The 115,241-nt window shown below is 39.4% G+C and overlaps 11 protein-coding genes across 11 annotated transcripts in view; 7 read left to right on the forward strand and 4 right to left on the reverse strand.

The window, feature by feature from the left end:
* The window catches only part of LOC140946247 (lysine-specific histone demethylase 2-like), an 18,253-nt gene extending 1,285 nt beyond the window's left edge, over window positions 1–16,968 (reverse strand). The window contains exons 1-20 of the mRNA XM_073395341.1: window positions 16,861–16,968; window positions 14,094–14,390; window positions 13,766–13,855; window positions 12,687–12,918; window positions 12,408–12,452; window positions 11,805–11,967; window positions 11,493–11,598; window positions 11,281–11,344; window positions 10,822–10,998; window positions 9,795–9,869; window positions 9,196–9,333; window positions 7,875–8,040; window positions 7,439–7,497; window positions 6,069–6,269; window positions 5,101–5,175; window positions 3,467–3,583; window positions 2,973–3,098; window positions 1,666–1,806; window positions 1,038–1,187; window positions 1–470 (exon numbers count right to left, since the gene is read on the reverse strand). The exon at window positions 1–470 is cut by the window's left edge and continues 1,285 nt beyond it. Coding sequence (XP_073251442.1) covers window positions 342–470; window positions 1,038–1,187; window positions 1,666–1,806; window positions 2,973–3,098; window positions 3,467–3,583; window positions 5,101–5,175; window positions 6,069–6,269; window positions 7,439–7,497; window positions 7,875–8,040; window positions 9,196–9,333; window positions 9,795–9,869; window positions 10,822–10,998; window positions 11,281–11,344; window positions 11,493–11,598; window positions 11,805–11,967; window positions 12,408–12,452; window positions 12,687–12,918; window positions 13,766–13,855; window positions 14,094–14,257 — 2,418 coding nt within the window. The 5' untranslated portion in view covers window positions 14,258–14,390; window positions 16,861–16,968 and the 3' untranslated portion in view covers window positions 1–341. The remainder of the gene's footprint in view (window positions 471–1,037; window positions 1,188–1,665; window positions 1,807–2,972; window positions 3,099–3,466; window positions 3,584–5,100; window positions 5,176–6,068; window positions 6,270–7,438; window positions 7,498–7,874; window positions 8,041–9,195; window positions 9,334–9,794; window positions 9,870–10,821; window positions 10,999–11,280; window positions 11,345–11,492; window positions 11,599–11,804; window positions 11,968–12,407; window positions 12,453–12,686; window positions 12,919–13,765; window positions 13,856–14,093; window positions 14,391–16,860) is intronic.
* A 255-nt stretch (window positions 16,969–17,223) lies between these two features.
* Window positions 17,224–29,763, forward strand: LOC140945871 (26S proteasome non-ATPase regulatory subunit 14). Its single transcript, XM_073394924.1, has 13 exons — window positions 17,224–17,359; window positions 18,877–18,948; window positions 19,634–19,646; window positions 19,777–19,883; window positions 20,804–20,874; window positions 23,045–23,126; window positions 24,320–24,388; window positions 25,103–25,210; window positions 25,636–25,710; window positions 26,486–26,578; window positions 27,033–27,065; window positions 27,454–27,516; window positions 29,606–29,763. Exons 1-13 carry the CDS (start codon window positions 17,309–17,311, stop codon window positions 29,699–29,701), a joined length of 933 nt encoding a protein of 310 aa, XP_073251025.1. The 5' UTR covers window positions 17,224–17,308; the 3' UTR covers window positions 29,702–29,763.
* A 2,346-nt stretch (window positions 29,764–32,109) lies between these two features.
* Window positions 32,110–41,591, reverse strand: LOC140946335 (myelin expression factor 2-like). Its single transcript, XM_073395434.1, has 12 exons — window positions 41,261–41,591; window positions 40,283–40,335; window positions 39,822–39,829; window positions 39,329–39,422; window positions 38,564–38,800; window positions 38,006–38,057; window positions 37,161–37,262; window positions 36,332–36,381; window positions 35,370–35,807; window positions 34,317–34,368; window positions 33,381–33,482; window positions 32,110–32,823 (listed from the first exon to the last, which is right to left on the reverse strand). Exons 1-12 carry the CDS (start codon window positions 41,571–41,573, stop codon window positions 32,759–32,761), a joined length of 1,566 nt encoding a protein of 521 aa, XP_073251535.1. The 5' UTR covers window positions 41,574–41,591; the 3' UTR covers window positions 32,110–32,758.
* A 290-nt stretch (window positions 41,592–41,881) lies between these two features.
* On the forward strand, window positions 41,882–55,062 carry LOC140946187 (serine/threonine-protein kinase 3-like). The gene is made up of 14 exons (XM_073395271.1): window positions 41,882–42,043; window positions 42,165–42,248; window positions 44,762–44,890; window positions 45,006–45,057; window positions 45,921–45,983; window positions 47,035–47,117; window positions 47,592–47,673; window positions 48,235–48,300; window positions 48,910–49,011; window positions 49,612–49,749; window positions 50,281–50,382; window positions 51,747–51,951; window positions 53,229–53,425; window positions 54,189–55,062. Exons 1-14 carry the CDS (start codon window positions 42,030–42,032, stop codon window positions 54,345–54,347), a joined length of 1,476 nt encoding a protein of 491 aa, XP_073251372.1. The 5' UTR covers window positions 41,882–42,029; the 3' UTR covers window positions 54,348–55,062.
* Window positions 55,063–56,940: 1,878 nt separating this feature from the next.
* On the reverse strand, window positions 56,941–62,089 carry LOC140946046 (mediator of RNA polymerase II transcription subunit 30-like). The gene is made up of 3 exons (XM_073395114.1): window positions 61,745–62,089; window positions 59,810–59,905; window positions 56,941–58,201 (listed from the first exon to the last, which is right to left on the reverse strand). The coding sequence occupies exons 1-3, from the start codon at window positions 62,066–62,068 to the stop codon at window positions 58,103–58,105; spliced, it is 519 nt and encodes a 172-aa protein (XP_073251215.1). The 5' UTR covers window positions 62,069–62,089; the 3' UTR covers window positions 56,941–58,102.
* A 3,472-nt stretch (window positions 62,090–65,561) lies between these two features.
* LOC140945790 (bone morphogenetic protein 7-like) lies at window positions 65,562–78,744 on the forward strand. The gene is made up of 3 exons (XM_073394839.1): window positions 65,562–66,308; window positions 74,876–75,048; window positions 77,025–78,744. The coding sequence occupies exons 1-3, from the start codon at window positions 65,834–65,836 to the stop codon at window positions 77,712–77,714; spliced, it is 1,338 nt and encodes a 445-aa protein (XP_073250940.1). The 5' UTR covers window positions 65,562–65,833; the 3' UTR covers window positions 77,715–78,744.
* Window positions 66,517–70,864, forward strand: LOC140946669 (uncharacterized). Its single transcript, XM_073395781.1, has 2 exons — window positions 66,517–66,576; window positions 69,637–70,864. The coding sequence occupies exons 1-2, from the start codon at window positions 66,517–66,519 to the stop codon at window positions 70,507–70,509; spliced, it is 933 nt and encodes a 310-aa protein (XP_073251882.1). The 3' UTR covers window positions 70,510–70,864.
* A 1,324-nt stretch (window positions 78,745–80,068) lies between the features above and the next one.
* LOC140945475 (uncharacterized) lies at window positions 80,069–85,578 on the reverse strand. Its single transcript, XM_073394494.1, has 2 exons — window positions 84,852–85,578; window positions 80,069–81,478 (listed from the first exon to the last, which is right to left on the reverse strand). Exons 1-2 carry the CDS (start codon window positions 85,444–85,446, stop codon window positions 80,592–80,594), a joined length of 1,482 nt encoding a protein of 493 aa, XP_073250595.1. The 5' UTR covers window positions 85,447–85,578; the 3' UTR covers window positions 80,069–80,591.
* Window positions 85,579–91,096: 5,518 nt separating this feature from the next.
* LOC140946167 (uncharacterized) lies at window positions 91,097–96,693 on the forward strand. The gene is made up of 2 exons (XM_073395249.1): window positions 91,097–91,204; window positions 95,009–96,693. Exon 2 carries the CDS (start codon window positions 95,076–95,078, stop codon window positions 96,066–96,068), a length of 993 nt encoding a protein of 330 aa, XP_073251350.1. The 5' UTR covers window positions 91,097–91,204; window positions 95,009–95,075; the 3' UTR covers window positions 96,069–96,693.
* Window positions 96,694–97,145: 452 nt separating this feature from the next.
* Window positions 97,146–103,316, forward strand: LOC140946764 (sepiapterin reductase-like). Its single transcript, XM_073395876.1, has 6 exons — window positions 97,146–97,393; window positions 97,543–97,613; window positions 99,588–99,736; window positions 100,164–100,314; window positions 101,289–101,408; window positions 102,435–103,316. The coding sequence occupies exons 1-6, from the start codon at window positions 97,198–97,200 to the stop codon at window positions 102,531–102,533; spliced, it is 786 nt and encodes a 261-aa protein (XP_073251977.1). The 5' UTR covers window positions 97,146–97,197; the 3' UTR covers window positions 102,534–103,316.
* Window positions 103,317–107,074: 3,758 nt separating this feature from the next.
* Window positions 107,075–108,845, forward strand: LOC140946197 (BTB/POZ domain-containing protein 6-like). Its single transcript, XM_073395281.1, has one exon. The coding sequence runs from the start codon at window positions 107,317–107,319 to the stop codon at window positions 108,658–108,660; it is 1,344 nt and encodes a 447-aa protein (XP_073251382.1). The 5' UTR covers window positions 107,075–107,316; the 3' UTR covers window positions 108,661–108,845.
* Window positions 108,846–115,241: the final 6,396 nt, after the last annotated feature.

Below are 115,241 nucleotides of genomic sequence, written 5' to 3' on the forward strand. Positions count from 1 at the left end.
AAATAAACACGATAAACTTTGAAATAATACAAATTCATTTACTTCCGTGTCGTGGTGGTTGCTAAAACTCCCTCATCATATCACCACAAAAAGCTGCAACCGCCACATTGTATCATGTTCCAAAAACTTTGACACCAGCGTAAATTGAATTCTAGTCTTCACCACGTAAATATAAAAAACGTGTCCACTCAGAGTAGAACTGACATAACCGAACGGAATGTCTTCATTGCGGGCTGAAATCCCTGAATAATCAAGGAATGAAGAAGTGATAAACTTGACGTCTGGTCAAAGCTTGAGCCAATCCCGCACATCTACTTGAAGCCACAGTTAATTCATTTCCGCTAACCCACATCTTGGGCAGACTCTCCCTGTGCAATGTTCGTCTCTATGCATGATATAATCTTTGCAGCTTCTCTAATGCCACTTAGATAAGCTCCCGTAACCGTCTGCGGGAAGTGACGATTGGTGGCCTAAAAAACATCAACAAAAGGCGATACAGAATCTAAGCAATGAGAAGGAATTGATTGCATTATGGGGAGTAATTTCTGAAGAACATACAAAAGGAATTTCCAATATTTCTTGACTGTTTTTCAATTTAATAAAACACGGCCAACGATTCAACACGAATTTCAGTTACCAAGAATGATACGATTTAGGGCCTGTTTACATGGAGGTGGGGGACCCCACGTTGGTGTGGTGACCTGCCTGTCCATATAATCTCTCAAATGGTCACCCAACCTATTATATAAACGTGATCAAATTTAAACGACAGATTATATGGACAGGCCGGTTACCTAACCTACCTAGGGTCCCCTACCTCCACGTAACAGGCCCTTAGAGCACAAAAGATTGGGGTCATGAAAAAATCGCCCTGCTGCCGAGAGAACCAACATATTTCAAGGATCACCAGTAATTTCAAAATGGGTGTAAACAGAAGCATGCTTTTGGTGTAAAACAACCTTAGAATGCTCGGCTGCGCTTGGAGTTGAAAACATTACAGAACACTCCTGATTCCATATTGCTTGCTTGAATCATACCTCTCCAGCAAAAAAGACCTTGTTCTCAATATCACAGGCGAGAAGATCGTATTCTTCTCCAGTAGAACCAATAGGTATATATGAGTATGCCATGCCTGAATAAGGATCTCTACCCCAATGTGTTACGATATAAGCTTGGGGATCAGGAATCTGCAATAAACCACAAAAACTCTCCAGTAACTACCGTAGGTAAATTTGGCAAAGACAACTCCATGCCAAATGAGAACACGAAAGTGCGTAGAAAGGACTTTGGATTCCCAGTTCGCCGCTCTTCCATTGGTCAACCTGGTTATCAGTTCTGCGCAAGCGCCGTCGGTACTGACGTCACGTCTGTGATAAATTTGACCACTCTGTTGCATGAACATCTGAGAGACGTTTTACTCTCGCAGTCGCTGTAACCTACAAACCTTGTCTTTGCTTTGCAAGCCATACGGACTATCTCAAAATGATACTCGCAGTCGCGATCACGTTCGTCACTTTCGAAATTTGTAAACTGTTAACAAGTTGGGGAATGGTAATGGCAGCTCATACCAAGAAAAATAGGACATCCCACTCCACAATTCGAGGGAAAACCTTAGACCACCCAAAGAGAACATCACGGTATGTTAATAAAAGGCCTTTTAAATACCTTATAAGGGAATAGTTTGCGAAGTGTGCTCATACAAGAGTCTACGACTTCTTTGTCTGTCATTTGTTGTGCCTGTATAGCCGTGTCTCCACTCAACACCGTCATTAAAACGTGACTTGACTTCTTACAGGTTTCATTGCTCTAAAAGAAACGAGCAAAGGGGTGAGTGAGTATAGTACAGTATATCTGCATTGCGCCTTACTGTCCAAAAGGAGGTATTGGTCTAGTTAAATAAAGGTTTTGTATTTACTACTACACCAAATTATCCAAAACATGAACAGAAACAACAAAATTATACAATATATACTGTTACGATAATAATTTTACTTAGCAATTAATGAATGAGACTGAGTAGGATATGAAGAATTATGCAGATCCAGGAGGGTGTTCTCCGCTGAGGCCGAAGGCCAAGCTGGATAACACCCTCCGAGATCTGAATAATTCTTTTTAGTACATACTAATACAGTGAATAGTGTTTTTTCGCGCGCTCTGATTGGCTACTCAATCAGTGAATATCCTGCACTATTCACTGATTCACCTCCAGTTCCTCCGAGCGAGCGACGCCAAACTCGCGTAAGTTGCGAGCAAAATGCCTTCCCGCTTTGCTGCCGTAAACAAACAAAGAAATTTCACAACTAATCAAGCAAGCTGTTTCCGAAATACACGAAGATGACGAAGTTCGGATTGGAAGTTTTAGCAGGTAAAGCTTTGTCTTTTTGACACGAATTTATCGATGAAACCGGTGAAAAAGTTTTTTGTTTACAAATGCAAATTAAGTTTTAAGTCTTGCGTTACTTTATTTAGTTGAGTTGTTCATAAATAAGCTTAAAACTAAATTTAATAATCTTTTTTAAAAGAATGATTTTAAATACAAAAAGAATTCACAACTCCTTTTGAAGAAATTTCCCCGCAAGAGCTAAACAAATGCCTTCAAAAGTTTTAATTGTCGGCAAGAAAAAGCGACGGCCGCGGCCGCCCGGTCATAACGCGCCAAAATTGTAATCCTCAGGCAAAAGTATTTGAGTTAAAAATCATCATTTTTGTGCTCAATTATCTCACTGTTTTAGTATATACTAAAACAATTATTCATCCAGGGTCGGTGGTGACACACGACTAGCCACCTCCACTTCGGTGAATAATTGTTATATATTCTACGAAAGCCGACTTGTTCCCAAGTTTTTCACTGCGATGCTCGATGTGCAAAATGTTTTGATTGTTGCTTGACATAAAAGGTCTATGTTGTTAACTTAGTTAAACTGCATTTTATTCCATGAAACGTTAATGAACACAGCTATATCGTCGGTTACCTTGCTACACAGATCATAAAAAAGTCCGCAATGACCACGCCCCAAACGTGTTTGGGGTACATGCCCAAAGAAATCTGCTCCTTGAACGACTTTCTCCCAGAAATTGTACTTAAATTTCAAAACAACCTGCAACATAAGCGTCAAGACGATAATTAAAAGTCAAGTTTATGGAGATACACAATTATGTTACTGTAACATTCCAAACCGTACATAACTAATTTTGATTTTCTTCACTTAATACAAATACACTAAGATCATACTTTTTCAGACATGACCAAATGGCTAGTTTTTCTTCACATAATACCAAGAGAGAATACTGAATGATACAGGTGTTATTGAATACAGAAACATTCAAGAACAGTATTAAGCATTTCTTGACTTTGGAGAAACCCATGCATGTTGCGTATTTAGTCATGGTTCTTCTATCACCAAATATCTCTAAAACGAACTAAATCAACCCATCTTCACCGTTCAGTTAGCGTTTTTTTTTTTACCTTTTCTATTAGTCCAGCTCCTAAATTTGAAATTGCAGCTTTCTTTTTCTCTGGGAGGTCAGGGTTAAATCTTATCTTCTCTGACTTCAACAGTGACAAGGGAACAGTAACAATAACCTGTGACAGACCAAGTGCTTGACGTAAGGGACGGACCATTAGAAAAGTTATGCAGGGTGGGGGGGGGGGGATTTTCGAGCCGCAGGATTCTTTTTCGCTATCAAATTCCTTATATGAATTTTTTTTGCCTATAGCATGAAGATTTTTTAGGATTAATTGGCGTGCATGAATTTTTTTTCATTTAATTTTCCCTTGCGCGAAATTTTTTTTTCTACTTCGCCCACCCTCCCCCCACCCAATAAGTTTTCTCACGATCCTTTCCTAAAAAGGCTAAACATTGTCACACAATAACTGTAACACCGCTGGGTATTGCTGGTTTGCACGTGACGTCATGGCAGCCATGGTGGTGGTCAAGAACAAAAACATTTCTGTCCTTTGGGAACTCAACCTCATTTTCATGTTAATTCTTTGAAATAATTTTTATTGTTATTGACCGCCAACATGGCCACCAAGTCACGTGGTTGCGAACCAAGAATAAACAGGTGTTGTGTCGAATTGCACTATAGGACTGTTTTGGCTGACTGAAGCTTCCCTCCCCCACCCCCACATTCAATAGAGAGCTTTAGATTCTAAGACGAGAACGACTGCGAGTATGAGCTTGTCTCAATACTAAGGACTGTGCACGCGTGATCCAGCGTCATTTTGGCGGGAAAACGTGATAGCCGTCGTCAGTCTACTATGAGTTTTAGCGAGGGAGCTTAAGCAACAACGACGTCCACGGCTACAAAAACGTCACTTAAAAAGTGAAGTCGCGCTGCTTCAAACTTTATCGCGCTTATTCTGTCTCATTCAATTCGTCAAATGTTGGCAATTTTTCCTGGAGTTGAATTCTAAAAGACTGCATCGAAGGTCAGGAAAAGAAAAAGAACGTCGTTATCTTGTGCCGTCACGTCCTCCACAAAACGTGAAATTAAGCATTTTCACGTCGTAGTGCAGTGACGGCAAAGAAATGTACAAAAAGCGTGATGCACTTGCAAAGTTGTTGTTTTCCTTATCTAAACCTATTGCTTTTTTGCCGTTCTCCTTGACGTCGCCGTCATCGTTGCTTAAGCTCCCTATAATGTCTCAGTGGTGGAAACAAGTTATCAAATGTTAGAAGTTTGATCATTTTGCAATCGGGAGAGGGCTTAACCTCCTTCAACAAAAATTTCAGCGCTAATTTTTCTGTTGAATCAAAAGTGCAATAAAGATTCCGGGGTGTCTATTTTTTAAGAATACAAAATAAAACTTTCAGTCAAATCTCGTACTCGTAGTCGTTTTCATCCTCGAATCTAGCGGTCTCTAATGTTGTACCCCTGTTTGAATTACCTGTAGGAATTAACAAACACCTCAATTTTGAATGGAAGGAGGCATCCGTTTCTCCTTCGCTCTTCGTCGCTGGGGACGTTTAGAGCGGAGATTGTTTTGTTCTTTCAAGTTACAGTATTTGAGGACAAAGTCTCAACACGTTTATCGCTGATTGTAGGTTTGTTTTTCTCAGGGTAAAAGACGAAAATAATATTGTTAGTAACAAATACCTTGTCCGCAGTAAATTCCCTTCCTTCAGAGCTTGTGAGAATCACTTTATCACCCGAGTAGTTAATTTCTTCAACCTACCAAAAAGTTTTGACACTACTCTATGATGTGTACATTGACAACAGCGCATGAGATTAAGAACTAATAGACCGGATCACGTCTCGGGTCTGTAAAGAAGTCAGTACTAACAAGCTAAGCTATTGGATGAATAGAGTAAATCGCTACATGGCCCAGTTCGCTTAAAAACACCTCAATAACTATGCAAAAAACAAGTAAATGGCAAGCCCATTTACCCTGTTTACATCTGAAAAGTTAGAGAGAGCATAATTCATTGTCTGATAACTAAAAACTCGAACAATTGACAACGGGCAAGCTGGCGCCAGTAATGGGTAACCGAGCCAGTTATGCGTATCAGTGTTTTTTTTTACCGGGAAAATACATGAAAATTATGCTCGCAATGACAAATTATGCCAAAAAATACGCTATCAGGCCGCCCCTCTTCCTTCTTTCCTTTTTTCCCCAGCCTGCTCGGATTTTGGCACTTCCCAAAACAAAAGAACGCTGATCGGAGGTTAACGTCCAGCATTATAGTGATGTAATTGGCTTGCTAGCTGTTCATAGTCCCCTGCTTTTTCCGTAAGATCGTCGAGAACGGGCGCTACAGGAGGCCAACTTGAACCAGTCTAGCTTGAAGATGACTATCTCAACAACCCCCCCCCCCCCCCCCCCGGTACATTTTGAAACCAATAGCTGCCAGTGACGGTGAGCGCTCAATCTCGGCGATCTTACCGGAAAATAGGGGACTGTGAACAGTCTAAAGTTAACTTAAATTTAGTGGCAAGCACCGCTCTGCGGGCAGGTATAGTAGTAGGATTCACTGTCTTAACAGAGCTAAGCTTCACTAATAAAATCTAAATACGAAAACAAATAAACACTGCAACGATACGGGGAATGTGACAAAGCCACATACTTCACAGTTGAAAGTAATGTCCAGGCCCTGAGCCAGGTTCTTCAGTAAGACGCCAAATCCATTCTGAAGCAGCGTGTGATCACCAGAAAACTGGGGGAACGCTTCATTTTGATCCCAAGACAAGGAAGATACTTTGTTAAGAGGAGCGGCACAACTAAATTCTAAGTTTCCCAAGTGAAACTGTAGCAATTTGTCTTCAAGCTGAAAAATAAATAACACGTGATTGTAAGAGCTTTCAAGCCAAATGTTAGAACAGTCAAAAAAGATTTCTTCGTATACTGATTTTTGAAGACATCACTGTTTACAAACATTGTTTTTGTTATTCAAATTTGTAGCGAGTGAAACAATAGAAACCAACCAATGCGCTTATGGCTGACACATTAATATACACAGGTGACATCAGCGTGGGTATCGCTATATGGAAGTCTCTGTTTTCTCAACGCAAATTACAAAGAACGCGACAAATAGTAAGAAGTTTTAACAACCACGATGACGACGACGGCAACGAGAACTTGAAAAAAGCGATGGATACAGTATAAACAAAACTACAACACCGCACGTGCATCAAAATTTTTGGTCAATTTCATTGCCGTCACTGCGTAATCTAGCCTGCGAACACTGACCGTACGATAAGAAATTTCATAAACTGGTTTTAACGGAGTACTCAAACGCACGACGACAATTTCTCTTTCTATTTATGATCTTGAATGCGGCCGTAAGCATTCAACGCTATGAAATATCAACTGCAATGACGAAGCGAGTTGGAATTATCTTGATACAACAGGAGATATTCTCTATACTTAGTATTGCGCGGGAAAACGTGAGAGCCGGAGTCATTCTACTACAAGTTTAGCGAAAACGTCGTAGGGTTCAATTGTCACACGTTTTATCATTTTGCGATCGGGAGAAGGTTTCACCTCCCTTTGTAACCGCGCAAACGTTTCTGGTGAAAAACAAGTAACATGAAGTTTCCCTGCTGGTAGACTGCAAAACAGTCGGTATTTTTGCGTATTCAAGTAGGCACGAATAGTCAAACAAAAGATGAAAACGGAGAGCGAGAATGGAGTGAGACGCCCTGCGGGCGTGTAAGGCTCGCGCGCGAGGCCCTCACGCTGCTCGTACTCTACTCTAAACCGATTTCAAGAAAAAAAATCGACTGTTTTGCAGTCTACCCTGCCAGGAGAGGTCTCTCCTTTCCCTCATTTTTGCCTCGTCGTGAGAGACCTCTGCTAACGGGAACATGAAGCTTTCCAGGGTATCTATTTTCTGAGAATACAAAACTTCAAGCCAAATCTCGTCCCGGTTGTCGTCCTCGCCCTCGAGTCTAAACTGGGGTCACTATGACTAGAAAGAAGCAATAATTTCCTTACTTCACTGAATGATCCCTGTGTTTCTTCCAGGAAAAGATTGTGCATCTCCATAACTTTATCTGTGTAAATAAAATAATCGAGAATTTCAGGGTCGAATTTCAGTTTTATCGCGTCGCGTGGAAGGTTCGTTTGTCATCTGACCCTTTATACGATCACGTGATAGGATGTGATAATTTGAGTTTGATGATTAGTTCATAAAAAAAGAGAACAACAATAACTACAAAATGAACGCCTCTATGTACGTAGTCAGCTGAATGGCAAAAGATCATGCGTTTACAACAAAAGCAGAGCAAAAAAAAAAAATACTCTAGGATGTATTCTATTTGAAGGTAACCGTTTAAAGAGAAATTGCTTGTTTTTGTCAGTCCACTAAAAAACTAGTGAGTATGTCTGTATGTCATTACTGATATATTGTCTTCTTGTAAGAACATAATACCTTCTAAAGATTTGTCCTCTGAAGAGTCTGTCCTCTGATCAGCGATTGCATCAAGCAGAGCGTTAAAGTGAAATTCTACTTTACTGTCATGGCTACTATCCACACACTCTCCATCCTCTGTAATCAGATCACATCTACTGCTAATGTGATGCATGGGGAGACCAGACTGGAAAATTAATTAAAAACTGTCATAAAACTACATTCAAACCTGTATGAAACGTTTGTTACAGTAAATCTTCTATTTTAATATGCCCTAAGTGGGTTTAAAAACCCCCTAGGGGTTTATTTATTTCAAGCACGCTGGAGGGGGACTTCATGGAGAGAGAGAAAGAGAGAGAGAGAGAGAGTGAGAGGGAAGCTTATTTGAGGGGAGGGGGCTTACAGTCAAACCAGGTCAAGCGTACCCCCCAAGAATACATGAATGAATTTATTATTCAAAAGTTGAATCCGTTGCTAGTTGTAGATTTCAGATTGATCTCTGAATTCTTGCATGTGTAATGAGCCGTGAATTCACACGCGAGGCAGTTATGAAATTTCTACCAGCTCCATTTTCCTGAAATTGATGTAAATGTCTTCTAAGAAGCTTAATCCATTCAAAGATTTCCAATCTGACCGAATAAAGAGAAGTTCTCGTAAAATATTCACTGCTCATTACGCATGCAGAAAAGCCGCTTTGAATTTGACACCAGTTACGGGAACGACTAACGGATTCATTTTTCAAATAATCAATTCATTAATAGAATCTTGGGGGGTACGCTTGACTTGGTTTGACTGTAATAGAGAATTTACACTACTTAAGTCCCATCGAGAAATTTCCGTTGTTTTAACCTCTAATTAATTAATGGTCAACTGTATTCACAAGGTGTTGTCTGCAAGCACGTTCTTTATTTGGAGGATACAGTGAGAAGTCACGCGCAGGCGCCAGGCGAAAAGAGACGTTAGAGCGGCTCGTTTTGCTCACCCCTCAAATTCGGGTTCTCAATATGTGAACCACGGGATTTGAAACCGCAAAGCAAAATCGGGGCGAGATTCGGGAAAGAAAGTAAGCGCGAAAGGTGGGATGCCAAAAATAACCCTCGGGATTACGGGATTGCACGAAACCTTGGTTCGGGATTACGGGATTTGAGAACACTATTACGGACCCTCTCAAATGGAGAGGTTGCTCCACAAAACTATTTGTAAAAAATGAACATGATATTGTTTTCTACTAATACACTAAGAAAGCAATGAAAAAGAGTCACTTTTGACGAAACATGAGGAAAAGGTTTTTTCAGGGGAGACATGTTCTTAAGGTAGAAAGGGTGTGTCGGGGCCGACTTACTTGTACACAAAGTACAGATATTGGATTGTTTATACAGCCATTGAGAATCTGAGCACCTCTGCCCACACAGCAGCCCAACGACTTGTTGTCATCCCAGACACGCCCACCAATCCTGTCTCTGCTTTCCACTAAGGTTACCTTTAACAAGACATGATTGAAGACTAATGACTTTCAAATGATGCAAAAGCAGAAACTGAATTGGGTACAACTCTCATACGAAAAAAAACTTATTTGAAATGAGGACAAAATATTCTTTTAAATGCAAGATCCTCGCAGTTGCAATAAGAAAGCCTGACTTAATTCAAACTTGCCGGAAAAGGAATCCATTGCTGGACATTTACTAGTTTCATTGCTGGTGGGAAAGGTTTTCATGATATTTTTTCGACTTTTTCGCAGACATAAAATCTTTCAGTTAGCCCTGTTAGGTCCCTTTACTGACCGAAATGACAGATTTCCTTACCCTTTCATATACTTCAACTAGTGAAATCCCTATTCTCTCATATACCTGAAGCTAAAAATAGTACCCCTTTTGGGTGGAGCCCCCCCCCCCGCCCCCCCCCCCCTCCCCCGTATGGGCCATAATTAAACTGGTCAAGTACCTGAATGCCAAATGTTCTCAGATGTCTCGCTGCAGACAAACCAGCAGGTCCAGCACCAATCACAATAACTGACAGCTGAAAACAAATTCATAATTGCAGGATTCAACATTAAGCTGCTTCACTGACTAAAGAAGCTTTATGGCACCTATTAAATTTTTCACACCTCAAGTGCAGTGCTTATTCGGGAGATGCGCTTATTTGAGGGTGGCATTTATTTGAAAGTTGGACATGATAAAGAATTGTATTAACTATGGTGTTATTATTTTCCATATTTAACATCTAACAGAATTAAGACAGAATCCATCAGGAATTTGAGTAATTTCAATTTTCGGTGGATAAAAACCTTGTACCAGAATAATTGTAAATAATATCACATTTTTTACATTTTTCAAGGGCTATAGATACAATATTAGTTATCTGTAATAACACCAAAGACTATTTCTTAAGGGGGCCTGAGGAAATAAAAGTCAAATTTTGCAAGAATTGCGAAAACCCAGGTAAGATTCTGAAATTTCATGTGTGAGATGTCATTTTGTGAAATTTGACATGTATTTTCTCGGGCTCTCATAAGAAATTTTCTTTGGTGTTATTACAGATAACTAATAACATCTAGAGCCCTTGAAAAATGTTAAAATGAATGCGGTATTGTTTAAATTATTCTGGTACAAGGTTTTTGTCCACTGAAAATTAAAATTACTCAATTTCCTGATGGATTCCTTCTTAACATCTTTTAATAATTATTTCATTCACGGCGGTGATTAGTAACTTCTTTCTCCCAAATGTGGCACTTATTTGAGAGTGGCGCTTAATCGGGGTCAGTGCTTATTCAATTAAATGGTAAGCTAGATACAGAGAAGCTGGCTTGATAACGCAGCAATAAATTTAAATCAACTTACTTACTTACTTACCTATGTACTCATTTACTTACTTACTTACTTACCCACCTACTAACACTTACTTATCTGTTTTAATCTGACCCTTGCTACTTTAATTTGAAGGAAAAAAACAGCAGCAACAACAAACAAACCTCTTTGTCTTTAGGTATGGCTGTCAAATTTCTGGGAACATCATGTAAGATACCATGGTTAACAAATCCATTTTTTGTTAGAAACAGCAGAATGCGCTTGACCTCTCTGGCCAATAACACTCTGATGAGTCCTCTGATGATAATGTGGTGAGCACACTTCTCTGGAGTCAAAAATTCCTAAACAAACCATCATGATGTCACAGATACATGTATACAACATTAAAGCAAATAACTGGTAATATTAAAGGTTATGGAGTGCAGGCTACATCAATTGAAGGTCAAAACGATTTTGCTCAAAACCATGCTTTACATAAGATTTATGCACCTATCAATGTAAAGCGGGCGGGGGGAGGTAGGGCAAGAGGTGGGAATTTGACATTTTTCAAAAAATTAATTTGCTGTCAAATTTCTTAAATAAAATGAAATATGAAGACAAAACATCATTTGGTCATTATTTACCTTGTGATTTTTCATCCATAATGATATAATGAGATTTCTCAGTGCAAGATACAGCATGGGTTGTCTAAGGGTAGAATAAAAGAAACTTATTTAGTACTCAGTTACCACCAGTTACTACTAGTAACAAGTTAATTTCAGCATGTCATGGATGACTTGTGATTCAAAGTAGAGATTAAAATAAGCATAATTTTGATAGAGTTGATGTAAAATACCTGAGAAATTCTGGGAAAGCTTCTTTCTCTTCTGATTCCATAATGTCAGGGCGGAAGGTAAGTGCTGTTTCAGTGTTTTCTGGGTGGTGAAACAGTCTCACATACCCTGGGTTGAAACATTATCATATTTAATCAATGCAGAAGTTTTAATGTCACTTGAGTATTCAACAACAGAACTTCTTCAAAGAAGATATGATTGTTGCAGTGGTAATTGCAATTTAAACAACTGCAAATCGACCCGAAAAAACATTTTCGGACTTCAATGAGATTCAAACCCATGGCCTAACTTTTTTCTATTAAACAATATTGTACCTGTTGTGTCTTCAACATCTTGTTTCCAATTATTTAATGTGGGACTAAGGCCAACACCATCAGGAAAATAAGAATTAAGGAATTGCGCCGCTGGGCTGTACTGAAGAAGAGGTGGCTCCGTCAAACTCTGTAACCATTCAGCACCGTTCACTGCAGAAACTCTCTTATAAGACAAAAAACATAATATAAGGTAACAATGACATTAGTAATATTAGCTACACTGACAATGACACAAACATTAATTTCATGTTTACTTTCAATTGTTTGATACTACAAATTGTCAATAATATCATTATTGTATATTTTAAGTCTAATGCTTGCATACACACCCCAGAAGTAAAGATCCCACTTTAAACCTACCTAGACATATATAAAGATATAAGTTTCTGGGTCCGTTTAAATTCTATCAACAGAAACACAATGAAACACACTCTTTTCACTACATGCTTTAATATACACTCATTTATACAGTTATGTACTTCCATGCAGTACATGTACTACACAATATACTACTACAATCATTCAAAATTCATTCATCTTGACCTCATTCTTGGTCAATTAAAAGGTATGCTAAATAAAAAATACAAAAATACTGATTAATACCTGATCCTCCTCAAGATCACAAGGGCTGATTAATTTCTTTTTCTCCTATTAACACAACATATTTATAAGAAAAATTAACGTAATTATTACATTCGAAACAAAATTTACACATGTCAACATTTTTATTCAAAACTAAAGGCATCACAAGCAGTAATTAAAAGGGACATGGATCCCCACAGGCAGTTAATTATGGGAGGTTCAGAAGTGGATGGGTCAAAAAATGCAACATTAAGTGTCTAAATCTGACAGGGAATTAGTTATGCTGTATTTAGATTTCACCTTATTGTTACTTGTGATGATGCAACTCGGTGTTGAGCATTTCCAGGATTTGATCACAGCTGGTATGAGCTCCTTTTCTGGGAATTCTCTCCATTTAAAACACAGTGTGCACTGAACCCAAAAAGGCATAATCATTTCTGAAACGTACACCTTGATGCTTGCTTCCTTCTGTCCAGAATGAATGGTCCAATCATATTTCCATTTTGTGTAGGCTTCATAACCACCCTTGCAACTTAACACAGAGAGATCATTTCATTTTAATTTATTAATAATCATAATATTGTCAATCCAAAAGCACATGAGGCAAAACTGAAACACACCTAGGAAATTACCCAATGCACAAGCACAACCAGAAAGATGAAAAGAAAGATTGAATATGACATTTTTGACAAAGTAAAATATTAAATAGCAAAGAAACGAGATAAACAGAAGCAATTTGGAACATGTTACATTTAAACATCATCAGATTTTATTTGATGTTTAGAAGGCTGTCATTAAGAGGCGGAGCCAGGGTTTTTCCCCAGCTACTGTGAATGGGGCCTCCGGTTACTTTCATAGGAAAATAGAAGAAAAATAGAACCAAAAGAAATCCCTAGCTGTCTGATTCCCCGCCTACTATGTTGTATTTACATGAGAACTTCAGATCTTAGTGACATAATCCCTGCGTTTCTTATCAAGGATTAAAAAATGTACAGTGTATTTATTTTCAGGCAAAGTTTTGGCTTGTGTTTATGATCTAACCAACTAATTTATATGCACACGGGAATCTTATGTGCATAACTACAGCTGTACAACATCATATAGTAAAAAATTTAATGACCTGAGAAGTATTTTAATCCATCACACCTCTGTTACTTCAAATACATGTATGGTTTTTTTTCATTTCAATCCATCGACAATCGTAAAGTGAAACTTGGTCAAAACTTTCTGTTTCAGGATTACATAACAGTTATACTTTTTTTCCTAGAGGGTTACCCAGTAGTTACACAGTCAAGTACATTTGAATAAAAGAGTATACATGTACAAACCAATTCTTCATGGGCTAATCTCTTTTTGTAACAATGCACAAATTGACATACCTGCGATACATGTGATCAAAACAAGCATTACAAAAGTGTTCTCCATCTGACATGTGGTACCATCTTGATGTGTAACCAGAACCAGAGCATCTAGTACAGTGCGTAAAATAATGAAAAGTAAAGATAAAACTACAAAACAGAACATACATGTACATGTACTACTCTATGAATTCTACAAGTAGTGTAAGTTCATTGTGCTAAAGAAAAAAACTTTATACAATAAACAAGAGATTTTACATCATCCTTTTATGGGTCATTCTTTAGTTTAAATAGGCCATTTGTCTTGTACACTGTGCCTAACATACCAATGTTAGCTGACACGACTTACGTTTTATCAAGCCTTGCACAACATGTCGGCTTTTTTGCTGGACAGCCAGCTTTCTCACAAGCTCTGAAACGTTCCTCTTTGATCTCACGAGATGAATTATCGTCACCAAAAAAGTTTTTTCGCTTCACTGTCCTTGGGGAATGCCACTTTGCTCTACCCTCCATGGTAAATACTAACTCCTCTTATAAATTATCACCATCCTTTGTTGTAAAACAGTGTTTGCCTTTCTGAACTGAGAGTGGTAATCATCGATTGATCTTATCTGTGCATGGCATCTTAGATCTTCAGATCATCAGTCTAGTAAAAAAAGGAATAGGAAAATTTCGTTAATTTTAATCACAGTGGTTAATCACAATGTCATCATTCTTTTGCAGTCTCTAATGATCATTGCCTTTGAATGAGCAAGTCTGAGACATGAAATTTCAAAAATATTAATAAATAATACTGAACCTATGCTTTGTACCTTGATTAAAAAACTTAAAGAACACATAACAAAACCAAGAGATATACACTCCATTTGCTCTGGAGTCAAGTTTCTTCCTAAGGATGGTTTCCATCACAATGACTGCTATTTGTTACCACCAACAGAAAAAAGTTCAGCTATCACAGGAATATAAGGAGAAATACTCTTTGCAAATAACATTGTGTAGTGAAGTTAAAGAATTCGTGAAACTTTGTACAATGAATCATGACTTGTTAATCTTGAGTAAACAATAGATCAATTACTAGCTTGATAGGAACCGTATATATTTATGATCCCTATTATGTAAGCAAGCATGCAAAAATGTGTATCGTGTAAAGTAGATAGTTAAATGTGCTTTCTGATCAGAATAGCGTAAAAGCTACACCCTTTAAACTGGTAGGATTTTGTGTAGGATGGAATAATTATTCAAACCTAGCCGCTCAGGATTTACGTAAGTAATGTAAGTGTAATAGTGCTTTAAGCTTTCAACTGAATTAGGGTGTTTACTAGAAAGGAAGCCACATGCATTCCCTACTATATTTTCCCACGTATGATTTTGCAAACAATATGTATAAAAGTACCTTGATTTAGCAATAAATGATGAATGTGATCAGGACTTGAGCGTGTGCAAGTCTCTTAGAGTACTGATAGCCCGAAACCGGCCAGGTGATCTAGAGATACTCAAGCATTCGACACTTATCTGTTGGCCACGAAATCAACTCCCGTTTACAACAATAAGTAAATAATATTGTAAGGAAATTACCGGAAGGGATCAAAGATAGATTTAAAAGAATGTTTTCTGTGATTCCTATGATTGTCAGGGCATGAGGTGAAAATTAAGAAAATCGCTTTGGGCAAGCTGCTGCTGAAGTTTACGAGCCTGGAGCAGCCATGCAGGTCTGCCAACCCTAATTTTCAATGACAAATGTTGCTTGCCCATTGGACTACAGCTACTCGTAAATAAAACCTGCTAGACAGACGGGTCACTCCACCAGATAGCACTCTGTGGTACTCTGATCATTAACCTTAATACCGCTAGGCAAGAGGCTGACAGTAGGCAAGAGGCTGACAGTCATTTCAAAGCTCCGTTTTTACTCTTTCTCTACCCTACTTCTAACGTGTACTTTTGTGTTCTCCATGGTGTGTATAGCTTTCAACACAGTGTTCTTACCAGCCGCACTCTTTCGGGAAATGCTGCACTATAAGTAACCAAGGGGTCCCAAGGCTGCAAAGAAGGACAAAAACCTATTACAAAATTTATGTAAACATACATACACATAAGTACATTTCCTTACAATATAAGCCAAAATTTAATTGGCTATGGCGTCTTTAGAAAACACTCATCAATATCTAAGGCTCAGACCTGTGAAAACATTCAGTTAACTGTATATAAAAATTGTGACCCGCTTTTCTCCCCCGTGACCCCCTTTTAGCTTCTCTGTGGGTACTGTGGACCCCAGTATACGAAATCCTGATAAGAACACTGTTAACAGCTTTACTTATTGGCTTCAATTTAGCTCAGGCGTTGTGTACTTATTTCACCGAGCACTGCCCAGATCCAGTATCTTTTTATTCAGGTCCACTTCAGAAGTGCTCCCATACAGGACAAGCTTATTCATTATGCCGACACACTCCTTTGAAAGCATTATCGATTTAACTTTCACTTATTAATTTGCAAGAATCATCAGTTATTGTGATGGAGGCAAATAAATGGTAGGCTAGATAGATAGATATTACATAGACCGCATTTTTATATAAAGTTAATTTTCTGGTACAGTTGGTGTACCTGAAATTAACTAAAAGTCAAGAAAGCATAAAAACAAAACGACTTTCGTTATAGACAAGAGCATGGCAGGATAGAAAGAGTTTCCCAGAAAGAACATTCTATGGCAGGCTTCAGTGCTTGACACCCACTGAATGTCAAGAAAAAAATACCAAAATCGATGAGAGCATGAAGGGTCAAATGATATGAACGACATAAATAATTTAATGCGCAGTTCGTTTCAAGCTCTTATTTGGTTTTTTCATTTAATACCACATCAGATTTGTGTAAATACTTCCCAGAACGTGAAGAAGTTTCAACAAAACGTTTTGCGCTCGAGAAAGAGCGGCCGTACAGTACTCTGTACAGTGAGAGGTTGCCGAAGGATCGATGAGTGACGGATATTTGCGCCTGGAATCATTTTCGAGTTTCGTTTATAGATACTAGTATAAAATTTCTGTGGTTAAATTAGTAACTTCTGCTTTATCAAACTGGGAATGAAAACTCTAAAACACAACAACGTGAACGAAAACATTACTTACCGAACTTTAGTGGAACTGCAGAAGTTCAAAGCTAAGCGAGAAAGACAAACGGGCTGCAACGCTCAAATTATCGCGCTAGTGCCAGATTTCTGTGGGCATTTTGTGACAGTCACGCACTAAACAGTCACGATGCTTGTCCTGTCGGGGCAGAAGCTTTGGAAGAGTCGTCTTAATACTGTTTGCACTGAAGAGAGCTTTTTGTCCGCGTTGTTTATGAGTCCTTTTTAAACAGTGTTCCAAGACAGTTCTTTACATTCAAACAACCTGAAATCTGATGAAAAGACCTGTAGAGAGCCTACGGATCTCAATGGATGTCAGCGGAACACTTTATTGTAGCACACTTTGTTGTCCCATACACAACGCAGCTACCTAAAGGGTTCATCCGCCATCTTTAGAGTGCACTGTCATTCCGGCGTGGAGGAAGAAAATTTTAGGATTCGACCTGAAAATGGACAGGATTTTACGTTTAGGATCTGGTGGTATACCTGGAGTTGGACAAGTGAGTAAAAGTGTTGTCCTAGTTCTCTACGTGGCATGTTTTTCGCCTCAAAATAATTTAAGCTTAAGTTTTCTTTGTTACCACCATCATTTTGGATGTCGCGTTTCGTGCGAGACTTTTCATCACTCGGCTGAAAATTTTTGTTGAAATAGTCTTGAAATTTCTACAAATCCAGGTACATTATTATCGAAAATTGGCTTCAGTAGTGAAAGTTTGAATTGAGTGAAAATATCAGAAGTGCTGTTATTCAAAGGTCTTACAACGCTTCAGGTTTTTATGAAAGTCATATTGTTTAGCTTCTTGGTGCTCCTACTAAAACTGGACAACACAATGAACCTTTAACTGGTGAAATATAACTCAAATCTTGCTGATTTTGAACACTACAAAGTGTATAGTTTCAAGAACAGTGTGCTGTGGTTGTTAGGGTAAGCGTAGGGGAACTCTGTTCATGACCTGCTTGAGATTGACCAAAGGTGTCTGTTTTAGGGACGTGTTTGCCTTATAGTCATAGGGGGTCAAAGAAAATGGATGGCGCAAACTCTAGGTGACTGTCTAATTGAGATGTCTAGTAACCCTGTCACTCCCAGCCGTGCCCAACAAAAAAGGAAACACACGAACAAAAAAATTTCTGAACATCTTTCTGGCTTTCATTACTTTTAGTTGACCTTTGCTTTAAAGAGGAAAACAAGTAAGTGTGCGAGGTAAATGAGGGGTTTAAAACGACAAAAAATATAATGTCGTTTGTTCGACAACAAAGAAGGAATGAAGTGCAAATACGTGTGTACTGATCATTTCTGAAAGCATCTTTTAGCCACAAACCGTGAATTTTGCAATCAGAACATTTCTTTGTAATTTTTTGGATTTTAGGCAATTTACCGTAGATTCAAGCGAGACTAATACAGAAAATAGCTGAAACAGATTCATGTTTTTTTCTATACATTCGTCACGTTTGCATAAACTCATCATTTTACTTGTGCATTGAGTTAGTTTTTACCTCTATAAAGCTACTGTCCCCTAAAAGTAAAGAAAGCTATCTTTCACCGATGGTTAGGTTAAAAAAAAAGAGTGAATCATTAATAAAGTACTATATCAAGGTTACATGTGCACTTAAGTGAGCCCGTAAGTTACCACATAAAACAGAAACTTACGAGAGTGCTAAGTGCGTTCCATGCAACACTGTAAGTATACCCATAACGGATTTGTAAGTGACCTACTTAAGTGAGCACTTAAGTGCAGGCTGTATGCAACGGGGCCCTGGCCCTTTTTTTGTTGGCTTCTTCCCTGTAGCCCGTTTTCAATTGCAAAATATCATCCATTGTTACATAATTCCTCCCCTTCATGTATTTTTCCTGCTTCCTACCCTTTTAGAACTCCCACCTCTCACCCTTTTCCTCTCCTGCATCCCTCACCCAACCCAGCCCCTATTCTCCCAGACTCCTGTTCCACCTCCCCCCGCCCCACTTATTATTATTAGGATGAATAACGTGTTAATCACACATTATTTATGTACTTTGTAGCCTCCACCTACTGATGCACCAGTAGTAGACACAGCAGAACAAGTATACATTTCCTCACTTGCTCTTCTCAAGGTACAGTACAATTTTTATGTTTTAACCAATATCCACATTCAAATTCCCTAGACTGATCTCTATATATTTCCTTAAAATCTTAGTTTGGAGAATTTGTTAAAGAATTACAGTGCGGCCGGGAAAACCGTGAACACTTGAAATATTTCAAGAATGTTTATTGTGTTAAGATAAGTCACAGCAAAGATCAGGACATGCCAGCAAGCCACAAAACTACAAACAAATTAACGTTCTTGCTTGCAGTTTAGTTTTCTCATCCCTGATTGGCTTTTTTCTGACAACACATTTAACATTCCAGAAACATTTCTGGTGTTCACAGTTTTCCTGGTTTGACTGTATAGCATTTTCCCTTAGGTGGTCATTTCATTAAGTCTGATAACCTTTTTTCTTGATGATGCACTGATTAATAAAAATTTAGGTTCTTCACTCGCAGGACTTTAAGGGTAAAGCAGCTCATGACTTCATATTAGGATACCTAGACAATTCCAGTGTTTTCCAGGGAGGAATAGTTTTGGCTGTTATTTGCATATTATGCCATGTCCAGGATCACTCTGTCCAAATTATGCTAAAAATGAGTTAGCAGAGGTTTCTATTATCATTGAAATAGGTACATTTTGCATAGCAATTTGTCATTAATTTTCTGTTTTACTTTGCATAATATCACTTTTTCTCTGGTGTTCATGGAAAGATGTTAAAACATGGTAAGTTTTTTTATTGTTTTTATAGTAATACAGTAAAGAATATTATTCCCCTATGCAATGTCAATATTTCAGTTCATTCTCAACTATAGTTAAAGTGTATCACTGTTTGCTAACCGTATGGTTATTTCAGGTAGGGCAGGAGTTCCCATGGAAGTGATGGGTCTGATGTTAGGAGAATTTGTGGATGATTATACTGTCAGAGTCATTGATGTATTTGCAATGCCACAAAGTGGAACTGTAAGTCATTCATTTGTGTTTATTACCACCAGATATACATATTAACTAAAATAATATTCATTTTTACTCACTTCATCCCACTCACTACCTTTTTTGATTTACAGTAATTAAACTTGTTTTTTTTTTCTGTGCTTTTTCACATGTAAAACTTTCAAGTTTGTTTTGACAAATGATCAAACCAATTAATCAACAATTTACTGGTCAGCAAGGTTGTGCTCTAGCAGTGCCAGGTGGTCCCCGGTGCCTAACTTTTGCTCTTGGGTGACTAGAAAATCTTAGTTTTTTTCATACAAAATTGTATGCTGGCCACCCTGGATTTCTCAAGTTCAGAGTAACTGTACAGTTACTGTACAGTAACTGTACAGTTACTGTACTGGGCTCCCTTCATTTTTTCAGAGAGCATAGCCTTTACTGGATCACCACCATGCTTGAACACTTTGATAAAACAAGCCATTGAAACATAGGATCTACTAGAAATTAATTAATTAAGTCCCTTTGATATAAGATGGTCATACGTGCTTACCTGATAATGTAATAAATATTATACTGGAAAAATCAAGGAAGCTACACAACGTATAGACATTAAGGCCAGACACCCATCACTTCATTGTTGTCACCATACTCCTATACTGTTTTATGGTTAGGTGACTAATATGTTACATGTTACTATCTCTAATCAACCAGACTGACAAAGGCTGAGTGACTCAGCCTAAATAGCAATAATACATTGGTGAAATTCATTACGTCCCAGTTAAATTCTTTCAAATGATGTGTCTGGAACGTAGAACAAATATTTTTGCTTCTATGCTTTACCCATACACCCTGTAACATCACATTTGATTATTGTATTTCATTGGTGTTTTTGCTTTGTTTTGTTTCATATTAGTTATTTGTTGATACCTATATATTTTTACTTACAGGGTGTAAGCGTTGAGGCAGTAGATCCTGTCTTCCAAGCAAAGATGTTGGACATGTTAAAACAGACTGGCAGGTGATTTATTTTTCCTCATTACATTCATATTATTCTTTGCTCTGGAACGCACCAAAAGCCAAAATTTAAACCTAGTCTGAATCTCCATTTTGTAAAAGTGTTGAAGCATAGAATATGACCAAGCAAATAGATCAATGCATGTAGCTTTATGTGAATGCTCACTTTTCAGAGTTTATCCAAAGACTCAAAAGTTGGAATTACTTTATTACATGATTGTACACTGTACCACAGAAAATTAATGTTTGGTTCCTTGCATTTCAGTGGTCAAATTTTAGGATTAGTGTATACCATTAAGGTGTTTTGTACAGTTTTTTTCACATTATAACATTCCCTGTTTTGATGTTGTGCAAATTTTTCCAAATTAATATTCACCATACATACCTCCATGATTAGGACATTTCAGTGAGAATATATTGTCAATGATTTACTTTCATAAGAAGCAATAAAATTCATGGAGTCATGGAAGTATGTATGGTGCACCCTGATTTGGAGAAATTAGCATAATGTCATTATAGTGAATGTTGTAATGAGGATTTTTTGCCGGTTTGTAGGCTAGGTTTGTCTTGAAAGTTGAAGGTGTTACATGGAATTAATCTCAGTGAAAGTTTCAGACATCATAAATTATATTTAAGATTATGTCATGAGATTTTAAAAGAATTCTGTCAAGCCATTCCAGAGATATACAGAAAAGCGCGAAAAGTCGAAATTTAGAATAACATTGCACTTAGACAGGTGGTGATAAAACAATGTTAGTTTTCAGGATCACAAGGAAAAAAATACACCAAAATTTCCAAGCAGTGAAAAATGATATTTAAGTAGCATTCTGAGGTTACTTAAGGTTAATAAGAACTTTTTTATTAAACAATTGGAATATTTTCACGTTTTATTTGAATTCAAACACACAGAACTTTTTACTTCTCACAGAGTTTATTTGCTAAAAACCACACTTTAAGTTCCTGTTGTTAGATTTTCTGAGTAGCAGGTCTAGATCACACAAAAATTGGCCTTTATCCACTTCAAAGTTTTTTGTTTATTGTTGTCATAGTGATATTGATTTCACTGCATTTTGGCAAACTTCAATCCATAATCAGTTAGTGGAGAAAATTTTATAGTGATTGGACAAGGATAAATCATTTTTAAAGCGATTGAAAAATATTGGTATGGCCTCTGAAAAACTGTATCAAAACACCTTAACAGACAGCATAATAAACACCACTACAGGAAAGTACTGCTCAGCAGCTTTCATTTGAATGGTCACACCACAGGATTTTATCCACAGACTCAAAAGTTAGAACTACATACTAAATAAAATAGTACCATGTGAAAGTACTGCTGAAGAGGTTTCATTTGAATGGTCACACCATAGGATTTCATCAACCGACTTAAAAGTTGGAACTACATGCTAAATAAATAGTACCATGTGAACTTACTGCTGAAGAGGTTTTATTTGAATGGTAACACAGTAGGATTTCATCCACAGACTCAAGAGTTAGAACTACATACTAAATAAATAGTACCATGTGAACTTACTGCTGAAGAGGTTTTATTTGAATGGTAACACAGTAGGATTTCATCCCCAGACTCAAAAGTTAGAACTACATACTAAATAAATAGTACCATCTGAACTTACTGCTGAAGAGGTTTTATTTGAATGGTAACACCATAGGACTCATCCACACACTCAAGAGTTAAAACCACCTTGTACAACATAACTCTTCGTTACTTCCAAATTTGTGAAATGAAAGTACATGTTGAAATAATAATTATTCTCATATGGGTTTTGCATATCCTGATGCCTTCCTCAGAAGTTACTGAACCCTCAGTAATTAGCCTGCGCTGCAGACGAAGCTAAACTCTGGTTAAGTCCGTCTGCGAAGTACGACAAAATCCTTGTTCTTGGCCACCACCTGTATACCAGGATTTGAGTACGTGCCATGATTGGCCTGTTAAAAATGCTACTGTTGATTTGCCAATCAAGATGAAATAAAATTCGAAATGTCATTCCTGTAATTTGTTGAGTCCACTTGGGGCCAGAACAAGAAAATTGGCGCTGCTCCAAAGATGTTACTAACCAAGGTTGAATACGTCTGTGATGCAGGCTACTCAGTAATAGACTATAGGATATTCTGAGCGGTACAGCTGTAGACATTGTTGTTTGTTTGTTTCTTAGGCCAGAAATGGTAGTTGGTTGGTATCACTCTCACCCAGGCTTTGGCTGCTGGCTCTCAGGAGTTGATATTAACACTCAGCAGGTACATATTGCATGTACATGTTCTGGTTCAATTTATCCTTGGTTTAAATTTTATTTCCCTTTGTTTTGGGGTATGGAATGTATGATAATGAGTGAAAAACAAAGAGAAATAAAATTTAAACCAAGGACAAAATTGAACCACAACATACACATTGAACTGGCATAAAAATCACCTCATATATATGGAAGTAAAAAAAAACTAAGAGTATTGGAATAAACAAGGTCATGCATTAGTAAGGGATCTGGAAAATCATTTTGATACATTGTGATTCCGTTGGTGTTGTAACTTTGAGAACGCTGCTCAGGTGCATGGTTTATACCTTTTGTACTGGCATGTGCCCTGTTTCTTTGGGCTTAATGGATTGACCTATTTTTTTCGAGAATGGCCTTGGGCTTCAGTGTTCGCACGCACCTTGAAAGTCCTTGAATTTTAAAATATAAATTCAAGGCCTTGAAAATCCTTGAAAATTGCAGTCGTTCCTGTAAAGTCCTTGAATTTCGGTGCTAACTTTGTCCAACCTGGTTTCTCAAATACCTACAAGGAACAAACACAGAAAGACCTTCAGGATAAAATTGCTCATGTTGTGGAAGAACTAAAAAAGACATAGACTCAAGACTTTTTAGCATTGAATGGAGTCTTTGAAAAATGGGAAATGTGTTTTTGAAAGTCCTTGAAAAGTCCTTGAAATTTTTGTTCAAGAAAGGTACGAACTGTGGGGCTTATTTGCTATAAAGACCATGCACACTAGAGCCTCTTTCCCTGGATAACGAACTCACATATTTTCCCTGATGAAGGCAGCATTGCCGAAACGCCGGAGTTTTATTTGCAGTTATCAACATTTATTAAACTTACCACCTTCACACTTTTAACACACACAAACGCTACGCAGGAACCCCTTTTATTTATTTCCTCTTTATTGTGACCCACACCCAACAAAACCCATGTAAGAAAAGCTCAAAACTCACTCACCAGAGGTTAAAACCACTTAACTTGCTCTAGCCTGCGTACACGAGTCTCTCAGCGTGGGGTGAATGACTCCCTCTCCCACCCCATGTCATGCAAAACTAGAGCTTGTCGGCGTTATGCAGGCTAGAAAGGCTCGATTCACCAGCAGTGTATTACTGAAGATTCGTCAGCAATATCAAGCCGAAATTAATTATTAAGTGCTAACAATTTACTGTTGTTTCACTTAGAGCTTTGAAGCGCTGTCCGAGAGAGCTGTAGCAGTTGTTGTTGACCCTATACAGAGTGTCAAAGGAAAGGTATGGTCTCATTGTAAAGAAAATGACACGGCATTGTGATCATAAATCCAACTAGACTGAACTTTTCACATGCAGTGTAATTAACCATGGAACTAGATCCCCATGTTGCAAACATGCAGGGCGCGTTAAGTTTGAGCCCCTGTTTGTCCCAAATGTGGATAGGCCCTTTACAGCTATGGATCATACGACCCTTCTCCTACCAAAATCATTGGATACAAACTGGCCTTTGAGGACTATCGTGCATTCATATGGTCACCTTTCACATGAATACGTGGCAAACATGTTCGCCTACCCGTACCCAAAACGAAAGCAAGCGTTCTCTAAGGTAGAACGAGTAAACATTGGCCATTAAAAAAAAATTCTGATGAGCCTTTAATTTGGTGACCGGTCGTTTCGCCTACGCCGGGGAGTCGTTTCGCTAACGTCCCGTTCGCGAACGTCTCATTTCGTTCCGCCAAGAAGCGAGACGAGCGCTGCGCATGAATAAGCTTCGTTCTCTCAGTCATGGTACAAAAAAGTGGGATACGCACGTATCTACTTCGTTCTTTGAGCCACTGATCAGGTGAAAGCAGCTAGGGAACTGACCCAACACCTACACGAAACGACTTCAGAAGTGGGCGAACAGGACGTTGGCGAAACGACTCGTAGGCGAAACGACTGTTAACCTTTTAATTTATATTGTTTATTTTGTATTGTTTCAAACCACTCGTTTAGGTGGTAATTGACGCCTTCCGACTCATCAATCCCAACATGATGGTGCTAGGTCAGGAATCAAGGCAGACCACTTCCAATCTTGGACATTTGCAGAAGCCTTCAATACAGGTGCAAGTTCTTTCTACAGAAAATCAATATGGTTTATTTATTAGAAGCTTTTAGATTCGAGGAGGAGAGCGAGATTCAATTTAAGGTTTTTTCGCTTGAAAAGAGACACCCCGGAAAGCTTCATTGTACCTTTATTCATCAGAAAAGGTTACACGGCGATCTTCCCTTAACATTAATTTTTTCTGGTCTTTTACAAAAAGATGTGTTTAGAGGAGGGTGAAGTTTGGCGAAAAGCATTTTCAAACAAAATTCTTGTCACGCTTGTCACACAAGGTTTGCGGTCGTCCTTCCTCTCCTGTCCTGTGTGTGCGCACTATTTAATAATGAGAAAATCTCGTACTCGTATACGCCCTCATCGTAAAATCTAATGGCCTCTATTCTCTTCTGAAAATTTTTGTGCTTATTTCTTTTTTTTTTTTTTTTAGGCTTTGATCCATGGTCTCAATAGACACTATTATTCCATCTCCATCAACTACAAGAAGAATGAACTTGAACAGAAGGTTTGCATGTAGCTTTTATTTCTATATTTATAAACAGCGTTTATGTACCACATGTAAGACTTAAGTTATTTTTCTAGCCAATCAAAAAGCTCTTAGACAATCAAATGAGCCAATCATATCGCAAGTCTATGTAGCTGACGCCAAGCGCGGGAATTGCCGTGTGTGCAAGGTTTGGGGAGCAAGGGTGGCGCAGTGGCGAGAGCACTTGCCTCCCACCAATTTGGCCCGGGTTCGAACCCCCAGGAGTTATCTCATAAGTATGTTGAGTATGATCGTCCGGGTGAATGTAGTCCTGAATAGGACTGTTGTTGTTGACAGCGAGTGACGTTTCGACAACCTGTGCGGTGGTCATCTCCAGAGTCAAGTGAGTTGTATCACGTCAGTTCATGGTCTTAAACTATGGTTATTGATCTGTCATCCCACGTGGTACAGACACCGCCATGCTGGGGAGCAAAACATGCACTGGGAGAAAACAATAACATTTACCATTTTAAATGATGTCAGCTCTTTCAGTGTCCTGTGTCAGTGCGTGTCTTGGTCTCTAGAATGGCAGCTTTGAACCACGTGAATGACTGGCAGCAAAGGGCCTATTCTGCCTAGACTACGAGTAGTCTCCAGTTTTCCTCAGGGATAGTAGAGCGAACGAAACGCGAGCGCGCTTGAAAATCACCCCACGCGAGAAAGGCGAGACGCGGCGGGGAGAGGAAAAATTGGGACTCGTAGTCCAATTCTACCAGATGATCGCATTTCTAATTCTGAAGTTTCTGTTCCTCAGATGTTGCTGAATCTACACAAAAAGACGTGGATGGATGGATTAACTTTACAAGATTATGACGAACACTGTGCGCTTAATCAGAAAACAGTGAAGGTATGTTGAATGGCTTAGCTCCATGATTACCACCCTTTTCGCTGAGGGGTGTGGATTCCACGTGCCCCAAAAAGCTGATAAAAGTTTGACTTATTCAGATTCCTGAAGGGAAGCATGTCTATCTGGGATAAAAACTATTACGAAAATCACCGCGCAAAGTTTCAGTTGTGTAGGAGCTGCTCGTAAGGTCTCTCCTGATTGGTCGCAGAAAACAATGACGTAATTTTTTAATTGTTTCAGTATTTTTTGGGGGGTCAGGGTTAAGCACCATTGGTGACTTCTCTTTCGAGCAGATGCTACATGACCCCAAAGTTTAGTGTGTAAACCTGAAACACCCTCTCAAGACGTCTTTTTTTTTGGAAAACTCGATTTGCGTTCTTCCGTCTTTTTGAACAGAAATATCTGGACAAGGTTTAAACACGGGTTTAAAAAACTTTATTTTTTTTTCTTGCAGGAAATGTTAGAGCTTGTCAAAAATTACCACAAGGTAGGTGACGACGGTACTAGCGCCCTTTCTTGACACAGCAAAGAAATTAACTCGTTCTTCACTTTCGGGTCAATCAAGTCAAGTCCCTTCGAGAGTGTAGCTAGTATTTCATTTCAACATCTATACAAGGCTAGGGTTTGGGGGCAGTCTCCTGAAAGCCTTTTAAAGTTGCCTAGCACAACTCAAAACAATTTTGTCTTCTTTGTGTTCTTAAATAATCAATCATTTACAGGTCACTGTAGATTATTCTTTCTTCAGGAAGATATACTGCAGACAATTCTTGGTTTTTGTTGTTACCGAAAATCTACCAAAAGTCCTTTATTAAATAGGTATTCTACGCAACACCTGAGTCGATGAGTGTTAAATCCTTTTGTTTGTTTGTTTGTAGGCAGTGGAAGAGGAAGATACTATGACCCCAGAACAACGAGCGATAAAAAATGTCGGCAAACAGGTGTGTATGTAATGAACGGTACCGAAACAAGCGTTTTTGACACCTTTTCAGAGCAATTTTTTACTCTTGCCTCGTGTTGTACGGCTGAAAGTTAAGGTCATGGTTAAAATATCATGTACCATGGTTTGTGGTTCGGTAGGCAACAGTTATAAAACTATGAAAATTCTCTCGCGTTTGGTGACGCTGGGGTGGCCATTTAAATTTTAAATAGGTAGCAGGAGCCCATGATTGTGGGCTCTTATAGGCAGTCAGCTGGTTACCAGATAGACTACGAGTCTACGAACAGTCTCTTTTTTGTTAGTCCGTCGAGCGAAACTCGCGAGACACGAAAATGACCACTCCCGTGACTGAAGGCGCGTGCACTCCCTCACTAAGACCCTGTTTACATGGAGTGGGGGACCCCGGTCTAGCGGGGTAAGTTTCTTTTGTTTTGTGTCCCCCAGAGCGTGAAAACAAAAGAAACCAACCCCACTAGACCGGGGTCCCCCACTCCATGTAAACAGGCCCTAAATCTGATGGAGAGAATGTTCGCGGTCTAGTTACCAGAAAGCTCCGGAAACCGTCGTCTCAGACTAATCTCAGTCAAATTCTTGGTTCAGACATCGCGCCAGCTGACCGCGTAGTTAAACGTCAGAATTCAACATTTTCACATTGCCCATAAAACTCCTCGTTTACCCCTTCCCCCAATTTTGCAAAAGCATTCTTTTCAATTTTTCTTGGGACGACTGTAGTACCCAGTAGAAGAAGAAAACAGTGGATAGGCAAAATTTTGGGGGGTAAACAAGGTGTTTTCTAGGCAATGTTAAATGTTGAATGGCCAACAGAAAACCAACTACATGCCTTTCTATAGCAATGATATAACTGGCGTACTTGGCGTGCTTTCAATCCAGGTTATTCTAATCGGATGCGTGAGGCCTCGGTGCGTCCCTTACTAACTGCTACTTAAAGGCGTAATCAAGTTGGCCAGCTGCATCATCCCTGTTCATTATCACAAGTTAACTTGTAAACAGACACAGTCAAAGCATTCAAAAATTATTCTTTAATGGGACAAAATCGTAGTGTCTTATTTCATTTTAGAATACAAAAAGAAATGACGTTATCTTAGTAAATAACTCTTGTTTACCAGTTATTAGAACTACTTAAAGAAATTTTTTTGTTTTTTGGGTGGGGGGGGGGGGGGGGGGGGAGGGAACAAGGTGAATAGTGAGACCTACCTAGCAGTACTGCCCTGTAAGTGAAAACTACGGAGCAATACTGTTGACTCTGGTTATTTCTGGCCTTTGAGTTTAAATAAATGGCATCTCTTTATATAGCGAATCAGATTCAGTTACTAATAGAGGGTGCTTACCGTAAGTCACTTAGACTGGCCGGCCAGATCAGTCCATTTGCAAAGAGAAGTTAAAACGTTTAATAAGAACCGTCCATCCAGATAACTTAACTCCATACCTAATAGAATGTGCGGCAGTGATAGGTTTTATCGAAAACTTTCTAGCCTGAGAAAGCAGCAGTCATTTGGCGACACCACCAACGAATTCCCGCGGGGAAACTGGCAGGTACAAACACAAGTCACAAGTGCAAGTCACTGGTTTATTGATAGATCACTGAGATAAGCAGTTTCCCCTTGAGCTAAAACTCTATTTTGGAGTGTGATTAGGGCTAGGAGACACTTTTAGAGTTGTTTATTTACCGTACCACGGTGACCGCACTCTAACCTACACTCGTGATCTGTTACCTGTTACCTGTGCCGCGGGGAAACCGTTGGTGACGTTGCGAAATGTCGGTAGCCTGTGTAGCATGGCGGTTTTGTCGGGCGCACCACTGAGCCGCAAAAGCGCGCGCGAACGAGTGGGCGAAGCAACGAGAAAAATAAAAACCAGCGCAGTTTCACTGCCCTCGCCCACCTTGGCTTGTTGGCGCGCCCGACCAAAACCGCCGTGCTATGCACGCTAAATGCCGGCTCTTTTCTGAGGCTAAAGACCCTCAAAACGACCCGTTTGGAGTCCAGTCCCGCCGGCTTATTCTGACTCTTGGTAAGCGCCCCAAGTCTAAGCTAGACTTCAAACCAAATCCTTCTTTGTGTTTTTATCAGGATCCCAAGCGCCATCTTGAGGAAAGCGTAGAAGTAATGATGACATCAGATATTGTTCAATGCCTGGGTGCTATGCTTAACTCCGTTGTCTTCTAGCCTAACTAAAACGGATCGCTTGTAATTTGTACAGAAAAAATAAAGCTTTAATTGTCTCTTTAGTCATTTGGAGTGTTTTTCAGTAATGCATCAGTACAATGCAATAAATTGTATGCGTACTTTATTTCGTGGGTTTACCACCTAAGCCTTGGTTTGGAAATTCGTTGACTATACAACTCGACGGGGTTGCTTAGTGGGATAGCATCCTGTTTCAAGAAAAATGTCACTGAAGTTTGACTCCTCCTGTAGACGAGGCTAAACCTGTACTTAAAAGGATATTGGCATTTTACTGAAGGCCTATCACTGAAACCTGGTTTCCACATAACCAATGTTTTCATCGCCTCGATTTTTTGGGAAGATCAAGACAATAGGAAACCAGCCCAAATATAGACTTCACTTCTTTCCAGGCGATTGCGATGACCACAGTAATCCGTATTGTCCCACATCGCATCAAAAGTGATCGTCTCAGATTTTGAAACGACTCCAGCGATCGAGACAAACCAGAGGTTTAAATGGAAACCGAGCTTAAAGGACTGATACTAACCGTTACATTACCTGCTGAACACAAGAGGTTTGCGTCAACATTAATCCTCCTTAAGCCACTTCTACCTCACTGGACTGTACTTAACCCAGGAACCTGCTACATGTACATTCTTCTTGCGATTCCGGCGACTTACAAACACTACTTTAGTGGTATTGAACCCAGCCACACGCAAAAACGCTACAATTTAAACCTCCCTTATAAAGACACTTCATGGTCTTCGCCATAAATACTACATATTGAACCTCCAAAGGGCAGACAGCTCTCTTTTAAAGACCCGCACAATTTCATGTGATCTTCATTGAGGAAATATGACATGCAAGCGAGATAGGGCGATGGCACTAAAATTTTATATACCACTATTGCCAGCGAGTGTCCCAGTCACGTGGAGGGAGGAGATGGCGGATGTCAGCGCAGCTTACAGGGATAGGTGACGCGCACCACGAAGAAACCGGAGGAAAAAACGAAAGGGGGATTTCGAATCCGTGCAGGCAAATGGGGTCGTCCAGATCACTTACAAAGACAAATCACGGTGACATTTCATACAAGAGCTGCACTTGCTGCAATCCATAGTGACCCTGTTGTTTTTCCAAATTCCTACTCCACAGTGTGCAACATGAGGATAAAAGCTGTAGTTACGTGTAACGTGACTGCACCGCTCACCTATCACGATGTCCGACGCAGCTTCACTGAATATGCACTCTGCCGCGATAGCCGCTGCAGCCACAAACAAAACCCTACAGTGAGATATATAACCATATCTTCCCTTCACAATGACTATTCTACATCCCCTCGTTATCACTCTGTGGCATCATAAGTGGCATACTTACCATGACTTAACAATATAAATGCTGTTTTCTCTTACCAATAAGAGTCGTTATCACGGCTCGGTACCCATCCCCGCAGCACTAATACTCGCCACACGACACCCACATCATGAATTCACTATGACCGCGTTGTACACAGTCTGTGGCACAGATGTTTACCACGTAATACCCATAGCAATAAAAACATTCTTCACGAAATTCTGGCTGTAGTGAACCATACAATAAAGCTTGGACAGTAAGAAAAACCATCTTGTGTACAATTCACATGTTAACGTCATAAACCTGCTACTGCGGTAATTAACCTACATCATGATTCCGGAGTGTCTATATTCTCATAAAAAAACGAACGGCTGACAATTACCATATCGTACCCATAACGTGTTGTACCCAAAACAAAACTATACAGCATCGGTAATCAGCATGTGCTTTAGCCATATACGCCTACACAACTCACATTTTGTGAAATGTTGATTATTATCATTTTTGCACCCATACCATGCCGCCCTAGCCTGGAGCCTCTGCCACTGATAATTACCATGCTGTATTCATTAACAGAACTGAGGCACAACCAAGTTATTACTCTCAAGCAGTGATAAATACCATGCCACAACCATAACATGACTGCACCAGACCCATGTTACGAAATCGGCAACACTGACAATTAACATGTTGCAAATCATATCATGGTTGCATTAGTTAAGCCAACATTACAGCCCTGGGGCAGTTATAAGCGACAACTGCCGTACCGCGAAGATATCATAGCTGCATGACACCCATGTTAGTAAAGACTATGCAACACCCTTTGCTAAGAGGTGCCAAATTTACAACTTCATGTTACTTGTCAGCTTGAAGCAATCGTGATATTTCACACTCAAGCAATTCGCAAATCTTTGGCTTCTACATTATTTCTATGCTGTACCCTAATACGAAGACGAATCAAGCTGGGAAAATTCAGTTATCTACCCATCCACAGTATCCCACGTATCAAAACGGTGCCACCCCAAGATAACAACAACAACAACGACAACAACAACAACAACCACCTTTCACAAGTCTCACTTTATCAGGCAACATCAGTTTCTATAAATACAACTACGTTAAACGTTTGATCTCGAGAGGTATGTAACCAGACGCGCATTCAACAAATACAACCCCCAATTATTGCTGGTTACGACGAACTACAAGGTATACAGCGGAATATGACATGCATTGCCTCAATGCTGAGAAATGTTGCTTCTAAATAATGATGTAAAACAGAGCTAAAACTAAAAAGCCCGAATACTTTAAAAACGCGATTCACCAAAACGATGCAAAAGGCCCTGTCTGCCTCAGCAAAGTGAGAAGAGCTTCGTCTTGATAAAACCAAGTGCCACGGTTGGATAGGGGCCGCTAGCATCCACAACTATCCAAGCCAAAAAGATAAGCCTTACTGAGGCCTAAGAGTTGCAAGGGTGAATTTTTCAAAAGTACTACGCTCATAGGGCTAGTAAATAAAAACAACCTACAAGTCCCAGAAAAACGTGTCAGGCAGAACAAGTCCTTTCTATAAACCACAGCTAAGTATAAACTACTAAACAACTTGGCAGTCCACAATGGAAGGATTGCAAGTGAGAAACATGACTATAAGAAGGCCAAGAAAAGCGGTTCTCTCTCCTTTTCAAAACATCATTCCCTGGTCCCCTTCATACATCAGCCCAACCGATCCAATCTGACATCAAGCTCACGGCCATCAACCATTGTGCCATTGAACATGGCTGAAAGGTTGTTAAGGAAAATTTAAAGCAGTCAATTATAAATGTATTAGCCTCAAATTTAAGTAGTTTGTGATTTTGCAAACCGCGAGAAAACAAAGGAATTCACTAACAAGAAAGGACGTCGGTAAATCGCGAAGCCCGTTTTTTCTTGTGCGCACTACTTTCAAGCGCCTGCTACGCAGGCTAAATTGAATTTGAAATTTTTGCAAAACCTTTGGTACGAATTTCTTTAGTCCTAAAACAAAAAAAAAATGATAATGATAATATGTACTCCGACAACTCCATCTAAATCTTTATAAAACAGGCTGGATGGATGAAGTAAAGATCAAAGCCAATTTTAGAAGGATTTGTATGGGGTCATCAGAGCAGACCGGTCCTTATATCGACCCATCAATTTGCACTAACAGGCTAATTTTTGGCAATGGGGCATTTTTCATCTTGTTCTTTCTGAATATGCTAACCAATCCCATAACTTCACAAATTTGAATTTTTAAGACGTCACACTTCTCTTCTTTATAACAATAATTACTAATTTTATGACAAAAAATTAAGGATACATATTGCATGGGCTGCATCCTCAGAAGTTTCAAACAACACCGTCCCACAGCCTTTTGATCTTCCACTAGATTCTGTCATAATATCTGCACGCACAACTCTCCCTGAATCGGAAAAAAGCAATTAAGATTTCAATCACTAACTGCCTTCATCATAACAATGACAAAATTCTCAAATCTGACTGCTGTCAGCTGTCTTGATTTCAGCACAATAGGACAGTAAAAGTCATGCCTCATTGGACAGTACAAGCCATCGCATGCATGCACTTGAATGGTTTCGTTTTTCACTGCTAGCAAAAACTCTCGAATATCTTGTGTTTTAATTTTTAAAATGCCTAAAATATCACACATTTTGTTATACTTATGATTAATGATATGATCATGGCATCCAATTCAGTACGTAATAATACTCATGATTAAACACTGAGTTGAACTCCTGCTGTGATTGTCCGATTTTGTCAATCACTCATACAATTTACAAACCAAATTGGACTCCTATTACCATTATCAATCATAACTACAGTATAACAAAATTAGCTATCTGCAGCCCTGATTTCATCATGAATAGGACGGAGCACTAGGAAAGTATATGTCATGACTAAATTAAATTGGACAGTATATGGCATGGTGCACATGCTCTAGACTGGGATTTCATTTTTTCTTTAAAGAAATGTATAAATTATCGAAAGTTGTCATAGTTATGATTGATAATATTGGTGACAAAACTTCAATTCGTCCAATTTGGTCTGTAATCATACTTGTAATCGGACTTTAGTGGTGTCCAATAAATTCAGTCTGTCAATGAAGAGGTCTCTCAGATTCAGCTGCACGTGTCCATGAATGTTTTTGGTATTTGGTGATATTAGTATTCATCACAATCGACATCAGCAATTTTACAATAGTTAATATTTTATACTTTTATATGATTAACTGACTTACCTGCCCCTTTAAACTTGTCCTTTAAGTCTTGCCAAGTGTAACGCCAAGGAAGCTGTTAAAATATTCCAATCCCCACATTAAACAAACCACCCTCCAAAATAGAGCAGAACCCACAGATGCAGAGAGTTATAACCTTTCTCATCAATAACCAGACATTCCTGTGCAGTCATGAATACAGTTCTGATTTTGACTTGAGATGGGCTTCAACTCAAAAAGTGACCAGTCAAATGAATCGATCAAAGCGTTCTTTTACCATGTTGTGTAAAGTTTACTTCTAATGTTTGAGTCTATGGAGGAAATCCCTAATGTATGGCCATGCACAAGAAATCGACTTAGTGGTTCTTCCCTGTGATGCTGCTTATTACACTGTACAGGGTGGTAGTACGTTTTGAATCTGTGGATGAAATCCAGTAGAGTGACCATTCAATTGAAAGCTAATGAGCAGTACTTTCCTGTGGTACTGTTTATTGTGGTACACCTACAAGGTGGTTCTAACTTATTGAGCATGGATGAAATTTTAAGCCGAAGGCCACAGTTCACCAAAGAAGAAGATCGCACCCCCAGCGCAAGAAGACAAGTAAAACTTTTAGACTTCTCGGCCAGTAAGAATGTTGATTGTAAAACCACTTCTTATCATATTACATATAATTTGCAATCACTTCACCAAAAAGTACAAACGTTACAACAAGAAACAAGAACACTGCTCAAGATAAATTATAGACCTTTCCTGGCCTTTTCAAGATCTCAAGTACATTAAACTCCAACTTAACAACATCAGATATATTTGTACACAGAACCCTCAGATGTACCATTTCACTACTCTTAGCATGCTCTATGGCTTTCACTGCATCTGTTCCAGAAACAACAGATTTCTGAAATCAACATTTTCAGAATTAGCCAATGATTTGGTGCTACCTCTCCACTCTACATGTACCTTTGATATTCTTAGATATGCAACTTCTTCAAACTGTTCTGGGCTGAAAATGATGCCCTTTCCAAGAACCTTAGAAACCCCGCTCGCAAACATAAACATCATAGATCAGCAGTACTTACATTTCTCACAAAAACCTGCCGACCCGCAGTTCCACCATCACTGTGATGTGATCCACCAAGCCCTCCACCCATGTTCCCACCACCGCCGCCACTACTGCCACCTCCACCGAGCAACGTGCTTCCAAGCATTCCCAGTCCGCCAAGTGCTGCAAGAGGGTTGCTGCCAGGAGTGTCAGGTATCCCTCCAGGTCCACCAACACCTCCAATTCCACCACCTCCAGACAGATTACCAAGCGCAGCGCCCAATCCACCACTGCCACCGCCAAGATTGTTTGTTAACTGGGCCAGCTGAGTCAGCCCTTGAAGACTTTGAAACAGTTGTAACACCGCCATGGGATTCATGCCGGCCCCTGGTCCAGCTCCAGCTCCTCCTCGGTTCATGTTTGGGTTGTTAAGACCTGTATTGCTAAGTTGCTGCATGATGGGTGCGTTGCGATCCTTTATTAAAAGGAGGGAAGACAAAATATTTTATCCAAACCAACATGACTAATACCAATACAAGAAAAACGAGGTGTGAGAGGACACCTATCTCACATTTCCATTAACAACTTTAAAGCAAGCTTCTGTAAGAAAAAATATTCAAGTGTAATCACTTACATGCAAACTATGAATTCATTAGTTCTTACCGTCCTTAAGGACGTTTTGCAATGTTGCCTTATGAGTCTGTGAATAAATCCTTAAGCAAACCAATCATTTGAAAGAGGAACTAATATTTTAAGGTTTACTCATATCTCAAGATAATCTTGTTCCAATAATGACTCAAAATATTGTGACACAGCCTCTTTAAATTGAAAAATTAAAAAAAGTGAAAGTAAACAGATCAATTTAGGTTTCTAGGAAACTGCCCACCTACCCCTCCCCTAAGCCAACATTTTACCCTAAGTGAGAAGTCATAATGTTGGCTTAGGGGAGGGGTAGGTGGGCAGTTTCCCAGACATCTAACTTGATCCAAGTAAACTTACCAATCTTACACTCATAGCTCTGTCACAGAGAACATGGCCATGGAACATGGCTAAGTTACGCATGCAGTTAAGAATAAATGTTTTAACCAACATTGGAAATGGAATACAGTCAAATCCTGTTAACACAGACACTGAATGGGCCATAGAAAGTGTGTCCATATTAACCCTTTAAGCCCCAGTATCCACATACAAATTCTCCAAACTGATCTCTATATATTTCCTTAAAGAATGAGTTGAGAGAAATTGATAAAAGATCAAAGCATTTTCTCTTAGGTGATCATTTTATTAATTCTCATAACGTAATCTCTTGACAATGTATGGATATTGTTAGGAGAAAATTAATGTTGGCCACTATTGGGACTTAAAGGGTTAAGCGGGTTAGATTTAGAGAAAATGTACGGGCTTTCTTTAATCCCTAGAGACAATGCAAACTGTCTGTAATAATGGGGTGTTAGTAAAGCAGGGTTTGACTAAAAATAGTAGCTAATGAAACAGGGATGGTTAGCTGAGTGGAAAGATGAAATCAACAGACACTGTAGCATTAATTGCGTTAATTCATTCATTCATTGGGGAGCAAGGAATGGTGCAGTGGTGAGAGCGCTCGCCTCCCACGCCATGTGTGGGTTGAAATTGTTGTTGGTTCTCTCCTTTGCTCCAAGAGGTTTATCTCCAGGTACTCCGGTTTTCCCCTCTCTTCAAAAACCAGCATTTCCAAATTCCAATTCGACCAGGAATCAGGTAGACGAAGAACCACTTTGTGGATGTGCTACCTCCAAATCATTATTTATTTTATGTTATTTTATTTTATTTGTATTCATGGAAAGGATACAAACTGCATTTATAGCTTCAGTTGCCGTTTCAAATTGTACAGTACCAAAACCTTTGGATTTATGATCTGAGTCCAAATTTATATCTGCCCTGACAACATTGCCTGAAAAATAAGGGTCACCCAGTAAGTATGTTAGTATGTTGTTTGCAAATAACATCACTGCAGCTGGTTCATGCTGCAGGGCTGCCACTAAGATTTCAAGTTGCCAGGTAAATACAACAAGTAGGTTGGGAATTAAGCAGTTAGGGATTTTTTCTGGTTCTACTTTCTTCTATTTTCCTATAACCGGGGTATATATTCATGGAAGTCAGAGGAAATCCCCGGCTCCCAGCCTTTATTGACAGCCCTGTGCTGTCATGAGTGACAAAAGTGAAGCCTGTCTGATAGTGCTGTCATTCTAAGTGGATTAAACCAATGGACTGTTGTGCTTTCATCACACACTATGGGCAAGCAAGTTTAAAAACCTTTAAAAAACAGGGGTTGAAAATTTTTTCAAGTCTTCTAGCCATGAACTACAGTGGAATCCCATTAATGTGACCCCCATTGGGCCATAAAATCCTGGTCATAATAACGAGGTGATTGAATTTACTGGGTCTTCAAAATAAATAATAAAATGACCAAGTGTTTTACGTTTGGATTGAAAGAATATGGTCATAATAACGAGGTCGTCATAAGGTGGGGCTCCAATGTAGTTGGTGTTGGTAACTTGCAAGCACACTACCCCTAAAAGGAGGATTAATAAACAGATTCTTAATATTTCATGGTTTAGATTTAAGTTATAAAACTGTCTACTAGTATTGTTATTTTACGAGGTTTATCAAGTTGCAATACACACAGTCACATACCAGCTCCTCTGAATTTATCTTTAAGTCTCTGCCAGGTGACACTGTAGTCAAGCTGTTGGGCAAAAAAAATCAAACTAATTTTTGAGTTCAGGAATTTTTGGTAGATCAATAGTTTTGTCCACATTGTTTTCTGATATCTTTTTGTCTTATCTATTTGATTCCATTTCATTGTTCTTTACTTTCACTTTATCTATACCAGTTATTGTGCAACTGCCAATAAATTGCAAACATGCCACAGTTCTAACCTATCATGATGTACTCAGTCTACATTAAAAAAAGTACTGTTGGTGCAAACCTAAATTGTATTGTACTCCTGAAGAAGGCCGAGTCAGCCGAAATGTAAAGTAAAAGCAAATCACAAAGACCTATTTCAATTTGGATTCTCAATCATTACATTAACAGTTCTCATTTAATGTTTCAAGTTTCCATGATCGCTGCTAGCTTCCCATAAATAGTGGGCATTTGAAATGATATCATTGTTTCTGCAAGACCCATCACAAGAAATCCAAGTAATCGCAGAAAGCAACAAATACTTGAAAGTGAAACTGATTAACTTACATTACTGACAAAAACTGTGCATGACAGCGGATCAGTTTTGTAATTAATTCCTTGAGCGAAGTTTCCAAACCCCAAGCCTAAAAGGCCTCCAATATTACCAAGAGGTCCACCACCGCCACCACTACCACCCAGGGCAAGACTACTGCCACCATGCCCACTACCATAACTGCTGCCAAGGTCTGATCCCCTGGATGATGTGGTTCTGCGTCTGTCACTTCGATCTTCTTCAATCCGATCCTGTAAGACAGTTAGGCATTGGTTAGCGTAATGTATGTACAGTATAAAATAATGCCTCTGGTGCAAGGTGTGATGTAGCCTAAGAAAACAATTGACATTTCTCGATGTTGCAATATTGGTTACCCCACAAAATGGCATCTGCAAAACAAGCACAGAAATTCCATACTAATGACATGTCACTACCCAGATCTCAAGGGTGCTTCTGATTGGCTGAAGCAAATTTCCCTTGCGGCATGACTAATAAGAAGCACTGCCCAGATCTGATCGATCAAAAGTCATCAGTACAACATTTCTGTGTTAATTTCTTGGACTTCATTTCATGTTGAAAACAGTTACGGCATCACAATATGTCGACTGTTGTCTCACACTAGATTGGATGATCTAGACAACTGAGGAGATAGAAACTTTAGTCTGAATAAGGCCACAAATTTGTCCAGATAGTTGTGATCATTCCAATCCCTAATACTTTTGGGACAACTACTGTGATCAAGAAAGTACCAGTAAAACTCTATGGATGCCAGGCTTTACCTCACGTATATGGATGGACCTTCCTTTAAATTCTGTCCCATGGAGCTCTTTGATGGCTTTTTCTGCATCATCTTTATGTCGAAATTCCACAATGCTGCAAAAAGGTTAACCAACGTACTTTCATATTCAAGAGTAATTCTGTTTTTTTTTTTTCATTGATAATACTAATATAAGCTATAAACTTCAAATCATCAATAGCCATAAAACTATGACCAACATATTTTTTAACTTCTTTTGTGTGTCGATCAACTGTTAACCCTGACAAAAGATACATGAATATCATGTATTGATGCCTCAGAGAGCTGATAGCATAACATTACATTAGCCATGTGTTACAAAATTCTATCATTAAACTTTCGTCGTAGAAATTTTATTTGTAAGAAACAAAATCATACGATGTAATGTCATTTTATCACACAAAATTTTTTAAAATAAAAATAGTGCTATTCTTTTACAAAAAACTATTCAATGCCATGGTACTAGAAACACTTACCCACATCCCTGAAAAGAGAACAAAAAAGAGGGAGTTAACAAAAATTAAAAACTGAGAAAAATTATGAATACAAAATACAAAAATACAAAAAAATAACTATTACTGACACTATAAATAACAATATAATGATTATTATTCTGTAAGCCACAGTTGGTGTCTAAAACTATTAGTTCTAAAACAACAAGAAATATTATAGAGCAGATACTCCTTCCTGAATTAGATATTAGTCCTCTAAAGTATTTTCTAATTCCACTATTGTAAATATGTTGCTAGTTCCAATGTTCAGGCTTAGGTATGTTTATGTTCACAAACTAATTTTCTAAAAAAATTTTCATGCAAAAACTGTGATGTTTCTTTGTTAGTTTCCAACAATTTGACTTACGGGATCTCATAAATTCTATCCCAGAATTTACCAGTACAACTATACAGAGAGTAAGTGAAACCAAAGACCAGAACTTTACCTTTGATTTTCCATGACTGTCCTCTATGATATCTACATATCCAACATCACCAACTACCAAAAAAAAATAACAAACAACGTAAAGCAATTCAACCCTTTCACTCAAGGGAGGTTTGTAGGGGCACTGCCATATGCTTTTGCTCAATTTGCTTAGCCGTTTCATGGTATTTTAAAGGGAAGATATTATATCTTATCTTCATTTAAAATTTGTATTTCGCAGTTCTTCATGTTTTGTGGTATGGTTGCCATGGTGACCTCCTTGAAGCTGAGAGGTTTTCTGGGTTACTTAACATTTACATGAGAAAACTGGAAATTTGGTTGAAAAATCAAACGGCGATGACCGTACCATTTGGGAAATAGAGGAGAGGAAAGATGAGAAGATGAATATCTTTTCACCTGGTTTGGATATAATTTGTACTGGGTCCTTCCCATGATATCAAATTTAATTGTTAAATGTTTATGCCTAGAATTTCAAACTACATGGTTTATGTAAATGGTACTTAGCACTCCTGCTCTCCTATGTTACTACCTCTGTTGGCACCTAACCACCAATGTTATTTACTAAGTGTTTTAATTTAGTCTGACACTCTAACTTTTGAGACTGTGGAAAATAAAAACAAGAAACTTTAAAATCTAAGCTAATCGTAATAGTTAGCTTACAATAAATAATTAATGTTGTTATGGTCCTTGACAAACCATGGATCAGACGAGATCGGATCAGATAAACCACTGCACCGTAACCTTATCCTCATCATTTAGTCAATTTATAGCAAGTGAGTTACAGAAATTGATGCCATCCAGTCTGATCCAGGGTTTGTGGACGCCTTATTGTTTTTGTGAGTCTTCTTCTACTTTACTGCCTAACAAAGTTTTCGCTTCAAGTGAGTAGCGTCGAGCCAGCAGCTGCATGCGTGAACTCAACTGTTGTAGTAGTTTTTCGTTTTTTACACGTAATATTAGTCCTTAACAGCAGAATTACCTTTCTTCATAAAGTCCTTTAAATCCTGCCATTTTACAGAGTACGGAAGATTCCACACGTATACACGACACTCCTTTCCGCCGCTCCCAGACTGTCGCCTAGAATTCGATCTTTCATCTGCCGAAGGATACGGAGCGTACCGTCTATTTTCGCGTCGTAAATCCCTCTCATAACCACCGCCTCTTCGCCGTCTATCTCTGTCGTCGTGGTCGCTTTCTCTGCTCCCTTCCCGTTCATTTCTGGGGTCTCCGTCGATAGGAGAATCGTCTCTGCGGCCGGCGCTTGAATACATCGCGTCCTCCTGATCCGCCATTTGCAATTTTGAGTTCTCTTCCCCAACGCGGCTTGCTGTGTAACCAGGTCGACTTTGAACCTGGACAAATTACAAACAACCGGGGTGAGGTGGGGAGAGTATTAAAAAAACTGAAAACTATGCGAAATATCTCAAAGGAAATTTTAAAATAAATAAAGAAATCTTCTAATGACGCTTTTTCCTTACCATCAGTTAAAGTGTCTTACCTGTCATTCCAAAATTAAATTGGCATCCAACGTCAAAATTTTTGAGGGAGGGGTGGCTTACCGGTATGTATTTTCCTTCTTCGCAAACTATTGCGGGCTCGCAACACTCATCGGTCTTCGATAGTCGCCTTGCAAAATACCGAAAGAAAATCTTTTGATGGCGATGTTTTGGAATCTGGTGCGATTTTGAGGAGTCCTTTGGCGATCATGAGTTGACAAGCTGAGCTTTACAGTATAACCAAAGCAAACCATGTCTGCAAAAGGGTAACATTTTTTAATTAGGCACAGAAACAGTGTAGTGTTGTAAAATTTCTGATACTTTAATTGGCCTAAGCTTAATATGCATATGTCGAACTAGTTGGCTTCTTCTATCTGACATTTTAAGGAGTGAGCTACGGAAGTTAAGCGAAGAAAGCTTAACGAGACCGCCAGAAGAAGTCTTTGATGTTTTGGAAAAGCTGGGAGAAGGGTAAGCTTAAAGGCTAATCTTTAATCCGGTTGTGAAATGAATTCTAAAAAATTATTCTAGAATTCTGCTCAATATTTTTAATTGTCATGTTTTCACGTTTATTTTTGTCCCAGGGGCTATTCTCGTTATCTATCGAATTTATAAACATCGTAATTAGTTTTTATTACTTTCTTTGTGGCTCTAAGAACAACACCCACGACAAAAGTAAACTTGAAATCCCACCATATATTCAGCATTAATTTTAGCATGTTTTGTATTTTCCTTAACCTAATTCATTTTATTCCTGTTCTTAACTGACAAATGATTGACATCTGTATGAAATGTCTAAGATGAAGTAACATCTACTCTATTTATTTGGGTTTAAGCCAGTTGCGATTAAAGTGACAAGTAAGGAGAGGGTATTAAAAAAAAATAGGCTCTAACAGGAACTTTTTTCTTGCATAAGCAAACTTTTCCCATACTTGAAAATTGTATGAAAATGCCCAAAAGTTGTGCAAAAGCCTGAACATGAGAAATAATACTACACTCAAATTTCCATTAAGTGGCCCTGTGTTAACTGACCACTTATCAAATTCCTGGAATTTGCTTCCCACATTTACTAGAATGACATTCATTCTGGAACAAGTTCATTCCATCTCAATATATTTTTTTTATATTTCGTTTCTGTACAAGATATTCCAAGATGAGTTTATTCCAGTGTTCAATCTGAATGAAATTCTTGTTCTGGTACAAAATTTTGTTCTGGTATCGTGTAAACTGAAAACGAACTTTGATCGGGATTAGAATAATCGCAAATTGTGTGGTTTGTGGTGAGTGGTACATGCTATCTGATCTGGTGCGAAAACCACGCGAGTGAGAATGCCTTAGGCTTAGGCTCGATTTCCGCCATCTCTCAGGTTCGGCCTTTGATCCTTCATGAAGAGGGATTCTTTTGGGGGAATGAGTGCAGGCTCATTTTCCCGAACACTGGCTGGTAATTGTGCTTACCTTAGGCGCAGCCAGTCTATTTTATCAAGTGAATGCAGCATGAACTTCATTCTGGAATGAGACTCACTTAGGAATGAATTTCACCCCAGTACAATGTAATCAGCCCTGGCCATTAATTTGACCTCTATTGTGTGGTTACCTGCTTAAAGAGAACATGGTCACCCTTTAGACTTCCAGATAAATTAGCCAAATTATTAGGGAGTTTAAGATACGGCCACAAAAATTTCGCTTGAAAAGTGAATTAGCTTTCTTTCAATCTCTATTATGATTACTCCAACTCATTTAATTTGCGAATGCAAGCAAACCCTTTTTGAGCCAAATTCTTAGGAACCATATTCAAGTTCAGAAAGGGAAAGGAAATATTGCCATCACTTGTTTACGTCCTCCATAAAACATAAAATTAGACATTTTCCCTGCATATGCAGAATTGTTGTTTTGCCTCTACAACCTACTGTTTTTTTCAACATTCCCATTGTCATGGCTGACTTGGCATCTTACAGTCCCTATTGGCCAAGTTAATGCAACTTCATCTCAGTCACCTAGTTACACAACAAGGTGATGTTTTGACACCACAATAAATGAAACATGTCCACTTTCTTCTAAAAACCTCATAAAAATACATTATGATCAACAAATTAATACTTCTGTAGCACAGTTAAACCTAGGTGGGTCCAGCGCGGTTGGCAGCCACAGTGCATGTTAAGACCCTTTGTACATGACAATAAAGTTTACATTGAAGTTAACTCCAGGGAAAACTGTATCCTTTAGGTATTCACTCACAATAAAGCTCAAGAACAAAATATATATTTCGCCCTAGACTAGAACATTTCCGCATTCCAAGGTCATGCCAAGTGAATCAGTCATTTTGTGTGGAAAATTAACAGTCTATACAAGATGAAGTGTTTTTTCTATCCTATTTTGTGTACTTGTCACTGCTAAGAATAAAATCATGTGTATCATTAGCCTGAGAAAACAGCTGAAATTTCACGACCCTACTACTGGGTTCCCTGCGAAATCACGTCTGAGAAACGAGTGCAGAAATTCCATACTGATGGTGCGTCACTACCCATATCTGAGTAGTGCTTCTGATTGTTTGAAGCAAATTTCCCATGCAGCATGACCAATCAGAAAAGCAGTACCCAGATGGTAATAAAATTCAAGTATTCAACTATGCAACCATTGAGAACTTAAAACCTTTGAACTTACTGGACCTCTCAAGAAACAACCCTCCAATTTAGGCATGTTATTGGTCTGTTTGCAAAAAAAAATTGAGAATCTTTTGTTTTCAGAAAAAGTTGTGATCGGACAATCTTCTTCCCAGTGTCCCAGATTAACTGTCTGCGCTGTAATAGGTTTAAGAGTTAACCCAAAAGGAAATCATCCTCCTCTTTCCTCCACTTTTGTATGGGAAGTCCTGTTTCTTATGTTGTACATGGACAAGGTTGTTCTAGCTAAGTTTTGAGTCAATCTGTAGACATCTCAGTAGACACTATATTCTTTTTTATCAATGGCCTTTTTTTTGACAGGTCTTATGGCTCTGTATTTAAAGCAATGCACAAAGAGACAGGACAGGTTGTTGCAATTAAACAAGTTCCAGTTGATACAGATTTGCAGGAAATTATCAAAGAAATAAGCATGATGCAACAATGTGATAGGTACATGATATGAAATAAATTCCCGTCCACACTCTATGTTTTTGCGTTTTTCTATTTTTAATTAATTGATTATGATAAATTTGTTCTTTACTAACTTTAAATTCTCTTTTTATAGCCCATATGTTGTTAAGTATTATGGAAGCTACTTCAAGAACACAGATCTTTGGGTATGATTAACCTGTAGTTTGTGTTGTTTGTACAGATGAGTATGTGTATTTGTACCTAAGAGAATGAAATAAATTCATCTGTTAAGAACAACCCACAAAGCCTTACATGATACCCACTGGCTGAGCTATTTAACTCTGGCGAGAAGCCAAACTACCAGGAATCTACACTCAAGTGCTATACTGCAACTGGTCATGCCTCTTGAAACAGGAACTTTTCAATACTCAGCCTCCATGTTATCCCTTTAGGTCCCAATAGTGACCAACATCAATTTTCTCCCAGCAATATCCATACATTGTCAAGAGATAAGGTTGTGAGAATTAATAAAATGATCACCTAAGAGAAAATCCTTTGATCTTTTATCAAATTCTCTCAACACATTCTTTAATAAAATGTATAGAGATCAGTTTGGGGAATTTGTATGTGTATATTGGGGCTTAAAGGGTTATTCAACAGTTCTGCCAAATGATATCAAACTTGAGACTAATGCTAAAACATTATTTTGTGAGAAAAGTTTTGAAATTACTTAAAACTAAAGCTGAATCCAGATAAAATTAATTTTTTTGTTTATTTGACATATTGCTTTCAATTTTGTCTACATGTACTTTCACTTAATTTTTATCCACATTACACATGTATAAAATAATATATTTCATAAGTGACATAGTCTTGATGAATGCAGAGCTACACCATAGAAAAGTCATCAATAAACCATTATTATTATTTTATTATTATTATTATTATTATTATTAGATTTAAAAAGTTATGAAGAGAGTGAAACATGAATATGAATAACACTGTTGTGAATTACTCATCATTTGAACTGATTTTTAAGGGTGTTTCTAACTTTACATGACTTTCTTAGATTGTTATGGAATTCTGCGGTGCAGGATCTGTTTCAGATTTGATGAAAATAAGGAATAAAACTGTAAGTGGAGAGTAATGTGTAGATGTACATGTATGTAATCCTTAACATGTGTGTTATAGTATTTCATTACCTTGTCCCATCATCAGATACCGTAAAATTCTGAAAATAAGCCCCTCCATGTATAAGCCCCTCCAAATATAAGCCCCCCAGACCAGTAACGCAAAAAACCCTCCGTTAAATCACCCCTCCAAATAAAAACCCCCCAGGGGCTTGTACTTAGAAAATTGCCCTCAAATACAAAGTAAAACAAAGCAAAAACAGTAAATTTACTTCCAAATAAAAGGCTAGCCCATTCAATTTTGAAACACAAATTTCCCTCCGTAGATAAGCCCCTCCGAATGTAAGCCCCTCCAAAAATAAGCCGCTCAAAAAGGACCTTTGAAAAATATAAGCCCTGGGGCTTATTTTCGGAATTTTACGGTATATCAGAAGTTTTTATTTTTTTGGAGGCATAATGGTTAAGCCCAATACTATTTATTATTTATTCAAATAATTAATTCCAGTCCATTTCTGAAAGCTTAATTAATCAGCTAGTAAGTGATTTTTCAGCTTTTTGCTAACACAAACCAAACTTGGAGGATTGATGTCATTGGTTTACTATATTTTTGCTTAGAATGAATTATGTCGTGGTAGGTTATCTTGCCAAGATATGTGCTATCTCAGGTATAAGAGCTTGTGCTAACACTAAGGTATGGTGCTTTACACCACTACATTTAGCAACTCTCTGAATAAGCAGAACTTCTTCAGGGATCTTTGGTAATGTTTGAAAGTTGTCAGAGCATCTTTGGCATGGTGCGGTAGTCGTTGGTTTTATTCGGAAATCTCGGTATTTTATGAACATGGAAATCATACTCATGTGACTTAGCTTAGTTATGTCTTGTTAGAATGAGTAATGATATTATAGGGAGAAATTAGATGTTTATCACTATCATGAGTGGATGAAAGGATAAAAAAAGTCACTGGAAAAAAAACTGTCTTGAGTTTGTTTTACAGCATAACAACCAAACACTGAGCTGAATACCAATATTCTAATAAGTAAAACTTTCTACAGTTAACAGAGGAGGAGATAGCATGCATATTAAAGTATACCCTCAAAGGTCTTGAGTACCTTCACTTAAGGAGAAAAATACACAGGTGAGGCAAGAGTACAGTGATTTATTTGAAATTTTGCAGAAACATTGAATGTTGAGTGAAAGATTGTGTTATGATAACGCTCGAGTCTACACTCTACAGTTTTGCTAGATCTCCCTTGATGTTTTTGTTCCTCTTACAATAAACTGTGATACATTTATGTTGAGCACTGATATTATTTCAACTTGCACACTTACTGTAATTGATATTTCTGTTTGATATGTGATGTCACAGGTTTTTAACTTTGCTACATGTTTATAGTCTTAATTGTGAAGTTTAAGTTGTTAAGAAAAAATATTAATATTGTACATTACAAGTCCAATTACTAAAACTTTGATAACTTGGTGTAAAGAAGGCTATTATATGCTCACTTGTTTGTCCATGGATTAAGTCATTGTTCGATGAAGGATCTCTGATATGGATTTATAGGCTCTTTGAAATTTTCCTTCCTGATTGAAGTCTCCTTTTTCCTTGTAGAGATATAAAAGCCGGAAATATCCTTCTGAATGCGGAAGGTCATGCAAAGCTTGCAGACTTTGGTGTTGCTGGTCAACTTACAGTAAGTAGAAGATGTAATACTCTCAACAGAAAGAAATGTGGCTAGTTTTCTCCCTGCAACTTGCTCAATGTAAAAAGTTGCCTGACAATCAAACCAACAAAACCGCGTAAACCAAAAATATTTCTCAATTATGTTGTGTTGCAAAAAAATAGCCAATCAGGTGCGATAAAACTATACTTCAAGCAACAGGTGAGTTAGTTTGTGGTTTTTGTGGCTAAGCTTCCATGTCCTGATCTTTGCGGTGATTGATTTGACTGTAAGAAAGTTGTTTTGTTTGCTGGCATTTTAGTTAGTGAAATCTCTGATCAGTTTTTTGGGTCAATTATTTGACAGTTTTGAACCATGGAATAACAAAGAATTTTATTATTCCAAATATGGAAACTTCTTCCTTTGATATTTTTGAGAGTGTTCTTTTCTGTCCATATTAGAAAAGAAACTGTTATGGAATTTTTCCCAAACAAATATTTCTTGTTTTTTACAACCCTCCTGCTTTTATTCCCTCTCTTTTAAAAAAAGTCTTACTGTGCTCTGACTGCTATTAACTGTCATCATTTTCTCCAGGATACAATGGCTAAAAGGAACACTGTTATAGGGACTCCATTTTGGATGGCTCCGGAAGTTATACAGGTCAGTGTTGTTAAATCAGATCGTCAAGCTGGCTTAAATCAATCTTAATTCAATTTTTATCCTGGCCAACAGCTTTCAGTTGAGTAACCATTCTATGGAATTTGATACCTAGAATAGAAGAAAATGTGGCTCACATTGTTTTCCAAAATTATTGTGGAATTTTGCTTATTTTGTTGTGAAAAAATCTATAAGAAAGGATCAAAAATGAACCACAATATTCACCCTTTCACTTTCCCAGCTTGATACTGGAGTAACATGTGATGGACTAGTGTCCTATCGGTAGGGCAGGGGGGGGGGGGGGGTACCCTGCGAGCAGAGTCTCCTTCGGTCTTCCTAGAAAATATCGAAGATCGAAGGAGACTCTACTTGCAGGGTAGGAAGGGGGGAAGAGAAGCAATACTCCTAGTTTCTTTATGCTGCAGAAACGGGGTCAATCTCCAGCCATGTAGGCCTGCTCCACTCCCTTATGCACCTTAACCTTTTTACTTTGCTGACTCACTGAACTAATGTTTATCTTTGGGTTAGATGCTCTATAGAGTGCCATACTGCTTAAAGACTTGATTATGATTTGCTACTAAAAATTGTTTTTATCCTGCATTGAAATTCCAGGAAATAGGTTATGACTGTCTGGCTGATATCTGGTCATTAGGGATAACTGCAATTGAAATGGCTGAAGGAAAGCCACCGTACGCTGACATTCACCCCATGAGGGTTAGTTTAACTACATCTATTAGTTGTTATTTGTCTACTTTCTTTGGTTAATTTTGGTACAAGTTGTGCAATCAAAAGGAAAAATCGTAGTTAAATCTTGAAGCTCCAGTGAGGCTCAATGCAAAACCTAAAGTCTGTCCTCGAGGACATACGTTCAATATCATAAACTATAGTTGGAGGTGAGTTAACGCATAGGTAAATTGACTGCTTCCCATATGCCAAACCACTGAAACCAGTAATGAACTGACATTATACACATGGACTATATTCTTGCTTACGATAACTGTTAAATAGAGCAGCGCACCAACAAGTAAAAACAATTTCCACATTAAGTTTAGTCTTTAGTTCATGTTAAAATTAACCCTTTTTGCAAAAATTCCAAGATTTCTCGAAAAAACGTCCAAAAGTCCAAAGTCATTGTCACCCGAAACAATATTATTAATCCAGTCTATGTTTAATCCATGTGTCATAGTGGATTTACAGTAAAGATCAAGAGCTCTGTTTAGGTATAAAAGGTTCAAAGATGGAAGGTGTGCCTCCAAAATACTGGGTCGAGCCACCTTACATGATTACAAACAGTGTCCGGGCTTTTATCTCCAGGCAATATTTATGATTCCGACGAAACCCCCTCCTTCATTTAAAGAAGACGACAAGTGGAGTAAGGAGTTCAAGGACTTTGTGACAAGATGTCTCGTGAAGAATCCGGAGGAAAGAGCAACTGCCACACAGTTACTACAGGTATAGGCGTGGTCACAGTGAAGTGATAGTCAAACATATACTCTCTTTACAGGAAGTTATTACGGCCCCTTAAGGAGGTTCGAGTGTTTTGTCGCCCCTATTCATTTACTATAGAAGTAGTGGGGAGTAGTTGACAAAATATCAAGAAAATACATCATGTGTGATCATGTCCTTAATTCTCATTACAACTCTGTTTTACAAAGCATTGATATTACAAGGAGTAATTTGATGCTGGTCACTCTAAGGGCTTAAAAGGTTAAGACGTGGACTATGGTGACAGTTTACTTCAGTGTACGAGCGAAGGAGAGTCGCCTCCTCCCTCCCAACCTCCCGCGCGCCGCTTTCACACTCGCGTCCATTTCTCGCGCGCTTCAAATAAAATTCAAGAAAATAGAGAGCTGTGAAGGGTGTGGTACATGTACAAGGCCCGTTTCTCTCTATATATCGGCACTAGCCTCGCTTAATTCTTACTACGAAACACAAGTTTGGACATTAAATTCTCACTTTTATCATTTGTTTTTACTGTTCTAGCATACTTTTATTCAGTCAGCAAAATCTCTTACCATACTTAACAACATGATCCAAGAAGCTCTTAATATTATGGAAGAGGAGAGCACTAGAGAAGACAATGAGGTATAGTAAATGATAATCAAACCTTCAAAACAGGTTTGAAAAACCTCAGCGGGCAACGCGTTTCAACCCGCGCATGGGCACAGCTCACCGCCGCTCATTTGGTCTTCCTGTGACCAACTCTAGCTGGAGTTAACCCCGGCTTAGTCCTCGAGGTAGCCATCCTAAGGTTAACTCAGGCCTGGAATCAAGCGTTTTTTCTTTGTTTCTGTTAGCGCAAATATCTATAGCTGCACAGAAAGGAGAGAAACGTTCCTGATGTTGGACTGAGACTGTGTTGTGCCAGGCTGCACTGTGCGGGGACTATCTCTTCATTCATTGGCTATAACAAGGTTGCTAAGGAAACTGGGTCAAAATTCGTCACCCAAAACAGTCCCATCATGCAGTTCGACACAACAACTGCCCAGTCTCTTGTTAAAGTGCAACCTCAAACGGCCAATTTGACGGGTCGTCTGCTTTATGTCCCTTGGCCCTAGTTCATGTTGGAGTGAGCAAATCTTATGTATTCTTGTCACGGCGTTTTCATAGACCAACAAACCCTTTATGACGCCAAATAACAACAACAACATCTTTTATTTAAACACGATAAGTTTACAGCGTAGCAGATGTGGTCGTATATAACATAACTCAAACTGAATAAAAGTGGTAACAAGAAGACACTAAAACATTTACCCGGCTGACTTTGCACGAAAATATTTACATATTACTATTCACAGGTTTCTATCTACAATTTTCTATTTAAAATGATTGAATTGTTACAGTTCTATTTACAATAACCTAATTGCTATGTACAATAATTATATCTGCACTTTTTTAAGCCCCTCTTTGATGGCAGCCAAGCTTCGCTTTGCACTGACCTCACTGCGCAGGTCATTCCATAGTTTAGCCGCACTTTACCTGACTGATTTTAATAGAAAGTTCGAGGTAGGCTTGGGGAGGGTAAAACAGTGTTTTCTTGTGAGATCGTAATTATAAGACTATCGTATTGATCGAGTCCTACAGGCAAGTCAGCAAAGTATACGGACCTAAAAATGGGATAAACACCGTGGTGTAGGCCAGCAAATAAACAGTTTTCAATGCCAAATAAGGCTGCTACAGATCATACGGACTGAAAAAATATAGGCCTAGTATGAGAGTTGCTTTCTCCAGGCAGTAAAGTAGGTCCGGTATATCCTTTTTAGGAGTGGTGGGCTAAAATAAGAGAAGACGGCGAGCCAAAAAATGGGCGCCTTTCTTCTCCCCTTAGTCCATCGCTTGCTTTTTTCCCCTCTCTCTCCACCATGGAGCCTGGCCCAAGGCTGGCAGGCTGCAAAAGCTTAAGGGTAAAAGTAACAAACACTTAATTGACGTCAGCCTTACGATTCCAGGAAGAGGACGAGGAAGGCGAGGAACAAGTCGACTCAGGGACTATGGTAAAGGTTGGAGATGGAGATGACAATACAATGATAGTCAACACTACTGTACAGAGTCAAGACACCATGATAGTGAATAGCGAGGCGGGTACACTTCTGGAATCAGACCTCGGGACTATGGTGATAAACTCTGATGAAGATGAAGACGCTACAATGAAAAGTAAGTATTCGAGTACTGGTGAAAAACAAATGCTCAGTTAATCCTTGAACTCCCGACAGTGTCAAAAATCAAACTCGAGAAAAATTACGAATCCTTTATTGTAAAGGAAAGTAAAAACTACAAGTGAGAATGCCCATGAGGAGGTTTCATTTGAATGGTCCTACTTTATGATTTTTAGCACAGGCTTAGACGTTAGAACCACCTTGTACAACATAATAAACAGCACCACAGGAAAGTACTTTTCAGTAGCTTTCGTTTGAATGGTCACAACGTAGGAATTCGTCCACGTACTTAAAAGTTAAAACCACCTTGTACAGCATAATAAACAGTACCACAGGAAAGTACTGCTCAGTAGCTTTCTTTTGAATTTTCACACTTAAGGATTTCATCCACAGGCTAAAAGGTAACACTACCTTGAACAGCATAGTAAACAGCGTCACAGGAAAGTCCTGCTCAGTATCTTTCATTTGAATGGTCACACTATAAGATTTAATTCACAGACTGTTAAACCAGTTAAACCACTTTGTATAGCATAACAAACACTACCACAGGAAAGCACTACTCATAAGTTTTAATTTGGATGGTCATTCTTTTGGTAAAATCCTAAAAAAAAAAAAGAACTTTACCAAGTTCCACCCAAGAGGTTTTATTTGAATGGGAACACCATAACATTTTTTCCGCAGACTTAAAAGTTAATAATAATAATGATAATAATAATAATAATAATAATAATAATAATAATAATAATAATAATAATAATAATAATAATAATAATAATAATAATAATAATATTATAATAATATACACTTATATAGCGCCTTTCTCTTAGTGATCCAAAGCGCTTTACAATCAGTAAATACTTAGAAAACAAATATTCAAATACAACGTAACAGGATTTAAAACCCCAACTGGCAGGAGGCAACCAGTTGGCTATTTACAAGCTTGGCCGAGGATTTGAACATGGGACGACCGACAACAAATCCAGCAAGTGGCCAGAGCGGGACTCGAACCCGGGACCACTGGGTTGCGAGTTCGACGCGCTGACCACTCGGCCACGCTACCTCCCGTTAGAACTACATAGTTAATGAATAGCTCCATGTGAAAGTGCTGCTAAAAAGGTTTAATTTGAGTGATAACTCCATAAGATTTCCTCCACGGATTTAAACGTTTGATAAGGCAAGTGACCATGAGATAACGAGTAAAGGTTTAACTGTTACACTTGAGAATTTCTTACTTGGAGACAATAACAAGCCGCCTTTATCAATTTTCTTTAACAGGATTGGATAGCGACACAAAGCAGAACTATCGTCCTTCCTTTATGGATCATTTTGACAGGATATTTGAAGCAGGAGGACGAAGCAGCGAGCCTGGTCCCAATGGCTCCTCTGAAGATGACGCCGGGGGACTCCTCAGGGGGGCTAAGCTAGAGGATCCTTTTAAGATTAAGAAAGCGGGCCCCCCTGACTTTGAGTTTGTAAGTATTGAATGCTAATTCCCGATTGAACTCCTCCAAATTATTAGGGATCTTAGCGACCTCCAACGACTAAGCAAGTACGTGCTACGCACTTTTTGGTACATTTCTTGCCTTGCTCTGCGTAAGGGACGTGATCACACGTTAACGAATTTTCCTTTTAACTTGAATGCCGTCCCTAATAATTTATCTCCAGGATCCAGAATAGCTTTCGTACAATTCACAAATTGAGCATAATCGCGATAAAGTTTAACAGAACGCGAATTTACTTTATTGTCGTCGCCGTCGTAGTTGCGTAATCTCCTTGGTGTTTTGACTCGGGGTGGCCCAGTCAGTAATTTATCAAGTGGTCAGAAGGAGGATTTCATTAAGGGGGATCCCGATTTCGCGTCCAAACCTTTTCGCGATAGCCCGAGGGAGTAGGGTAACGTCCAGAGACTAAGCAGAGTCGGTGTTTAGAAGCAAGATGATTCACAGTATATCGTGCGCTATTTCCACAAACCCGCGAAGGAGGAGGGAGAGTAGACGTAAGTGTCTGCCCATGGGAGAGGAGTTTCCGCGCGCTGGTGCGTTTCGTTCTACTTAACCCTAGAGAATGTGCCTCGTTTTCTTGCGCACAAGTTGTGGGTGGCACACAGGGGTGATGGTTCTATAAGGGTCAAGTGTAGCAGGTTACTCTCAAACTGAAAGGCGCAGAATTATTTTTCAAAGGTATTCAAACAATTAAACCAGGCAAGTTTGACTGTTTTTATGTTTTGATTCGCAGTTGCGGTCACTGTCTTGTGAGGAACTACAGAGTCGAATGCAAACATTAGACATGGAAATGGAAAAGGAAATTGAAGGACTTAGGTCACGCTATCAAGCAAAAAGACAGCCTATTCTTGACGCCATGGAAGCGAAGAAGAGAAGACAACAAAATTTTTAGTAAAGCGGGCTGCGTGCTTTGTCATAGCGTCGTTTTTTCAAGAACTTAGCTAAATTTGAACGTCGACAATTCTAACCCTTTTAATACATAGTTCGCGTTAAGCTTAAACTGGACATAGAAATTGGACTAACATCGTTAACTCTTTCCCTTCTTATGATGGCAAAAGTGACAATTTCAAGAAAATTCGAATTTTCTTATTTTAAAATCCCAACATTTAAATAGTACTATGCCTATACAATAGTCCTTCCAAACAGGTTTCATTTGAACGCTAACAGCATAATATTTCGTCCGATAGATACAGCCGTTGTTGTTAAAACGTGAGAATGACTAATCATGTCAACATAGATTGGTCTACGAGTGAAGAGGAGATAACTTTAACATTCGCCTCATCTAAGGTGATCCAGATTCCGAATTCCGGGAAATGCTTGCTTGTGAAATCCAGAATCCTGGACTTTGGAATCTGTAATCCAGCTCAAGGAATCCGGAATCCCGCTATCGAGTGAAATCCGGAATCCACAGCGTAGAGTCCAGAGTCCAAGACTGTCTTGGATTACCTCACGCGGGGCAACTAACATATAGACAGTTGATGAGGAAAGTCACGACCCAGTTTTCGCTGGGATGGTTGCACGTTAGGATTTTAATCACGGAAACCATTTTGTACAGCATTGTTAACTAAAGCAACTGTGGTGTTGAGTTGATGGGGTAGAGGCGGGGGGGGGGGGGGGGGGAGAGGGAGTGAGTGAAGGACTTGCGCTCGAAATGACAGCTTCTCTACCTCCCAGTGGTGGCCTAGCCTGCAAATACAGCTGTCTCTCCTCGCTGATAGAGACACCTACATTGCGGCGAAGAGCATGGAGGGCGGCTGTATTCGCAGGCTAGTGATATTAGTGGTAGCCAATCTACCTTGTCAACTCAGTTGATAATAACCTGCGTGCCAAGCGTTTTCGCTCGAGTTAATGCGAAATCAAAAATAAATAAATGAAAGAAGGGGGAGGGGAGAGAAGAAAACTTTTCCTCCCCCTCTCCCTCCCCCTACCTCCATTTTTTTTTTAAGAGGGGGTGGGGGTCTCGCTCCAAGTTTTCGCGCAATAACTCGAGCGGAAACGCTCGCTACGCAGGCTAAGTTGATAAAAACAATCTTTTCTCATTGCCTAAGAGACATAAAATACTAAAAAAACCTATTTAGATATTTGTACACAGACTAAAAATTTGGAACCGCCTTTATCTTTATAGGCTCGGAAAGTACTTAATTGTCGTTAAAGATAACACCTTAGAATTTTAACCTTAGAGCCTAAGTTCGCTCAAGTAACTTAACTGTACTAATCAATGTTTTTCCACTAATATGTTCTTTTGATGTAAATACATTGTCAGACATAATGCAGAAAAAAACTTTTAAAACAAAGTGTATAATAATGAACGAAGCAATATCTTTGAGTAAGACTGGTGCAAAAAATGTGAGCAGCTTGAAAATTAGAACATTATTTATAATGAATTCTCTTCTTTTCAATTGGTGTGTTTATTTTAGGATCTTTTATCGCAAGTTTGAGTTGATAAAAACGGGACTTAAGCATCCTACGAGTTTGACACAGCGTTTGAGCCGATTGAATCGCTGCCCGGTTAGCACAATGGAATACAGGGGCGGATCTAGGGGGAGGGTGCAGGGGGTGCGCACCCCCACCCCCCCCCTCCCTGAGATGACCTGCGGTTTTCTAATACAACTGGTATTCTGCCAAAAAAAAAAAGTTTTGTGGTTTATTGGTGTTGAAGTAGAGCAAAAGACGAGTGCACCCCCTCCTAAAAAATATCCTGGATCTGCCCCTGGGATAAGCGCTGGTCTGCTGAGCTGGAGGCCGTAGGTTCAAACCCCGGCCGGAACAACAGTCGGGATCTTTAAATAACTGAGGAGAAAGTGCTGCTTTTGTAATAACATCTGAAAACGGTTAGACTTTCTAGTCTTCTCGGATAAGGACGATAAACCGTAGGCCCCCTCTCACAACCCCTTGCACATGTAATAAATCTATGGGACGTTAAAGAACTCACACACTCTTTGTAAAGAGTAGGGCACGTAGTGCCCGGTGTGGTGGTCTATCTCACTTTCACACTCACGTATAGGGGCATCATTACTTATTCCTTTATTACTTGTAAACTGCACCTTAAGCAGTCTGGCAAAGTCCCCCAACCAGTGTTGTAAATTATCCCTGAAAAGCCCTGTGAGGAGTGGATAATAAGATATTTACAATTTACAAGCGCAATGCATTGAGGGAAGACATTTATTCCTCTGCGTTGTTCGCGCTGGGCACCAGACCACCGGCTGCGTTTTCCCCGGCCTAGGCCTTGCATCAGTTACATTTTCCCCGCGTTTTTGATGCCGTTTGCGTGTTCTGCTGCCGGTTGCGTTTTTTTAACGCACTTGACTCTTTGGTTGTTTACCATGTTCAAAACGTTTCTGGAAAATCCGGCGGGAAAGTAAGTTAGTTAGTCGCCAGTCACTTTGGTCTAGCATTGCCATTCTGAGACCTCCAATGGTGAAGAACCCGGTGTCCTGAAGCAAAGTGTGAAAAACTTTTTATCGGGTCGTTTTAGTGGAAAATTTCCGGGAGCAACGGAACTTCTGAAAAGGTAGTTCTGTTTTTCCGGTCGGAATGTTCCAAACGGAAATTCGTGTTCCATTTCTTCAAAGCCATCTTTGATACCAGTTTCAGGCCTTCGCAGTCGTTTTCCGGTAAATGGAACTGATTCGTACAAATGGCAAACGCGATTCCCGAATGAAATTTACCAGTCCTGAATTTCGCTTTCCATTTGCCGAAACTGTGAACCGACCGGTTTGCCCATGAAAATGGTAAAAAAACCTTTGAGTTGACTCAAACGGGAAACTGGACAAACAAAACTGTCCGTTATACACGGCTGTCCGTTGAGAGGTGTTCCACAGTTCAGGTGAAAGAGGAGAAAAAGGCCGGCGAGTGAGGGAGGAACAACTTTATACTGAGCTTCTGACTAATAAGATACCTTAAACTGAATTCTGGGGCTTTAGATTGAGCCACCTGTTATTGTATACAGCAATATAGCTTAGAAAAAGTAATGCGCAAATCTTGGTATGCTACACTGTTCTTTTATGATATATTTCTCAACACTGTTCCATAACTCCCCATTAACGTTATCTACGTGAAAAGAGTCGGGCTATCAGGTTCGACTTTCACCTTCTTTGAGCATTTCTTCCCCTGCCATACCATTCGTCGGTTTGCTAGTAAAGGTCCCGACTTGGGATGACTCTTCCTCAACTTTTGGCAATTCGTTCCTCACTTTAGATGACTCGTCCCGATCTTTGGTCGAGTCGTCCCGAACTTTGGTTGACTCGTCACCGAATTTGGTTGACTCCTCTCGAACTTTCCCTAAGTTTAGTTGACTCGACCACCACCGTGCTAACATCGAGGAAGGAGTCGGTCAATTCTGGAAATGAAATGACAAGGGACGAAAATTTCTAGCATAGCATGGCTTCCATTTAAAGAAAAGAAATTATAAGATCCTTTTTGTCGGCTCCTCAGTTTGGATTACCTTTGCTTCTCTCAGAGTCAGGCCAACAAAGAAAAAAAACAAGCTTTTTGTCACATCAACTCGAAAACCTTCAAGAGAAGAAGAACTACTTGCTCTTATTTTTGCTACAAGTTATAATGGTTTGAGAGAGAGCGTCTTTGACGTGTCTTCCTCTACAGTTTTTGATGTATTCAACCGGGATTCAACTATAGCTGAAAGGCATGCTAGCTTGGTTTTACAGCCATCATGGTGTTTATGTCCCACATTAAGGTTCTAAGCTGGTCGATCAAGTCTTTTATTTCCTGATTTTTGCTTCGGAGTTTCTGTTAAAAATGAAAGACAAAAAAATAGAACTATTAGTGTTTACAATAATGAATTGGCGGTATCCAGCTGATTAAAAGCCCTCTACCTTTATTTCCTTTTTTCCAAAATTATATTCATCGGTGGCTAGAATCTATCTTTGAGGTTGCAGTTAGTTAGTTTCAACACCCATGTTGTGGTTTACATTATTCTAAACTGAAGATATAAATTCAAAGTACAGAGTAACCTGCATTAAGCTGACACTCTGGGACCTTGCTAGTGTTCGCCTTATACAGACTTGAGAATCCTTATCTAGGGGTGAGATGGGCAAGAAAGTTGTCTTTGTTCATCTTTTATTTGAAACAGCTAAACCATGGGTGGTCCAAGTTCGAAATATGCCCATCGTCACTGTTGCATAATGTTCAAAATATAAGGATTTGTATCGGAGAAAAAACAATATTGTTTCTTTGGCCTATGAATGTAGAAGGATTTAAATAAAAATCAGCTAACCTTGCTTAAGTTGTGTGTTTCTTCTTTCCTGTGTGGTTTCCGAGCTGATTTATGGCCATTTAATGGGTTTTATTGGAACCGGTTTGCTCTCTCTATAATAGATTGTGGAGAAAGATAACCGGTTCCAATAACACCCATTAACAGGATTAAATGGCCATAAATCAGCTCAGAAACCACACAGGAAAGAAGAAACACACAACTTAAGCAAGGTTAGCTAATTTTTATTTAAATCCTTTTACATTTGTAGGCTACAGAATCAATGTTGTTTTTTCTCCCATGCAAATCCTTATATTTTCAAATACCTGTTCAAAAGACGATTTGAGATCTAGAATTTTCGGAACATTTGTTGTAAAATTTCTTGCTTGCCTGCCTTTCCTAGGATTTTCGAAAACATTCAAAAAATGTTATAATTGCCCATTTTTAACTGATTTTTACCTTAAAAAGGTCACCTAGAATTTTCGGGAGCCTTTTTTCTGGCTGAAATTTTCGAAAAGGTAAGTTTTGATCCCTATAATTTTCAGACCACTAGACTTTCAGCTAGGAAATCCAAACAGATGAAAAATTTTCAGGAGATAGAAGTATGCCTATATCTACCATTGAAATACTAAAATACGTTTAACAATGCTATGTTTAAGTGGTTTTGAACTATATTCTCGTTTGGTGTCCCTGTATTTTGAGACATGTGGCAATGGTCATATTTTGAGCTTGGGCCACCTGTGGCTAGATATTAAGTGTTAGTTGATTGCACACAGTCAAGAACAAATTTCTTCGTTGGGGTATTTTCTTTCATCACTGCAAGACAACAACTGAAAATACTATGCCATGGATGGGAGTAGCAAATATTCAACTGTTGGTTGCTGTTGGTTACTGTTACCCAAGGTCAGCCAGCAGTAAGCCTGCCAGGACTATGCTCTGCATTAGGGGAAAAGAGTGAAAAAAGATCTGCAAGCAAAGCTAGCCAAATGGCAGTCCAGGGAGGGGAAAGGGCCGAAGAATCTTTCCACCTCCCCAGTCCACCACTAAGCTGTTTAATCTCATTTTTTTTCCTTTTTCCTCCACTATGGAGCCTGGTCCCAGGAGATGGAGGGATGATGATGACAAATACTGGAATGGAACATTACCTCTTGTAGTGTATCATGTTCAATTTGAAGGGCAGTAGCATCTTTTGGAGCGTCATCTTCAGGTTCTTCTTCTGCAGGTTTCAGAGGAATCATAGCCTAATGAAAAAAGGCATTTTTTTCAAAGCAAATTAGTTAATTCATTTTATCACTTCTTCATAGTCAAATCTGTACTAGGTGCCTGCCCTTTGGAAATAGACAAAGTGGCTCCTTTTTATAATTGGCCATTTTTGAGGCTGTACAACTAGAGACTGGGTTGAGCCGCACTAAGGGATTGTTGAATTGAATTGAGTTGAATTGTACTGTTTTGGGGAAGATGTCACTTCTTTTTATACCAATTACTAAAATGTTCCTCAGGAAATCGGGTCAAAGTGCATCTCCCAAACAGTCATTCCAAACTGTAATTTGACACAACACCAACCACGTCTCAAATGTAACCTTAATGTGACTAATACAGGAACTGAGCTTAAAAGAGGCATTATTTTCAGTAGGTAACTGACAAGTTTTTTCTCTATCACTCTGGTAGCTGACCTCAACATGGACGATGGCCACTGCAGGGGAGGGCATCAATAAAACTTAGATCAGGTCAATCCCTGTACCCCTACCTATAACATTTTGTCATTTAATGACTTACAGGGGTTAATTCAATCTGGGTTTTGCTGACACCTTTCAAGATCATGAGGATATAGAAAATGGTTTTTCAGCAAGAGATACTGCGTCAATGTTTAAACAAAGTTTCCTCACTGGTACCTTAAGAAATGTGTAGAAAACAGTACATGAAGAATGTGCAAGGTGACACTGGGCTTTTTGGCTTGAGACTTTTGGTAATTCAGAAGAGTATGGGTTGGGTAATGGGATGTTTCATTTTTATTCTGAACCCCAACACTATGGATGAGTAGATTCCTACCACCTCAATTTTTTTTGCAACCCTCTGAAAAAAACATCCTACCATCCTAGTTTTTTAATAAATCCCTTGAAAGGGGTGGGGGCAAGCTTATTTTCGTGACGCAGTGATTGACCATTTTTGGTGTCCATGAATCGTGATGTACTGAAAAAATGTTCTGTGAATATTGATTGAAGTGCACTCTGTGAAACGTGAACTGCCAGAATCCTTGATTGTGTACACATACATTGAAGATCAGTTGAAGAAAATATATCATTAATTGGCCAAATATACTTAGCTAGCATCTGGTCGCTTGATTTAACTTCACTTTTGAGTCTTCACACTTCAGTAGGGGTATAGAATGGTAAATTTGAGTTTTTTTGAGACCATGAGACCCAGGTTTCAAAATTTTAGACCAAGGCTTAAAAAAATTAGAGACCCCAAGACACAAAATCACAGAAAACGAGACTTTACGACCTATTACAAACGCTTCCGAGATTTTGAAACCAGGCCAAAATTTTCCGAGACCCAAATTTTTTGAGGAAACTTTCTTTACCCCTTTCAGTGCTCTCAGAACCACCTACAGCAGGCCTCCCTAGGGAATTTATTGCCCCCCAGAGATTAACCAAACACATGGCCAAGATCAACAATACAGACAGTGAACATGAACATCCTGTGGAAGATGATAACAATGATACTCTTACATTTATGAGGGGACTACCAACGCATAGTGGGCGAGCTGTGCGAGTGACGTTTTTTTTTTGGTTTTTTCATAAGGTTCGTAAAACTCTAATTAACTTAATCGAAGCACTCTGTTTTATAAAATGGGACTAACATAACGTTTTTGACATTTTGTACGACCTCTAGTTTTGGGTAGCGTAAAAAGGTAGATGTTTCGCGACTCGTGAAAAACAAAATTGTGTCGTGAACTCGTGACGAGAGCTAATCTTGCCCCCACCCCCTCCCCCTTTTTGAAGGCAGATTGCTACAAGTTATCTGCCGTGGACACTCATCCATAGAAGTGGGGGTGGGGTGCGTGTAGCTAAAATTCCTACCTCCAAATTTTCTCCTTGAGGAGTAACCACGCGTCTGTTACTTTCATCATAGATAACCCTGAGTCGAGCAAATAGCTCCTTTATCGCACTTAGAGTTTCTTGAATTCTCTTGTTTTTGTTATGATCAACTACCATTTTCGTCTCTTCCATAAGGCGGAATAAATTCGTTGCCCTGTTTACAATGTCTTGTACAGTTTGTTGTCCTTGTAGAGCTAATGATATTTCGTTTAGCTGTTGTACATTGGATGGCCTGCCAGACTTCTTATCATCTCGAACAGCAGCTGAAATGTTGACAGGAACGTGCATTCCCCATTTGGACGCCATATTGTTTAAGCGGCTCGGGATTGGTCAGCGGCATTTTAACTAGTGCCAGCCTTCTTCGCATTTCCTACCACCAGTCTCCCCATGAGAAAAATCCCTTGCTTCCTAAAACATCAGGAGCACCCAACGAGACTATAGTTCAAAACCACCTAAACAAAGCATTGTTAGACGTATTTTAGTATTTAAACGGTAGATATGGGCATATTTTTATCCCCTAAAAAGTTTTCATCTGTTCGGATTTCCTAGCTGAAAGTCTAGTGATCCGAAAATTGTAGGGATCAAAACTTACCTTTTCGAAAATTTCAGCCAGAAAAAAGGCTCCCGAAAATTCTAGGTGACCTTTTTAGGGTAAAATCCGTTAAAAACGGGCAATTATACAATTTTTTAGATGTTCGAAAATCCCAGGAGAGGCAGGCAAGCAAGAAATTTTACAACAAATGTTCCGAAAATTGTAGATCTCGAATCGTCTTCCGAACAGATATTTTCCGAAACTTGATGTTGGGTGCCCCTGATACATGGACATAAGTAACACGACTGTTGTTCAAAATCAACTAACATACTCCCCTGAAGACTTTCATAAAATATGGCTCTCAGAATAAGGAGAATATGGGTCTACCTCTGAAGAAAATGGGTCTAATATTTTTACTCTACCCCTAAAGAAGTCCTCGATTCGATTTTTAAAACTTTATAACGTGACGATCAGTGAGGTGTATGTTAGTGATTAAAAAAAAGTTTACCTTAACTTTTTGCTTCAGACAAGCGTCCCACTATCATATTTCAGCGGCTGGATAGCTTGCGTTCTTAAATAGACCTTTTCACGGTATTTTTCAACTTTTGACATGGAGGAAAAAGTCAGAAACAGTCCTGGATTTTGGATTCCACGTCAAGGATTCCAGATTCCAGGCACCGGGTTCGGGATTCTTTGTCAGTGGAACATGGTTTCCTGATTCCAGAATCATTAGTGGGTTTCCGGATTCCAGAGCCTAGGATTCCGGATTCGACAAGCAAAAATTTTCTGGTTGGAGATTCCGGAACCCGCGGTAAAGGCTCAACAACAAAAATTCTTGACCGTGAACTCCGCCGTATAACGTTGCACGTGTTGTTATTGGAATTTGTGCAGTGATGACGGAAAAGAAAAGAACTATACGAATTAAAGTTATCGTGTAATGCACGAGATATCATTGTTTTGCCATGACGTTCTCCCCGTTGCATCAGTGTAGCACCCCGGCTAGGCTGTCTAGCTTCACAATTAAAAGTACTAAAGTACGTTTCACGTACACTATAGTAAGAAAAGGTAAAAAAAAAGTCAAATTACTGATTTTTGAACGTGGTGAAAATTCTCTCCTTTTCCTGATTTGTGCAAGCTGTTTTTGTGATGTGGCCTAAGTTAAGTCGGCAGCTGAATTCCTCAAAGTCTTGGCATAGGTTCTTGGAGTCGTTTATTAGTCACGCCTATCATTAAGGCAACAAAGTAATCAACGGTCTCCTTCAAGCCCAGGGTTTTACAATAAAGAAAATCCTGACGTTTTTCAGCAAAAATGTTGTCTCCAACTGAAATAAATTGGCTTTTATTGATGTAACGCTAGAGTTTCTCAAAGTTCTTCACGCTTTTATGTTGATGGTTGCCCGTTTGGCAAGTGTTTCTCAGTTCTACTTGAACTCAGTGGCAAGTCTTGTAGCGCCCGCCTTCCAACGAGTGCAGATTTGTCTGGTCAAAAGCCAGTATCCGGCTTTATTACTTGTAGAGTTAACTACACTTGACCTAAAAATACAAAATGGGAAAGTTTTTAACGTAAATCACATTCTAAACGTCAACCTCTTACCGTTTCACACTGAGTTACATAGTTCGCATTTTACATGAAAAGTGCACGATTTGTCTTCCCTTGTTTGTTTTGGGTGCGGCTGTTCCCTATCCTTCAAACAAACAACTCTTCAATTTGCTGTTCAAACTGTGAATGAACACTAACTAACAGTTTGATTGAGTATAGTGGGCGAGTGGGGAACACGCAAAGGGGGCAGTGGGTGGGGGGGAGGGGGGCGGTGGAGAGGAGGCCTGCTGACCTGCTCTCCTTGCGGCTCCCCTCGTGCGCGAGCGTCCTCAAAATTTCTCCCTCTGCCCTAAAAGATAAATAGATAAATAAGTAAATAACGGCGCCTGTAACGAGATAACATTAAATGAGCCCTAGGGCTTGGTATTGAGCCTGACTATACCATAATCTTCAAGCCTCGGACTCGGTCATGGAACGTTAACAGGCCTCAGCTGTGCTCCATCTTTATGCTTGTAAACTTGAAAGGAACACCTAAATTTCGAGAGAAGCCAAATTTCAAAAAGAGCACGTACAGCCGCCTAGCCTGCGTAGCAGGCGCTTGAAGTAAAGGGCGCAAAAAAAGAACGGGGCGCGAGGGATCTCCCTCGCGTTCTTCCTTGCACCCATTTCTTCCAAGCGCCTGCTACGCCGCTAACAGCCGCCTTCCAGCTCTTCTTGGCCGCCCGGGCCGGGACCCAGAAAAACTCCAGGAGGTTTGTTTTCAAAATGGTTTAGTTGAATGGATCGGTTTGTATGAAAATAAATTATTTTGTCCCCGGGTGATAATGAGGCTCCCGCATTGGAGTTTTCAGCTCATAAGAGTGTCCATTGCAATTCAACTGTAGTATACAAACAAACAGAATTGAGAAATAAAGAGAGGAAAAAGTTGGCCTTGTGGCCCCGGCCCTAGTTTATGGCTCACTTCCCACCAGGTGTAGAGAGGCCGGCAGCTTGCCTAGTATCAGAAGCACTTCCGGTCGCGTTGGCAATTTCCGGTGAAAAAAAATTTCGCGGTCGGGAGTGCAATTTGTTTCCTATTAAAACTCTACGTGTTATCAGCTGCAAACATTACAATATTTGCAGTGTTTTGCAATCTTTTTTACTCGATAACGGCAGCGTAATTGATCAAAAGCATATGAGATTAGTAATTAAGTAGCCAGGTTTCATGCTTCCTTACTAAACACGCAAGAATCGAAAAAAACTCCAAAATTAATATTAATTTAGAAGGTTTTTTTTGCGAGAGAGCTAATGACTGCTACAGTACACCCCACCGGCCCGATTTACTGAAGAAGCTGTTGATTGTTTTGTATTCAACTTGACTGGGGGTTCACAAAGAGAATTATTTTTATCACGGTGACCGATTTGCTTAACACTTGCCTTTGAGGGGGTCTTGGTTAAGATCAAAGAATTTGTCAAGTTTTGGGATAAGCAAATTGGCTTCTTAAGTCTTTATCTTAAAGGCCAGTGATATAAATCGCCGAATTCTTAGGGTATTAGCCGGTTTTTCTCTCCTTAAAGTTCCACTTCCAGGTTAGGTTATCCTTTGAGGTATATCTGTTGATTACCCTTGCCCGGCCGTCGTGAAATTTAATCAATCACGTCAATCAACAAGACCTTTAACAGTCAATCCATAACAATGCTTGGGAGCTGCAGTCATTGCTGGGTGTCAGTCAAGGGATAATTAGTTGTGACATTAACCCAGCAGCATTTGAAAGGCGAGATGTTTCTTTTTCAATTTTTCAACAAAAGCGCCGCGATGTGATTGGCTTGAAGATCACGCATTCGTCATACAAGGCGGTAGATGACTGACAGCCTATTGTTGTAGAAGGCGCACCGGCCAGCCATGCATAACATTCTCCCAATCGCTGGAATCAAGTTACCTTCCAAAACATAACATCGTCAGGTCGCATATTTTTATAAATACCCGTGGTTACTCTGCGAGTCTGACATCGAAACGGTGATGTGCACGCAGAGATTACTACTCGTGAGCTTCTTAGCTCTGTTCGCGTCTCCAACGGATAGTGAATCCACATTGGCGTCCACCATTAATCAAGTTGTCAAACCCGAGAGTACTGTTAGTAATGCACAACACGAGGACCCAACTCAGCCCTCGCGTCGGAACAGGTCGAATCCTCGAGTTAACAACTCACCAAGAAAGGAGAATGTTAGCGACGCACAATCTGTAAAGAATGATACAACTTCTTTAACGCTGCAGCGCGAAATCTTAGCTCTTATGGGCTTGCCGCATCGTCCTCGCCTCAGTCTTAACACCCGTCTTCATGGCCGCAAAATGTCTGCCCCACTCTATATGATGGACTTGTACAACAGCTTGGAAATGAATACCAGTGATTCAAACGGAAATTTTTGCTGCAGTAGCTCGGTCATGGATTCACGAGCGGTTGGTGCGGACACCATCATGAGCTACGTTAACCATGGTAAGGTCATCTTCCATAAAAATATTAACGTCAAAATTGGTACTGTTTTTTCACTAACGTCTGAGGGTTTTATTGATTACAATCGGTAGATAACAGTACTGTAATTGCATAATCGCGTATGAGAAATGATAGCTTTATTTGAATAGAGCTTTTAGAGTAAGTATTTGTAGAAGACCCACAAGTTTGTATATGGGTACCAACCAATGACATGTTACGCGCTAGTGTACGCGAAAGAAACCAACAAGTGTTCGGTTCGAAATCGACCACGGTATGTAGAGAGTGGATAATTATGAAGTGAAATGTACAAGCTAATCCGTAATAGGCCAAGAAAATTTATTGCCATGACGCAGTTCACGGCAACATTGTTACCACAGAAAGGGAGAAAAGGAACATTAACAATATCGCCACATTCTGTACTGCTTATTATCCGTGCCGTAAAAAATGACAAATGTTTTTCATTTTCTGCGCCTCCTTAGAAAATTTGTGGTCCTATTGTCTAAAGCGGAAACCTTGTCTGTATTGTTAAGAGATATTTAATTAGCACTTCTCGAAGATACTTCACGAATTATCACAGTTTTTGTCGCGCACTTTTTGTATCTTTAAAAGTAATATACTTGGCCGAATAAAACTTCTATAAAAGTGAAGTAATATCACACTTCTCTTTTGATATGTGAATCGCACATCAGAGCATTAAAAACTAAGCCTGGGATGAACGGAGCCCATTTTTTTATACAGACTTGAAAAGATGAAGGAAGATTTTAAAGAAAGCAGTTTGACGGGGTTAATAGTTTAATCAGTTTACGCGCAAAGGATAGAAAAAATGTAATAAGCAACTTAAATAAATCTTTCCATCTAGTCAAAAAATAAGCTATTTATAACGACTTGACGTCGCTTTCTGCTAAGAAAATTGATGTTGGCGTGTAAAATATACCCAAAATTAGCACAAGGCGTACATCTTTTAAATTAGAGTGCTTTTATCGGTTCCACCAATAGCCTCCATTTGGAATCCTAAGTTATTAATCATTACTAAACGTCACGTCTGTAAATGTGGCCCCTTGCATTGCTCACGAGCCTACTGAATATGTTTTCGTAGTTCCGATTTATCATTTTGTCACCGCACCGGATACTTCGAAATGTCCTGTACTCAACTAAACTTTTTGGAACAGATCGAGTTTTAAAATCTCAACGGTATCTTTACCTATCTGATATTGCGGCAATTGACACAGACAAAATTAGTCATCATTGCTCGCCAGAAAGAAGCCTTGTAATAGCGACGTTATTTTCTTTCTGTAATGTTTAAGTTCTGTGCATTTACAAATAAGCCGAAAACATACAACCTTTTTTTTTTAAGTCTGGTCACGTATTATTATAATCAGTTGTTTTGTGAGATGAAAATCTTTGACCGCAAAGAGAAATCTGAAAAGTCAATCAATATTTCGCCATTTTAAAACGTAGCTTTTAACTTTAACGAATTCTAAAGTGGATCTTTTTGGAGTCCATTGATGAATGACATTTTCCAGTGGCATTACTGAATTGGAAGCTGCTGTATTGAACGGTACTTTCCGGTAACTCGCTGTTTTATACTGCTAAATAATGTGAAGAATTTCTATAACTTCACCTTGGTGTGCCTCAATTCAGAGACGCCTTAGCGCTCACGGCAATTCCTACTTCGATGCCTTAGCACTATTTTCACTTTATGCCGTTTCTGGTAAACTGTATTTACCGCTCGATTTTTTATTTATTTACAATTTGACAACCGTCATCAGTTCGAGATGTATTTAGGCAAAATTTCGTGACTAGACATGGGCGAATTGATGCAGACAGAGTTAAATGGCCTGAAAAATGATGAGTATGCGAAACAAGGCCTAATCTTAGAAAGGCACTTATCGACACTCCACGACCACTTAAAAATACACTGATCGATCCGACAAAATGACGAATTTCTGTGACATATGTCAGTATTTTATGGTCAATGGCACCTTGAAATATGCAAACTAATTGGATAAAAAAGATTCTTCATGGCAAAACAGAATAGGTCGGTGGGATAAGGATCTTTTTAACAAGGATCGATGCAAGCGGATTAAAGTGCAGTTAATCTTTTTTGTCCGAATCAGAGGTGGTCCCAATAGAATATATAAAAAAATGATGTTCTTGATGAAACGTCGAGTGTCTGAAAGTTTATGCCTTACGTTCGTCGCTTTTACTTGAAATATTAAGTGTCGATGCATGTAGCTTTGCATCTAATGGGGGACACATAGACTAAATTAGAACCCCGGTAACTCGAACTCTGAAGGGAAAAGAAAAATAGTTCGAGTTAGCTGGGCTTTCGAGTTATCGGGGTAAATTCAGTGAAATTTTGATCAAGGGAAAGGAAATATAGTTCGAGTTAGAGGGGAATTCGAGTATATACTTTCTTAATATACCTAAAAAGAAATTGTAAAAATATCTTCCATGCACTATAATTATTAAAAACCTATTTTGGTACACATTTCTGTTATCAACAGTTGATTATGACTATGCTTGAGTCATTTCACGAGTCCGAATAGGTCAACTTTCACCTTCTTGGATTTCTGGGTAGCTCGGATCAAATGAAACTTGTCTTGGTGGGGTTTCGATAAACAAATCGGAATTTAGATTTTACTGAAATCCTTCTCGGATTTCTAAAGACGGATTTCGAGCATCAAAATCGCTCATAAAGATTTTGACGTACAAATCCGTATAGTTGCGTAATCTGTTTTGTGTTTCCGTGCTGTGAAGGAAAATCTTAAAATCCAGATTTAAAAGTCCAAATCAGGATTTCTCTATCGAACGGACCATTAACAAAACAAGTAAGGGACCGGTCATTATTTATCACCTGGGGGGGGGGGGGGGGGGGGGGGGTCGGAGGATTTTGGGGGGGATCACTTGATTTTTAGGAGAACAGAGGGGGGGATCAGTCGTAACTGAGAGCCCAAAAGGGGGGGATCACTGAAAATTTTGGAAGGATTCAGAGGGGGGACCACTCAAATCTGCTTGAACAATGCCAGTTTGAAAGCATACAACATAAATGTGCCCATTCTGCTGGGAGATGATAGCATTTGCAATCTCAATTTGTTCTAACACAACTTTATTTAAAAAACGGAAGTCTGTCACACTGACGAATGTGTGCATTTCAATTTATATCGAGAAAGCTTTGTTTTAACGCTTTTATATTTTTCCTTTTATAACGTGCTCATGACTTAGCTAATATTCATCTTTAAACATGACAGGTGAATTCTAAATTGTGAACTATATAAACTTCTGATAACTGAAACATTGTAAAAAGCGTGTTTGTTTGTTTTTTTCTGAGTTAAATACGTACCGAAATGCTTCAGAAAACAGTAAGGCCGAAATACCCGGTGCGGCATATCTTAGTAAAACAGAGAGTTTTATTGAGGACCACTACGTCCGAGGAGAGCTCTTTTTTGAATTTTGTCGGGATGCCTGCAATAAGCAAAGCCATGCAAGCTCCACACTCTGTTCCTGGTGTACCAACAACAGATGGGTGGGACCAGTAACAGAAAGAATCCCTCAGCCTGTGCCAGACAAGCAAAATTCCGGGCACTTTATGGATGTGTACGAAACGCCGACAACAGGTCGTGCTCCAGACGATTATCAACCGAGGAAATGTCTGAAGGACTTGTACGAACAAAACGCCATCTCTGCGGGCAATCCAAATACCACCGCTGCTTTCTGTGCAACCTATAGTGTCGAGGAAAAGCATGTCATTGAATACCTAGGCCATCTAAATGATATCAACATCAGGAAGGATATTGGAACAAGAGAGGCTAAGGAGAAAAAAAGGTTAGAAGAGGAACTAACATACAAGGACTACCAGTGGGGCATACTTATTGAGAATGGCAAAGTTGAAAAGCTGAAGGTGAGACAGCTCGACCTGTACCTCAAGGAACATGGCCTGACCACTGTTGGTATAAAGCTGGACAAGATAAAGGCAATTCGCTACCATTACTATCGACAGAGAAGTCCAGGCAACGGGAATGAGTTGTCCAGCAGTGAGGAAGAGAGTGAAGAATCAGATACGGAGTTAGATGATGACGAGGATAGCGAAGATGATCTTGTCATTCCTGATCTCGATGAACAGTCAACTGTTCGTAAGCCAGTTTTAACTTTTGTACCAGATGACCAAATAGCTGAAGTTACTGTACAAGCAAACACTGGATGAAAAAAAAAAAAAGGAAAACAAAAAGAAAACAAACAAAAAAACGAACAAAAAAAATTATAAAAATGTGAGCAAAGCTACAAAGGCTGATCTATTACACTATAGATGAAAATAAAAAAGGAGACAGGAACAGTGGCCGATCCTAGCCCTTCCAGATGGCCGAATTGTCGCTAAATATGACCTGCTGATAGGGACTTGGCGGACTGCTATTTGGCACTCTAAAAAAAGTAACTTTGCAGTTTCAAGCACTTTGCAGTTTTAAGCAAGATTGCTTGTATGTCAACTGAATTCAGATGTCTGGATCCAGACTAGAAAAAGACACGGATCAAGAGACACTTTTAAAAAAAGACTGCGCGATAACGGCTTTATTATGCCGTAAGTACATCATAGTTAGAAATACTACCTGTATATGAACGTTTAAAACACTAAATATACACGTCGAAAGGTGAATATGGGTACAAAGACATGGGGGGGGGGGGGGATCACGAAAGTTATATATAGTTATGAGGGGGGATCACTTCAATAAAATAACATTTAAAGGGGGGATCGGCTAAATTTTATCGTGTTTAGCCCAAAATCCTCCGACCCCCCCCCCCCCCCCCCCCCCAGGCGATAAATAATGACCGGTCCCTAAGTCTGTTGACGAAATCCTATTGTTTAACGATTGAAGTAGTCCGTTTCCTCTGGTGGCGGTTATTGAGCTGTATAAGCAGGGGCGGATCTAGGGGGAGGGTGCAGGGGGTGCGCACCCCCCCCCCCCTCCCCCTGAGATGACCTGCGGTTTCCTAATACAACTAGTATTCTGCTAAAAAAACTATGTGGTTTATTGGTGTTGAAGTAGAGCAAGAGACGAGTGCACCCCCTCCTAAAAAAAATCCTGTATCCGCCCCTGATAAGCTGGGCCTAACTTTTGTGCTTGTTGATCAAATCCTTTCATGTGACAAGCTACTAAGTATTGCTTTCCTGAAGAACTTTTTATTTTGTTGTAATGGTGGTTTAAAATTTCGAGTCTGTGAAAAAAAACCTTCAAAAATTGACCCACCATACTAGAATTGCTCTCCTGTGGTACTCAATTAAGCTGTGCAAGGTGGTTCTAAGAAGTCTGTGGATGAGATTCTACTGAAGTCTGTAAAGTGTAACCATTCTATCGAAACCTTTTGAGCGTTTGAGCGTTACTATCCTTCTGTGTTACCGCGTAAAAGTTTGCTGTGACTTGCGTGGTCATTTAAATCGAAATTATGCTTTTTGGCGAATTGGTGTATCAAGAGTGTAAGGAGAGATAATCGCATGTCCCTGAAGGCGAAAAAAGGGATCAGAGAGGACACCCTAAAGATATTTTTAGATAAAATTAAGACGCTAAAATTATAACGGTACTTTTGAAATATGTGAAGAGCGGCTTCTTTTGACTTTTAGCCGGTCTGTCCAGCTGGAAAAGCCGATTTGACGATGATTTGTTTTATCAAGGAGTAGTTATTGTTTCATCGCAAATTATTTTAGTGAAATTCGTCAAATCTTTAAGTCGAAATCCCCTGGTTCTTTTTGATAAGAATGTTTACTAAAATATCGCATTTTCTCTGACTACTCTTAATTTTACCATCAGATTAAGCACAACTGCAGCATTAAATTTGTTGGTAATGAAAAAAAAATATTGATAAAAGGGACAATTTATACAGGAAAGAATAAATTAATAACATTTTTTTCAAATCGCTCCAAAAAAAGACGTTGTTTAGAAAGAATGTACGGGAAACCGTGTAAATGAAGATAAAAATTACATTTTTGCCCGGGTGAAATAAACACTGGCTGTGATTTGCGGAAGGAAAACGGTAGCTTCGGAATATTCAGCGGATAAGTAAAAGTTAATTTGGACTTCCGTGCTGCTTCCGTACAAAGTTCTAACCGGCTTTGAGTCTGTGGACGAAAATCCGACCAAGGGCCGTTATCATTCAATTAAGACCTTATGAGCAGTTTTTTCCCGTGGTATTGTGTATCGAACAGTAGATGTAATTATGAAGTGTGCGAACGCCATTTAAATGTACTGTTAGTTTTTAATACCTTCGTTGCCATCCATAAAAATCTAACTAGGATGATTAAGATTACTCTCACTCAGCATTTTTATACGTCTTGGAAAAGATTTCTGTTATCTATTTTTGCAGTGCCTTCTTAAAATAATCACCTCTCTCTGCGTAATTGCTGCTTTATAATTCCTTCTAATACTGTCATCCTAGCTGTCATATTTCAAAACTAATGCCACACTAAAACGGAAGGCAAATTGTAAACTTGTCCCTGATTTTTAAAGTACGTTATTAAGTTTGATAAGAATTTTGATAAGGAGCATTTTGAGGAGGTACTAGAATTTTTGATAACGATGTCGCTGTTATCAGATACTTGCTATCAGTATCTTAAATGCTGCTTGTATCTTTTATGCCCTTTAATGGCGTGCTTTGATTTTGAGACGGTGATAGTTTTTCCATCTGGACATCACGGATTTCGTGTTAATGTCTGAGTTATCATGATATGGACGCCAGTGTTCTGAGGACAACAAAATTTGCAGGGCTGTCGCATTGCAACAAGGAAAGCTGTGAAATGTAGTGAATGGGGACTCGAGGAAACGGTGATTCAGTGATTGACTCTCAAACCTGATAGCGTCGAGTAGGGCCAAATAAAAAAAGGCCATACAAATGTAACTATATTTTTTGGTAAAATCCTAAGAAATAAATGGTACAATACCAAAGGTTTCATTTGAATGGTAAGTCACAGAATTTCGTTCAGTCTGCAGATTACAGGCTTACGTTTTTGCCGTGTGCGCGAGTGTTTTCGGTTCCCGTCAGTAATAACGACCTGTCTAATAACCGCCATGTTGAAACGGCCATATTGAATTAATTAAAAAAGGGCGAATCAAAGGGAAACGCTTACCCCAAGGGTTGTAATTTCCACTCTCCCCAATCTTCCCCAGGAATAAAATTAAAGATGACCGCCACGGCATTACGAACTGGCCAATATAAGATCCCACTGGCCTAAAACCCCTTGGACACCTTTTAAAATTTTTACAACGTAGTAAATGTAAAGTTTATCGCTTTAGGTTTTTTTGTACTGTAGATACCGTAAAATTCTTAAAATAAGCCCCGGAACTTATATTTTTCAAAGGCCCTTTTTGAGGGGCTTATATGCGGAGGGGCTTATCTATGGAGGGAAATTTGCGTTTCAAAATCGATTAGGCTAGCCTTATAGTTGGAACGAAATTTACCGTTTTTGCTTTGTTTTACTTTGTATGTGAGGGCAATTTCCAAGTAAAAGCCCCCGGGGGCCTTATATTTGGAGGGGCTTATACATGGAGGGGCTTATTTTCGGAATATTGCGGTATATAATGTAGAAGGGATAAGGGCTATGTTTCATAAACTTCATAACGTGTCGTGGGGCTTTTAGGCCGATTACGAACATTCACTCGTCCAAAAAATACGTCAGATCTGCAGATTTCGTGTACAGGTGTACAAAGTAAAGTTACAAAATCCATGTCATCTCATCATAACTCAGTCTAAGAGTGAAAGAGTTAGTTAATTAATTTCTTATTTCCTGATGAGATGACTTTGAACCCCGACAAACTAGTCCAGTAGTCACTGCTGAGCGGAAACAGAAATTTTTTTGTTGGCTGCAAAATTCAGTCGTGCACCTGTTCCAGGCGTTCAGATGGTGGAAGCTGTTGAAGAAGAAAAGTGATTAGAGAATCACGTGTTTCTTTTGCAATATATATGTGTATGGGTACAGACACTAAGGACGCGAGCAAATCAGGCAAATATTACTGGACTTGGATCAATTAACCTCTGACACGAGTTTCACATTAGAAAAGCTGTTTTTAAAACGAACGGAACAAGATTTTCGGGCCGCGAGCCAAATCTTAGATAAGACGAAAAACGTCTTCGAAATCAAAAATGTTACTGGAGTGAATGTAAACAACAAATCTCCGTCGGCGCCGGGTACAGTCCGGAAGGAAATCTTGTCGAGTCAACATGATAGTTCTATTGTCTTTTGAAGAAAAAACAGATGACGCTCGCGCTTGCGCATAATCGCCTCGTGACATAGTTCCTTTAAGCGTTTCACTGCCAGAGAGGGCGATGGAGTTTTGTAAGGTGACTCTAACTTTTGAGTCTGCGGACCAAATCCTATGATGTGACCTTTCAAACTCTAACTTTTGAGTCTGTGGACGAAATCCTATGATGTGACCATTCAAATGAAAGCTCTCTGCCAGTACTTACATTTGCTTTTTCCTAAATTTGGCGGTGAAAGGATTAAGCTCAATGATCTCATCTGTAGAAGCATTCACCTATTTTTTGTATCAAAATAACTGACATGTATATTTGTCTTTTTTTGGTAGTTCGCGGTGCGCGGCCCAAGCTTTCCAGACTACACGCTACGTTTCGTTTCAAGATAGAAACACCGCAAGGAGAGAACATGACTGCCGCGGAATTTCGCATTTATAAGGAGCAGAAGTTCAACAAGCTAAGGATCCCAATTTTAAACGTCACGTACCGCGTCGAATTACATCAGGTTTGTATCAGTTTACCCTAAAAAAGCTATATGTGACGGCTCCCCTCCAAGGTCCAACCTCTTACCCTTTAATATGCCATTTTTGACCGAAAAAAGGTACCTCTTTCCTATACCTTCTATTGACAAATGGTAACCTTGTCACTTATCTAGTTAAAACCTTGCATCCCTTTTAACCGCTGTAAATGCACTGTCTTAAACCCTTTAGCTCCCAAGAGTGTCCAACATCAGTTTTCTCCTAACAACATCAGCAGATCAATAAGAGTAAGGTTATGAGAATTACTAAATTGATTACCAAAGGGAGAATGCTTTGATCTTAAACCAAATTCTCTCAACTATTCATAAAAGAAATGTATGGAGATCGGTCTGGAGAATTTGTATATGGATCTTGGGGCTTAAAGGGTTAAAATATGAATAAATTACCAAACCAGAACGTTTTGGCGAGTTTTCCAGTCATAAAATGCATCTCTTAGTCCTTTTGGGCCTTTTACAGACCGAAATGACAGATTTTCCTACCCGTTTCATATGCTTCAACAAGTGAAATCCCTACCCTTTCATATACCTAAGGCCTGGGAAAGGTACCCCTTTCGGGCGGAGCCTCCCTGTATGGGCCATTGTAGCCGGAAGCGCCCCCCGGGTGTTTAACGAAATTTATCAAAATTTGAACAGTGAGAATTGCACCCAAACTGGAGTGAAACATAAAACTAACCCCTCAAAACATTTAAAAGACGTTATAAATAACACAGCGAATTCACAAAAGGAGAAACGGATAGACAAACTTGAAGAACCATGAAACGGATTGTAAATATAAACAACAACTTTGCACGTGCATCGCTCTTTTGTACATTTCCTTGCCTTGCCTTGTCGAGGACATTAATACAAGACAAAGACTCTCCACTTCTTTTCCTGTATTTTTATAAAGTCTTCAAGAATTCAACTCCAGACAAATTTGCCATCATTTGACAAATTGAACGAGTTGGAATAAGTGGGATAAAGTTTGAAGTAGCGCAAATTCACTTTTTAAGTGACGTTTTCGTAGCCTTCGTCCGGCGTCGTTGTTGCTTAAGGTGATGTTACACGGGACAATTCGCAGCGATGATTTTTAGCGCAACACAGCGTTGCAATGCTGGAACAATGTTGTAACCCTTCGAAACAATGTCGCAACAATGTTGCAACGCTGTGTTGCGCTTCAGTTAAATCGTCGTTGCGAATCGCCTCGTGTAACATCACCTTTTAGCTCTCTATTAACAAAATGAACCAGACAACCATGACAAAGCCCCGTAAAACCCAGAATGGTCTCTCTTATATCAATTAATTAATTCTCATTTGTTGCCCTCATGCTTTTCCTCTCTTGATTTTACTATAGAAACAGTTAGGAGAACATGCTTAAGTATCAGACTCTAATTTCGTGTAGCAGGTAGCCTTACAAAAGAGCCGACATTTCGCGACGCCACCACTGGCTGGTTTCCCCTTTAACCCTTTAAGCCTTAATATCCAGATACAAATTCTCCAAACTGATCTCCATACATTTCCTTCAAGAATTAGTTGAGAGAATTTGATAGAAGATCAAAGCATTGTCTCTTTAGTGATCATTTTATAAATTCTCATTGCCTTATCTCTTGGCAAGGTATCAATATTGTGGGGAGAAAATTGATGTTGGTCACCATTGGGACTTAAAAGGTTAAGTGACGTCTGAGAAACAAGCATAGAGATTCCATACTGATGACGCAGCACTACTCAGATTTGGATAGTGTTTCTGATTGGTTGGCTGAAGAAAATTTACCACGCGGCACGACCAATCAAAAGCACTACCCAGATCTGGGTAGTGTCGCGTCATCAGCATGGAATTTCTACGCTCGTTTCTCAGACGTCATTTTGCGGGGAAAGCAGTCATAGCGTCGCCAAATGTCGGCTGTTTTCTGACGCTATGAAGCAGGTAAAGAAGCACCATTATAACACAGTCTTTTTTTGTAATCTAGGTTCGGCAGCCGGGAAAAGATCTACAGCGGCTGGGCGTCCTTGTTGTACGTCACTGGGAAAAGGGCTGGCAAGCATTTGACGTCACAACTGCTGGACTTGAATGGGCGAAAGAACCCTCTAAGAACTTTGGGATAGAACTTTCGGTGCGTACTATGGCTGGAGTAGAAGTGAACCCATTTGACATCGGTTTTGTCGGTTTTCACGGCCCGCAAGAAAAGCGTCCATTTTTAGTGTCGTTTTACCGTGGTGACACATATCGGCGCTTTTTCCCCAATCAACCTTTTCCCCAGCATTCCCCGAGGCGTCGACGCTCTCCTCGATCTCTCGGGCCTCAGTTAGCCGACGTGGGATCTAGCTCCAAGAGTGGTAACCACAAAAGCTGTAGTCGAAGGATGCTCTACGTAAGTTTCCAGCGATTAGGCTGGCAGGATTGGATCATAGCCCCGGAGGGGTATTCTGCTTTTTTCTGTCATGGCGAGTGTTCCTTTCCTCTCAGCGCACATATGAATGCGACAAATCACGCCATTGTACAAACGCTGGTACATCTAATGACCCCGAGTGTCGTACCTCAGCCTTGCTGCTCTCCGACCAAACTCACGGCTATCTCAGTTCTCTACTTCGACGATGACAACAACGTTGTTCTTAAAAAGTACACGAATATGGTGGTGAAGGCCTGTGGTTGCCATTAGTGACCCCAGTGACCTTGAGAAAAGTCAGTTACCAAAAGTCTCCACTACCTTTTCGAGAGAAAAAAAAACCGAGCGACTAAAGAGAGACGCGCGCAGTTATCACAACCATAAAGCGAAGTGTTTTGACGCTGTATAATTATCTGTTTTCAAGGATGTATATCTCAGATGCCATATCACATACTGCATTGCAAACCGAAGTTGCAAACCAAGACTTTTGCCTTAAAAGATAGAAAAGGAAGCCTAGAAGGTAGGCCGGCCAGTTATACGGACAGATGAGAGATGTAGTTGATAAACTGTTTGAGAATAGTGCGCGAACCTTTCCTCGCGGAGCTTTCAGCATATGGTCTATATAAAACGGTCTTTTGTTCTAGTTTTGCAGACTTGTTCAGGAAAAAAGTGATAGTTCATAGTTAAAGTCATAAATTATATATGTAAAATATTAGAAAAAATACCAAAAGCAGTTTTGTAAAATTCTGTCGAAAGAGGAAAACAAAACTGCTTCCTTGAGAAGTAAAGCCTGTGTACAGCCGCCTTCTCCCCTCCAAAAAAAATCGGGGAGAAAAAGATTTTTTTTTTCGAGGGAACGGGGCGGCTTTTCAAAGGCTGTGAGAAGTATGGTATGTTATCTGATAATTGTTGCAGTAGTAATAAAGCCTTAAGAAATTCTCCGTGGTAAGTTTGGGTATTAAATGCAAAAAATTTCATACAGCTGTCAAAAACTGTCGAGGGAGGTTACGCTACCTCGACGGAGAGGGCAGCGGAAAAGTTACTCTGAAACTCGTCGTCTGTTTGCGCTGTTTCAAACTCCATCGTCTGGAACCAACGGGCGCGAACAGACTGTAGGTTCAAACATCCACGAGACTTTTGTTAAAATAAACGCTGGGCATTAAAAAATACAAAATATATTAGTTAGAAAGACTTGAATATTCATTGTATTTGCACTGGATGCTGTGAAGGAAGCTTCATACGGCATAGCCTTCATTGGAATCATCACACTTAAAATTTAGGGTTTTTTCCACAGATAAAATAAGTAAGAACCACCTTGTACAGTGTTGTTGACGATACCACCAAAGAGTATTGCCAAGTAGCTTTCATTTGAATGGTGGTACTTAAGGATTTCATCCACACACTCAAAAGTTAAACCACTTCGTAAAAGCATAATAAAGAGAAACACAGGAAAGTACTGCTCATTTAAATGGTCACGCTTCAGGATTTCTTTCAAAGGATGACAAATATTCAAAACGTCTAGATAGCTGCAACAATATAGATAGCTGCATAACATAACAACTTTCAGTAGTCAAGGGAGGGAAAACACCACCTCACTCGGGAGTCGAGCCCCAGGAAACACCTAAGTTCTATTTTAAAATCCCTTAAGTTGGGCATTTCTCAGTCACGGCACGGAGAAGTAATCGCTAACTTGCTAATCAATTTTGTAAGTCTGTTGATATAAGGCTTGTCTTTACTACTTTCAAAATCAAGAATCTTTTTAATAATCTGAAAGATGCTGTCCCTGGGGGCTTCGCACCCGTGTGGTTTATAAATTTTCGTGTTATGTTGGTGAAACCAGCCGACATATCTCCACACGAGTGCGTGAGCACTTACTTTCCGACAGGTCTTCGATTGCTTTTAGACATCTGCAGAGTTCAGAGTCTTGCCGAACATCCTGCACACTGCACTCTGCAGCTACTAAATACCAAGTGAAACTAAAAGAATCTATTCATGTTCATAAAATGGGAGAAACCTGACCTCAACCAGCAGGTGAAACACATAAACCTGACTCTCGCCCTGTAAGTAGCTGAGCGTCACTAATTTTAAACTTTTCAGTACGCAATAATATTGCCAACGTAATGTAACGAACTTTGTAACATCGCACGGGATTTAAATTCAACAGCGATTTCAAAATATGTAACTCTGAAGATGACGGATGTACCGTCGAAACATGTCTGGTAAATTAAAGAAAGTTGTTATGTTTATGACAAATATTATAACCATCCTTTACAGCACAGAAATATGTTTTTAAGGCCTAGTACATTCCTATTCTTTTCTTATTCAACTTTTTACAACCATTCAAAATGTTTGAATGTATCAGAAAAACACTCTTTCACGTGTTTTTTTAGTAGCTTCCCTTGTGATTACTTTTGAAAACGAATGTTCTATGCAAAGCTGGAAACCTTTTGCAACTAATTTATAAACCTTTTTCGTTGTGGTGAAAAGGTTTGTTTCATCTTTGCAAACTGTCTTAGTGTGCTAGAACATGATAAAAGCTTCGCCGGAAGAAATGCACTGTTTGATAGAGAATGCACTTTTACATGATCTTAGAAGACTTCTTTATTAGTGTTGCATTTGTGGCCGAAGTGTATCCATATTTTTAAATCTATCTGGACAAATATGATATGATTAGTTTGTTTTATTAAAAAAGATGTGTTTATATATTTATAAGTTCTTTGTAAACGTCATTTCAAGGGGTTAGAAAATGTGGAGAAAATGGATGTGGTTTTCCTCAAAACGAGAAAAGAGTACGCTATCATCCAATTTCTCGTCATCGTTTGAGTTACGAAAATAGCCACCACAAGTGGATGTTTTGATTTTAAGAATAATTATTCTCATAGTTTGTAAATTCACAGATGAAAGGCCCTAATATACACCTTTTTTTTTCGGCTATCTTGCGCCCTTTTTGTCCTAATTCAAAATGGCGCCCGATTCACTTGAAAGGGTTTATATTAAGTACCACAGGATGATCATGAAAAGAAAGTTATAAACACAGTAAGTTTGCCTAGGAAAGCGCAAGCTTTTACAAAATATTTTCTTCAAAAAACCGAAAGAGTTTCACAGCAACCACTCGCAATTCGTAGCGCAGGGAAACTCATTTTTAAAACGCTAGAGCTTTTCCTCGTGTACAAATGTAAGTGACCGGCTAGAAACCTCTCTCACAGTAAATTTTTTCCCTTGTCTTTTCATTTGATGTGACTCAATGATGATCTCATGGCGTCTGTCCTCATAGTCCAGAATGGCTAAAATCGCTTTCATTTGCTCGTCAGCATGAAAATCTATCATATAATAGAAGAACGCATCTCGGAGAAATTTCATCTTAAGTTGTGTTTGAATTTCCTTCTGCGTTTGTTTGTGGGTTCTGGTGGTGCTTCCAATATTCGGTCTTGTGGCTATTGCTTTATCATCTCCCCCATTTTGGTTGTTAAGTTTAAATTCTTCTAGTTGTTTTTCAGTTTCTTTTAACTTACGCTGAAGTTCAACCAATTCATGCATCGACGAGCAACAAGGGATAATTTCCTCTGAGTCTCCATTTTCCGTGGGATTTTCGTACTCTCGTAGTTTTTCCTTCAGTTCTTGAATCTCATCTCGTAGTTTTGATTTCTCGTTTTCCTCCTTTCGTGACTTGTCCGCCTTTGATTCGTTTTCTGCTTCGAGTTTCTTCCTCGCTTGTGTCTCCTTGTGAAGATCTTTGCGCGCTCGCTCGAGGTCATGTCGTAACACACTGTTCTCTTTGTCTCGCTCAAATAGGAGACGTCTTGTGTCTTGTAAAGCGCGCTCAAGCTCACAAATTGTAGCTCTTAGCAGAGAGTTTGAAGTCACCGAAACAGAATCTGATATAAAATCATTGTTACTCTTTTGATTATTATCACTTTCCCCTTCCTTATCGGAGTCTTCGTCGAAAAAAAAAAAGTCCACCTCAAAGTCGTCTAATTTTAGTGCAGCTTTTCCCTCCTGAGCTTCGTTGCTCTTTCTCCTTGAATTCTCCATCAAAGCTAAAACGAAAACGTCAGAGACCAGTGATGATCTGGCTGAACATGAACTTTCACGTGTAAGATAAAATCAGCTGTGATGTTTTGAGACTGGACAAAGAACAATAAAGCGAGACATGTGAACCTGCGAGCGGTTTTCCTTAAACCGGAAGTACCTGTTACTAAACTGCGGTCACCTGTTTGGGGAATACCACACGACACTGGTGGGATGTCCGTCGTTTTCTTAGAATTGACCGCGTCCACTTTCGTGTGTTTCCTGATATTTTTACTTTTTTGCTTTTAATTCCCATTTCTAGGTTTCCCTCCCTAGTTTTATAAAAAGGGGGACATTATAATCTAGTATCCGGAGCCTGCACTTAATGATTTCAGTGAAGAGCGAGGCCAGTTTCCGGAAATAATAACAGTTTCGTTCTCAGGGCCCCTGTCAGCTGACAGAGAAAAGAAGCAAAAGGCCCTGGCGACTAGAATAGAAAACAAAGATCCAAAGTTAAAAATGTGAAAAGATGTTGTTCCCAACGCATGCACAAAGATGTTCACGTATCATAAATCAACGGAGATCTGTACGTCCATCATGCTATTTGGCTGCCTCGGCCCTGGTCGTCCTCGGCGAGTTCGGATCATGACGTCACTAGTCAAGGTTGTTTGGAGAATTTGCTCATCGTGCACTGTTCTAAGCCCCCTCTGCTCCACCAGCGGCCAAAGTGCACCTTAGCCTGGGGACGAGGACGACTTTTTATTCCATTTCCTCGTCGACATCAAGTTCAACTACAATGTGAAATTTTTCAGTAAGATTCGTTTTTAGAGAAGGCGTGAACATTCGGCAAATCTTGCTTCCTCCCTTTCTGAACTTCATCAACATTTACAGTGCGACTACTCGAACCGGGGCACTTGGAAGAAGATTCCAATCACAACGTTTTTTGAAAACAAACGATTCTCAAGTTTTTTTTGCAAACGGACCAATTAAATTCGGGGTTTAACTATTCAACCGTTGAAAACTTAAAACCGTTTGAACTTACCTGACCTCTCAGGAAACAGCCCTCAAAGTTATGAAGGTTATTGGTCCTTCTGCAAAAAACTTGAGAATCTTTTGTTTTCATAAAACGTGTGACTGGATGATCTTCTTCCAAGTGCCCCGGTTCGAGTAGTCGCATTGTAACAAATTGAACGAGTTGGAATAACCACGATAAAGTTTGAAAAAGCGTTAATTTAAACATAGGGGCGCTGTCCATTTGTCGGAACAGGCCGGCCTGACCATTGCCCGACCAGTCAGTTTGATTACGAAATAGGCTTTTTCCAAGAGTTTTTGCTGAAAAACCGTCTCCTCGGTGGATGCTATTCAGGATTTGACTGATCTGGCTGGAGAGTTTTGATTAAAAGGGAAATTATCATTGCTACGGGAACATGAATGTTCTGGCCGATCAGCTCTGACAAATGGAAAGCGCCCTAACTTTCTCCCCGTATGTTTGTTTGTTTGTCTTTTTGATTTTTGTAGTAACCGCTCTCACGTAAAAACGTTCAAAAGGTCCTTGGTACTGCTATATAAAAAAAACCAATTTCACAGGGAATTCCACGAAGCTAAATCTTCTGAAAAGGGACGACTTCACATTACCTCATCATCACTATTGAAATTACCTTATTACAGTAGAAATGTGTAAGAATTTTCTTCGAAACCCTTCGAAAGTTACTAATAGTCATCAAATTTCCACTCAAGAAAAATTGTAAATTGTATTTCGCAAAATTCCTGATAAACGCTATTGAGAACAAACAATCAAACAACAGAAACAGTACTATGCAACAGTACCACTGAGGAATTTTGTTTGAATGGTTACAGTAAATTAAACTTTAGGATTTCACACACAGACTCAAAAGGTTGATCAACCTTGCGTACAGCACAATAAACAACACCAAAAAGAAGTATCCGCACTGTTGCTGCCATTACAATGGTCAAACTAACAGACTCAAAAGTTAAAATAGCTTGAGTGAAGACGTCTCTTATTTACGCCCTATTTCCTTTGTTCTGCACCCAGGCTAAAGTTAGAACCACCCGGCTTGTACAAGATTATAAAGCCTGCCGCAGGAAAGTGAGGTACGGCGTAGTATATTTCTTCTTCTTGAGTCGTCGCTCGGTACCACGTCTAACACAGGATTTCGCCCACAGACTCAAGACTTAGAATTACATGCACCTCAATTATAGGACGGAATTGTAAGATGACTTAGACCAGAATGCACCAAACCATACAGTCACCGCAGGAGTCACAGTGGTAAATGAATGTGGTCTTATTCATTATCTGTTAGGTAGCCTTCATTTATTGTTCTTTGCTTGCGTATAAATAGAACCCTGTCATTTATAAAGCAAATAAAATGAATACGAAAAAAAAAAAAAAAGCTGCACTAAACTCTTTTATTTACCTCCGTGATTAAATATTTGTTCTTTACTTACAGGTACAGACTTTCTCATTTTTATTTACAAATATTGCGCGCCTAAATCTACTCCTCAGTTGGGATACCGATTGCAGACTACAAGCTTACTCTATACACTTCTTTTTTGTCTACAAATATGGTGCATGGAGTTATCCTATTTTTACCGCAGATTATTTACAAGAGTCTTCTCTTTCTCTTTGTTTTAAATAGTTATCACCTCTAAAGTACACTTCCATTCATTTGAACAATTATCACATTTCATTTATTTCATGAAATTTTGTTCCTATTATCTGTAATGAGACATTTTCGGTAAACTTTCTTTATAAATCAACATTGTAGCGAAGATTGCGGAAACCATTTTGGCTATAAGTAGTGACCTTTCCGGAGAATTGTCGCAGAAAGGAGAAAGCTTGAAAATTGTCAGTTTGACAGGTTTATGTGATCAAAGAGCAAAGCTCTGGAACAAGGAGAGCTGTTGAAAACTTTCGTCAACGATTGTTGAAAATGTCATCGCTAAAAAGTTTCAACTACATATGTAGAAGAACCAAAACATAGCTCAGAGGTTAAATTTGTACGATAAGGTGATGACTTTTATTTATAGTTACTTAGTTTATTGCTGGTAGAAGAACTAACCGCTTATCCTGACAGGTGGCGATAAAAGACCTCCTCCGAACTGTTCATTCATGACAGTCTTTTCCCGCCAATGTCACCAGGATGAATCGCTGGGCGGTCATAAACGACGCCAGGAGGCCTTCCGGGCAAAATCAATTACTCAAGTTTGACCTTTCCAGCCCAAATTTCAGGCTTTAGATTGACAAAGAAAAAATTCTCTGACTTTGTGTCTTTTGTTGCGAAATTTACCGAGGAGTAAATGTCAAACATTCAACGTGTTTTCTCAACACTGCGTTAAGTCATGATATGTGTCCATATTTTCTCGAAACGTTCTACAGTCAGCTTATTGTACATGGGCTATCTCGATGCGCTACTCCGACCCTTACCTTACTCCGTTCTAAAGTTTTAAACGCTCGCTTTAGATTACTATACTTTTGCTCTGTGACGTGAAGTTTCTTCTTCAATTCCACCATCTCTTTCATGGCCCCGCACAGCGATCCACAGTAACAAGTCTGTCCTGCGACATTTGCTTCATTGAAGTTATCCTTTGCGAGTATGTTCTCTCTCTCCGCTTTGTACATGGTTATATCTTGCTGAAGTTGTTGAACAACCTTTTCCAAATCAAGAACTCGCTTTTGAGAGTTCTTAAACTCTTCTTCAAGAGTATCGCTTGCGTTATTTCCCCGTTCACCCCGACATAAACCAAGATCACTTCGCAATGAAACGATCTCATTGTCTCTTTGTGAAAGCAACTTGGTCGATTCACGTAAGGCGGTTTCTAATTGGCTGATAGTTTCTCGAAGAACAGATTCAACTTCCGTTTCATTTTTACACTTGTAGTTATACTCCTCGAAGTTGTTTTTCACACAGGCTTCCAGCCCCTCTCCCACCTCTCTTTCGCCGATCGATGGCGTTGTTAACTTCTCCAATCGTTCCATTAGTCGACAGAGCAAGGCGCACTTGACTTTCCTTCAAACTGACTGAAATTCAACTCAAATTAACTCGCGTGTTTCACATCACACACACTGCATTTGCTAGAATTAATTTGCGTTGGCGATGACACAGCTTGTACAATGAGAATCGAAAACAAAAGGAACCGTTTATGACCAAGCCCACACGCTGCGACCATGAATAAATCAGGGTGTTCATTGTAGCGTGACGTGCCAGTTAAGGCATGCTTCATCAAGCATAAACACCCCGCGAAAATAAAGCGATTTTTGTAAAACACAAACAGACAGGAGCAATTTGTAAACCTTATTTCATCGTGCTTTGATCGAGATACAGTAACATTTTTTACTTTGTCCGTGAATTATATTCCAATTCTCTCTTTTGTAAATTTGAATTTGCTCTTTAAAAACTAATTGAACAATGAAAAAGCACTTGATCAGTAATTACTCCGGCAGTGATTCATCAGCTATTATTTTTGTCAAACAAAGCTAAACCTTTATAAAGCTGAAGCGTTTCGTGGTTGTGCGGCAGTTGGCCTCGGTAGGTGGTTAGAACGTACAGCCTAATTGCATATTCTCCTCAGTCGCAAAATAAAATACGTCCCACCCCAAATCAGGCTTCAGAAATTCACTAAATAATTGACAGCTCAGAATTCTCACCACTCAATATTAGATTTTTCTCAAATACCACTTAATTAATACCAAATACATGGTATGTGGAAGTGCTTTTTATACATATCAATCTTACTTACAAGATAATCACTACTAAAGGTTAAGTGTCTATTGCCCTTGATAAACCATGAAATTCTCCATACTGAAGAAAAGGCACAGTGAAACTCGTGTCAAGACAGTATAAAAAAGGGCTTGAGTCACGAAACATGAATGTCGCTTGTACAGTAGTATCCGCTTAATGTATATATAGGTGTCATCAGGCTCATACTAGTACAGAAAAATGGGACGAAACTTTTCATTTGAGGGCTTGTTGATGCTAATTTTCCGCTTAATGCAGAAAGTTCGCTCATAACATAGGGTCGGCTTACTACAGGTTTCACAGAAATGCAACCAAGGGGCACAGAAGAGAGTTATCAAGTTCCTTAAGAATGCTTTCTGTCGATTAACTTTTTATCAGTAAAGTATAAAGTCTATTGTTCAAGTCGTTTCTCTGAATTGCTCATGTAGTAGCTTTCATTTGAACTGATTCAGATTGTTGTGCAGAGCATGTCAAACTTCTGTTGTTAGTTATGATTAATTTTGACCCAAACAAAGTCTCTTAAAAAAAGTACCAAGTAAACTAATTATCACATTATTTATTTTTCTTTTGTTAACCACGTGGAACATAACCGTAAGCAAATTAATGCCACGACTTTTCCTTCGACCCGTGAAAGTTTCTCATGTAACACTTGGGGTGGAAGTACAACAGTTTCAAATCATTCAAGCCGGAAACTTAAACTGAATCACAGAAACTGCTGTGCGTTTTAAGTTTTAAAGCATTTTCCTAAGTGGAATCAGTTCTAACTCTATCATAAAATATTTTAACTTGCCACTGTCGACTAATTGGTAAAAAGATTATATTGATCATGTAAAAATGTCAGCAAATCGAAACCAACGAAGCAGACCAGTGATTCCCTTTCGTATACATGTATGTAGCGCCTCCAGAATGGCACCCAGACTGCGTGAGCTAGCCCGCATAGCAAGCATTTCCGCGCTAGTTCGTCGAGAACGTTTTTTTGCTCTCGTTCAAACTTGTGTAACGACCTCGCGCTGGAACGCTTGCTTTAAACATTATTTTCCTTATTACGGGAAAGCGTACGTATCTCGCAAGAACAGTAACCCGCTAGGCCATTTGGCACCCTACGTGGCCATAGCACTTGATCTTGGGCACCAAATGACCCCTGACGAAACAGTTAAATCCACTGTTTAATCAACACCTCCCTTGATATTCTTTACCGTTATTCACAATAATAAACTAATATTCACTTTCACCTGTTGAGGAGCTTTACCTTGTTAGATGTCACCTCTTTTAAAATGTTTGTAAAAGTGTGCTGCTCGCTTTCAACGCTTTTATTTTTAAAAAATCCCTGCTCATTTGAGACATGAAGTTGAGGACGATTTTACACCATCCAACAAATGGTGACTCACTTGTATAACGTTAACGACATCGGTTTTGTCGATATCGGTTTTATTATATCATTAACTGGAAAACAAAAATTACCGAGCAATTTGTGTCCCAATTCTCAACCTCGGCTGCCCGGCTGCCATGTTTGTTGAAAGCAGATCTAAATACTTTCATGAGATCATTATTATTATCGTTTCAATGATTTTTGTTTAAAGTTTTTGTAATTATTACCGTCAAAAAGCTTTCATCCCTATCTTGATGATCCTTTACGCATTGTGGAGAAATTATCTCACTGATCACCTTTAAACAGTGACTTTCTTTCCGATGCGTTAAACTTGATCAACCGTTGGATGCGTTTCTGGTGTGTTCTAGAATTACACGAGATAGAAAACTCAAGGTCAGGTCTAAAAACTATATAAGAGTCTTAGCTCAGGGTCTTCTCTTCACCGTCATACGTACGAGGAGTTTGTACCTTTAAAGATAGTCATGTTGGTTCCATTCTATTCCGTGCTTTATCCTTCTCTGTTTGCAGCTGTTTCATGGAAACAAGCAAATAGCGCGGGAACAATAGTGATATGCTATAGTATTGTCGCCGTTCCAAGTATTGAATCTGTAGACGGTGAATCCTAGCGTGTTACTATGAAAACGACACTCCTCCGTGGCCGTACTTTTGTATATAGCACACTGGCACTACTGTTTTGTTTTTCATTAAATTGGGAGTTGAGATTATTATGTTTTGCTTCCTTAGGTACCGTATTTTCTCGATTAAAGGCCGGACCCCGATTAAACGCCGGCCTTTTTTAAACGCCGGGTCAAAACTGCTAGTTTTTAAATAAACGCCGGGGGCGTTTGTTCGAGGTCCCGGCGTTTAATAAAGGTCCCGGCGTTTATTTGCGTCGAGCCAACAAGTACAGATATTCACTAGAAAAGCACTGCTATGACACGTACGGATCGGAAGATGAGAAAATCCACTGTCTTCAGAAAGAAGGCCCACTAAGCAATGGGGGGGAGGTGTTTACGGAAAGGGCCGCGGCATTTTACGCTGCGCTGGGACAAGGTGCTCCCGTAGATGAAAACGACCCATTCGCAGACCTAGAGCCGGACATTTTCGAAGAAGAACGTAATGAGATTGTTGTCCACGAAGATTAGTCGATTAGAACGCAAACATTATTGCGAACGTTTGTTGATACAAACATAAAGGACGTTGGCGACATTACCATTTTTAAACTTTAAACGTTTTGTTCTGTTTGCATAAATACTGATTACAATATACACGTGCCGTATGTAATGCCGTATGTAATACCGTATGTATGAGATACAGGGACATTATGTTAGGTCGGGTCCAAGGGAGAAATCGTCCCGCCTTGACAAACTGCGCACGGATCTCAAAGAATGTGAAATAATACATCAACCTAAAAATGATGAAAATTTTATTTCATTAATAAACGCCGGACCCCGATTAAACGCCGGCTTCAAATAAACGCCGGGTCCCTGAGGCCAAGTTTTAAATAAACGCCGGGGGAGTTTAATCGAGAAAATACGGTATGTGTATAAAGCTTTTACAAAAAAAATTCTGGGAACGAATCCGATGGTGAGGTGCCGGGGTTTCGCTGAAGTTGATCACGGTTGATGAAAATGGCCGTTTGGAAAAGGAGGTACCGTCGATCAAAGGTTTCCATTTGAAGGGAAAGACTGCAATAATTGTTACTGGGAATAGTGGCACAAACAGATCAGTATAAACTTATTTATAACTGGAACGAAAGAAAATGTTCCTGCATTTGAAAATACATCCCCTTTTACTTGGTTATATTTCTGGCGCCCGCAGTTGTTCAAAACTGGTGGATAATGCTATCCACTGGATAAATCTCCATCCAGTCGGTAACGCAATTGGTTTCCCTAATACTTATCCACTGAAAGTGATTTATCCCTTAGAATGCACTATCGAGCGTTTGAACAACCAGGGCCTGGTGGCCCGGAGGGGAGGTACTGCCAAGTGGGCTATATAGGTATGAAAAATATGAAACGGCAAACTATAAATCCTTACGGCAAGGCGATGAAGAAGTAAACAAAAGATATTTTTGTTTTATTCTTTTGTTTACTTCTTCATCGCCTTGCCGTAAGGATCAGTTTGCCGTTTATTTTTCTGCAAGTTTAATTGTACTGATCCTGGTCTACAACTGGGACATCCCGGACCACTCATTGGTTTGTTGCTGTGGACTTGCTGACATTTTATATATATAGGTATGGGCTGCTGTGAATTGAAGGGTATGGTTTTCAAGTAGTTTACCCCTAGGATAGGGTATATAAATCACAGAGTTTGGGTCTAGAGAAAGGGTATCATTTTCCAGGAAACCGTTCAATTGGTTGAAGATTTTAATCTAGACTAGAGAAACCAGGAATTGACACACGAAAACGTACGAAAAAATCAAATCGGCAAGTTTAGCCTAAAAGCTACTCTAGGATAGGGGGTAATTTTAGAGATTTTAGTCAGGAGCCGAATACTAGCGCAGGGTAACAAAATTCAGCTGAACTAGCTCTGGTATAGGCTGAGGGTTCCAGGGTCCCAGCGGCACATCCCTACCCAGAAATTCCTAAATTACCCCCCCGGGCCTGGAGGCCTCCTGCAGTTTCCTCGACAGGTGTCTGCCGGTAACTTTAAGACAATTCTTTTTTGATAGCAATGTGTTATGGAGAATTCCAGCTCATTGAACTGGAGAATCTTAATAACTCTTGCCATTGAACAGTTAACTAAAGTGAAATAAAGCGTCTTATATTTGGGCTGCTGCATGGCGATTTCGCTGAAACGCGGTGAACTGGAGCCCCCCATTTTGAATGGTAGCACCGCAGGCAGACCACCCTCTATTAGTGAGGCCGTTGTTTATTGAAATCTGAGCATCGATCTTATTTACAGAAGAAATACAGATAAACAAGGTCATCTATTCATCTCGCAAAATAGCGCTTAAAACAGCACGAGACGGCGGAAAAAACATAGCTTGCGTATGTAGCGCTTGGAAGTAATGGACGCAGGAAAGAACGCACCCCGTTCTTTTTTGCGCCCATTACTTCCAAGCGCCCGCGCAGTAGGCTAAAAAAACATGAGACATGACCATTCTCGTCCCCAGAGTCCGTCGTTTCTTTGTCACGTGGTAGGTTACAAATTAAGCCGAGTGGCTCTGGGGACGAGAATGAGACGTGACCAGAAGCCTATTACCCAATAGCTCCCTTACATGACACAGTTAACATTTCCTTCAAACTTTTATTGAATTATTTGCGTTAAGTCTGCATTTTGGAGCAAATTATAGACACCGAATTGTTCATCTGGGTGGTCTGCCTGGTGTATACACAGGCTACATCGTTATAACTGGATCCAAGTGTCTATTTGTGTTTAAATTTAACTGAGATAATGCCTACTCTAACAATCTTTTCGGTTTTTTTCCTTCAACAATTTTTGTCTAGTTATTTGAAAGATCTTGCAAGAGCTTGTACATTGAGAGAAAACTGGGTCCTATAAAGGAGAACAATAATTCATTGTCCTGTGCGTCTTGTGGTGATTTGAACACGTGACGTAATCTGAAGAATACGTATTTTCGCGCCGTTTTTCGCAGGCAAGACAGCGAAGAAGACGAGCGTGCGGTAAGTCCGGTCGAAAATCTCCCTGCTTTTGCCGCAGAAAAGTTATCTAAATATTAGTATTACATAGATAAAGCTACCAAACAAGAATATTAGTCGTGTTTGGCCGATATTTTCCAGTTGGAAATATATTTTAGCCGATATTCGGGAGGCTTGTGTCGACGCTCGCTCGCTTGCACAGCCTTCTAGTTTTTGATGTGTGATATTTAACAAAGCTCGGCTCAGACTGGCAGCGCTTTTTCCAATCCTAAGCTTTGGTAAAAATTATAATATGCCTTTAACCCTAGGAGTAGGAATGGCGTTTGTATAGAGAAGGTGAGCGGACAATTCGGCTGCAGTTTTCATCCGAACATGCAGAGTTCAAATTCCATTGTTGCATGCGGCATGTTCACCTCTCCGTTGGAGAGACTATGCCTCGAGGAAAGATTAACGTGCGAGCTACTTCATGACGGTTTGCCCCTCAAAATAAGGTAGTAGTTAAGACGAGTTTTGAAAGTATGCTTTTCATGAATGTAGACACACTCAGGGTGCCACGAAAACGCAAACCTCAGACCACATTAAAGATCTGATCGAGTTGGGTGAATATCTGCTGGTAGATAACGCCCTTCCAAGATCTGCATAAATCTTCCGATCATAGTCGGCCTCATCTAGTAATTGCCAATCATCAGCTTGGTTAAATATCTAGATTATATGCCTTTATTTTTTTTTTTTTTTAGTTTACTGGTAGGGCTCTTCATTTTGTCTTCATCTGTCATCTGCAGTGCCTTTAACTTTAACTTTATTTTTTGAGATTTCTGCAAGATACAACTTCAGAATTGTTGTGAAGTAGGAACATGATATTTTTCTTGTTGGGTTGTGCGATATTTTTGCCATGTTATTGAAACAAACAAGTCAGGCACCTGGCCATAACATATTGGGTGATTCCAGAAAATATCCATACTATACCACGGACGGCTTTTTTTAATTGGAATTCTGAGGGCAAATATTGGGGGGTGGGGATGCAGGGTGTTTGAACTGGAGATTTGAAGGCATGGATGGATACTTGTATTACTGAAATTCGGAGGCCAAGCAGGAATCTTCACAGGGAACAGACGAGTGTATTCCTTGAAAATGGTTATCTTATGGCCTTAATTATTAATTATTGGTTCCCCAAAAAAGCACAAATTAACGATACTGTCTACGACTGCAGAAGTAGGATAGAAGATAAGCATCAATCAATAAGGCATGCGTTTGTGTTCATTTGCAGAAGAAAACTGACAAAATGTGTATTGTATTTCAAGCTCCAGAGGCCTTGGTGCTACAAAACATCCTTTTCTCTCTTGTCAAAGCAGCCTGATAGACCTATTCGGCTAGCTCAATGTTGTACCCAATTCAAACCCTTTGGGAATAAAACGTTTTGTTTCAGGAATTTCCATATCATTTAAATGTGAATGCCACATTATAATGCAAATACAATACACAAAGAATCTTATCCCCGGGAGATTTGAATTGGGTACAACATTGAGTTAGCCGAATAGGTCTATTATTTGTCATTTCAGTGCCAAATATGGTCTTTTAACTGAGGACATCATTGCTGACCTCGTTGGCTAAAATTAAAGATGTTGGAGATACACTTGATCGTAATATATTTTCTGAATGTACACCAGTCATCACAAAATAGTCTTATTTTAATATTCTAGTTTGGGGCAATGTAAAGTTTATGTGGGTTGCGCCTTTTGAACTTTGGTAAGGAGAAAACTGTTATTTTATTTTTTTAAAATTTTATTCCAGAGTTTCTGGGTTCGTAATGACTACTGTTGTAACCAATTGCCCTGAACAGAGGTAGAGCCATTTGAAATATTTTGGTATCAAATAAGCCAAATTGGGCATATTTGCAAACCCTGCCAGTAAATCTGAAAGACTTTGAAGATCAAATGGAAAATTGGTGTAGAAAGGTGGATTAACAATATGAAATACCAAGGGCATAAGGGATAAACCATTTTGCAAATTTTGAAGGCAAGGAGAGGTTAAAATATGAGGGGGGCGTAAGGGGGGTACGAACACCGCAATACCGCACATGGTAGGGCAAGAATACCGCAATACCGCATTAAAATTTAGCCAAATGCCGAAACCTCAGTTACAAATGGGAAAAAGTTGACGTTGTCAATACTACAAATCCTCCTTTCAAATATAAATAATACTTTTATGTCAGTGTTTCCAAATCAAGGTGCGTCGATGTCAAGCGTACGATAAACATAAGATCATTGCATTCATTTAACTTTGTTCATTGCATGTATACGTTTACTTAAATGATACAACAGGAGTTTTCTAGTATCACTTTATATATTACTGACCTGACTCTTAAGAGGTTGTTTCGGGTTCACAATTAACTCGGTTCTGTGTTGAGGGTTTCAATACGACGACCTGGGCTGCCTTTTGGATTCGAAGGGTACACAGTACACACTAGCCTGCGTAGCAATGCGGTTTTGGTTGGGTGTGCTAAATAATAAGGCGGGCGCGGGCGAGGAGATTGGGGCAGGAGCTGGTTCGCCGCTCACAGTGGTGCTGCCGACAAAACCATGTAAAACTGCCATGCCCGGGATGGGGTGGGGTGGGGTGGGGGTACTTGGGTTAGTGTTTGGTTGGTATGTGACGCTGGCCTCTCAGAGCCCCTACCTCATTATGGTCTATTCTGAGGCCAATTATAGACCCCATCTTAGTCACTTTTGAACAAACATTTAATTTTCGCGATCCCAACTTCGTCACTTTCTATTTTTATGAATTGACCTTGTTTTAGATTGAATGAAGAACACTTTACTTTTCATCTACAATACAAACATTCTGGTACCTTTGCTAACCGTAAATATGAAGAACTGTCTTACCCCCAAAAAGCAGAAAATGTGTGACCCCATTCTAGTAACTCTCTGAAAATGTGACCCCATTAATGTCAATCCAGTTGTGAAAATGCGACCCCATCCAGCGGCACATCCTCATTAGCCTCTTATCAGGAAGTACCCCCCATCCCCGGGCCGCTATGCTACGTAGGGTAAGCACACACGAATACTAGTACACTCTATATTCCTGCATGCACAACGAGAAGGACAAGTAGCAATTTTTAGACCACGCTATCTTCATAGATTATCTTTTGACACTACGCAATTTATAACGATCTCACTGACCTCGCCGCTGGAATATCTGACTGATCACTTAGTTGACCCTCTGGATCGCTCTCTATTGTTTGGCGACTGGCACGAAAGTGGTGGTAAGATTGGTATAAAGGAGGTTAACCAAGCTGACTATTCCCACAAGGTCCATGAAGTCATAAATAATGCGACATGTTTACGTATCATTGGATAAAAAAGTTAATGTCGTTAATCATATCAAGTATTAACTGAAATTAGAAGCCATACTATTTGTCTGCACTGTTTGCGCAATACAATCCCCGACTGTGCACACGGGTCACGCAGGCTAGCCAGGGAGACCTTTTAGGATTTGTATCCTCTTGTCATGAAAAAGAAGCAGATCACCAGGACACAACGATTTTTTCACTGATTACCGCGACGTAAAATTTAAACTTACCGCAATCCGCTTGGACTCTGAAAACCGCAATACCCTACTTTGAAATAAAAGTTACCGCAACACCACACCAAAAATAACCCAATACCGCAAACCCTTATGCCCCCCTCAAATATGAAAGCTGTCCGTGGATGATATGGATATTTTCTGCTGTCGCCTTGCAAGCCCGTGCTCAAGCAGCAATTTGGTAGCCCCTAACTTGGGGATCTTAATAAAAATATTGATAATATTATAATTTCTCTTTTTTATCAGGTTTTGAGGAAATAAGAGCTTATCATCAGAGAGGCCTAAGAGACAAGATCTTTCTCAGTCACAAAGAATGAACTCTGACAGTAGCTTCATCTTCTCATGGCCCACAGCAGCAGAAGCCAAGAAGGACTATTTCCTGACGACAGAAGATTTGTCGGACCTGAGTTATCGCATTCCACCTTGGCATAGATTTGGTATGGGACGACCTTCCAAGTACTTTGATCCTAAAGACTTGGAGAGGAAAGCAGAAGCCAAATATGGTGTTGAGGGCTTTAAAGCAAAAGTTGCCAGCCGGGAGGAGAGGAATAAGAAACGGAAATTGAAGGAAGAAAGTCGTGAAAATGAGGCCAAGAATTATGAGGCAAAGAAATCAAAGCTGGTTGAAGAGAATCCCAATACTATCAAACAGGTAGTGTCAGATATGGCAGGTCTGGTTGGCTTGACAAAGAAGTGCAGTGAAGAGCAGTTACAGCAGCTGGTTGTAATGGTGGCAGAGAAGAATAAGTCTGTCTTGAATACCGCTAATGAAGTGAAAGATGTAGCTATGTTGCCAAGGAAGAAATTTACAGAGTTACAACCAGCCCTTGCCAAATTATTCAACACAAATGCCGATGCAGCCTTGCAAAAGTCGACAGAAAAGCAGAAGAGAGAAGAACAAAAAGTCTTGCAGGTGAAGCAGCTAAACGAACAAGCAGCAGGTACTTGGAAACTCACAGTTACAGATCCGCCACAGTGTGTGGGTGACACTGGGGACCTTACTCTGGACTTGGGATTTGGTGCCAGTGGTGAGCTGTTGTTGGATGAGGCTTGCAGTGGAGGGGACATCATGGGCTTCAAGGATCCTAAGAAAGGAGATCAGTTGGCTGAAAAGACATTGCATTTCAAAACAGAACAGAAAGTCTGTGGAAAGTGGTACAACGGTTCTCTTAGCGTGTCAATGTCTCGCGATGAGGAAGGGCTGCTGCTGACTGGGTCATTCTATCAAGGCTTCAAGGAAAGAAACTGCCCTTCACGATGGAAATTCACAGGAAGGCAAGAAGGCTCAGATGATAGCAATGCATAAGTGTGCTATCTTCTTTCTCCAGCTCCCATCACTGAATGACAGTCAAAACAGACAGACTGCTGGTATGCTGAAGATTATTGTACATTGTAGATCTGAATGTTTGTATCACAGTAAGATTTGAATCCAATTTAAGGGACAGTTTACATTTTTCACCTTTAAAATAATGTTCTTATTCGATAAATTCCAGTAAATTTGAGTGGAGAGAACTTTCTCTCTAGTAATATTGTATTTTGATTATTGAATATTTGAAATTTTACTAAAAAGATGTTGAAACAACAGTAATTTTACAAACAGTTTTTCTATGTTGAATTGTTCCTGTTTGAGAACTTCTTCCAAAATAGTTTTGAGTGGAGAAATATTTCTCTAATGATATTGATAAAAATATTCTCTAACAATAATAATAATATATTTACATTAATAATATATTGAATTTTTGAAATTTACAAATAAGAGTGAGACCTAATATTTCCTTTTTTTGCTTTAATTTTGAGAATTTGAAATACATATAAAAAAGTTTTTTTAGAAGTTTTGTAGCCAATGTTTAAGAAATAAAGTTAAAGTTAAAGAAAATGTGCATTTTTTAGAAAATATTTTGAATTAATAAAAACATAATGATTTTGTGGTAGCACACGTGCAACATGGTTCTTTGTCTTCCATTCTGGAGCCTTGCATAGCCACCCCCCTCCTCATCCCTATGGTTTTTTCTGAGTGGGAGGGAGTGGATGTACAATGGCTTCCTTTCTGGATCAAATTGGATTTAGAAATGTTGGTTGGGGGTGGGGGAGTCGGAGTACGTGGAGTACCCCGAGAAAACCTTAACAGCAAACTCAAACCACATATGGTATCAACAGGGGGGGGGGGGGGGGGGGCGGGTTTGATCCAAGGCCACATTGATAGGAATATACAGCCCATTAGCTTTGATAATTTTGGATTATTATAAGGGTATGGAAAGAGGCCACTTAAATGAGAGAGGGTATAAAACAAGTTTTCCATTTCGAGGGACGAACGGAGAAAGCGCGAGTCAGGAGTGGCTATTCGCGCGTCCTTCGCGCGGGAGGACCTACCGGCGCGGCTACCAAGTAAAGTCTTTGGAACGCCTGTTCCTTTCTGTAGTTCGCTAAACAAAAAGATGTTTCCCTCAGGTTCTCGAACTTGTTGCGTTATTACTGGGGCTAGTCGTGGTTTCGGAAGGTCTGTAGCCATCGCTCTGGCGCGAGAGTTTTCTGATGCAGGGATCGAGGGTCATTTTGTTCTACTGGCGCGTAGTGAAGAAGGTCTTCAAGAGACGAGAAACAAAATCATTGAGACTTACTCTTCTGCCCAAGGTAAGTATTAAACTTACTCATTCCAGGTGACCATCTGTACTCATTCTGTGGGTGTTTTTAAACAGTTTGATCACTACATATGCAACAATGTTGCAAATATACAGATTCATCACTGATAAGCAAAGAATGACATCATCTGTTTATTGCAGTTCACATTATTGCTACCAACCTGGGGGAAATAGACACACTGGGTAAAACAATAGAAAATGCATTTAGTAAGGTAAGTTAGACTTCAATCTTCAATAAGTATTAAAATGACCATACATTGTTGTTCTATTAATATTATAAATCATTATTTACATTATCTAGTAGTCAAATTATGTCAAGCATATATCCCTATTCTAAGTTTTCACATGACTTCACCAAAATTCAAACTAAGAAACTATCAATTCGTCCGAGTTTCTACTTTCATGAGGTATTACAGCCCCTAAACACCTTTATTTACACAAATTTCCTGAGTTCGAAAGGGTTCTCTGTTTTTTGAAAGAGGACAATTGAATTTCCAGGCTTTTGCATGACAGAGTATTTAGCTGGCGGCTGGGAAAGCTCCTATGTTAAAAAACATTACTGTTCTCTTTTGAGATTTTGCTATCTAAACATTCCTTTTTTTAGAATAAATATTACTTGAATCTTTATGAGGCGAGGAACTCACGCATAAGTGGGAAAATCCAAGAACAGATGTTTCTGTTGGTTTCTGGCGGCCTTATTTGTGCCCCTCAATGGAGTCTATGGCGGGGCTCGAAATAATGGCCGGTGAACGGACAATGTCCAGCCTAATTGGGAAGTTGACCGGTCAACCTTTCATCTTGCTGGTCATGCTGACTGGTCACATTCAATCGTATTGAAAATGAAATGCATTGATTACAGTAAAAACCCACGAGTAAGAACCTAAGATTTAAGAACCTGTTAGGCTAAAATATGCAGTTTAGACCCCCTCTATATAAGAACCTCTTTAGCCTAAAATTTGGAGAAAGGTTCTTATTTTCAAAAATCATTTAAAAATATTTACTAATTGCAATTGCAAAAGGCAAGTTAGTACATATATAAATGTTGTTTGATTTAGGTCGTTGAGAAAATGTTTATAATATTGTGTTTTACAGCACAATCATGTACATAAAGTTGTTTTGACTCAAGAAATTAAAATTCATGTGAGAATAGATCTCTATTATGGTCATATTAAAATATAAGCAACATTAGGTATGCAAATTTAAGGGTGCTGATCACTAAAATTTTCTTAGCAACGACATAATTTTTTGCAAGAAATTAAGAACCTATTAAGAACCTAGATACCCTAAATTTATGTTAACCACCTTTTATGTAAGAACCTGTTTAGGCTAACCGTGGAAAATGTAGGTTCTTACTCGTGGGTTTTTACTGTAATTTCCATGCTGTTCAGTTGTTTCAGCTGTTATCAGTATGTAGCGAGTTGCTGTGTATTGCAAAACTTTGATCTGAATCCTGGGTGAAATGCAACCGGAAACTTTGTTTAAAATTCACGCATTGAAACAGGCATCCGGGTTCCTGCACTTCTAGTCACAAAATTAAGAATATTTTCACTTTTATTAGTTACGCAACGACTTTTTTCAGGACTTCTGATAGGTTGTGGAAAAAAGATTTCACGGGATTTTCAGGGACAGATTTACGGAAAAATCGGCCGATTTCGAGGGAAGTTGTGGAAATTTTCAGGGTTAAATTCACTGATAAACAACAACTCAGAATCTTCAATGTTGATAAAACAACTTCCAAATGGCTTTAGTAAATAACAAAACAAAAACACAAGGTGAGTCATCTTCATTTCTATTTTTGTCAAAAAATGGAATTTAGGACGTATTTTGTGTACTTTCATGCATTCTCTTATAAATTCAAAATCTAACAAACTCCCACAGAGCCTGGGCGACCTATGGTTTCATCAGTGGAGTTGATAAGTTTAATTGGCTACCTTAGGAAGAGAGAGACATTTGACTGCATGCCCTTTGTCAGAGCAAAATTGATCATCTCTGCCAAGGGCCAGCGGTTGAAGACATCTGCTTCTTTATCAGTCCTTACAGTGGCCAATCTATCAACTTAGTTGATAAAACCAAATCTCGGTTTTCATTATTTGGTCAGATAAAAAATAAAATATTATCAATGTCATTTTTTTACCCAAAAATGTTATTGAATGAAATAAATTTTCATAAGGTCTATTTTTCTTCAGGTTGAGCCATCAAACATCAGCCATGCTTTACTTGTCAATAATGCAGGATCTCTAGGGGATGTCTCAAAACGTATCAAAGATGAATCCCAAAGTGCTGAAGCCCTTCAAGGTTACTTCAACCTTAATCTTACCTCTCCCATGTTTTTCATGTAAGAATCATTATTGTTTACTCAGTTTAGCTTTCAATACATGTACATGCACACTCTACGGCGTTGTAAGGGTGGGCACTGGAATATATAAGATATCTGCTTGATCTGCAAGACACTGACAAATCATGATATTTTGGGATTATCGAGTTCAATAATAATATTGTTTTATCATTTGGTCACTGAGTTAGTTTTTTAATGAATATCTGTCATTTTGCCATTTTTATGCAAAAGTGATCGCAAGAAGGAGAAAAGGGTTGTTTCATTTACTCATGAGCAGATTATTATTTGTAGGCAAACACAATTAGATGACATGAGCAGACCATTATTTGTAGACAGTTATTTGCAGGTCATGTGGTGGACTCTCCGCCAATGAAAAGGAAGAAAAATTTGCATTTGAATGATAATTATGTCATTTATTTATTTTCAGATCAAAGTTTCTACAAAGGTTTAAGGATTCAACCTGCACCATTATCAATGTTTCATCTCTTATGGCAGTGGAGTCTTATGCTTACTTTTCTCAATATTGCACGGGTAAAGCAGCGCGGGATATGATGTGCCAAGTGCTGGCCAAAGAAGAGGTAAACTGCTAGACTGCAAGGGGTTAGTGGTCATCATTCTTTCCCCAGAGCCTCACACAGCAGCTGAAAAAGTAAAATAATACAAATTAAAGGTAAAAAGGAGGAGTAACTTTGGTGGAGAAAATAAGAAACTGCTCACTTATGCAGTAGTATTAACTGCACATATTGTGATGCTTTTACCATGAATGTTTCAAAAACATGAAATTCAAAGCCAAAGCAACAAAACGTTTTTATTTACTTTCCCCCTTTATATTGCTTTCAAAAATACCCCCCCCCCCCAAAAAAGGCTTAACTCTTAAAGTCACAATGTCTGCATACAAATTCTCCAGACTGATCTCCATACATTTCCTTAAAGAATTTATAGTTGAGAGAATTTGATAGAAGATCACAGCAGTTTCCCCTAGGTGATCATTTTACTACTTCTTGTGACCTTTTCTTTTGATATTTGAGCATTTATATTGTTAGAAGAAAAATGATGTTGATAACTACTTTTGGGACTTACCACTATAAAAACAGAAGTTATGGTTGTTGTGAAAAAATCTATGAGTGGCAGATCTTGTATTATATTATTACCAACTCTTGGCCTGTGAGCAAGTTCTCTGGGGCGCTCTGGTGGCAGAGCGGGAAAAGGAAGGAAAGCTTGAAACTGCGTCTCTGGAATTTGAATTCCACCTCCAATTCTCCTGTAGCTCCCCATGGATTGAGCTGTGAAATTTCCGCCAATCAGCGCGATGCTGAAACAAGCGCGAATATAAACAATAAGTATTTCGCATTTACTTTTTAGATGCAGGTATTCAAATTCGAGAGACGTACTTGCAAGCTCTCCTTCCTTTTCTCACCCTGCCACCAGAGCACCCCGGAGAGCTTTCTTGCCGGCTAACCAACTCTATCTTTGGTCAACTTTCAGCACCTACATTGCTTAACAACGGAATAAGAAGGAACAAATATTTCTGACTTATTTTCCTGCCTTTCAGCCTAATGTGCGGGTATTGAACTATGCTCCAGGCCCACTAAGTACAGATATGTACGATGAGATATGCAGGACGTGCGGTGATGAAAAAATTGCAGGAATGTTCAATGCTAGCAAGGAGGAAGTAAGTGTTACCACTGGAATCTTGGAAATTTTTGCTTGTAGAATTTGGAATCTTGGGCTTTAGAGTCTAGAATACCGCTCAAGGAATCTGGTATCCAAGGTCCACTGACATTGACGCATCCAGAATCCATGACTTGGAGTCTAGAATCTAAGGCTGTCTTTAATTCCCTTAAATGGGGTGTTACTACAGACTTGAATACTCAGTGATGTGGTATATTGAAGGTCCCCAATAGGGTTCTTCAATACTGTTATCCCCACCCAAAATCTCGTACAATCCCGTAATTACAAAGGTTATTTTGGGTACTCTAACTCACAAGCATACTTTCAATCCCGAATCTTGCCCAATTTTGCTTAAAAATCCTGAATCCCAAGCTCCAAATAAGGAAATTCCTGGAATCCCGAAAAACATATGGGGACCCTCTATATTGTTAGACTACGAGTAGTCCCCATTTTTCCTCAGGGATAGTAGAGCGAGCGAAACGCGAGCGCGCGTGAAAATCACCCCACGCGAGAAAGGCAAGATCGCGCGAGGTGATTTTCACGCGCGCTCGCGTTTCGCTCGCTCTACTATCCCTGAGGAAAAATGGGGACTACTCGTAGTCTACTATATTGTCGTCCTTTGGCCTCAGAAGAGGTATTTTAAGCGATTTGGAAGGATTTTGAGTTCGCCATTTACTGGTCCTCTTTAACATTGAGCCATATCATTAACGATATATCACTATAGATGAAGCAAATGGTCAATCCAATACATTTACTATAAAATTACTATCGGTTACACAAACAGATTGTGGGAACCCTGTGCTCACACTCGATGTGGTATATTCTAGATTCCCCTAACAACTGAAATACCATTTTGACTTCTGTTTTAAAATCAATTAAACAATCATCAATCAATCAAATTGCCCTTTTACAGAATCTCTCCCTCTCTACAAAGTATAAACTGCGTCATGGTCTGTCTCTTGTCTCTGTGTTTTAAGGCAGCTTTTCTTGGCTGTAGCACTAACTCTAACTTTTGTTGTTCTTTCAGAATAAAATTATCTCCCCAGACGAATCGGCGAGAAAATTGATGAGCATATTAAAAGAAGATACGTTTTCGTCTGGATCACATATTGATTACTTTGATTAGTCGCAGAAAAATGATAACTCCGAGGCCTCTATATTTGGTTTTGTTTTCTTTGTGCTCAAGTCTCTTGGAGTCGTGAAATATTAGCGTGTACACAGACGTTGTTTATTTTTCTTTTCGTTCTTTTCAAAAACACTCTTCTTCCCTCACCACTACCCCTTGCGCTGGCGGTCAATAAATCCCTTGCGGTTTATATTTTATCACTGGTGCTCGACGGACTTTGAAGAGAAAATAGAGGGTCTGTGAACAGGCTATGAAATATTTGCAATTTTATCCATAAAGCCTCGAAGTCACGTTAGAATTTTAGTACATCGAACTTGGGCTATTTCGAGCACCTGACTATCTCGGAACCTGGAACAGGCAACGTATAAGGGAGTATCCCCCGGGACTTCAGTCAATTAGTGAATACGTTTTCCGTCCAATGGGTGTTCCTGTCTGATTGCTTAACTGTGTTGGAGATAATTCTTAGACAGCATTCAAATTCAAGCTGTCAAGATGGAAGGTGCTGCTAAAGGAAAAAAGGAGAGTCCACGCGATTCCCTTGTTCGAAAACTCAAGTGGAGTTTAGTGTTTTTCGCTTTGCTGACAATTTGTACTTGTTTCTCCTTCGGACTTGAGTTATTAAGGCGACGTCTTAATGGGCTGGAGGAGACTGTGGATGAATTGAAGGAGGTCTGTAGTAAACATGGTAAGGAACTTGAGATCTTTCAATGTAACATCACCTTTGCACTGACGATCACTAACGTGGGCTGAAACCTAGTGAATTACAAACTTTTCTTTGCAAAATCATCTGAAATTCTGCGAAGAAGTTTCGTTGGAATGATAAAACTGGGGGCTGGGTGGCCCGCGTGTCTTTATTATTCTCCGTTTTCACCCTAATCCCAGACCTTTTCTTTGACCGCTCGCGCGGCGCGTTCGTAACCTAGGCAAATATATGAGCTGTTTTACAGTCTACCGTATTTTAGACCCGCGGACTTATATCCCTGAGTATATCAATCTAAGTAATTTACTACTGGGGCTAGCGGCTTAGAACTAGAGACTCCGCCCCGAGGTCCAAACCCTTTCCGTTTTATATACCATTTTGGACAGAAACTAGTACCCCTTCTATTGACAAATGGTACCCCTTTCGCATAGCACCTAGTTTAGAACTTTGCAGCCCTTTAACTGCTGTAACTGCACTTTATGTCAGGTTTCTTTCGAATTTTTCACAGCCATAAGATACGTCTTTTAGCCCTTTTGGGCCTTTTAGAGCGGTTTTCATTTGAGTGTCGAAAAGTAATTGGTTTTGCACTTTCTACACGATGCGATTGGCTTAAAAGATTCGCGCCACTCTTTCATCCAATCAGAAGTAAAACCAAAGCCAATTGTGACGCGCTCGCATGCATTTTCCCGCGCTTTGCGCCAGCCACACGTAATTACTTCGAGTTTTGATTGGTTCAATGTATTGTCTGTGTCCTATGTGATTGGCCAGAGTAATTACTTTGGTTTTGGTTTTACGACACTCAAACGAAAACCACTCTAACAGGCCAAAAAACAGATTACCCTACCGTTTCTTATACTTCAACGATTCAACTAGTGAAATCCCTACTCTTTCATATACCTGAAGCTTTAGGTACCCTTTTCGGTCAGCAGAGCCTCCCCGTATATGCGATTATTGTAAGTACCCCCGAGCTGAAAAATAAAATAATATCAACTCTACAGCACCACAGTCAATTAAAATGGAATGGTTGGGAAACCCTTTGTTATATGTTTTTGTTAGCTTTTTTGGACCTGACTGTGTACAACGTTCAATAGCATTCCTATCATTTTGAACTTACTGACCAATAGCAACATTGCATTAATTTATTCAGTCACAATTTGGGAACAAAAAACAAAGGATTGTGCGTCCAACATAACCTACAGCACCGTTGTTTTCATAGCCTGCCTAGCTGGCGGTATTGGTGGGTGCGAGATTAAAGTTTTGGCGGCGGAGCCGTGTTCCAAAAAAAGGGAGTAGGGACAAGGCGGTTGAAATATGGCCTGCCAGAAAACCCCGGTATTTTGAATAGTCCGCACACCAGTGTGCGGAGAAACGGATTGGTCGAGGGCCATACATATGTCAATCATGTTAGATGATCCTTTGCATATATTTCGCAATTAAGGGAGCAGACGGCAGACTGGAAAAGACGTAAGTGATTGTGGCAGTTCCCCTTTAAAAAGAGCATAATTGACGACCGAGTTGCCGAAATGGCACAGCGCTGGAATTGTCTTTATTTAGTCGTAAGAAACAAAGGTCAAAGAAAATTAAAACACTCTACAACTGCATCTGAGTTCAAATCCTATCAGGAACACCTACAGAAGAATAAACCACAGGAAATGGTTATTCAGTATTTAGGTAACAAACCAGCTTCATGACGTTTTAATGTTAAGCCTAGTGTGACAAAAAACAGATTTACTCAGTCAAACTTTAGAATGATACATGCACTGTGTAGTGCTAGTAACCTTCGCGCGAGAGCCGAGAGAATAAAAAACCTCCGTTCAAGCAAACTCACAAGGTCACGTTTCACATTATCACGAGCTTAGGGGTCGTGTTTAGCCTGTGAACGCTTATTTCTAAACTGTCTCGCGCGAAAATAATCGGAAGTTTCAAATTGCACCTTTCTCTTTGATTGGCTGATTTAATTGGGATCAGCTAAGGTGACAAAAGTGGGCGGCATTCGAAAAATCATGGTTCGCTGGTAGGCGGTATTTCTCGCGGCTTCGCCGCTCGTGACTACTCCGCCGTCAAATCTCACTCGACTGTATTACAACGGCTCCGCCGCCAAATCTCACTCAACTATTACACAATACCGCCAGCTACGCATTTGAATGCAATTTGATACCGGCTACAAGTTACAGAAGCGACAAACGGGTTCGGCTTTTCAAATATTCAATTCATGAATGGAATCTTGACCTGGTTTGACTGTAATTCCTCCTTCAGAAATCTGCGAATTATCCTGTGCGATCTTCGCTTTCACAACACCTTTCAGTTCGTGAAATATGGTGCTTCAGGGTAATTTTCTCTTTCACTTCTTTCGGCACAGAACGAAGTAAACGAGCTTTAACCAGTAAATTTTTTATTATTTGTAGCTGTTAAATAAAGGTACGGCAGCTCCAGCTAGCAGTATTTCATCACAAAAACAACACATTTAAATTTTTTTTAGGAATCGAAGCGCCATCTGAACATGGACGTACTTAAAAATTTTCTTTTCCCTAAAACTGATTTCAAAAGAGACATTATTTGCGCCAAAATTTGATTCCTGTATGGTAAACGCCTATTGGCTAATAACATGACGTTAGATTATGTAAATTAGGGGGCGGTTAACGGCTTGTTAAATGAATGTATCAGGCGTTATTTTTTTCCCTCTTGAGCCATAGAAGCAAACCAAAAAAAAAAAAACGCCTGATCTCAGGTTACTGTGCTGGGCGATGTTCTCTCTGCTCCGCGGTTTCTTGTTGACGTCTTCTCCTTCGTTGTTCACGCTGAATTTGAAGTCGACGTTCTCGTTCCAGAGGAGTTTCGGTGGAAAATCTTCCTGGGAGAGGTTTTGCACCTAAAGTGCTTGTGTTTCATTTGCATGGGAAATTGTTCGTGATTCACCGATAATAAACTTTGTTTCACAGACGATGAATAACCACATCAAAACCTTGGTCATCGGCGGCAAAGTCTATGTTGCCTGGAAACGCAAAATGCTCCATGACGTCATTGGCGGACACCAAGAATATACATTCATGAAAAGATTTATGGCGCATCGAATTTTGCAGCTGGCAAAGACCACGCGCGGTTAGCATACTACTCGCGCTTCGCGCGCGACGAGAGTATAAAGGCGCTACGCTCGGCGCTCCGCGCCGAGTTTCGCTCGTAACTAGTGGTCTATTATCAATGCTGCGTTCTGATTGGTTGAGCTACTACTACGCTATATGTTATAGCCTGGTTATAGATAGATAGATAGATAGCCTTTATTTTAAAACGATGAATATTAAAGCTACATGAGCTTGTGGGGTCGTTTGCAATTAACTAATTACAAGTAAACTAAAAAGCTAAAAACTAGGGGTATATACAGACAAAATGTTTGAACTAAATTAACGCTTACAAATATGAAATTATGAGCATAAATTTAAGTATATACAAAGTCATCTTTTCTAAAATTACAAGTGGATGCAGACGTTATCTTAAAGCTGAATTCATTAAAATTAGCTTGAGATTTAAGCTTTAGCCTGAGATCACGATAAGGAATGTTTTTTGTCAGGGCACTACAGTTGTTGGTCACTGCATTCCACAGGACTGAGCCTCTAAACGCGACAGAGTCTTTCATGTAACGCGTGTTGAAGCGTGGAACAATTAAAGAAGCGCAAGTCCGGGTTGAATAGTTTGTGGCCCGTTTCTTAGAAATCAGGTCGATTAATGTGACAGGTAACCTATCGTGGAAAGCTTTATGAAGACAGATAAAAATGGCTAATTTATAATGAAAAGACAGAGTCGGCCATTGGGCCAGTTGTAGGACATCAGCCCACTAGTAGCGAAAAACGCCGTATTTTTGGCGGCAAAATGATTAAAGTCTTAGTTTAAGTTGTTTTGTCTCGATGTTTTTGACCAGCTAGTTGGATTTTACTAAAACAATTATCCCTCTCGCCCTCATGGCCTCTGAGTCAATAGCCCATTCGGGTAATGGACTGAGACCCACGCCCCTCGCATAATTGATTGAAGGGGTTGTCCTGTGAACACCTTGTCCTGTGTCCTGTGGTAGAAAGATTTGCGTCGATCAAGATGGCTGGCGTGGTAAACGGCAACTGGCAGACGGAATTGCCTAGTATTGAAGAAAGGACAATGTTTATCTTCAACAAAGAACTCATGAGCGATGTGAAGTTTGTTTTTACCGAGGCGAACGATGACGGAAGCAAGAAGGCAAAGCTGGCGATCCCAGCTCACAAGTTTGTTCTTGGTATCGGCAGTCCTGTGTTTTATGCCATGTTCTATGGTCCAATGGCGGAAACTACAGATTCCATTGAACTACCTGACTGTGATTATGAGAGTCTGCTAGAGTTGTTTCGCCATTTGTACGGCGATGAGGCAATTTTAAGCGAAAGCAATGTCATGCAAGTTTATTACTTAGCCAAGAAATACATGGTGCCTTCCCTTGTGGAAAGATGCACTGAACATATGAGAGAGAATGTGGAAGGATCAAATGTTTTTTCAGTGTTGCTGTTGGCTAAGAAATTTGAGGAAAAATCTTTGGAAGATCGCTGCTGGGGAGTGATAAAGACCGAAACAACAGAAGCTGTGATGTCAGAAGACTTTGTCACGCTAGAGCGATCTCTCGTCGAGTCTATTGTAAAAATGGAGAGGCTTTTTGTAAAAGAGGTCGAATTATTTAAGGCGGTTGATCTTTGGTCCACGAAAGAAATTGAAAGGCGTGGGTTGACCATAAATGTCAATACAAAGAGGGAAGTTCTAGGAGAGGAAATTGTGAAAGCCATAAAGTTTCCACTGATGTCTCAGAAAGAGTTTATGTCTGTTGTCCCTGATTCTAACATACTGACAGTGAAAGAGGTTGTTGATATGATGAAACACTTCAGTGACATTACAGAAGTATCTCTACCATTCAATCAGTCTCCCCGATCTGGTCCGCATAAGCGCTGCCTTAGATTTAACATCACCAATGGCTCTGTCAGTACCAAGTCATTTAGCAAGCCAGCTGTCACTCAGAATATTCCTTTCATCATCAACAAAGGAATTTTTTTACATGGAGTACAGTTCTTTGGTAAATATGGTGGCAATTACATAGTTGATGTTAAGATTTTTGAAGGTACAGAATTTTTCAGTGACACCTGTCTGTTTACAAGGTGTGGAATACACATTTCACAAACTTACAAGGATGAGACATTCAGTTCTATTAGTTACTTTGATGTGCTATTCAATAATCCAGTCTGTTTAGAGGGTGGGAAAGAATACAGGATAGACGCAACCATAAATGGTCCCCCGGGAAACTACATAAACAGTAGTCATGAGGAGAAATTTGTTGAATGTGCTGGGGTTACTTTTACTTTTAAGAAAAGAGCGACAGGAAATCAAATTTCTTGCCAGTTCCCTGCATTAATTTTTAGCGTGTAAAATCAGGCAAGAATTTGTGTATTTGTTTCTTAATTGATGGTATAAAATGTAACTGATAAATATACTTGCTGGGCTTTGAAGTGTTTATTAGACTGTTCACAGTCCTCTATTTTTTCATAAGATCGTCTAGATCGATTGCTTTGCGTTACGGGCAGCCATCTTGGATGAGTGTCAAAACTACTTAGGGGGCAGAGGCGGCTTGGGAGGAAGTGAGAAAAATAGAGGGACTGTAAAAACATCACTGCAGCTCGTGTTCAGTAGGCATGACAGGAATTTCATGCCTTTTACCATTCATTAATTATTAAGAAACTCCGATGGCGATGATAAACATGACAGACACTTTTAGCACTGATTTAGCATCTTTACAAATATCGCCTTTCAAAAAGTTATCTTATACAGTTTCTGGGCCATTCCTCCAAATAAAATCGGCAAACATGCACAGGTGGAACATTTTCCTGATCGAAGCGCTAAGCGTGCTCCCTTCATCACAAATTAAAACAGTTAAACCTCCCAATAAAAAGCCATGCATTTCTGACAGGTCGTCTTTTTTGCATCAGCGTAGCGTTAAATTTCAATCCGTTTGGCAGAAACTCTGTTACAACATTACCCCGGCTGGGCTGCTTCAAAAGCATGTTGGCTTACATGATTCACCTGCAAAGTACCAAAAATCTTTTGTGTGTTTGCGCAAGATGTGCCGTTTGATAGAAACGATGACATGTCAGTGACTTGTCAGTGTCTGCAACTTAAACTAAAGCTGTTGTCAATGAAAATTACCATGTATTGTCTAATGACCAATCAAATGCCTGCATTGCTGGTACAATGCATTCCATGAACGCGAGCTGCGGCGATGTTATAACAGTCCCTCTATTTTTCTCGCCTCCCCCTACCCCTAGAGCTATAATCTCCGACGCCCACCCCCTCGGTACATTTGAAAATCAAGATGGCCACCATTAACGGTAAGACACGCTATATCTAGACAATCTTACGAAAAGAATAGGGGACTGTGAACAGTCTTTGTTTAATTGAATAGTATTTACAACAAAGGTCTGGTTGTATGACTTTTCACAAATTTTGGTCCTGAAAAGAAATTTGAACTCGTTCAAAACAGTGATCCAAGCTCTCTCTTTTTTTCAAATTCGCCTTTGGGTGACCTAAAATTATATAATGGTCACCAGACATAACAAATAATTGGTGGCCTGAAAAAAAGCACATTAATAGCAAAGGGTTTGAAATGATGAAATGGCTGCCTAACTATCACAATATTGTATTAAATACATTACATGCAACATCTGAAACCCTAAGCTTGGACAAAGAGGGTTAAAGAGTTTTATTTGAAAGAAAAATGGCGCATAAATGATACTAATAATACTAAATAATAATAATAATAATAATAATAATAATAATAATAATAATAATAATAATAATAATAATAATAATAATACCAAACTTTTGTCTACTCACCATGGCAACCAAAATGAACTCAGCTTAGAGCAGTACAAAATAATGATAAGTTGTTAGTTTAATATCTTATAATAGGATCAATTAGTATGGCTGTATTGTCGAAGTTAGAGTGACATTTTGTTGCTTGATAACAAAAAAAGTCTGCATTCTTAAACACCAGATGTCATCGTTGGATTTTGTTGATCAAGTGTAGAAGAGTAGTAACAAGTTGCATATTTGAACTAACTGACAATGCAGAAGCAAAAGCACCCAAGGAAATGATTAAAAGCACATGCTATCCAGAAAAGGCTTGATTCAAACAAGACACCAGCAGAAATACAGTGGTCAAACTGGTACAAAAAAGGGTAGAAAGTGAATTCTGTTTGCCTGTTTCTACTTACTGTAAGGACAAGCGTATTTATTGTAGTAGCATTTAAAAAAGGGAAAAACTTAGAATTGACAGACGTTTTGCGTTTTAGACGAAGCAAGCCTTTGACTTTTGGTTAATGTTCTCTCTTTCGTTGAATCTTTATTGTTGCATATAGGAGTGACTTCAAAACGAATTTGACATGAGTCCATTTTACAGTTACAGGTGGAAACGAGGCAGAAGTTGACCTTGTGTTGATAATTTTGTTCTTACTGTAACTAGTATTTTTAACCCATTCGCTCCTAGAGATTTTGCCGAAAAACGCGTTTTGAAGCTAGTCGAGTGGTTTTCTGGTCACTGTCGTGCTATAAAGAGCTAAAACTTACCACAAACTGGTTTACAGGTCGAACACTTCGCGGCCTTGTGATCCAGATGCAAAATATCAGCTTGCGAAGTTCGGGCATGCGCAGAAAGCAAAATTTCGAGATTGGGTTTAAAAGTGACACAGCAGTCTTGACTTCTACTTTTCGCTTTCTCTCCTCCCTTCTTTTTTCGCTTTTCTTGCCTCATTTTTTTTTTCTCTTGCTGGGCATTTAGTGGGCTTCATTTTGGTGGGAAGAGTTTTTAGGAAAGCTTTTAGGATCTTAGGATTAGGTGAAAGGAAAGGTAGGTGGGTAATGGAACAAGATTTTCAGGTCAATGTCCCGTGGTTTTTTGCTTGTTTCTCCGGTGTCCTTGACTGAATTGTGCTCATTCTGGTATGGTTTGAAAGATCTCTTCACTCTGCACAAGTTAGCGAAGAAATTTGTCCTTGACCGTTAAAACTGATGACGTCACAATGGGTAGAAAGGACCTGGATCCGCACGGGCGGTTACGGGCGGTTCAGCGGCGAATGGGTTAAGCATAATTTCCATAAGAAAAGGAAATAGGTTTGTATCAAACAAGGTCAACTCAGCTTCACGTTCACTCAGAGGTTAGGATACGAAGCTCATTACTGTAAAATGGTATTTTTTCTTTCGACCAAATAAATTAGTATAGGTAATAGCATGATTAGTGGTGATATTTGGCATAAATACCACTAGTGATATTTCAAAATTATTATACGTAATTTCACGAGCCGTTAGGCGAGTGAAATTTGAGACAACTTTGAAATATCACGAGTGGTATTTATGCCAAATATCACGTACAAATCATGCTATTATTTGTTTATACTACTACCCGCAAAAGGGTTGTAATTTTCACATGTAGGTATTTCAAATTAAGCTGAAATACTACTGCTCTAAGCCAATCAGATTGCAGTAATTTCTCATGTAGTAGTATAAATCACATAATTACATTTGGGTTTGGTATTTTAGTTCGTTTATCTCTTATTTTAACTATATATCAGTTAATTTTTCATATAGCAATTTAACTAGCCTGCGTAGCAAGCGTTTTCGTTTGTTTTCGGAGCAAAGAAAGACCGAGGAACGAGAGTTTCGGTATAGCAAAGCGCCCGTTTTTGCAAAAATAGATTACATATTTCTGGAGCCCACGCGAGACTCAGACAAACATTGGCGTTTCAGAGAGGAAAAGAGGGCATTTAGGCAAAGTTTTTGAGTCAAAAAAGGCGTTTTTAGGCCTTTAATTTTGTTCAGTGCCAGGCGTTATTGTTGGAGCCATGCAAAAGGGATTCTAGGTATCCAGGAAAGCTACACAGATCGCTGAAAGAAATACTGAATTCGATTGTGAAAATATCTATTACCCCTGTCGGATGTCACGGAAGCCATTGCAAGAATTTGACCGCTGTCAAGGCTCGATTAATTAACGCTTGTTCCCGTGAAAATTTTACGGTCGATAATATTACCAGAAATACAAACGCTTGTGGATTTTACTGGCTAGACGAAGGGTATTTTACCAGTCGAATGCGTCTATCGAACAAACTAAACACGATTTTGACCAGATCGAAACACGAGGATCAGTTAAGGTTCGAAAAAAAGTAAGCATGCACAACTGTTCAGCAAACTGCCTTTAAGAGGCAAGAACTAAGCAATCAATCGAAATGATAAATGATTTTCCTCACTTTACATATATAGGCTTATCATTCTGAAGAATGAACTTAATTAAAAGCAAGTGGTAACGTCCCTCTATGTACGTAGTTAGGGACGGGCCATTTGAAAATTTTTGGGGGTTGGGGGGGGGGGGGGGCGAAGTACTAAAACAATACTCGCGAAAGTATTCATGCTATGGCCTAAAAAAAAATTCATACAAGGAATTTTGGTAACGAAAAAATATTCCTGCGGCTCGAAAATCCCCCCCCCCCCCCCCAATAACTTTTCTACTGGTCCGTCCCTTAGTCCAAAAGACCGAGAAAACTGAAAACCTGTACTCACTCTATATACAGTTTATACTGTTACATTGCGATCAATTTCTTTGAACATCAATAAGCATTGAAAGCAGCTCAAAGCTACCTTACTAAAGAGCTTTTAAAATATATTACGCTTCCCTTGCGGCAACGCATAACCGATTACTTCGTTCTACAGTCAACTCTTTCTAAGACGGACACCTTTGGGACCGGTACTAAGTGTCCATCTTAAAGAGATGTCCGTCTTATAGAGAGTCAAATAAAAGGAGTAAAGAAAGGCAGGGACCAACTCTAGTTGCCCGTTTTACGGAGGTGTCCGTCTTATAGAGGTGTCCGTTAAGACAGACTAGAGTCGACTGTAGTTTTCAACAGGCAATATCACAGTACATGTTTAAGTCCTGTTTATTTACTACTTAGATGCTCTTTCCAGAAGGATGAATGCAGAATTTATTACTTGCCATCGTCTGTACTTCAGTCAAGAATTGTCGAAGGACTTTTTCTAGAGTGAGCGAATCACTCACACTTGTGAACAAATAACTCCTTTTACCTGCTTGCTTGAAGCCCGACTTTTTACTTTTTACTTTTGTTGCTCATCAGCATAGTTTGAACCCGGGTCTCTGTCATATTCTGTAACAATTGAGGCCACTGTCTCGCGCTCGAAGAAATCTTTAATTCTCGCGAAGCGAGCGACCGAAGGAAGAGAGTAAAGCGAGTTTATAATCTCGTCGAGCGCGAAGCGCGCGCGCATCACGTGAACCGCGCCTGGTCTTAGCCAGATGCAAAATTCGATGTCCCATAGCCTGCAGTGCAGGCGTTTTCTTTGGGCGCGGGAATGTTTTGCTCGCGAAAGCGCATGTTGAAACTTTCGCCCTAGCACCTACCCTTAGAGGGTCTCAATGGGGTGGTGGCTTTTACGGTTATCGGCTAAAATTTTGGCTCTTTTACGGCTATCGGTTAATTTTTTTCAGTTACGGTTAACGAAAAAGTTAAAAATTAACTGCTTTTGTTTCAAAAAGTTAAATATTAATTAACCTGTATTTTTTTGTATTTTTAAATCAAAGTAAAGGTCTTCCGATCATCTCGGGATGAATTAAGCTATTCTTTTGAAAAATTTTCACATTTGATAGATCATACTGTTAATAAAGTATTCCACTTCTAATATTATTTACACATAGAAATGTCAATAGTCAATTTAAAAATGATCTTTGTGAAAAAGCAAAAGCAGACAAGCGAGCGCCCAACTCAAGGCCGGGGCGACATTCATTATAACAGAAATGGCCGTTTTCACACTAGAGAAGGATTATTCGTGTGAAACGGGCTATTTGTTTGATGATTCACGTCAGATAGGTAATGTACGTCTTAATTTGAAAATGGAATAGTTTTAATTTTGAGTGAACAATCCGCCTGACTTTTGAAGACGGGATTATCCGTTCCAGGTTGCCTGTGTACAGCCGGCCCCTCCCCTCAGAAAAAAATCGGAGAAGGGGTGTCTGTGGGGAGGGCGCGACTGTACACAGGCTAGTCTCGGACGGATGATCTATTTCTGGCTCTAGTGTGAAAACGGCCAAAAACAAAATTCCCGAGTCGAATGTTTTTAAGGATAGCGAATCACTGTACGGAACGACTGTCTGCCGTTGCCTTGTCCGTAGGCCGCATTATTCCGCGCTGCTAATGCGTTTCGGGTCACGTGATCCGAGTGAGTTCCCCACCGAAATGCCTTGGCCGAGACTGCGTGGGATGACGCCGTACAGGGACTAGGCATAGCAATGCCTACCTTTCTCTACTTAGCGTCAGAGAAAAACAGGGAAATGTTGTTTATCGGCAACGTGTTTTACAAACAGTGACGTCTCTGCGTGCTGTTTCACTAGTGTTTCGAGGGCACGACCTCCCGAAAATTGCAAATGTTAATCCCAGGCAAGAAGCCACACTTTCGCTATGGAAAAAATTAGTTCCCCGATAGAGCGCCGGAAATGGAGCCTAGGTCTTGGTTAACGCCTGAAAGGCGCTTCGCCTTACGTGCGTACGGAGTCACACTTAGTAGTCGGAAAATAAAAAACACAACCATAAGTGAGTTTAGTACCTTCCTTAAAAGTAGCAAATCTAAGGAACACTTTCTTTTACGGTTAACTCTTTTTTACCCTATTTACGGCTAACGGTTAAAATTTTTCAATTTTTACGGCTATCGGCTAAATGTTTGGCCGTTTTACGCCTATCGGTTAACCCCATTGAGACCCTCCCCTTAGGGTTACTATTTTTACTCTCCCTAATCTTCCTCGGTCATATCAAAGATGGTGGTTACAACAGTACGAACATAAACAGGCAGATTTCGCCCGCCCAAAATACGCCTGCACTGCAGGCTACGTTGGAAGCTTCTACCAATTCTTCTAAAAGGTGGCGATCATGACTCGTAGGGGAACTGGTGGAATGTCTTGG

The sequence above is a fragment of the Porites lutea genome, chromosome 8, assembly GCF_958299795.1.
Source record: "Porites lutea chromosome 8, jaPorLute2.1, whole genome shotgun sequence".
Lineage (NCBI taxonomy): Eukaryota > Metazoa > Cnidaria > Anthozoa > Scleractinia > Poritidae > Porites > Porites lutea.

Excerpts from the sequence above, each read along its gene's own strand:
- LOC140946764 (XM_073395876.1), top strand. The coding sequence starts at position 97,198 with ATGTTTCCCTCAGGTTCTCGAACTTGTTGCGTTATTACTGGGGCTAGT. Across the intron at positions 97,614-99,587 it reads TAGAAAATGCATTTAGTAAG|GTTGAGCCATCAAACATCAG; the intron begins GTAAGTTAGACT and ends ATTTTTCTTCAG. Across the intron at positions 100,315-101,288 it reads AAGTGCTGGCCAAAGAAGAG|CCTAATGTGCGGGTATTGAA; the intron begins GTAAACTGCTAG and ends CCTGCCTTTCAG.
- LOC140945475 (XM_073394494.1), bottom strand. The coding sequence starts at position 85,446 with ATGGAACGATTGGAGAAGTTAACAACGCCATCGATCGGCGAAAGAGAG. Across the intron at positions 81,479-84,851 it reads AGATAGCCCATGTACAATAA|CTTTGATGGAGAATTCAAGG; the intron begins GCTGACTGTAGA and ends TTTTCGTTTTAG.
- LOC140945871 (XM_073394924.1), top strand. The coding sequence starts at position 17,309 with ATGGACAGGATTTTACGTTTAGGATCTGGTGGTATACCTGGAGTTGGA. Across the intron at positions 23,127-24,319 it reads TTGATATTAACACTCAGCAG|AGCTTTGAAGCGCTGTCCGA; the intron begins GTACATATTGCA and ends TGTTTCACTTAG. Across the intron at positions 24,389-25,102 it reads TACAGAGTGTCAAAGGAAAG|GTGGTAATTGACGCCTTCCG; the intron begins GTATGGTCTCAT and ends CCACTCGTTTAG.
- LOC140946669 (XM_073395781.1), top strand. The coding sequence starts at position 66,517 with ATGTTACGCGCTAGTGTACGCGAAAGAAACCAACAAGTGTTCGGTTCG. Across the intron at positions 66,577-69,636 it reads TCGGTTCGAAATCGACCACG|TTAAATACGTACCGAAATGC; the intron begins GTATGTAGAGAG and ends TTTTTTTCTGAG.
- LOC140946187 (XM_073395271.1), top strand. Across the intron at positions 45,984-47,034 it reads TGAAAATAAGGAATAAAACT|TTAACAGAGGAGGAGATAGC; the intron begins GTAAGTGGAGAG and ends AACTTTCTACAG. Across the intron at positions 53,426-54,188 it reads GCCCCCCTGACTTTGAGTTT|TTGCGGTCACTGTCTTGTGA; the intron begins GTAAGTATTGAA and ends TTTGATTCGCAG.
- LOC140946167 (XM_073395249.1), top strand. The coding sequence starts at position 95,076 with ATGAACTCTGACAGTAGCTTCATCTTCTCATGGCCCACAGCAGCAGAA.
- LOC140945790 (XM_073394839.1), top strand. The coding sequence starts at position 65,834 with ATGTGCACGCAGAGATTACTACTCGTGAGCTTCTTAGCTCTGTTCGCG. Across the intron at positions 66,309-74,875 it reads CATGAGCTACGTTAACCATG|TTCGCGGTGCGCGGCCCAAG; the intron begins GTAAGGTCATCT and ends TTTTTTTGGTAG. Across the intron at positions 75,049-77,024 it reads ACCGCGTCGAATTACATCAG|GTTCGGCAGCCGGGAAAAGA; the intron begins GTTTGTATCAGT and ends TTTGTAATCTAG.
- LOC140946046 (XM_073395114.1), bottom strand. The coding sequence starts at position 62,068 with ATGGCGTCCAAATGGGGAATGCACGTTCCTGTCAACATTTCAGCTGCT. Across the intron at positions 59,906-61,744 it reads CTCAAGGAGAAAATTTGGAG|GCTATGATTCCTCTGAAACC; the intron begins GTAGGAATTTTA and ends TTTTTTCATTAG. Across the intron at positions 58,202-59,809 it reads AACATGATACACTACAAGAG|AAACTCCGAAGCAAAAATCA; the intron begins GTAATGTTCCAT and ends CATTTTTAACAG.
- LOC140946197 (XM_073395281.1), top strand. The coding sequence starts at position 107,317 with ATGGCTGGCGTGGTAAACGGCAACTGGCAGACGGAATTGCCTAGTATT.
- LOC140946335 (XM_073395434.1), bottom strand. The coding sequence starts at position 41,573 with ATGGCGGATCAGGAGGACGCGATGTATTCAAGCGCCGGCCGCAGAGAC. Across the intron at positions 40,336-41,260 it reads AAAGGACTTTATGAAGAAAG|TTGGTGATGTTGGATATGTA; the intron begins GTAATTCTGCTG and ends TTTTTTTGGTAG. Across the intron at positions 37,263-38,005 it reads AGATAAATTCAGAGGAGCTG|GCAATGTTGTCAGGGCAGAT; the intron begins GTATGTGACTGT and ends CTTATTTTTCAG.